At 50.7% G+C, this 140,514-nt stretch overlaps 4 protein-coding genes and 2 long non-coding RNA genes across 8 annotated transcripts; 3 read left to right on the top strand and 3 right to left on the bottom strand.

The window, feature by feature from the left end:
- Nucleotides 1–29,158: 29,158 nt before the first annotated feature.
- On the top strand, nt 29,159–75,927 carry FAT2 (FAT atypical cadherin 2). The gene is made up of 23 exons (XM_062587279.1): nt 29,159–32,423; nt 32,853–33,167; nt 40,264–40,325; nt 41,149–41,460; nt 42,123–42,333; nt 44,609–44,748; nt 46,423–46,698; nt 47,408–47,618; nt 48,575–52,627; nt 55,205–55,401; nt 56,706–56,859; nt 57,699–57,932; nt 58,781–59,170; nt 59,964–60,178; nt 60,856–60,993; nt 61,661–61,804; nt 62,487–62,684; nt 63,795–64,602; nt 65,394–65,539; nt 68,402–68,843; nt 71,370–71,523; nt 73,810–74,402; nt 75,171–75,927. Exons 1-23 carry the CDS (start codon nt 29,159–29,161, stop codon nt 75,701–75,703), a joined length of 13,191 nt encoding a protein of 4,396 aa, XP_062443263.1. The 3' UTR covers nt 75,704–75,927.
- A 6,197-nt stretch (nt 75,928–82,124) lies between these two features.
- Nucleotides 82,125–112,935, bottom strand: LOC134146659 (proton-coupled amino acid transporter 1-like). Of its 2 annotated transcripts, XM_062587092.1 has the most exons (12): nt 112,887–112,935; nt 106,731–106,878; nt 105,770–105,860; nt 104,547–104,635; nt 103,803–103,898; nt 102,888–102,972; nt 99,317–99,535; nt 98,895–98,993; nt 97,189–97,355; nt 90,905–91,074; nt 85,211–85,536; nt 82,125–83,447 (listed from the first exon to the last, which is right to left on the bottom strand). In XM_062587092.1, the coding sequence occupies exons 2-11, from the start codon at nt 106,871–106,873 to the stop codon at nt 85,271–85,273; spliced, it is 1,425 nt and encodes a 474-aa protein (XP_062443076.1). In that variant the 5' UTR covers nt 106,874–106,878; nt 112,887–112,935; the 3' UTR covers nt 82,125–83,447; nt 85,211–85,270. The 2 variants fall into 2 exon arrangements, with proteins under 2 accessions (XP_062443076.1, XP_062443075.1); XM_062587091.1 differs by lacking the exon at nt 112,887–112,935 and having other exon boundaries at nt 106,731–106,891.
- Nucleotides 112,936–113,669: 734 nt separating this feature from the next.
- On the bottom strand, nt 113,670–119,571 carry GM2A (ganglioside GM2 activator). The gene is made up of 4 exons (XM_062587619.1): nt 119,232–119,571; nt 117,078–117,230; nt 116,062–116,244; nt 113,670–115,929 (listed from the first exon to the last, which is right to left on the bottom strand). The coding sequence occupies exons 1-4, from the start codon at nt 119,343–119,345 to the stop codon at nt 115,774–115,776; spliced, it is 606 nt and encodes a 201-aa protein (XP_062443603.1). The 5' UTR covers nt 119,346–119,571; the 3' UTR covers nt 113,670–115,773.
- Nucleotides 119,572–122,520: 2,949 nt separating this feature from the next.
- On the bottom strand, nt 122,521–125,666 carry LOC134146950 (uncharacterized). The gene is made up of 2 exons (XR_009959920.1): nt 124,165–125,666; nt 122,521–124,002 (listed from the first exon to the last, which is right to left on the bottom strand). It is a non-coding gene; the product is annotated as an uncharacterized LOC134146950 (long non-coding RNA).
- Nucleotides 125,331–134,720, top strand: CCDC69 (coiled-coil domain containing 69). Of its 2 annotated transcripts, none has more exons than XM_062587618.1 (9): nt 125,331–125,408; nt 130,466–130,529; nt 130,969–131,126; nt 131,550–131,637; nt 131,891–131,964; nt 132,186–132,287; nt 132,648–132,767; nt 133,054–133,151; nt 133,351–134,720. In XM_062587618.1, the coding sequence occupies exons 1-9, from the start codon at nt 125,346–125,348 to the stop codon at nt 133,517–133,519; spliced, it is 936 nt and encodes a 311-aa protein (XP_062443602.1). In that variant the 5' UTR covers nt 125,331–125,345; the 3' UTR covers nt 133,520–134,720. The 2 variants fall into 2 exon arrangements, with proteins under 2 accessions (XP_062443602.1, XP_062443601.1); XM_062587617.1 differs by lacking the exon at nt 125,331–125,408 and adding an exon at nt 125,793–125,891.
- On the top strand, nt 127,278–128,010 carry LOC134146951 (uncharacterized). Its single transcript, XR_009959921.1, has 2 exons — nt 127,278–127,402; nt 127,795–128,010. It is a non-coding gene; the product is annotated as an uncharacterized LOC134146951 (long non-coding RNA).
- Nucleotides 134,721–140,514: the final 5,794 nt, after the last annotated feature.

The following is a 140,514-nucleotide window of genomic DNA, read 5'->3' as shown; positions in this document are numbered from 1 at the left end:
AGGGCAGGGCAAGCCGCTCCTGAGTGATTCATTCCCCACTAGACAGAAATGCTTTCTTGGATACACACAGCTGGGCACAGAGAAGAGGCACAAGGCCTGTGATCTGAGCTGAATCACTGCACCCCGAATGAGCTCCTGCAAGTAGGGACTTAGCTCCGACAGAGGTCGCGGCAAGGTGACTGTTGCAACAGTACAATGTTTGACTCACCAGCAGAGAAAAATGCAATTTTGGGTAGGAATTGGGAATGTAAGGAGGAAAGCAACCTGCCAGGACATGGACTGGGGGTGCAAGTCACAGAAACACCTAGATCACCTAGTCGAAGGGGAAAGCAAACTTCTGCAGAACAATGAGAAACCTTGGGGGATGGCATTCAGAAAGTGAGTCTGCCCTGGGAATGATGGACATCAGGACAGTGGTCACACAGACAAAGCTGGTATGCCATGAGGGCACGTGTCCCAGCCCTTGCTGAGTTCAACCAGAAGAGATCCTTCTCCCATCAGAGGGCCAGGAGTGTGTGGGGAATTTTCTGCTTCTCTTTCAGAATTGGATCTACCATACAAATCCCCATGCAGACAGGATGTTCACCCAAGGCTGTGGCTGGATAATGCCAGCATGCCTTTTGCTAAACCCACCTGGTGCCACAGAGCCAGGCTCCAGCAGAGAGGTGTACTCATGCCAAATGGGGCTGCAGCAGCATCAGCAATGAGCAGTGCTGGCAAGGCTGCAGACAAACAGGTCACTTGCACCTTTCTGTCCCTTCCCCTCCACAGCTGTTGCAGCAGAAGCTGCACCCCAGAGCTGCATCTGCACCTGGGAGGGAGCGAGCATCCCCCACACCCAGGGACTTCTGTGGGCACTGCTTTAGGTAATGCCAGGCTCCTGCACTGCATCTGCCCCACAGGATAACAGGCTTTTTCCTCACACCTATGTTCTTTTTGCTTGTCCCTGAAGGCAAGGCAGCCTCGAACAGCATTTCCATTTTGTGTTGCAACAAGATAATCTCCCTGAAGTCAACTGTCCTGAAGGCTTTGCCAGAAGAGGTTCCCAATAGGTTTGCCAGAAAAATGAGAAGCGGTTCCCTGTAAGGCACCAGGGCTTTCCTGAGCCCTGCTGGGAAGCACATCCCATGTCCCTAGTCCAGGGTACTGTCTGGTCCTAACTTCCAGCTGGCTGCAGCTGAGGGGAAGGTTTCGTCTGGAAGCACTGATGCTGAGATGACAACAGTCATGAGGAAAGCTGGCAGGGCTTCTTCTCATTCCCCTCCGAGCCAGCTGGATTTCTTCCCGGGGACTGCAGAGGAAGGGAAACAGGGTGCCCATTAATCATTCACACCCAAGCTAACAGCAAGGGTTCCCCTGTCTCCCTCTAGTGACTTCGACTCCATGAGTCTCCTTAGTGTTTTCAGATTAATTGGGCTGCTTCATTAGCTCAAGTTGCAACTCCTCTAGTTCTCTAGTAGAGTTGGGACTCTAGGCTCTGTTCTCAGAGGACAGAGCCCGTCACGCTCGCAGAGCAGTCAAGCAGGAATCTTCCCCCGACCAGTGGGAGTGCTCATTTGTATGGCAGCAGCAGGTCAGAGCCAGGGTATGGAGCCAGAGCACTATTGTGCAAGAGACTGTGCAAAAATGGAGAACAAAAAAATAAATAAATAAACCAGGCGTATCTCCACTGGGAATTTCTAAAAAATCACCACCCTTTGGGATGCAAAGCAGCGAGGCCTGGAGAGCAGCTAAGCATAGTTATTAAATAAATTAATTAGCTCAGCAGAGCCTGCCAGGTACCGAACACTTTCCACTTCCAAGCAGGTAAATGAGTCCGTGGGAATAGAGACTGTTCCACACTTGGCAGACAGAGCAAGCTGCACTTTCACAGTAATAAACTTTCTGCAGCTTTGCCGCTGGAAGCCATGCACCAGGGTGCTGCATGCTCCCCTGGAGGGCCAGTGGTGCCCGGGGACAAGGCAACTTACCCCCAGGCCCTAGCGCAGGCAAACCCAGAGCTGCCCCGACAGACGCACAGGAGCAGCAGCTTCAGAGACGGCTCTGCGGTTCAGAGACGGCTCTGCGGTTCAGAGACGGCTCTGCGGTTCAGAGACGGCTCTGCGGTTCAGAGACGGCTCTGCGGTTCAGAGACGGCTCTGCGGTTCAGAGACGGCTCTGCGGTTCAGAGACGGCTCTGCGGTTCAGAGACGGCTCTGCGGTTCAGAGACGGCTCTGCGGTTCAGAGACGGCTCTGCGGTTCAGAGACGGCTCTGCGGTTCAGAGACGGCTCTGCGGTTCAGAGACGGCTCTGCGGTTCAGAGACGGCTCTGCGGTTCAGAGACGGCTCTGCGGTTCAGAGACGGCTCTGCGGTTCAGAGACGGCTCTGCGGTTCAGAGACGGCTCTGCGGTTCAGAGACGGCTCTGCGGTTCAGAGACGGCTCTGCGGTTCAGAGACGGCTCTGCGGTTCAGAGACGGCTCTGCGGTTCAGAGACGGCTCTGCGGTTCAGAGACGGCTCTGCGGTTCAGAGACGGCTCTGCGGTTCAGAGACGGCTCTGCGGTTCAGAGACGGCTCTGCGGTTCAGAGACGGCTCTGCGGTTCAGAGACGGCTCTGCGGTTCAGAGACGGCTCTGCGGTTCAGAGACGGCTCTGCGGTTCAGAGACGGCTCTGCGGTTCAGAGACGGCTCTGCGGTTCAGAGACGGCTCTGCGGTTCAGAGACGGCTCTGCGGTTCAGAGACGGCTCTGCGGTTCAGAGACGGCTCTGCGGTTCAGAGACGGCTGCAAACAGGGGCGGGAGGGCCAGGCGCACCTACTCGGAGGGCTGAGCGCTGAGCCGGAGAGCACAGCCCTGCACCTTGTAGCATCAACTGCTTCAGTAGGCAGACAAGATGCCTTTGATCCCCTCCCTAGCTCTCACTGCCTTTAAAAAGCCAACTTTCATCACCCTGGGGTCTGGCAGGAGCATGCTAAGTAAACTCTCCTCTCCCACCCTAATTACAGCCGGCAGACAACACTGGCAGGCACGAGTTAAGCAGGCAGCGTGCGGGGCAGGTGACAGGAGGGAGCGTGCAGCCGGCCCTCCTCCTCTCCAGCAGCTCTCCAGCAGCCGTAGGCGTGAGGTTGGCTTTGATCCCCAGTTCAGAGGTGGCGGCCCTGGGCTAGGCTGTGGGTCAGAGCTTGCTGAGAGGAGGCAAAGGGAAAGAAAATCAGGAGTGAGGCACCCAGCTGGGGAAGGGAGGGAGCAAGCAGAGGTAAGAGAGGACTCTCCCTCCCTCCACCCTCTCTGCAGGACAGGCTCAGCCACGAGGGCCGTTCCCAGGCCTCCCCTCCAGATCTTGTCCAGCAAAAGAAGTCTGAATCACTTTCTTTGCTGCTAAAAGCAGGGCATTTCAAGGGGTATATAGAAGGCCTACTGAAAAATTACAACTCCTCTCACCTCTGTTCCCAAGGCAAATATTCATCAGGGAAGCAGGAAGATAAACCGCTGTTGTAAGAGGAAGTCCACAATTACAGCACAAGTTATTACTGGAAAATAAAATTCTCTGGCATGTTGCAAGCAAAATCTAAATTCCCCAGGCTGGGGTACAAGACAACCCACAGTGTTCATTCCAGGATCCATTTGAAAGAGAGAAACTGAGATGGTATTTATGATGGTGGAAACAGATAAAGTTGGTAGGGGAAAAACTTCAGGAGGGCATTTCAAACAATGAATATTGCATCCAAAAGAGCACAAACTTTTCTTGAGGGGAAAAAACTCCCCAGCAAACAAGAGTGGCTGACAACTGAAATTAAATCTCTGTACAACCCCCTTGTAATCTGAGCAGCAGTAGCGCAAACAGTCTCAGAGAGCATTATCATATTGTCTCTTCTTTCTTGTGGAAGGAACAGGACTATTCAGACTCAGACTCTTTGAACAGCCTTGTGTTTAATCTGCCAGTGAGGGCTGTTGCTCTGCCAGCACTAGCTATGTCCCAGGCACACAGTTGCTTGGACCCAGCTGCTGCAGCATGGTGGAGGCTGAAGGCTCTGCTTCAGTCCCAGCTCTACAAGACCAAGACTCACTCACAGACAAGTTTCCTTGTCCGTTCCTTCTTTCTGCCTGGCTATAGGGGACTGTTTGATTCTTTACCTGACCTAGGCCCAAGTCCCAGTCCAGGCCAAGTCAAGCCACAACTTCCTCTGAGAAGGTTGCTGTCAGACCAGAGTATGACCCGTCTCTCCCACGCACCCCAGCCTGCCTGTGCAGGTATTCCTGCCTGTGGAAACACACCACATGCCCTTTCCCCTCAGCCTCCTTCAGAGCTGCAACAAGCCCTGAAAGCTTCCGGATGGGCTGCAGAAATATCTTTTGTCACTCTACAGCTAAGCAATATGTGCAAGGCCCAGTTCATCCCCAGCCTAGACTGGATTAGGCAGGGCTGCTGCCAGACTCCTTCATCAAGGAAAAAAACATTATTCCTTCCAGGAGCCAAAGCTCTGAAAAGGGACATTGTTTCAAGGATGGTTTGCTGTTTTTTTTCTCCCTGATCAAGTCTGGAACTCCAATTTACCTTTTGGTGAGGCACCCACTACCACCCTTGGTCAGCGATAAGATTAGAATGGGACAGTCAAAAGAAGAAGGGAACGAGGGCCAGGCAGATCAGATGAATTTAGGCTGCTTTGCAGAAGTACTGAGCTCTGCCTAGGTGCTCAGCACTGCTTGAATTCAGCCAGCTGCTCCAAGTGCCTAGGATCATACATCCACCTTAGCAGACATTGGTGTAAGGGCCCAGTCTTGCTCTTAATGTTGATTGGCAGCAGTGGGAAAATAGGGCTTTTCAAGAACATCCCAGAGCAGATGTTTGACTCCCTCTCAGGCCAAACCACAGCTTTGGAATAGCCCCCAGTTCCTTAGGCTCCATCTCTACTCACTCACTGCTGGAGGGAGGTGGTTGCAGTCCCTCTCTCCCCATTCCACTTTGGCTTCTGATATGCTGGCATCTGGGAGCAGGCAGTGTTGAAATACTGATCTCAGGCTCTGCAGGAGCTTGATTTGGGAACAGCACAGGAAGCCCGTGCCATATTTTAGGAAGCCTGAGGACTATTACACTATCCTGGCCTTCCTGTACACAGCCTTGCTTCTCATGCCCAAGCCCCAGCACAGCTTTGCCAGGCTGCGAAGGGCAGAACAGGAGCTAGTCTCCATCTGTTTTCAGAGAGTGATCTAATTTCAGGTGTTCTACAGGTCTCCCAAATGCCTCATCTCAAATACAGTTTTAGGGGCTGCTTAGCCACCAGCCCTACTCAGGACAACATAATAGCTTAAAGCTGTTTTTACAAGCTTGCCCCAGCTACGGAGATTCCTTCCTAATTCTGTTTGCCCCGAGAGACCTCCCATGCCTCTCCCTCATGGCATGGCACTTTCCTCCATCCCTCAGGACTACCAAATAGACCTACCACAAGCTCAGCCTTCCCCCTGCTCCAAAATCACCAGCCCTTTCTTCTTTTTGTATACAAACAGTCTTAAAAAGGTGATGAACAGCTCCCTCTGACTAGCTCTCCTTTGGCTCCCCTCAGCTCATACCCAGAACTACCCTGCCCAGGCTCTCAAGCAGCCCACTTCCCTCCCTTTTATCCTGCAGCAATCCAGCAATCACAGCAATTCGCCTCACCTGCACCCCTGCACCGGCAACTAGCACCATTTCCTGTAACCCTTTCTCAGCCAGCACAGGCCGTGCCAAAAGGCAGTGCCCACATTAGCAGAGTATATATAAATCTGACCTCTAAATTCCAGATACTCAAATAAAAATGGTCCTGGGAGATAAATCAACTTCCCAAATTCACTTTCAAAGATAAATCCAAACCAAGTTGCTCAGGACAGAGTTAGGACTTTTTGCAAAAAACAACGTTTGCTGCTGCTGTAGCATTTCTTCTCTGTTACAAAAAAATCCCCTGATTTACAGGATGGCTCAATAGTTGATATTGTCAGTGTATCAGGAACGTATGTCAAACATGTAGCCAAGCAAAGAGCAGGGAGATCGGCTTCAGCAAAGCCTCCATCAGAACCAGAAAAGCACTTGGGAGGGTTTTCATCTGCTGAGCAAGGAAGAGGGCCATGATCCTGACATCTATCAGTAGCCAGTAGTCTAAGTTACTCAGGCTCCTAGGGTTCACCCCATGCTGTTGGGAACAGCACATCAGAAAGCCCAGGCAGAGGAGTCACATTCACTTTCTGTGCTACGTCCAAAACACTCATGGATGAAGCAGGATGCCAGAACCACCCATCATACTTCACTATTTTCCTTTCGTCTTTGCTATAATCCTTTAATGAATTAAGTAGAGCAATTAAGCAGATTTTTCTTTTTTTTTATGTGAACTTGCATTAAAATGGAGATGGGTATTTTCGCCATTCGAGCACTTAATATGATAATTAATGCAAAGCCCCTCAGCTTTAGGGATTCTCCACACCTCTCACCCAGCCCTTTTTCTGTTTATCTTTTTGGCAGACTGCCTCTCAGACTTATTCTGATGAAGGTCAACCCTCCCTCTTGCTCACACTATACCCAAACAGTATGAGACAGAGGGAGGAGGGAGTGGGAAGAGACTCAAAGGAGCTTCAGAGCAAAAGCCCCAACTCAGCTTCAAAGGTGCAGAGAGCCATGGGGCCAAGTTGATACTGAGAGGTGCCCTGCTCCCCCTTAGATGTCTGTGCTTCTCCCCAACACTGACAGGAAGGAGCCTAGCACTGCTAAAACCCAGCAGAACAAGCCCAAGAGTGAACCACCCGGACCTTCACTGAACACTTCAGCAAAGTGTTTCAATCAGGAGGAAAGTCATACCTGTAAACTCCCACAGGCACTTAGCAAATACAGCCCTCTTGCAAAATGAGCAATAGGTCAGCCAGTGAATGCCAAATGCCCTGTCCCCACTGGACTGGCTGGTATTCCACAGAACTAGGATTTGCTTCTTAGATTGAGGAAATGCCTCGCGATCCAGACTTCTCTCATTTTTCTCCCCTTTTTAAATTTTTTTATAACTTCTTCCTGTTGTGATCAAAATGCATTTCTTGTCACAAAAAGGGCTTAGTAAAAGTTTTCTGACTTAAACTGGCCAAACAGATCTTCCATCTTCTAGGGGAACTGGACCATCCTGTTTGTGGGTGCAACAGCCACCCTCAGATGAGGGCTGAGCAAAGCTCTTCCCATTGAGAAAAACTCCCTGTCAGATGTGAGCAAACTCCCCCCACACATACACGTGAATAGTAGTCAACCATTTCAATTTTCTCTTTCAGCTGTTGTCTTGTGCCCAAGCAGGCCTTGGAGATAATGTCCTTTCCCCATTTCTGTAAAGCAGTTTACCAGCTCTTTGCTGGTAGCACCATGGCTTTGAAAGTTCAGACAAAAGTAAGGATATCTCCAGAAAACTCTCTTCTCTGTTGGAGAAAAAGATTCTCCCCTACTGTTGGAAGGGATGTTTCTCTTCTCTCTTTTGATATTGTGTGAGAAATCAGTGGGAGTTTGGACAATAAGTTTGTTTAGCAGTACAAGTTCGGAGATCTGAGCTACTGGTAACATGTTCATTGGGGGCCACCACTCTTTGAAACATGGCTAAGAGACCCTACCTTTTCTATAGCGACACAAAAATAATGCTGCATAAGTTGCAAAGCCTGCAGTGATCATGGCCAAACATAACCGCCAATAAAGCTAATGATCTTTGTTTGATTGTCCAGTTCAGCCAAAGCAAACTTTTTTCCCCTTGGGCTGCTGTGCAAGATGCTTCAGAAATGAGGGAAATTACTCCCACAATGTTCATGGGAAATCTCAGGGACTTGCCATCCGTCAATACCAACAAAATACTTTACAGTGTGAGACAATAGCAACATCTCCTGCTACACTGCTACAAGCCCAGACAGTGTGCTCTGGCTTCCTGTAAACAAGAGCTGTTTAGCTCTAAATTTTTCTTTTGGCTCAGGCTCCCCTAGTTCAGTGAGGATGGTATCAAGATAATCATCGCATGGATTGTATTCCTGGTACAAAGCTCTGTTGCACAATGCCACCTCTTTACAATGCCCTCAGAGCAAAGAAGTTCCAAGCTTGTTTTCTCTGCCAGGCATGACTGGTCTTCAGTTCTCAGCATCAAGCTGAAGCAAAAGTGGTAGACAGTGGGGATCTGAAAGGGGAGCAAGAAAATCTGGGGTTGAGGCGATTGATAGAGAAACATCAACAGACTGGTACAATAAAGGAGAAGAGGGGCTGGATGAAAGATCTGGGCTGGAGTACAACAGAAAATTGTCCCCAAAGTATGAGATGAAGTCATCATTTGCAGGGGAAATAGTTGGTGGTCAACTATTTTAAGATTTTAAGGCCAGACAAGAATAGACACAAATTATTTCCCTACTTGAAAATTAACCCCTACTTTAAAAGTGGCTCTGCTTGAGTCAGGCAAAATGGAGACCTTTAGGTAAAACAAGAAAGTAGGCAGTCCCCTGCTTTGCCTATGCCTGCTCTCTCCATGCCTATGCAATCCCTGATGTACAATGCAGTACATTGGACTTAAAGTTAAGCATCCAATCTAAGCTAGCTGTGTGGAACCAGTCAGGGGAGAAAGATGTTTCCTGAGAATGGCTCATTTCCTTTGGAGAAACATCTGAAATTAAGGGGGTTGTAGTTCAGCTTCTCATTTCTGCTCTGCCCTCCAGCTAAATTACTTCTCTGTCCTCTTCCCTCATAACTCCAGTAAAGACTCAATGTTCTCCCTGCACAAAAGCTAAACTGAAACTTAGTTTCTTACCAAGGATGATGGAAGGGATCACCTGTGTTAGTCCATCTGCCAGAGCCCCAACTCCTTTCTCAGAAACAGAGCCATGAGGAAGTGTCTGCTGGGGTCCTGCTTTGGGTGGAAACCACCGTGCCTTGCAGTGGGTGGCAGTGAGAAGAAGTGCCAATGTAGGAGCTTCAGAAAGGCTTACTTTGGCCTGTGAAGTTCATAGTGGATGACAGCAAGACCAGCTGAAGTCTCGTGAAGGACACCAGCTATTTAACAATTGTAGTAGGTTAAGGGATCTATGATACAAGATGAACTGGCCATGTAGACAGTCTGGGAATATAAGGCCAGTAATACTTGCTCAGAAACTGAGAAACTTCTTGCTAAATCTGGAAGTGAGAGGCCATTTTCCCCAGGCATACCACCAAGGACTTTGCTTTGTCCCTTGAAATGCTCTGATGAAATCATCCTCTCAGGTCTAGCAGGCAGATTTGCTTGAAGTCACTTCCCTGCGCCTCGCAGGGATGTGATAAACTCCTTTCCCCATGCTCCTTTGATGGGCCACCCTGCAGAGACTGCGGTCACACGCTGCTCCGGATTCAGTCACCGCCACCACAGCCAACGATGAGATCAGCCATCCGGCACGTGGTGGAGACTGATTGGCTTGAGATGAGCTCATGCCTGATCTGTGCAGACAGAAGATGGGGGAGGAGGGAAGCATGTTGACTCACTAGCTCATCCCATGACAAAAGCTATGGTCCTACCTGTGCCTTCCTGGGAGGATGATGTGCAGGCTCCCTTACTCAGTGCAGGTAAGGGAAACGGAGCTGAAGCATACCCCAGTGCTTTCTGCAGTAAGTCTGCTGAGCCCTTCATTGCCTTCCCCATGATACCTTCTCCTGGGGTCCTGCACAGTATCTTGCCCTGTCCTGTCAGGGTCCCATCTGTCTGTAGAGTGATGACATCCCTTCCATGGGCTGGAATCCCAACCTTCTGTTGCGCTGAGCTTCTGGCTCTGTCATGGTGCCAGATGGCTTTGGGGGCAGATGACATCATCTCTTTTAAAGGCACAATGGATCTGTCAGTGGTGCCCCGCAGGACTCACTGAACCTCTACCTCACTGGTGAAGCCAAGGAGGGAAATATGGCACAGAAGCAGATCCTAACTGCCACAGGCAGCCTGCAGAGGCTTGAATTTGAGTCCAGCACTGCCAACAGCCTTGTGTCCTTATGCAACTCCATACCGACTGGAGGGCCCAGTTTCAGTATGAGCTCTGTGGAGATGCCTTCTTGTGCTCACAAGGGCAGGAAACGCCCAGAGTCCAGCCTTAGAGGCCAAAGATGTCTTACTGGAACCTGCACTAGATGTTGGAGAGACCAAAAGGAGTGGCTGACCAATGCTATTTATGTATCAGTTTGTGTTGCTCTATCTTCTATCCCCAGAATGAAGTAGCAGTCACCACACATCAGCCGGCATGGGTCAGATACACTCATCGATGAACTCCTTGTGGACCCCAAACGAGGGTAAGGTAGAGCTGCTCTAAGGAGATGATGATTCAAATTTGTGTCAGGTGAGAAGGATGAGTCTGAGTGAGAATCAGGTTTGCCTATAGAGATGCAGTACTGAGTCCTTTTCACTGCCTTTGGGTGCCATTTGGAGGGTCAGCTGCAAAGGGGAAAATGGATCTACCCTGTGTTTCTTGAAAGACTTCATGCACATCTGGAGAGCTGACAGATTTGGGATTTCAGAGACACCCATCTGGGTGAAATCAGACCAAGAGTAAAGAAAAGTGAGTTTTAGTCAGATCTGGTTCTTAGCTAACTTTTATACTTGGGTAAGTGGATATCTCTGTCTTTTAAGTCTTCCTAAAGCAAAGGAACAAAAAGCATGAACACTCAAACTGACCTGACCTTAGCTGTTTTGAGGAAGATAGCAACACTGTTTTGGCCATAGGACAAATGTAGGAAGAAATGGTGTCTGGACACGCTGTGGACAGAGGACGGAGAAGACAAGAGGGATGCAATCTGACTGTTCTTTTCCTCGGACAGTACCCTCCTCATTTCCCCTGTGTTTTCTGCCAGGCTGGGAGCAGCATAACTATTCTCTCTCATGAGAGCAGCTTCATGGAAGGTTACTATCAGCTCTGGTCAATGAGCTTTTGGTACACACTCACAGAGCTGATTCCTATGCAGAGCTGGATCCTCCCCTCCCCCAGTGCACACGCTCCTGCTTGTTGGGGAAAATGCTTCTGTTGTTTCAGTCAGATAATCACCCCTTTCCTTGCAAGTCGCAGCATGCTCCCGTGCAAACATACCAACAGCACATTTCAGCACAGCAGATGCCGAGACTCAAAGGCCAGACCCACAGACCTGCTCTCCTTTTGCAAAAGGGAAACAAAAATTGTTTGACACTACAGGAGGTAACTCTCCATCTGCCTTGGGGTCCATCAGATCTCAGCATGCCAAGTGGACTTTTTCTGCAGGTTTGGGGACAGCCTGAAAAATCAGGTCAGGCACTGTGGGAGGGCAAGAGGATCTAGGACCACTTAGGAATCACCCTGTAATGTGTCCATCACAAGGCTGGCTGCCCACCTTGCCACAACAGTCATTGTGCCATTTAAGTCCTAGCTGGGTCACCTCACTTAAAAAGTGCCAAACTCTCAGCAGAGATGATAAAGGGGATTGCATCATTGTGCGTATTTGAGCCCTTCTAGCTGGGGGCATGAGGGTTTGGAGAAACACCCCATTGCCAGATCTCAACAGTGCTGCCCTGACTGCCAGACCCACGTGGCACAGCCTCATGCCTGCTCCCACCCGGAGGAGGCTGGCTGGGAGCTCGACTGCAAGCTGAGGAGGCAATGCACAGGACAGAGCTGGCTCCAGCAGGTGCCTGAGCCCAAGCATGGCTGCAAAGGGCACATGTTTAGGAGGATATTTTCTGTCTGAATTGGAAGCTGGGCCTTCAGGCATGTGTTCAGAAGGCACGCAGGTCTGGTCCCCAGGGCAGTAAGTAGGTATAGCGGTTAGGTCCCTATAACAGTTTCTTGTCAGTCCAGGGAGGCCTGTGGTGATTTCCCTAACCCAGCCTGAACACACTGCTTCTCTTCAAAACACTTTGCATGCAGCTAATCCACAGCAGAATGTCTCAGGTTTATCAAATGGCGATCTTAGGAGGAACCAGGAAATGAAATCTCTACCCTTGATTAGAGGGAGAGAGGAGCATCCTTGCCAGAGAAGCGATGGAGCTCTGACACTCTCCATGCACTGGGAAAGGACCTGTCGTAGCTGTCAGCATGAGCTCCCAGCAGTGGGATGCAGCTGGATGAAACACTGACACCAGCTAAACGGGCTTTTGTTGGATTGTTTGATTTACTGCCTGATTGGTGTGAGAATGGAAGCACGGGTTGGACAGGACTTGGTGCAAAACCAGACATCACGCATGGCTCTATGCTCCTTTATTCCCTGAGCAGCTCCCCTAGCCAGGCCAATCCTCTTTAGTTGCAACAAAAGGTAACCCTGCAACCTGCCGCTTGCTGCAGGAGCAGGAAACATTCCTTGAGACAGAGTCCATGGCATTTTTCTTCCAATTCTAGCCTGGCTTCAGGTTGAGGAAGAGAATGGAGAAGGCAGAACCAGCCAGTTACCATCCATTCTCGCTCACCACTGATGGAGCACTAACAATTGGACCTCAGAAGAAATTCTCCAGTTTTCATCTCCCTTCCTGGATCACTGGCGTAGTAACAGATCAAAATGTGCTCTAAGAGCCCACAATTGCCTTTCTATGGAAGGCAGCATCAATCTTAGAGTCCTAGTCAACTATAAACTGAAGATTTTGGCATCCTTTCTCCATAGCTAGAGTGCCACTCATGCTGATGCTGTGATTTAATCGAGAAAGGCAATATTTTTTATTAAACTAAATGGTACATTGGGAAAATAGGTAGACTTTTGGGCAATCAACCTCTTCTTCAGGTTAGGACTCATGTCCCCAAAAGCTTGTCTATTTTTTCCATCTATATGTGTTGTTCTAATACGTTATGATGTTTTTCTGCTCCATAGCCAGGGAGCAAAGGCCTCCCTGAGGACTGAAACTCTGTCCCCTGAAGCCCTATTTTTACCAAACAAGACGAGTACAATTGTATATTGCTGTTGTGGAAAGGAAGACCCAGTCTGCTGGCAATCAGGTAGAGCTATGAGTGGCTTTTGCACTTGCTGTGAATTTATGTATGTTCTGTAAGGTGGTGGGGTAATAACCGCCCTTAACTTATGCCCAACCATTCTACAGATTCTGTCTGATATGTAACAATACCATGAGCACCTGCTTCCTGAAACAGCATTTCAGCAGCAAAGTATGGTAAAGAAAAGGAACTGAAATAGGGCTTCTGTGACTACGTGGAAGAGCAAAGAGAATGTAAAAAATGAGACCTATCTTGTGGGTGGTGTGATGGTCTCCTGCCTTGCTGAAAAACAGCATTTCCAGCCTTACTAGCTGAGAGTTGACAGATTGCTACACTAGATGAGATCAAGTCCCCAAAGCTCAATGTCTCCAGGTTGCCTACTGCTCCAGATGCAGGCAAAAGAAACAATGAACCTGGCCAGTTACGAAAGGATCCAAATGCGGGGAAATGCTGGCTCTTGTAGCAATCAGCTGATTCCCTAAAGTCAGAGATTTGATCACTTGTGCTTTGGTGTGTCCAAATATAATAAATGCATTGTTCTGAGCCCTGCCTAAGACCCGTTGAAATCTAGCCACCAATACCTGATATTCTTGCCTTCCATGGCTGCAAGAAATGCAACTGTGTGAAGGATCTTTTCCTTTCATTATTTTCAAATGCACCTCCCACTGCTGTTACTGACTGATCACCTCATCTTCTTTGATGAGACATCTTGAAAGGATCTGGTTTGCAATTTCAAACTACTACTGCTACCACCTTCATAATGCTGAAGACTTCTTCAAGTTCTCCTGCAAATCATCTTGCTAAACCAGCTGATACATTCAGAAAAATAGACAAGCGGAGCACAAATATACAACTGAATTTGTGTGTCTTCTCGTTTAGTCCAAGCTATTTCTGAAAAGCCATGATCAGCTCGAAATCAAAGTCACTTTCCAAGCACAGCTAAGACTCACTTCACATTTTACCTCACCCCAAGCCACTTTCACAGTTGGCCGCAACAGCTTCCTCTTCCAATGTTGTCAGGAGAGCACCCAACACAAGCACAAGATGAAGACTAAAAGCTAATGGATCAGTTGCCAACCCCAGCACTCTCTCAAGGCAACTTCTGGCAAGTCATTAATCTCCCTCTGCCACAGCAGCCTGTACAGATAACTCTACCATATTGCTTTACTTCATTGGAGTGTTACAGGGAGAAGCCCACGAATGCTTGGGAGATGATCAGAGACGTTAGGAGGCAGAATACAGGCTGGAATACAATGTAAAAGACTTCCGTCATCGTGCTTCTCACTGATGGCAGCAGGGTGAATTCTGATGGATTTACCAGATTGTTCTCACTCAGCTTCACTGACAACTTCAAATGGTCCAATACCACAGGTCACCACCTTCAAATCATTTTGGATTTTCACCATGAAATCAAATGAATTTTCCCATAGATTGGTGTCCTGTGATTTAATTCTCCAATGTCTAATCTGAGGTAAAGTCCAGTCAAAGCTGTGTGTTTGGCTGGACTGTTCATAACCTATCTGTCCAGGGGATTCACTGGAGACTAGTAAAATGTGTGTCTACACCAAACATTTTTCTTTAACGAGGACCCTAATGGGGTCTGTCTCTTTCTGCTACTTGCATCTCTGTTCACTTCTATCATAGTCCTCTGCATGGATCCTGAAAAGGAGCAGTTAGGCACTCTTCAGACTTTGAAAGTGTCCAGTTTTCATAGTTTCTGTCTGGGGGCTTTTCCTAAAACTATGCAGAAAGCTTTCTGGTCATTTCTTTACCAAAAACATCACTGAAAAAACCCTTCTTATAAACCCAAACTGTGATGTCCTATGATCTACCCTCACATGTGTCTGTCCAATTCACCACTGCAATCTGAAGAAGGTAAATTAGGATTTCCTGAGGGTTGGGGAAAAAAGAGGAGGGGCAGGGAGGAGGGAAGGGGCTAGGACAAAAAGAGCTGCAGCTACCCAAGGATGGTCCGTGCTCCAGGCGATGTGACAAGGAGCATCCGCAGCAGGATCCCTTCTCCTATGACCAGCAGGGGCACATTCCCGCAGCCAAGGTGCATTAGCCCCAATTCTCCTGCTCCTGTTTTGCAAAGAAACCTTCCCCAAAGCTCTGGTGCAACATTTGGTCTCATTGTGCTGCCATCTCTCCTTGCTGTTTCCCTCTCTTTTCTGCAATTCCTGCCTTTTCAGGACAGAGACCTCTTTTCATCTTCTGCCTGTACAGCACCAAGCACCCCAGGGCTTGTTGGCAGGAACTGGGGCTTCTGGGAGCTCCCCCAGTGCAAATAACAACAACGTTCAAAGTGCTTCTCTGCATGCAGCTGCTCTGAGGGTAGATTCAGGTTTCCCCCACCCCCTTCTCCCTATCCCTCCTTGCAACACCCACCTGGCAGCCGGATAAAAACAATCTTTGAGTTTTTCAGGTGTGTTGGAGGGATTTGCCTATTTGCCTTCCCCCCCCCCCCCCCCAATTCCTTGCAATTGAGGTCCTGGATAGTTAATCTAACAGTAAAAAGGTCTGCAATTATTTGGCTCTAAGGCTTGGGTCCTTGCCCAGCTCTGACATACACACACACACACACACACACACAAACAAGTTCACTTCTCCAGAGAGCGAGCAAGCGATGCCTCTCCTCTTCCTCTTCCTCCATTCAGTCACGGAAGGGCTGGCTCTTCGGCAAGGGAGTTCCACCTCCTGCAACTTTCTCCCTCGCTGCTCTCAACCTGTGCTGCCGGAGTTTAAGACAGCAATATCCCTCCTTGCAGGAATTTCTCCAAGCCTCTTCCTTCGATTTGCAGACACCATGGATCCCCAGCAGTCAGCAAGGTGCTGCCGTAGGAGATTTTCAGCAGTGAGGGCAGAGAAGCAGTAAATTTCAGGAGAGGTCTCTCTCCTGTTGCAACAGGTAAGGCATGCTGCTTGCTGGTGTGGGAAGTCAAAATGACTCAGGGAGAAGTCTGTACAGCATGAATGGAGGAAGGCATGGAGGATGAAGAGATTTAGCCATGAAACTGCTTTTGCATGTGAGTAGCTTTTATTGAAAGAAGCTCCAGCCTTAATATCAGGCTTTGGGATGCGAAGGGAAATCCTTTCATGTTCTCTTTCTGGCAGCCCAAATGAGGGTGGTTATGGACAGAGCCAAGGAAAGCTTCAGCCGTGCTTGCACAGAGTTTGCATCCGATCTTAGCCAGACACTCTGGGAAACTTTAGCAAGCTGCAGCCAGTGCAGGCAGATGGGGTCTGGCTGGCCTGAAACCCATGCTGCTGAGCAAGGCAGGCAAGGAGGGATTAAACAGAAAAATGCGCCAGGTGTCTGCAAGGGGAAGGTTTCCTGCAGGAAGCATACCTGTGCTGGAGTAAATGGATGTGTTGCTGAAGGAATAGCGATAGCGTCTGGCTGCAGACTCATTTGTGCGCTGTGTACAACTTCACTTACTGAGGCAAGGCTGTACCACTTCAAGCTCTTTCTCCCCAGTGTCAGCTCCAACAAGGCTATTCCTTTAGTGTAGACAAGGCACTGGCATTTCACAGCATGTGCAGCAAGACTAGTGCTCCTTGCTCACCCTGGACCACAGGCACCTGATTCTTTGTTCACTAACAGGCGTCTGATGGCAAACAAAGATGAAATCCCCCAGTAAATCCAATCTCAGTCCAGGGCGTGCAGGAATTATTTCCCTTGCACATATGTGGTGCTGAGGCCACCAGCAAAGGTGGCCTGGGCAGGTGAAGTAAAATGGGCCCTTCCAAACAGTAGTTATCAGAGAATCAACCTCCTTGGGGAATTAAGGGCCGGCTAGGTGTAATGCAGTGCTCCAGAGGGGCAAAGATCAGCTGTCAGACAGCACAGCTTGCTTCAGAGAAAACTCTCTTTAAACAGCTGGCTCTAACTCAGGTTTGCTGCTGCAAGGGGCTGAAAGTTTGCTGCATGTGTGGAAACTCCACGGTCTGGTGGATCGAGCGGGGCAGGACGAATACAGGCAGGCTGAGCTGCAGCAGATGGGCTCCCACTTCTCCCAGGCCAGAATGGCTCAAAGTGCCCCGGACGCAGGCAGGAGGACTAGCGCTCCGGGAGCCCTCTCCATTCCCTGCCGTGCGGCACCCCTGCACGCCGAGGTGCGGCAAGCGGGCATGGGAGGCAGAGGGAGCTGCCAGGATGCACAGCTCTCCAGGCTGTCAGCCAGAGGGACCTCAGAGTTTATCGGAGCCTCCGGATGGAAAGCAAACAGTATCGGTCTCCTGAGGAAGGCTGGGCTGTCTCGGTATTCGGGGAGGCAAAGTCACTGAGCTTGGTATTGTGCTCCCTTATCATCTCCTAATATGCAGCGCACCTCAGCTTATCTGGAACAGTTCAGGGACATCCGCCTGTCTGATAAGTGTTGGGGTTTTCAAGGGACTGGGTAGGCAAGAGGTTCCTAGCCCAGCCAGCAGATTTTATTCACTCTGATTCTCTGCCATCTGCTCGTTGTGCTCTAATGTGCTCTGTAACATTGCAAAAATGAACCTGACTGCCCCGCCTGTGAAGGGCAGAGCACACAGCAGCATCTAGTCTTCCAAGCCTTTCCCATTAGTTATAGCTCGTTTAAAACCCAAACGCTCACAGAAACCAATGTGTCTCCTAGCCCTACAAACTAACAAGCATCATTCACATACGAAGGGAGAGTTCAAAGGAACGTAACACCTGGAATCAAACATCTGCTGGAAACTAATACATTTTGCATCCTACGCTTCTGCCAACTGCTTCAAGGCGAGTCCTAGAGGACTGTTCTGTTTTTTGCCATATGTGGAGTATGCAAGTATGGTTCTAGCAGTGGGCTTTCTTCAGTATCATGCACAAGCATAAGAGGATTAAATATCCTCATCCTTTTATTTTTTTTACTGAGTTGGCAGGAACGGTGCTCCATTGTCTATTAGCAAGGTGATTTGCTGAGCAAGCAATTTTTGTCTCAACCACAGTTTTTCCTTGGCAATGGGGCAGGTACTGGTTTATTAGCAAAGAAACTTTCTTTCCTAATTCTTGGAAGAAGGTGCTCCAGGGAGTGGCAGGCTGCAAGGGTGGTTAGGAAGGTCTGTAGCTCAGAAACGAATAAGCAGTAGGTTTGAAATAAACCAAAGGAAATATTTTCTTTTTCACAGAGGGCATAATTAAATTCTGGAACGCATTGTCACAGGATATTGCAGAGGCCAAAAGTATACTTGGCTTCAGATAACATTTCAATACATTTGGGATGGATAGCTGCATTGGAGGTTATTTAACACAACGGCCCAGGTACAGCTACCACTCCAGTGGTGTACTTATACTGATGCTTGAAGGTGGGAGGGCAGAGTGGGAAAAGGACTGTGTTACACATACTTTGTTTCCTAAGCTCATCACGAAGCAGTCAAAAGGAGAGAGATGATACAGAGCTGACTGAACACAGCTATTTTGATGTTCAGGTATAGTGGGAATATTTTAGACTGATCTTTGGTTGCACTTCCAATAGATGCCATAACTTCATTAACCTGGGATATGCTATTTATGCTATGAATAGATATACCGTACAGCACAGCTTGGAGAGACACTGCAATACGTGTGCACACAGCACAGTGTCTGGTATTGGTACAATAGAAATAGTGTGAGCAGCATCTGTGTATATCTGCCTGCTCTGCAGAGATGTTGCAATGACAAGATCTTTCAGAACTATATTTCTGACACACAGACCAGAATGAGCGGTAGTGCTGTGTGCTGGTATTGTAACAAGAGCCAACAAGGACACACTGTGGCAATGAGACCAGCCTAGGCAAACATGCCTGTCTCAGGGGTTAATATTTCCTCTGCTGAGACTGTGAGCTCTCCAGGCCAGGGGCTGTCCTTGTATCAGCTTGTATCACACCTGGTGCAATGGGACTGAATACTGTGGCTATAAAAATGAGCAGAAAAGGCAGTGGGCAGCAGTAGCCAGGTTTCTGGAGGGCAATCAGCCTTCAGCTGAACCAGCTGAAGGCTTTATCTTTCATTCCATGAATGTCTGCTGCAGGGAATTTCTGTGGCATAGCTAACTGCATCCTGGCCAGTCATCCTTTTCTAAGTAAGGATGATGCCTTGATCAACTTATTCTCCATCCTCTGTGCCCTTTCACTGCCTCCAAACATGCAAGAGGAACTGGCAGAATAGCTCAAGGCAGACAGATGGTAACAGAGTCAAAGAAGCGGCAGACAGAGTGGAAGGCTCGTCTCACTGCTCACCTTTAAGGAGCAGAAGGGAAAGACCAGCAGGGTGCTGGGAAGGGGCCTGAGCAGATCTTCGTATCAGTGCAGGAATACATGTGAGTGAATGTGAACTGCCTACTGGAGAGAAAAAGGCAAGGAAGGAGGCACAGTGGCCAGGGCTGCGCTACAGGGCAGAGCCAACCCAAACATTTCCTATCCTGCTGTGCACCAGGGCTCCTCTCCTACACCTGGAGGTGCATGTGGTCCCTTGACTGTCTCCGTGGACATAACCTTAGCTCTTTGTCCCAAGATGCTCTCAGACTCCTTCTGAACAATTTTTACCTATCATAGGAAATTTTGCATGTTCCCCTCAGGGAATGGTGGAAAGAGCATCAGAGGACTACTAGGACTCAAATGATCTAGTCTGTGCTCTCGCTGCAAACATCCAAATTGAGTCAAGGACCAGATGAGGTCTCACTGGTTCAAAATGCTCTGGTTTAGAGCCCTTCAAACACTAGACAGAACTGCTGCTATCTCAGAACTGAGATAGGAGCTGAGTCCAGATCAGAGGATGGGTTCACTGCCATCACAGCTTTTGTGGGTCAGATGGGAGTTGTATACTGGAATCCCAGAATCCCACAGGCTTTAGAGCATCTAAATAAACAGCTGTTTCATGAGGAGCAGAATTCATGAAGCACGGTTGCCTAGGGCTCACTCTCTTGTGTGGATTCTCTGATGTCTAATAATTGGGTTGGGCTCACATTATAGCCTTTTCTTCCAGTTGTGAGTCCTAATTTGGATTTCTCTCCTCTCTCCTCCAGATTTTCTGAGTTGTGCAAACCTAATTCTCTTCAAGTCTTTACCTATCTAGTTAAATTTGTTTGAAACTCACTAGTAGCTCCATAAGTCAGCAGGGAATACTGATGGTGTCATATCACATGGCAGGTTCCCTCAACAGACTGATGACAAGGGAATGATTACCAGTGCAAAATGGTTTGCATCCCAGGCATGAAGAAAATGTGAAGGTTTCACTATGGGTTTTAGCAGTAGCTAGCAATCAAGAAAGAGCCCAGTATCCCTTGTGGGCTCTTGCAGCCTGTGCTAAAAATCACAGCATGTCTGCTGGGCCTCCGTAAACCAGCTAGATTGAAGTGACAGAGGTATATGGCTCTTGTCTCTTTGAGCTTCTGTGGGAATTGAACTCTCTGAGAGAGAGGTACACAGTCCTTTGAGCAGCATGGTCAGGGCATGCTCATCTGAATACCTGGCACTCTGCAGCTGGTTTGTGCAAACACATTCGGGCTGCTGTACCCTAGTCCATGGCTCCTGGACCCCCTAGCACTAGTAAGGAATTCCCACCAAGCTCCCTTCCCACCAGCACTGTCCTTCTGCAGCCCCCAGACCTTGTTTCTCTTCAACTCAGGCAGTGTGTACCCAGTTCCCTTCAGAGCCATAGATGGGATGTGCAGTTTCCTCCCTGTCTCCTGGCCATCCTAGTTGCCATCCTTGGCCCAGAAGATAGGTATCACTACCCTGACACCATCCCTACTTATCTATGGAATATGGCAGCTTCTGGGCCATGGATGGGATTTACCCACTGTTCCTGGCTGCCAAGGAGGGCAAGGAATGATCAATAAGGAGAAGTGAGGAGGAGACAAGAGCAGATCTTCTCAGGGGAGAGCAGAGGAAAGAGATTAGAAGTGATGCATAAGGATGCACCCCACTGCCCTTGGCACAAGCAAACCAACCTCCCAGAAGCCATGCTTTCTCTGGGAAAGGAGCCAGAATCAAGGCAGAGCCAACACTAGTGAGGGTTTTGTGCTATGGGGGGGCTGGCACTGCAAGCAAGAGCTGCTGAATGTCTGAGGTAATGCAGCAAGGTGTCGTGAAGAAGAGCGGACCTCAGTTTCGACCAAAGGGTCTGGGAGAGCCTGAGTCTCTCCCTCTTGCTGGAAAATGCTGGCAGGGTTGCAGGGGACACCAGGTCAGCCTGAAAGGGAGACTGGAAATGCATTGCTTTGTATAATGTGGAATTCTCTCCCAGACCCAGGAGTACATGTGCCAACAGCCCCAGGGCTGCAGCTAGGCTGTGATCGCTGTCACACACGAGGAATCCCACAGGGGAAGGGGGCACCTACAGAGCTCCAACCCAGCAATAGCAATGCCAGGAAAACCAGCAATTATCCTGCTCTCAGACAGGGTAGCTACAAGGTTCCCTCATCTCCCAGGCTTTCTCCAGTGATTCCAAATCCTGATCTGAGTGTTCCACAGGGCCCCAGAGCCATGCTATTAAGTCTTACTCTGGAGTAATGTTGCAATGCCAACAGAGATAAAGGTCACTGACCCTTATACCTCTACAGGGAGCTCAAGCCTGTTCAATTTCTTCTGTGTTTAACAGATGAGCTCCTGGAGGATTATAAGAACAATGACAGGCAAAACTCAGCTACCTAACATACCTAAACAGGCATTACTTGGCACGGTGTTGACAGTAATACAAAAATTAGGCTCTTTCTGGTTCCTCACAGAGCATTGACCAGAAATACACATCATGGGTGTAAAGGTGCTGGGAGAGAGCCTTTGGCCTCATGAGCAAGCTGTTGCTTACTAAAGGACAGAGGATGGCTTGGAGATAAAGACACACAATGCCTGCTTGCTCTGATGCAGAAGCAAACTGGGGAGAGCATCAGGACATGTTCAGAGCAGCAAGAATGGGGCAATAGGTGAGATGTCCAAGGAGGAAAGAGGAAAGAGTTGGACATGAGCAGCAGGCCAGGGAAGGCCAAGACGTAATGGAGAAAGATGCCCTTAGAGCGAACCTGAGTGTAAGTGTCCACTAGGGCTGAATAACCAGCACAGCTGTGATGACAAAAGTGACAAAGGCTTTCAGGCGTATGTGAGGGAGGAGGAGTTGGATATTAGGGTAATAAACACTTGTTTTATTAGCTGTATAGCGAAAGCCACACTTTCACTACTCAAGGCCAATTTGCACTCCTGTAACTGCTCCACACCCTGCAAGTCCAGCTTCCTCACCGCAGAGGCAATATCCCACAGTGCTCCTGCTGCCAGCCCTGAATGGTGGTCTCAACTGGGGACTGCTTACAGTGCCCACTGGCTCCAGCAGACTTGGCCCAGGGGAAGAAGAGCTGTGCCAGAGCAGAGTGTTTTTTACTCACTTCGGCAGCAGTGTGATATGACCAGAAGAAAGCAGTTTCCAAGTCCTGCATCAGGACTATCTTCCTGTGGCTCCCACTAACCTACCCCTGGTTGCCAGGGCTCAGCTTGCCCATGCAAGTTGGTACCTCACAAGCTTCCCACAAACTTTTTTCCAAGAAGGTAAATGACCAGCAGTTCCTTTTAGCCTCCCCTTAGAGGCTTCCAGAACCTCAAACCAGGTTGAGCACCCAGGGGTTAATGTGTCTGCCTGGCCCAGTGGGTAGATGAAGGGATGAGCATATACATGGGACTCTGGGTGATCTCTTGCAGTGCCTGCCACACTATGTGATCTGAGCAAGAGCCATCACTCCATGTGCCAGCGTGACACTCATCAATCCCGTGGCTTTCCTCAGCTGTGCTGGCTGAGCAGCCCCAGGCACAGCCCACCCCCTCAGCACGCAGCCACTTCCCCACCAGGGATGGAGCTGAAGCATGAAATTGTTATGGTCCAGGGTCCAGGGATGGTACTCTGGCCATTCACTGCACAACAGGAACAGTGCTTAACGGGCCACTCCAAGCAAGGGTAGACCATGATCATAAAAGGCACGCGCACCTGGTTTTAAATGATCAGCAGTCTTGCTCTAGGCTGCTTAGCAATCTGGAAACAATTTCCAAAGGTCTATCCAAGTCATTTGAAGATTGGAAAGCCGAGATGAGGAAGGAAAAATCAGATTGCACTCTGATGAAACCTGCAAATTTAGCAAAAAGCTGTACCCATGCAAACACAGCCCCCAAGCAGGCTGGTGCATAATTCACAGTACTGTCAACCTCAGCCCATCAAAAGCCATCCAAAGGCCATGGAAAACCCTGAGCTATAGTGAAGAAGGAAACACATTAACTTCATAGATTCTTTCCATTAGTCTTCTGGCCTTGTGCAGTATCTTGGGGACACATTTCTACCACTTTGCCGCAAAATCAACCAACAGAGACTCTCTGCACATCTGAATGCAGGAGCAGGAATGCTAAAAAAAGCATGGGTTCAGGGTCCTGTTGAGAGAAATGATGCTGAGAACATGGGAAGGGGTTGGGGTTTTTTTTTGTTTTGTTTTTCAAAGTCCAAAAGAAACAGATCAAAAAACATGCAGGAAATTCACCAAAACTGAATGAGACACCAAATGGAAAATGATCTAATTCCATCAGCATTGCTGTGGTGGAGGAAAGTGGCAAACATTAATCGAGCAGCCTGGCCTCCAAGCGACGTGTACACAGGTTGTTTTAGCACTGAGAATCGAAACATCCCACAAAACACGGCGCAACACCTGTGCAGCAAGCTTAGTTCTTAGTCTGTGACTTTCCATTGTAAAAACCCCAGGGACTGCTTTCTGATCGATCCTACTTGGCGCTCAGGATTTTGCCCACAGTGCAGCTGAACTCCTTCTGTTCAGCTAGCATCCAAGCCAGAGAAAGGACAGAGTCCCAGCTCCTACTCAAATTTCAAAGTCTAGTATCCACCCTCTTAAATAACCTGCATCCTTTGCTCCATGCTTCTACTCCCTAATGACAACCAAATTTCAGACACACCATTAAGCTGCCCCACCATTACTTATTTGAATAACCAAGTTTATCTCCCTTCTCCCCCTCCATCCTCTGGTGCTTGTGACCTCTGACAAAGAAATTGCTTTGTGTTGATGTGCTCAGCTGGTGTAAATGGATTTGCCTTAGGCTTTGCCTAAGGTTTTACACAGATGTGCAAGAAACAAGGCGCAGGCATGGATGAAGAGATGGTGCAGAGCTCTCGCACAGGATAAGGGAGGTGGAAGGCTTCATATATTGCCCCCAGCACCTCTAAGAGAGCATCTCCAAAGGAAAGATGAACAGAAGAGTTGCTCGTGACTGTGGGGTATCAATCAGGCAGGACCACGAGACAACCACCTAAGATGTCCTTGTCCCCTCGCTGGGATGTGCTTCACTCCTCTGTACTTACACCAGGAAAAAGGCAGACTGTTTCTTATTCCAAAGAAACAAAGTGAGAGAATAGGGAAAAAAAGAGAGAGAGAGAAGAAGAAGAAGAAAATTTGGATGCATTCTGATGAAAGAAAGCTGTGAGGGGAAAATTGTCCTCCTTTTCCAATCAAAATGTTAATTTTTCTCTAACTTTCTGTGCCAAAAATTTGGGCCAAGTCCTCACCGCAATCAGCAAGGGGAATGCTGCTCTTAGTGTACTCAGCTTGTTTAGTGTTTTGTGTTTTCATTTCTTTTAAAGGCTCCTCTTAAAGGGAATGGGAAGGTGGGGCTGGGGCCACACCTGCTCCCTGGCAGGCTGCAGTGCTTTTCTGTGGTATGGCCAAAAAACACAGAAGCCCACGTGCCACAGGAGGCCCCTGGGAAAGCCCTCGTGGGGGAGCAGCCAGGGCATTGCCCCAGCCATGGCTGGGTTAGCTGGAGTAGCCATGGCCTGTGCTGATGCACACAGGCCGTCCTCACTGAATCATCCATCTTTGAGCCCTCCCCCAACACACACACTTTGAACCTCGGTGCTGTGTTCATTCCTTTGTTTCAGACCAACAGATTTGGGCATGTCTTTGATGCAGGATCACAATCTGGATGTTAAATTTAGATGTGCATTTAAGCTCTCTCTGGTTAGAGAGACATCTGAGTGTTTACGTATTCTGTGGGGAGTTTGCATCTCTAGGGCTGAGTGCGAAGCCCCTCAAGGCTTTCTGATCCTCTGCTGGTGATTAGGAGAGGAGTCTGAGTCACCACATAATGATGCACTGGTATTTCCCTCGTCAGGAGTGAGGAGCATGTCTTGCCTGGTGCACTCCACCCTGGTGATGGGCTTTCTGAGGAGCAAAGAGCAGCTCTGCAGCCCCGCAGGACACACAGGTGCTCCCACCTGCGCCCAGCTCCACGAGGGCCTCTGCACATGAGGAAGTCACAAGGAGAGAAACAAAGATCTTCCTTGAGCAAGAAACAGGAGCAGTGTCTGAGCCCGGTGAGGTGAGGGAGCTGGGGCAGATAAGGGTGTTTAATTCATGCAGCTGGTCTAGCAACTCCAAACCCTTGCTACAGGTCCTGTGGGACATATACTAATTGCATGCAGCATGAAAATATGGAACAGTACATCTCAGACAACCAGAGATGTTTCTCTTAGTCTACAAGCAGAGGGTGCCGCAAGTGCAATTCATTTTACCTGGTTTTGGTGCCGAGATCCTTGAACTCTGTTGCAAGGACTCTTGAGCTTGGCAGTGCTGCCTCTCCTTGGCAGCCCTGCTCCGACCCCCTCTAGTATTTTATGTGTTTCTAGATTTATTTTATGTCATTTTCATGATATCTGCAACCTTCCTATCCACAAGATAGTCACAGAAACTCGTCTCCTTTCTGGATTCAATATTGATACCTTCCAGGGAATTATTCCAATAAGGCTTTCCCTGGATCTGAAGCAAGGCTCCAGTTAACCAAATTTGCCCCTTGTAGAGAGCATTGTGCCCCATTTTTCTGTTGAGCTTTGCCACGGCCTTTGGAGAGGTCTCACTTCCATTTCTGCATCTTTTTGCACAATGTGCAAAAAGTGTACATAAATGTATTATAAAAGATCCCAGAAAAAGGAGACAGAGCAGGGACAGAGTTACTCCTGGGAGATCTACTATGCTCCAAACTACGTACAAGCTATGCTGGAGAAACAGATGCAAGACGCTCAATGTGCCATTGTTTCTGTGTGTTCACTGTGACCTAGAAAAGAGCAAACTTCAGGCCATGTAATCTTTCCTTGTAATCTCTAGGACCAAAAGAATATGAAACTTATAAAGAAGTCTGGTATATGAAAAAGAAAAGGGGCTCTGCAAGTTGATTTCCATCTCTTATGAAGCAGTAGGCAGAATAAAGATGCTGGAGAAACTCTGGTTTAAAGGAATACACATCCACTTGAAGATATGAAGATAATAATGGAGAATTTTACAGCTGATTTTGCATTCCAGTTACTAGTCAACATGAGGACAAACTGGAGGGATCTTCAGCACATCAGGAGACCAAAAACATTTGTATACCTGTTAACAAAATTCTGATACTCCATTCATGAACGTGGGTTCTTCAGGCCCTAGTGGGAACCGCACAAACAATGGTAGGATTTTCCCATCAATATTGGTGTAGAAATTGTCCTAGTAGATACACATGCAGTAATAAAGGTGATGAAATAGCATGCCTCAGAGCACAGAAGGGTGTCAGCAAGGGACAAGAAGGGCTTTCTGGCCTAATATTGATATTTTGGGCATGGGTCCTGCTGGAAAGAGAAACTATGAGATTTCATGGGCTGATTGTGGTATCTATAAGAAAATTCTCCCTAAATTCTGTCTGTGCCTTTTGCTTTTTCAGATCATTTCCACAGGAAATGAGACTTATGCCTCATACTCCGTCTACGTAATTACTCTCCATCCTTCACAATAACTGTTGAAGCCCTTGATCGCTTTCAGCTCAGCTTGTAATTGCCAGAAAAACTCTCAGAAATATGAGGTCATGACAGAGCTTGCAAAATGGTTGGCTGGACAGAGGGTCAAAACCCTGCCAACACCCCCACAGAGGAAAAAGACCAGCAAAAGTGAAGCCCATCTTATATATCAGGAAAACTACCAGCTAGAGTGAGGTTAAAGACATTCCAGAAGAAATTCAGAAGAAAGTTTTCATTGTGTTAAATGCCAGAGAACCTACTCCTGGCTTAAGGTTATCCTCCCATATTGAATTGCTGGTGCTCAAGAAGGCATATGCTCTAGCTGTAGCTTTTCTTGTGGTTGTGGAGTTCATAACAGCTCTGCATTGTGGTTTCTCTGATGTCTTGTAAGAGATGAGTTCACATTGCCATTTCAGTACAATTCAATTAAAAAGTCAATTAGCCCCAGATATAAAGTGATTGACTTCATTAACTCTGCTCTTCATAGAACAACACTGTATTTTGCTGCTGTTTAACACTGCTATTTTATTCTACTCTGAATTGTATGTGACTTTTCCTGCTCTTTAGTCCTGGTAGACACATGCACACACAGCACATGTGTATCTTCTTTCTAGGTTCAGTAGTTGAAAATGTTGGAAGGGAGCAGCTCTAGGCAAGTCCCTGCGTGCCACAAAACTCTCAAGCCCTGTTAAGTAATAAGCAGATCTTTTAAGAACACAGTTTCCAGCTCCTCAGAAGTAACTGCATACCTTTCTGGATCAGTTAGCCCTGTCGTCCAAAATTCTCTTTCATTTGCTTTGAATTGGGAATTATGTTGTATTTCCTAGAAATGAAATGATGTCATCATACAAATGAGTCTGAATTTTGTCAGGTATGGCAAATCCAAATTGCATTGACTTCTCTGCAAATTCTGATATTTACACTAAGATCCTACTGACATAGGCTGTAACTCAGCTTCAGAATGTCTGTTGCAAAAAGAAATGATCACAGACAGGGAGACTGCTGTTTGTATGTAGTCTATGTTTAGCATTTATTTACTAAAGAAGAAGGAAATTGAAGAAAGTATCAAATTCACAGCTTTGTATTTATCAGTAATTAACTAACTGTCTGAGAGAATATGATGCATACTGTTGGTTAGGCTCTGGTAATCTGTTCCTAACATTTGACTTGACTTAGAAATTGAATTAATTCTGTCTTTAAAAGAGATGAGTCTTGAAAAAGTGTCTGGAAAAACAAGTCTTCCCTGTTTAAATTAGGAAGGTGCCAAATGACTGGCAGGTACTTGATATATAATTTAAACTTAAAAGAGGAAGAAACAGTTCTAGATGAAGATCTTCTGAGATATCTAGGGGAAATATATGCACCTATATTTAGCTTATCCCTAATTTCAACCCCCAAATGCACATACAGCAGCACACATTTAGCTTTTGAAAAGAACAAGTCTTGATGCTTTAACAAGACCTGCAAAGCTCACTAATAAACATATGTCCTTGTTAGTCGTATATGTGCTCCACAGCTTTGATATCAAATTCATGTCTTTGAACACCATATTCCATGATATTCACAGTCCTTCAAGAGATGTTAGGGAAGCAAGCTGATGGCAAATGGTCATGGATGGCAGATTCTCCACAAGAATTCTGACCCTGGGGCTTGGCCAGGAGAAGGGAGGAACTAGAGAAATTACTCAACAACTGAAGGTGACATGGTCAAAGTGACTTGCTAGAAACCTGATCTTCAAAGCAATGGAAAGCAAGAGGCCAGGGTCAGACCCTGCAGAAGAATTTTGCTGTAACTGAGATATCACTGGACCTGGACTAGACCTGTTGAAAAGGGTCTAGAGCTGGCTTTGTAGAAGGAACTTGCATAATGTAGGAGGGCAGAATAGAAACTTTTACATCTCTGCCAGGGAGGAGAAAAGATTGCTGCAGGAGGGGAAGGGGAAAGGGAAGACAAGCTAAAGAAAGAGACATCAAGTCATAGTTTGTCAATTAGCTTCTGAAAATTATATGTAAGAGTTTTGTGGAGAGAAGAGTGAAGATGGGAAGCAGGAAGAATAAATCAGAGATGATGTCTGGATTGGGGCTGTGGAGTTCAAATGTGCAGTTTGGCAATGGAGAAGGCATAACTGAAGGAAGGGAGAGACTGTTTGCAAAATAGGAAGTCAGCCTGATCATGGCATTTCACAAAGAGAATCTCTACAGGGCAAAAGTGAAGGAGAGAAAGTGAACATGGGCCTGAAATATCGTTGGGCTGTGGTAGGACAGGTATCTCAACGGGACAGAAGGGAGAAGGAGCTGAGCTAACAACCATTCCAGCAAAGGACAGAAAGGAGAGAGCAGAGAGGTGAAGACTGATCCTATGTGACTTTTCCTCTAACACAGTAGGCTTAATAAAAATGTCCTCAGACTATATGTGCTAGAATTACAAATGTTCTTCCTTTATCCCCTGCAGGGCCAAGGAGATACCACACCATGGAAGTCACCACCAAGAGGCACTTCCTGAGTTTTGCTGTTTTCCTGATGCACTGTATAGCCCACAAGGCAAGTTCTGAGAAAGGCAACACTTCCCCTCTGCACTTCACCCACTTCTTCTATAATGCTACTATCTATGAGAATTCAGCTCCCAAGACCTATGTGGAGAGCTATGTCAAAATGGGTATTTACATGACAGATCCTGAGTGGAACATCAGATACAGAATAGCATCTGGGGACAACACTGGTCTCTTTAAAACCGAGGAACATGTGATTGGGGATTTCTGCTTCTTGAGAATAAGAACCAGGAGCAGCAACACGGCACTTTTAAACCGAGAGGTCAAAGATAATTATATGTTAATAATCAAGGCCACAGAGAGCACCTTTGCGTATGAAGCTTGGGCCAAAGTTTTGATCCGCATTCTGGACAGAAATGATTTAAAACCTCTCTTTTCACCCCCTTCCTATAAAGTGTCCATCAGAGAAGACACTCCTCTGAAAACAGTGATTGGCACACTCAGTGCCACAGATGCCGATGCTGGCCAGAATGCAGAGTTCTACTATGCACTCAACACCAAGTCTGACTTGTTCACTGTACACCCCACCACAGGAGTGGTTATGACTACAGGTAGGCTGAACAGCACACATCGAGGCAGGCACCACCTGCAAGTTCTAGCTGTGGACAGAATGAGAAAGATCACAGAGGGGAATGGCTTTGGGAACCTGGCTAGCCTTATGATCCAAGTGGAGCCATCTGCCAGGAAACCTCCCTCTATCTCCTCAGTGAAGGTGACACCACCTGACGTGGCTGAGGATCTTCTCTATGCAACACTGTTTGTAGAAAGTGGTGACTCAGAAGCAGAGATAGATTCAGTTGACTTAGTAGATGGAGATGCGGGAAGGCATTTCAAAGCTATCAAATCCTCCTTTAGCAACAATGAGTTCATGATAGTTTCAACCAAAGATGTCAACTGGCTACTTTACCCTTTTGGTTTCAATCTCACTCTTCAAGCCAAGGACAAGAGCAAACCACCACTCTTCTCACCTGTTAGAGTTATCCATATACCTCCTTCCAAGTATGTCTCTGCCAGATTTGAGAAGGAAGTATACCGGGTCCAGCTCAGTGAATTTTCCCCACCTGGAAGCCAAGTTGCTATGGTGAAGATTACACCAGTCTTCCCAAATCTTAAATACATTTTGAGACCCACTTCTGACAGCACAAGCTTTAAAATCAATCCTCACACTGGGTTAATAACTACAGTCAGAGCAATGAACTTCCATGAGCAATCTCATTTTGAACTTGAAGTTACAACTACTAACAGCCACATATCCACAATTGTTGTTATTGATGTCACTGACTGCAACAACCATGCTCCAAGTTTTAGTCAGTCTTCATACCGCGGGGCCTTTGATGAAAACATTCCTCCGGGTACCAGTGTCTTAACAGTAAGGGCTACAGATGAAGATGAAGGAGACAACGGCTTTGTGACCTATACCATAGCCAATCAGAAATCAGTACCCTTTATCATTGACCCATATTCTGGCATCATTTCCACCTCCAAGTCAATGGACTATGAGCTGATGCAGAGATGGTATCACCTGCGAGTGTGGGCATCAGACTGGGGTTCACCCTTCCGCCATGAAACAGAGGTGTACGTCTCCCTCATGCTGAGCAACATCAATGACAATGCTCCCGTGTTTGAGAAAGCAAGCTGCAGCGGCACCATCCCTTGGGACTTTCCTGTTGGGAACCCTGTGGCCACAGTATCTGCAATTGACAGTGATGAGATGCAACATATTAAATATGAAATCAAATCTGGCAATGAGCTACAGCATTTTGAATTGAATCCCATCTCTGGAGTCATTTCCCTTAGAGTATCTCTCAGAGATTTTCCTTCTGAACAGCCACTCTTCTACTCTTTGAAAATAACTGCAACAGATGGAGAAAACTATGCCTTGCCAACATCTGTAAATATCACTGTGGTCAGCCAAGGTGTCCCAGTCAAAATGCAGTGTGAGGAAACAGGAGTACTGAAACAACTGACAGAGACTATCATACACTCTATTGAGTCTCAGTCTCAAGGCCATGGGCAGGACGATGAGACATCTCTGAACTTGCACCTGATAAACCATAATGCTCCAAAGTTTGATGATAGCTTTCCACGATCTATTGATATTATAGAGACTGTTTCCATCAACTCAACTATTGCTGACCTCTCAGCTGTTGATCCTGATACTGGATTTAATGGGAAATTGGTCTATGTGATCTCAGATGGAAATGATGACAGTTGCTTTACCATTGACCTGGAAACTGGTCTCCTTCAAGTCCTTTCTCCTTTAGATCATGAACAAACCAGCTTCTACATTCTTAACATTACTGTTTATGACCTTGGCACTCCACAAAAATCATCTTGGAAGCTTCTGGCTGTGAATGTGTTGGATATCAATGATAACACCCCAAAGTTTCCACAAGGTGCCTACTGGGTGATGATACCAGAACATGTAGCAACAGGAACAACAATAGCTCAGCTGAAAGCAGAAGATGCTGATACAGATGATAATGGGAGAGTAAAATATTCTCTCCTAACCCCCACTGATAAGTTTGCCATTAACAGTGTCACTGGAGAAGTGACTGTTACAGGTGTCCTTGATAGAGAACTGTGGCCTTGCTACATGCTGAAAATAGAAGCTAGAGACCAGCCCAGAACAGGCTACCAGTTGTTCTCAGTTACTGATCTCTTTGTAACTCTGGAGGATGTAAATGACAACACTCCACACTGCATCCCAGCCCTGAACAGTGTGAAGGTTCCAGAGGACCTCCCTGTGGGAACCATTCTGCTGTTTCTGGAGGCTTTTGACCCAGACATTGGCTCTGGCGGAGAAGTGAGATACAGCCTCATTAATGATGAAGAAATGATGTTCCATGTGGATAAGCTAACAGGGGCACTCCGGTTGGAGAAGGAGTTGGACTATGAGAGAAAGGACTCTTACAATCTAACCGTGCAGGTCAGTGACGGTGGGAAGCCCTTCTCTCGCTCTTCCCTTTGCCACATGGAAGTGAACATCCTTGATGTCAATGAGAACTTGCACCCACCACGCTTTGCCTCCTTTGTCTTCAAAGGCTGGGTGCAGGAGAACAGCCCCAAGGGTACATCGGTGATGATGGTCACAGCGAAGGATATCGATAAGGGGAAAGATGGAGAAGTTCAGTATTTCCTCAGAGAGGGCACTGGCCTGTCTCTCTTCAGCATTGAAAAGGATACAGGTAATGACAGTTTAGTTTAAGGGTGTACCTCAAAGGCTTCAATTACATCCAGTGCTTTTGTCCCAGTAGGACATTCCTGTATTTTGTCTGTTTGTGCATGAGTTCAAATCTCCCTTGTTTATGCAGGGACATATAATGCGTACTCTTGTATCTGATGGGGAGCAAGCAGGGTTTGTCTCTTTAGAATAATGTTAAATCAATGTCTGTCCTTCCCCCAAATGCTTAGGTCTCCCCTTGCATGCCAAATTACCCTCAGCGCAAGTGAGCCCTCATCTTCCACACAATCACATGGCCACGCAAGGTGGGCACCAAGGTTTATATCTTCAGCAAAGACCAGAAAGCAGACCAGAGACACAGACCAGTCTGTTGTTAAGGACAAAGTGGTCTGAGTCCCTGAATCCCTCACAAACACTTCTGTCACACTTCTAGGCATCATCCGGACTATAGGACCACTCGATCGAGAAGGAACATCTCACTATTGGCTGACAGTGCTAGCTCTTGATCTGGGAACAATTCCTCTGTCTGCTGCGACAGAAATTTATATTGAAGTCACTGATATGAATGACAACCCACCTGAGATGTCCAGACCTGTCTTTTATGCATCTGTGATGGAGAATTCACCACCAAACACATCTGTCCTTCAGCTTGATGCCCTGGACCCAGACTTCAGCTCAGAGGGAAAACTGACTTTTCACATCCTATCTGGAAATCCTCAGGGACTCTTCACTATTAACTCCATTACAGGTAAGACCGACCAGACTCAACATCTGCCTTTGGAGCTTCCAAGTGCCCAGAGGATTTTACATATTCAGTACAAACAGCCCACACAGCTGCCTTTGTCACACCTTCCTTCTGCAGCAAAAGTCCCATTCTCCAGATACACTGGGAGGAGACTTAATGACTGAAATAGGCATCTCCCTGGACTTGAAGGCTGCTACTTGCAGTCAGACGGCTCTTAGAATGGCACGAGTTCTCTATTTTTAAAACACTGGAGACTCAAAGAACTGCTTTCAATCCTCCCCCTTACAAACAGCTGACCTCCTTATGGAGGGGACTATCTCTTCATGAGACAGAATGAGGAAGGATTAATGAAAATGAATCCTACTGCATGCAAAGGCTCCACCCATTCTCCAGCACTATTAATGTAGTAAGTGTACTGCCATCCTCCTAGACTGTATCTTTCATCTCAGGGTTAATTAACAGATATTTGAGAGCCATCAAAAGCTCTCTGATGTTTAGCATAAACAGTTTCTTTAAACTATCATAGTATTGCTGACATTGGGCCAGTCTGGCAAAGAAAGGTGTGCCATGCCCTTCACTCTATCAGCTCCTGGGACAAGAGGGAAGGGAGGGCACAGAGCCTGAGTATGGGAGAGAATTAACTGCATGACTTTGTTCTCCTGTGGGTGATAGAGCAGTTCAGCTACTGCAGTGGGATAGAAGCCTGCTCTCAGATGAGAAAGGGGCTTGGATGTACTGAAAAAGTCTACTGTAGCTCTTAATTGCATGTGTTGCCTGTGGTGTGTCAACAACCTTCTGCCTTGTTCCTGGAGCAGATGCGATGATGCTGTTGGAGCTAGACAGCTAGAGCTAGCTGGGAGTTATTTAGAAAGAAAATTTTAAGATGAAACACTGAAACCCTTCTGGTTTCAAGAGATTCTTAGGGCGCCTCTAACTGGCACCATGCAGATGCACTTGGACATAATGGCTAACTCTGACCAAGCTACCTCCGCTGTCAGAACATTTTTAGCCAAGTCAGAGCATTACTCTGTGTTCAACTTTGTCATGTAGTCCAGGTGGCCATGCACAATGCAGCATCATGAACAACCTGTACAGCTGCTGGGCTCCAAGGAGAGGTGCTTCCAGAGGCCCCATTTATATGCTGCATTTTAGATGGTATATAGACTGGAAATGGCTATAAGGACACCGTGCTAGCTCCCATCATGGGATGCACCCTGGACACTTGGCACTCATGCACCCTGCAGGAAATTCAGCCTTCTCTATACTGTAGGCAGCAGGGAAAACTTTCACTCTAGTGTGAGTGCAGCCCTGCAAAGCCAAACTCCAAAGCTGCTGTGTTTCATGGTAAAACAAGTGACATCAGCAAACTCCAAACATTTGCTAGTGAGACAGTTCACCTCTAAACCAACCCTTAGACTTTAACCCTTTAGACAAAAAAAGCTCTCAGCTTTGAGTCATCTTCCATCTCCCTCTGTAACAAGGCAATTTGCATGTGAAGAGCAATACTTTTTTCAGTCCTGTAAGAAAATCATGAGCTGATTTTCTCTCTTGGACTGTTGCTGGAGGTTTTGTCTTTAAATCCTGACCTTGGAGGTTACTTAAGTCCTTGCAAGCCTGATGAGGACTGAAGTTCTCTGTTCTTTTACCTCCATGTCATCCAAAAGAACAAATGATTACCTGCAAACATTGGCATAAACTGAGCAGTTTCTATGCTAGTGTTTACAGTATCTAAAGATACTGTTGTTGCCAGAAAAAAATAAAATCATAGCTTGTCTAAATTTCTGGGCTGAAAGCAGCTTCTTGGAAACACTGTGATATTTTCATTGTTTGTACAAGGACTTGCTAGTGCCTCCAATAAGTAGAATAAAAGAATAATCTTCTTTGATCTCATCTAGGGGTACCCAATGGTAACACGGTGCTGGAAGATGAACTGCTGCTGTTTCGGTTTCTGGTGATTCATATTAGTGCAGGGTTGTCTTCAAAAAGAGTTGCCCTAATGCAGTGAAAAACAAATGACTTCCACTACATTTAAACAAAGAAGAAAGCAGTGCAAATATCTGAGTATTATGAAAACTACAGTGCTATTAGACCACTTAAGCTTATTCTGGATTTTTAGTTAGGATATGCCTTTGTTTTTCAAATATAATAAATGCATCTACTTACTCACTGGCTAGAGTAAATGATCATAAAAAGATCCAGTAGCGTTTCAGTTCTTGAATTGCTAAAGATCTATATAATCCAGATTGCCAGCACTTCCAAGGTCAGCCCCAAATCCTATGACTGCAGAAAAGTTTGAGTAGGCAGGGTTGCTGGTAGAGATTTATCCGTGATGTAGTTCACCTGAATCTCTGTCACATTATTCAATGATAAGCAACAGTTTTGAGAGGAAACCAGAGGCAGCTGCCCTTAGTCACGTGATTTTAGCAAAGTGTAAAATAATCCGCATTTTGCAGAAATTTCTCTAGCATTTAGGTCAGAAGAGAAGCTCCTGCATGTGTAGAATACTATGATCTAGACCTCTCCTGCTATCCCACACTGTAGTCCCAGGGACAAACTGGTTGCATCGGCACTGAAGCAAATCAGAGCAGAGGAGCCCCAGCCGTCAGTCTGGTGAGCTCCCTTGCCTGTTACTAGCAGGTCTCTCTGAGTAGGAACCTCTTGGCAGAGAGAGAGGAGGAAGAAACTTGTTCTCATACTGCACACTAATAGGAATTAAGGGCCTGAACACTGTCTACACTAGGAATAACCCTGCAGAATAGCCCTGGATAACTATTCAGGGCACAGTGCCACACTAATGCGTGAACCTCTTTTCTGGTTCTGGGGCCAGCTTGTTCTGCATTTGATCTAATATCTCTGCATGGTGATGGGTTAGCCAATGGAGACATACCCAGAAAGGCCCTATGATTTCTTCTCTTGAGGGCTTGGAAGGAGACAGGAATGGCTACGATAACTGTCCCTCAGCAGGGCTTGGCTCCTCCAGCAGCCCTAAACTACCACAGAAGGGCCCTAAGCTCTTCCAGATCTCAGTTCTCTAGAGAGGGTGGAGAAAAAGAGGGAAAATAAATGAAAGGCTAACGAGCAGAAGGAATAAAACTGCACAATGAGATGAAAGCTTTCTGCCATCGGCAATGGAATCTCTCCAGCCCAGCCTGGCAGCTAGTGCACAGCAGCTTTTGTGAGAGACAGGTAGACAGAGAGGCAGATAGACGGAGAGATGGTAAGATAGTAGGGTCTGGGGTAGTCTTCTGCTGGAAAAGTTTTCAGGTTGTTTTGTGCTGGCTTTGGAGTCCATGATGTAAAATGCATTCCAGTCCAGACAGGACTGGAAGGAATTAGGAGATGGTGGCAGGAAGAGTTGAGACAAAGCCATTCATCCTGCCAACAAGCTGTTTTGGAGAATCTTTTTACCTTGGATTATTCATCTGCAACTTTTGTCCTATCTAGTGCTTATTCTTTTGGTACTTTTCCTGCTGTGTCTTTGTCCACAGGCTTAACAAAGATGCCTGGTGCTGTCTGCACTTCTCTGCACAGAAGGGTGGCAGACACAACTTTTCTTTAAATCTGAGAATAGTCATACTGCTGCTACATGATCCAACATATCACACGCTACAGCAGAGCACAGAACAGTGCAGAGAAGAGTCAGAACAAGAGGGGAGATGGTGAGGAAGAAAAGAGAGGGTGAGAGGGAAACAGCAGTGGGACAACAGAAAAAGAGTTTCTTCCCTTCTCAGGCTCTTGTGAAAGCCTCAGTGCCTGCAAACCTAATTCTCGCTATTTTAGCTATTTAAGATTTGGTTCCCTGCAGCCAGGGCAAGGGGCCAGCAACCTCCACCCCAGTCCTGCTCTTGCCAGTAAAAGTTATTATTTTTTGTTCCCTGACAACAATGCACTGTTAATTTTGCTGCTCCTGTTCCAACATGACCAGCTTTCCTCTCTCGCCTTTCCAGGTAGCAAGCAGGAGAACACAAATGATCCTTTCCCATTGCCTGCATGTACACAGGCCGCAAGAGAAGGGCTTGTGCCTGTCTACATGCAAGTAGCAGAAAGGATCATTTTCTGGACCTTCAGGTGAATATGGAGCTCAGTCTGTTGACAAAGGCCAGTTAGATATTTGCGTTTTTTTCAGTCTTTAGGGGACTCAGCAGAAACACCCAGCACTGTCAGGGCCACCTACAAGAACACAAATATAAGACACCCACTGGACAGGCTAGTTGGTGTGTTCCAGAGGGGCAGGGAATGTGCGGATAACACACATGCGCACACACACAAATGCACAAAATACTCTCATTTGCAAATACGTAAACATTTTCCAGGGCCTAGTAAGGGGCAGCAGAAAGAACAGAGAGTAACTGTTTCCCCAGGTCACAAAAGCTGATGGCAGTTCCCCCTTAATAACAGTTTCCACTTCCATTTTAGCCCTCTGGCTTAACTAGGTGTAAGTAGCAACAAATAAAAATATGTATTAATTCCAGCTGGCTTCTCTTGAGCACCACATCCGATCCCATCTCCCTGTCTCTCCGTGCTCCGCTGCTGTGTGAACACTGCTGGCAGTTTGTGCATCTTGGCGGCAGCACAGCTCCATGGCTCTGTGCGGGAACAGAGTGATTAACCGTTAACCGCAAGAGCTTTCTGATCTCATGGCTGAGTGTTTACTGACTCTGGGGAGGAATTGGGAGCTGTGATTAAGCGTTGGGTAAGGGACAGAGGGAGTTTGCGATGGGTCAGGAAGAGAGGCCAATCCTTTAACTTGTGGCTCAACAGATATGAAGCTAATCCCACAAATACTGACTGTCAAAACTCCCAGTCAGACATATGGTGCATGTCTGTGATGGAAAGTAGAGTCAGCTGTCACTCCCCAGGAGATCTGAGCATCTTCAAGTGTTGCAGACATCAAAGATAACTATTAAGTTCCAGTTCACATGCCTTTATTAAAGTCCTGCTTCCCTAGTTCCTAAAATGCCTGGCTATGATCCTATTTTCTTTCATTTGCATCATCAGGGCATGGAAGAATTTCAGAATGTAACTAGATAAATCCAAATAATCACTTTATAATGAAGGTTTAAGAAGTTACCTTCCATCACCCAATATGCAGTAACTGAGTGCACGCATGATGTCAATCTGTTGCAATTGAATTTTGGAATGCAATAGACTAAAAGTATCCACAATATCCACACAGGTATCCACAATATCCACACTGTCAGTACTAGCTGTGTGCCCTGCAGTTGTTAAGACAAAATTATTAACCATCACCAGCAGTAGCAGGAGTTTCTGTCTTTGCTCCCCTGTCTCATCCAGCCTATTGGCAATGCACACAGAAGCATCAGAGATCTCAACCAGCTACTGCTACAGTTCACTGTTTATGTCCCCATTAAGAGAGTGCTTTCATACATATCATATGCTTTGATATTATTAGTGTCCTACAGTCACCCATTAGCTTGGGAGAGATAAAAAATTCCTTAGTCAGTGTACACTTAGGCCACTATTGAATCTTCTTTAACTGCTGAGATATCAAAAGGGAGATTAGGGAGGAAAAAAAAATCCATGACATACATGCAAACACAGCCTTTCAAACCATCTTGTCATAACACATTAAGGAGTGTTGATTTACGATTGTAAAGGCATCAATTAAACGTTTAGTGTAGTGCTTGGTGCCAAATATGAATACTGTCAGAGAGCAAGTGGTAACACTTAACTATAGTTTTGTTCCAAACAGCTGCTCCCTCCTTCAATTGCCTGGTATTTCCTGCAGCCATTTGAAATTTTCTCCTGCCTATCACACTCAGGCAGTAATACACCAGAAAATTATGATAACACTGAAACAACACTAATGGCAAAAAGCTTTCTGTCTTTGGTCTGCACATGAGAAATGAAATGGGTTCACGCAATTCTGATTTGCAAGTCTTGTAGTCAGATGCACACATACACATGCTCACACCCGTGCAAGTGCACATTGACTCCCTTGCAAAACATTTCCCAAAGTAGCATTAGCCTGTATCACTGCTTGCTTTTGCCAGGCAATTCTCACTGCTTTCAGATGGAGTTTGCCGTAGGAGGCAGGACCTCTCCTGGCTTGGAATAAACACCATGATAACTGTGACTGCCAGCAGGCAGGGCCAGAGGCATGGGGCTTGGGCAAAAGCACTCACAGGTGTCAGACTCGATGACTGTCAGAAAATCATGCATTGTACATACAATCTCCATCATCTGTAAAACAGTTCTGAAAGTAATTTAGAGCTAGTTTTCACCAGAGGTGAAGACTCAAGGCATTGATAAAGACTATTAACGAGCCAGATGTGGAATCACAAGTTTTAACTCTGTCCTTACTACACTTGCGTCTATGGAACTTCACTAACTGACAGGCCAAAAATAGGCAATTATGATTATTTTATTTAACCTTTACTTTATAAAAGCCATCAATTTTCCCTCCGTCCAGCTTATCCTCTGTGGTTTAACTGGAGTATATTTCTTAGAAACCCCTAAACCTTGAGGAAAGATTTTGAATTGTTAGAGGATTCATCCTGTCTCTCAACAAGGCTTAAATAATCATTGTCCTTATCAACTGTGCACCTTATTTTTAGACTGAGTGCATTTACTCTAGCAGTAGAATACTGTGAAGAGGGTATTTCCCCAAAAGAGAAGACAGACTTTTGTCAAAACCCTGGAAATTATAGAGAGCAAGGTTCAAGACAGGAAAAGCAGGAGTCAAAACTTACTAAGAGGCTAAACCTTTGCCAACACGGACAGAATATTTCTCTCTTAGAGGCATAAGTAAAGTTTTGTTTTCACAGTCCTGCAGCTTTTCATACCAAATGGCTCATCACAACTCCTTCACAACCATCAAACAACAAGGGCAACCGGTGGATGTTCCCCCCTCCTCTGTGGTCTCTGTAATCAGAGAGAGAGCAGCACCTCCAGGAAGTGATTCACAACAGAAGCAGACAAATCACTCTCTGGAGGTATCTGTGTCTTTCCTCTGGTTATGAAGGAAACCTTAAACACCATCAGGTGGGCTGATGTTAGGCACACAAGTATTTAGTTAGCCTTTGCTTTCCTCACACATTGAGGTTTGCAGCTCAAAGATTTTTTTTTTTCTTGGCAGGTCTGATTTCTACAACTTCACAGCAGCTGGATCGAGAATACAAGGCCGAACACATCCTAGAGGTGGGTAATGACGATTGTAATTAGCTTTATTTACTTACAAGTGTATTAAGTCCTCAAAGAACTTTCCCTACAAGTTGGAGCACAGAGAAAGAATCTCATCCCATCACTGCTGGGAAACTTAATTAAATGGTGTGTGTTGCCCTAAGAGACAGCTGCCGAAGTACTGCAGGGTTTATTCTTTCCTTACTAAAAACTTGAGTAAAAGGCCTATTCTGGAAGCTGTGGGAATGTAGGAAGAGGCCTGGAATTGTCCTCTAGCAGAATGGCTAATAAATCACTTAAAAAAAGATCAAGCCAGAGAGAAAATCTATCTTTGTTTATCTCTTTGTACCAAACACTGCTCTGTAGCTTTGTATTACCTGCTCCAAGCTATATATGTTTACATTAGAGGGATCTTAAGGTGTTTCACTCCATGAGAGTGAGGATAATACACTCCCCTCTGCAACTGGAACGTTCTGGGAACATGCACAGACACAGCTAAGTGAGGATGAGTGATAACTTGCAAAGCTTCTATAATACAAATGTTTTTGATTGTGTGACCCCTCATTACCAAAAGTCTCGCTTGCTAGTGAGATCTGACCCACTGTTCCAAACCGCTCCAGGCAATAACCCTGCAGACTCACCTCTCTGTATCTGCACAAGCCTTGTGAGATACAGCCACTAGATTTTACCCTGAAGAAAGCAGCAATGCCTTTGAAAGTGCTGGGATACAGATGCAGATCCACATAAGAAAAAAACTATTTTAGTCACTATCCATCAAGATGAAGGCTGGCTTTGGTCATGGCAAGCAGCACTATCACCTACTCCCTTTGCTTGCTGGTAGGTGGCCGTTTCAGACAACGGAGACCCAGCCCTGAAGTCCACTAGCAGAGTCGTCATACAAATCCTGGATGCTAACGACAGTCCTCCTAGTTTTCCCCACAAGCTCTTCATGGTGCAGCTCCCTGAGAGAGACGCCTCAGAGACACCACTGCCAGTCTACAGGCTGATTGCATCTGACCGTGACCAGGGCCAGAACAGCCAGATCACCTACACCATTGATGAAGAGGAGGAAGGGATATTCACCATCAACCCCACAACAGGCATGGTATTCTCCAGGAAGGCTTTTCCTGCCTCTGAATACAACATACTCACGGTGAGAGAAGCAGAGAGTACTAATGGGAAGAGATAAGTGTAGAGTGAAAGAGAGGGAAGGTTTCTGAAATGAAAAAGATACAAGAAAGAAAGAGGTGGAGGAAAGACAAGAGTGTGAATAGAGGTTAAATGAGACTGGCTTGGGCTACAGTGAGATAAACTGAGAGGGAGGGACAGAGGGAATGAGGGAAGAGAAATGTAGACGGTAAGAAGCTATTTAAAATGGAGGGAAAATGTAATGTAAATGTAATGTAAAATGGACTATCCAACCCACTCTCAGATCCATGATCCCACCTAGGTGCAGACCTGAATCTGAACAGTCTGGAAGTTTCAGGGGTGCCTCCCTTTGGCATTCTGGTCAGGCCATGGGACTTAGATCTAGATTTAAAGCTCTCTGATACTCTGTAGGTCATTGTATCAAGGCTTGTGGTCCAGTCTCTGCTTTGAACTGAGCTTGGCAGATTGCTTCACCTAGGAAGCCAGAACATGGCCAGCTAGGACAAGATTTGTTTTGTGGCATTTGGGGCACACTCAGACCTGAAGCCCCTAGTAGGTGGGAGAAACAACTTACTGCAGAGCATTGCGAAGTCAAGCCAGTCACAATCAACATGGGTGAATGCAAAACCAGCCCTTCTCCCTGACCACGCATGCATTTCTTGGCAGGTCAAGGCAACAGACGGAGGCAGCCCACCACTTTCCTCCCACGTGCGGCTTCACATCAGCTGGGTTGCCCGGCCTGGCCCTTCCTCAGAGCCTCTAGCTTTCGATGAGCCCCATTTTAACTTTGCTGTTATGGAAACAGATCCTGTGAACCATATGGTGGGAGTGATCAGCATTGAAATGGGCCCCAGCCAAGTGTGGTTTAATATCACAGGTGAGACACAGAAATTAAACCAGGACAACAATGCCTGGGAGAGCTTGCCCCAGCTCCCTCGGTGTTGAGCACTCACATGTCTGAGCTAATAAAGTTGTTTGCTTTAGATGTAGGTGAGTTACAACAAAAGCTTTCTCATACACATTGGAAGGCTTAAACAGCAAGAGGCAAGGCTGTCTGTCTAAGGGCTTTGGTGCCAAGTGCAATTATCTACTACGCTTTTTAAATGACATTCTGGTGCCTGTCAGTCCTAAGGTGTTCTCTGATACGCCTGAAAAGGCAGCACACAACCAATCCCAGCTCTTCCTGGGAAGTGAATGACAGTGTTGGCAGTGGTGAAATACTTTGATCAGTTCCCATCTTGCAGTTCCCATCTTGCAGACTGCCCCCGTCTCTCCCTCCCTCCCGAGCTCACAGTCCTAAGAGGGAGCTAAGAGAGAAGGACTCATCAAAGACCCCAGTCTGCCTTGTGCAGGTTCTTCTCTGACACTGTCTGCAGGGCTTGTCCTTGTCACACAAGGCCTTAATTGGGCAAGTAAATCGTTCTTCCTTTTAGTATGCTGGGGCACAGATAATGGTGTATAAATACAGTTAAACAACAAAAGATACAGTGCAGCACAGAGCAAGCAATATCAGCACAAGGCTTATCTGGCATTAGTAGTGCCTGCTTGGGTTTGCAGCCTTAGAAGCATCTCCCCCTGAACGTTACCCCATCAGTTACTTGCTGGGTGCCTGCCTGATCTCATCTTTGGTGGTTTTTACTGCCCTAAGTCTTAGTCAGAACTCGGTTGGTTTGGAGAATGGTGGAAGAGGACACGCTTTCGTTTTACCTGCTAAAAAAACTAAGCTTCACAGTAGCTGGAAGCCAAGCAGGTAATGCACAGATCCAGAAGCCCCTGAACACCTGATTTGAAAACTAGCCTCTCCCCATCAGCAAGAGCTCTGTTGTTAGGACTGATGGTGTCTGTAAAAACACTGACTTAAAGGCTTAAAGTCTTACTTAATGTCTTTCCTTCCTTAGGCCTCCTTTTGCCACTTGGCACCATGCAAAGGGAGCCCTTCTCTCTTGTCTCAGAGTAAGCCATCCACAGGTCTCTTCATCTGTCTTTGTTTTCTTTCTCTTTCCCAGCAAGAAAATAGTGGTCCAGATAGCTAGCAACCACTGCATTTCTCTCTAAGAGGAGATGTGTAATTTAACAGCCAGACAGGATTTTCTCACAGGTAGGAGAATAAGGCAGAATCCAGAATATCTGGTAGCCAGAAATGGAGAGGCTGAGACTTAGGATAAATAACAGAAAACTGCCTCTACTTGTCTGTATCTAAGAACAGTGTGGTGGTGTTTCAAATGCAATAGAGAAATAACAGGCAACTAGCATGTGAGGCAAAAGAAAGGAGCTACCATGCCAGGGCTGAGCAGCAGCAGCAGGAGGAACAGCCTTTTGCTGCTGAGCTGCTCAGGCCTGCAGTTTCCTGCACTATGCAGCCATCTGGGATGGAGGCAACAGGCTTTGCTCACCCAGGAAGCACCGTCTGCCTCCCCAAATGCTCAGGTACTGGGCTGCTTTGGGCAGCTTGCAGAATCCCAGCCGTGGCAACAGAGAGCCTTGCAGTCATGCCTGTGGTGTGACCTTGAGTTGAAAGCCAGTAGGAGCTTTGTTCAGTGCTGCAGGACTCTGATACACGTTAAGCTTCTGATGCTGTGTAGCTGGAGACTTTGTGCAAACAAACCAGTGCCTGAATGTGCCCGTTACAAATTTAGCAAAGATATTATATGCATAAGCATATCTTTTCCTTTCTCCTCCTCCTCCTTTTCTCTAATTCCCCTCTTCTCTCTATTCTCTCATATTCCTTTGTCTCCGTCTCCGATTCCCTCTGTGTCTGGCTTCTCTGTGTCCTCCCTCTCTCCTGTTTCCATGCATCACAAAATGCATAACAAAGTCCATCCATCACAAGACACTCTTGACCTTTTAGAACTGGAGAAGACCGCACCTACAGCACTATCCCCAAACTGCCCGTGCCAAAGAGTGAATGCCAACACATCACTGCTCAAGGTGTATTGCCTGGCATGCCACGCATCTCTGTATGGAGAGGTGAATCCAGTGTAAGGTTTATGTACCCTCTCCAGAGGAGAAATCCTCATCCTTTAGATCTGTAGCCATTTCCTGGAATTCCTTCCCCTGTAAAGGCTACAGAAACCTGCAGCTTGCTCCAGATAGAAATCTTACCTATAACTTACTCTCTGCCATTTCCTTTTCTAATCTCTCCCTTATCCCAGGTGGTGATGATGAGATGGATTTTGATATTGAAAAGAGTACAGGCAGTATAGTTATTGCAAGAACCCTTGATGCCAAAAAGAAGTCAAGCTATAACCTGACAGTAGAAGTCACTGATGGATCCACTACCATCAAAACCCAGGTAATGCTTTTCACTTTAGAAGACCCAGTCTGGAATGAGTAAGCTACGGGGAATCTTTCTTCTGACTCCACTGAGTTCTGGATCAGGTGCCAGGCACAAGAATTTCATTACACTATGATCTCCATTACAGAAGAACGTGAGTCTTTTCTGACTCTTAAGCTAAGGATTTTTTATCCTATTGGAAACACACATGGTCCTGGAAAGTCCAGCTCTTTCCTGATGATCACAGTCAATGTGTAAGGATGTGTTTACAGTACAGGTCAATGGCAGTTTATACACTCAGTCCTCAGCTAGCTAGCTGCTCAGACTAAACTGCAGCTTCGTTGAGACAACAGACTTAATATGCAGCTAGATCATGCTCAAATCCCTGGTAGCACATCTAACAGCATTTGCAGGGCCTGCAGATTGTGTAAAGCCAGCACAGATGTATCTACATGAGAAGAGGTCAGGCCCTGCCTGATTAATGCTGCAAGTTCATTAATAGCATTAATAGTGTATCAGCACAGAGATCCCAGGAGTTGACTGGGCAGCTACAGAAATACTGAGTCCTCTGAGTTGCCATGGAGAAGTAAGCACTGATGAAAGGAGGTATGCTGCATTCAGGCAGTCCCTGAGCCTAAGTTCCTATGGCTGCTGAGGTTTGCCCATATTTAGCTATCCTCAGGTAGGATGTTCAGGGTTTGATCTTTCACCAACTGTTTTCTCCATACGCAAGAAACCGAAAAACCAACCTTCACTGTGTGGAGGAAGGCCTAGATCATGAGTCACCTATGAGTTACAATTATCGTGGGAAACTCATTGCAGAGGTTTGCGAGGGCTGATGAATGAAGAACACTACCATTCCTGTGAAACACAGTGCAAACGGATGGCTATCTCAACTCTCTTAAAGTAATATTCCAAATAAACAAACAAAGCCTTGCCTCACCTGGTGTGCATTCCTTGCCACTTTGCATCTCATCTCCAAGTGTATTTTGGCATTCAAAGCCACAGGTGCATGCCAGCAAACTTGCTTGTGCAAAAACATGTATGGCATGTTCAGGTTTGCTAAAGGAAGCAAATTATTACATTCAGCTGGGACTTCCTAAGAGGTGGTCAACACATCAGTAGGGAGGTAGAGGACAGTCAAGGTATGAAAACAAAAAAAAGGAAACCAAGTAACCTTGTAATTAGAATTAGGACTGGCCATCCACAAGTGTTTGCTGTTAAATGCAGAAAGGAAGATTTGTATGTAGTAATTTTAGACTACAGCTTTGCTTTTACATACCTTCTCCATGCATATGCTGCTTTTGAGAAATGCCAGCCAAACATTTCTCCTTTGTCAGTGTGGAGACATCAGCCAGCAAAGCCTAGTAAAGCCAAACAGGTGCTCCTTTACAGGACACACTATGAAGGTTTCCCTGTGTGCCAAATGCAGGTATGTTCGGTCTGAATGGCTCTGCAGACTGGATAGAACAACATGAGAGGAAGCAAATCAAAAATCACCAAGGGAAAGCACAGTGGGTGTTCCTCTGAGAAAGGTATGAAAGGGCTGCCAGTCACTATGGATGGCAAAGCCCCAAGAACTGAAAAGAACTGTGATGGTTACACAGCTCAGAGCACTACTCCACCCAAAAGAGATTAGACCTAGGTTGTTCCCAAGTCTCTGCTACCCTCATTGTATTGTCTGCCCCACAGGCCTTTATCCATGTGATTGATATCAATCAGCACCGTCCCCAGTTCCTGGAGAACCATTATGAGGTGACAATTCCTGAAGATACACCTTCTGGAAGAGAAATCCTTCAAGTCAGTGCAACAGACAAGGACAAAGGAAAAGGGCTTATATATACCATCCATGGCAGCATGGACCCCAAAAGCACAAGACTTTTCCAGTTGGATCCAAGCAGTGGTGTCCTCACAACAGCAGAAGGGTTCAGTTCCCAGCCCATGCCACAGCACACCTTAACAGTGATGGTGAGTCCTAGCCAAAGCCTGCTAAGTCCATCAGCTTAGCCAGGACATAACTGCAATGTAGGTTGCTTGAAATTTTCACACTGATTGTAGTCCTTTTCAGAGATTTTTGTCTAGAACAACAGAGAAGAGGAAAGTAGGATTAACTTTTACTAACTGTATAACCATTCTGGGTAGATCTGGTTGCAGCTGTTTTCATAGAGATTAAAAACCTGCTGTTGTCCCCTGACAGCAGATGAAACATAGGAACATAAGAATATAAAAACAGCTACATCAGATAACAGCTGAAGGACTTCCTGAACCAGAGTTGATGCTGTCATATTTAATAAGCCTTGATGGATTTTTTGTTTCATGAAATGCTCCAACAGTTTTTTTTTAAAGCCTTTTGAAAGTTTGCTGCACACAAAGTCCTGTGGCAAGGAGTTCCATAGAGTTTAAAACCATCTGTTAAGCCCCATCATCTGCTAGTTTCATTGAAGGACTACTGGGTTCTTGTACTGGAAAGCATGGTGAGTAATTGTTAACTTTTGCTTCCAGCTCCAAGGCTGTGCTTTGGCTCTGAAACTTGCAGGCTCACTGCCATCTGAGAGGTTGGTACAGCTGAAACACATTGACCTCTGTAAGAGTCCTGATGAGCTATTGGAAGTCTGGTGCAGGAAAGGCTGCCTTCTCCCTGAGTGTGATGGTACCTGCGTTTCCTCTTGTCATTCAGGTACGGGACCAGGAGGTCCCCATCAAGAGGAACTTTGCTCGGATTGTCATCCACGTGGAGAACAGCAACCTTCACCCTCCGCAGTTCAGCAACATCCATTATGAAGCAGAAGTGCTGGACTCAGTAACAGTGGGCACAGAGGTTATACAAGTCAGAGCCCTTGATCCAGACCAAGGAGCCAATGCTGAAATCCACTATTCCCTACAGGCAGGTGAGAGCCATGCAACAAGGCAGTCTTTGCTTTGAACACATCTGCATTTCTATGCTTTCTCTAGTTCTCAGTCAGCATAACTGGGGAACTGAGTATTCCTGGATACCTTAAAAAGTTTTACAACCTGACAGAGAAAAAGAATCATAATACGCTGTATCTGCTTAGTCAGCTTGTTCTGCTTGCTTCTATTGTAGAGAAGAACAGTAAATGGCTGCATGTTTCTTAACCGTGATTTCCTTTTGACCCAGAGAAAGGATAGAGCTAGCAGGTAATTTCCATGTTATAGAATATTGCCATCCTTCCTTAGGGGGATAGTTCAATGCTGGGTCACTGATAAAAGCAAAATGTGGCTGGAACAGTTGGAACAACCTTCCCAGCCACGGGAGCTGACTGATGGATCACTATCTAGTTGTTAGGCAAAAGTACTCACATTCTCACACATCATTATCACTTCCACCAGTTCTACCAAGAAATACATCCTTGAGAAAAGTGGAGTACCCTTTCTCAGAAATGACTGATGGTTTTTTAGGTCATACAAGCTCAGTGGGCAACTATTTTATCGTAGTAAAGGTTAATATTAAAGTACTTATGACTGTGTCACACTGACTATTTAGCACGTAAACTCTTTGCAGGATATGAACCAGCCTTTATTCAGTCTTTCTCACTGGAATTCAGATCAAGTACTGAGAAATTTAATTGTGCCTGGAATATTGGTAATTCTAAGCATGACAGAGCTTGAAGAAAATATTACATTCTTTGCTACCATGTTCTGCACATTAGGTGAAAGTTTCAAGCATACATGCCGCTACTAAGAATTACTTAGAAATTAATCAAGATTGCTACCTACTAATGCAAGAAACAGATGATGATTAGTGTAAATTGCTTGGTTTGAAATAAAGAGCATCAATGAAAAAGCGGCTCATTTTATCTTCATGTTGTTATTTCTCTTACTGCAGGTAATGGGGAAGGTTTCTTCAGCATTGACCCACATTCTGGAATTATTACGGTTGCCCGGAAACTGGACCCATCCAAGCAAGACCGATTTACTCTTATTGTAAAGGCAGAAGATCAAGGGTTCCCTCAGCTGAAAGATTCAGCTACCATACACATCCACATTAGATCCTCCGATAGAACTCCTCCAAAATTTCCAGAGGCTGAATACATCACAGAAGTCAGCGAGGCCACTGCTGTTGGCTCTCCTCTGATTCAGGTTTCAGCCACAAGCTTGTCACCAGTCAGCTATGAAATAAAAGATGGAAATGGAGATGGAGTGTTTTCCATGAACTATCAGTCAGGCCTGATTTCTACCCAGAAGAGCTTAGATTTTGAGCAGGTGTCTTTTTACCAGTTGAAAGTCCGTGGCACCAACATGGCTGGGGCCTTTATGGACACAATAGTACTTATTTATGTCATAGATGAGAATGACAATGTGCCCATCTTCATTAAGCCTTTCTTCATTGGCTGGATCATGGAGAATGCTCCATCACAAAGCATGGTTCTAGATGAAAGCAATGCCCCACTGGTGACCCATGCAACAGACGCTGATCAAGACTGCAATGCTTTGCTGGTCTATGAAATTTTGGAACCAGAGGCACTGAAATATTTTGCAGTAGATTCCAGCACAGGAACACTTACTAGTCATGCTGAAATAGACTATGAGCTCACCCCAGTCTTCCACTTCAGTGTACATGTCCACGACAGTGGAAATCCCAGTTTATTTGCATCCAAGCCAGTCAAGATCACAATACATGTTAAAGATGTGAATGATTCACCTCCCATCTTTTTCAAAGACACTTATCAGCTTTCTGTCTTTTTACCTGCTCACCCAGGGATGGAGCTTTTGTCAGTGCAAGCAAAAGATGCAGATTCAGATGTGACCTATAGCATTGTGGAAGGGAACCTTGATAACACTTTCTATATTCACCCACTCACAGGTCTCATCTCCATTCTTAATGCTACTGGCCTAGGAAGCTATCACGAACTTACGGTTAGAGCTGGGGATGGCTTATATAAGAGCACTGCACAGGTTAAGCTAAATTTAACTCAGGCACAAAGTACTGACTTAAAATTCAATCAAGATGTATATACAGCAACTGTGATGGAGAACTCTACAGATCAGAAGACTCTCACTATTCTTGGGGTAAAGGGATATCAGCTAAATGAACCACTCTTCTACTCACTTTTGAATGGAAAGGAAAGATTTAAAATGATCCAGGCATCTGGAGTACTCCAAACCAAGGGTGTGAAATTTGACCGTGAAACGCAAGATATGCATGAGGTAGCTGTGGAAGTGAAGGACAGTAGGAAACCACCAAGAGTATCCCAAACCACAGTCAAGGTTTATGTAGAGGATATCAATGACAACGCACCTCACTTTGAGAATGTGCCATATTATACCTCAGTGCAGGATGGCACCGAGCCTGGTGATGTACTTTTTCAGGTGTCAGCAACAGACAAAGACATAGGGGATAATGGTGCCATTACCTACTCCTTTGCAGAGGACTACAGGTATTTCTGGATTGACCCCTACCTAGGAGACATCTCACTTAAGAAACCTCTTGATTATCAAGCTTTAAATAAATACAGCCTTCAAGTCATTGCTAAGGACAGAGGTGAGCCTCCTCTCCAGGCTGAAGAGGAGGTTGTGATTAGTGTAAGGAACAAATCCAATCCTCTTTTCCAAAGCTTTTACTACCGAGTGAAAGTGCCAGAAAATATCCCACTGTACACATCTATTCTTCACATACAAGCCCGTAGTCCTGAAGGCTTGCGCCTAATCTATAACATTGTGGAAGAAGACTCCCTGAAACAGTTCAGCACCGACTTCAAAACTGGTGTCCTTACTGTCACAGGCCAGCTGGACTATGAACTAGAGACAAAACACACATTCACTGTTAGAGCCACGGACACAGCACTAGGATCCTTTTCTGAAGCGATAGTAGAAGTGGAGGTAGAAGACGTTAATGACAACGCCCCCATATTTTCTCAGACGATTTACATGGCCTCTGTCTCGGAGAGTTTGCCCGCACAGACCCCTGTTGTCCAGCTCTCTGCTTCTGATAAAGATTCAGGAAGAAACAAAGTGATATCCTATCAGATCTTGGATGATGGTTCAGATGCTGCCAAATTCTTTAATATTGATTCCAGCACAGGACAAATAACAACAGCCCAAGCACTTGATTATGAGAAAAATCAACAGTTTCGCATGAAAGTAAGAGCTATAGATCATGGGATGCCTCCACTTAGCAGTGATGCCCTGGTAATTGTAGATGTGACAGACATCAATGACAATCCCCCAGAGTTCAGCCAGCTTCAGTACGAAGCTAAGGTAAGCGAAATGGCTACATGCGGGCACATCGTGGTAAAAGTCCAGGCTCTGGACCCTGATAGTGGAGACACCACACGACTAGAATATGTGATACTCTCAGGTAATGACAACAGGCATTTCACCATCAACAGCACTTCTGGAATAATATCTATGTTCAACCGCTGCAGAAAAGACTTGGAGTCATCTTACAACCTCAAAGTTTCTGCCTCAGATGGAGTTTTCAAGAGTACTGTGCCTGTGTACATCAATACCACAAATGCCAACAAATATAGCCCATCTTTTCAGCAGAACATGTATGAGGCAGAACTGGCGGAAAATGCTGAGATAGGCACCAAAGTGATTGAGCTGCTGGCTATTGACCCAGACGGTGGCCCATACGGCACCATAGACTATACTATCATAAATAAACTTGCCCATGAGAAGTTCTCCATAGACAATAAGGGTCATATCACCACTCTGCAAAAACTAGACAGAGAAAACTCTACAGAGAGAGTCATTGCCATTAAAGTCATGGCCAAGGATGGGGGTGGGAAGGTGGCATTCTGTACTGTCAAAATAATCCTTACAGATGAGAATGACAACCCACCTCAGTTTAAAGCCTCTGAATACACACTGTCCATCCAGTCCAATGTTAGCAAAGGCTCCCCTGTCATTCAGGTACTAGCTTACGATGCCGATGAAGGTGCAAATGCAGATGTGATTTACTCTGTTGACTCTGTGGAAGATACAACAGAAGACCTTGTTGAGATCAATGCTGCCACTGGGGTTGTTAAAGTCAAGGAGAGCCTTATTGGTTTAGAAAACAGAGCCTTTAACTTCAAGGTGAAAGCTGAGGATGGCAGACCTCCTCATTGGATCTCCTTTGTCCCAGTGAATCTTCAGATTGTTCCCCGGGATGTGACATTGCCAAGGTTTTCTGAGCCCCTTTATACATTCTCAGCATCTGAGGACCTTTCAGAAGGATCAGAAATAGGGTCAGTCAAAGCTTTTGCAGAGGATCCCATTATATACAGCCTGGTGAAGGGAACCACTACAGAAAGTAATAAGGATGAGGTGTTCACACTGGATGAGCAAACAGGGACTCTGAAAATCAAAAAGGCTGTGGATCATGAGATCACAAAGTGGTACCAGATTGATGTTATGGCTCACTGTTCACATCAGGAGACTGAGCTTGTCTCGCTGGTCTCTGTGAATATCCAAGTGCAGGATGTCAATGACAACAGACCTGTTTTTGAGGCAGATCCATACAAAGCTTTTGTCATGGAGAACATGCCATCAGGAACCACAGTCATTCAAGTGACAGCTAATGACCAGGACACAGGAAATGATGGACAAGTAACCTACAGTTTGGAAGCAGAGTCTGGCAGCCTCCAAGGACTCTTCACTATTGATGGTGAGAGTGGGTGGATCACCACGTTAAAAGAGCTGGATTGCGAAGCTCAGGAGATCTACCAGTTTTATGTAGTGGCCACTGATCACGGCAGGAAAGTCCAGCTCTCTTCCCAAACCCTGGTGGAGGTCACTGTCTCTGATGAAAATGATAATGCTCCACAGTTCACCTCAGACTTCTATAAAGGGTCGATAATTGAGAATGCGGAGCCAGGACAGGCTGTTGTCACACTGAGTAGCATCGATGCAGATATTTCTGAGCAGAACAGGCGGGTCACGTGCTACATAACTGGTGAGTTATGCCTAACTTACTTTTTAATAGGCAAGAATGATTAATGTCATGTTGAAGTCAGATTTTGATATACTATCTTTCAGAATGTTAATATACAAATAGCATTATACTAATTCTCCATCAGAACTGGGAGATGTATCTCATTTATTTCAAAATAAACAAACACAAAAATATATAAGTAATTATACAACATTGCAGGTATATTTATACGCACTTATTATTAGCTAATAATTATGACTGTGCAATTGAAATACCTCTTGCATGGACACAATCAGTGATACAGCTGGAAGGAAAGTCTCTTTCACATAAATACTGAGCGCTGTATCTAAGTTCTTCGGTCTTGCTGTTTTTCTTGTAAACACTGCCCTGAGTTTACACATCAAACAAATGTATGTCCTGCATATATTTTTAATAACTGTATATGTGCACACAGGATGTATATAACTTTCTGGTATTAAATGCATTTCCTACAAAGTCAGTTTTACTCTGACTTATCAAAAAATAAGTCCTCAAATATATGGAGCTGCACTTTTTTTCCCCCAAAGATTGCAGTTAACCACCTTGCAGGCTGTTGGATGTTTTGGACTGTTATTTCAATCTTAGTTAAGTATTTGACCGGCAAGAAATACTAAAGGTGCCTCTTGCATCCCTGCAACATGAGTTGTGCCAGCTGAAATTAACCACTGTTCTAAAACAACAACAAAGGCTACAGTACAAAACTCATTGTGCATCTGTACAAGTAGAAGCTTGAATTTATGGTACTTTTTGACCCCAAAGAGACTTTCTCGGGCCTGGAACAAATACTTCAAATGAAAATGTTTTTTTCCAACTCAAACAAGACACTTCAGAGTCAAAGCACTTAGCCTGATCATGCTGTAGCCTGTTATCTATCATTACAACCATTCAAAACAGAAGAGGAATGCTGGCATTTTCAATTACTTTATGGTATGCCTAGGTATTTGTAAGTCTTCGAGAGGAAAGATTCAATTAATATCTGTAGTAGCATTTCTGTTGTTTTAAAGGTTCTAGTAACCTCCAGTTACCTCAAATCTGAAAAGGTGTACATTTATATCAGTGATGATTAACATACCTTCTCTCTGCTTTGTACTTACAAGCATAGATCAAATTTTACGTAATAAATATGTAAGTACGATGGCAGTATAGTGCTGTAGCAAAAGAACCTAAGAGGTGAACAAGGAGCCTAGCTTCCCAGTGCTCAAATCTCTTCAGACCCCAACAGAGAAGACCCTTCCAGCACTAGCCTAGAAGAGCGTCCACCAGTTTCCGGTCCATCCTGTCATTTGTACTGAAGTGCCTTAATTTCCCAAATAGTATAAGGAAGATGAGTGATACAGAGAGGAGACTTGTCCCAGATCATAAACCGTTTCCCCAAAGTAAGACCAAGAATTAGCAGAAGAGGTCTTCCTCTCTGTTCCTCTCATGGGCATTGTAGTGAGAGGCAGGGCTAGGACTTGGTGTCTTACCACAAGTTGTGCTACCCTGAAAAATAAGGGCTCTTAGTCCACTTCCAGGAGAGTTTGTACAGGAGGACCTAAGGTCCACCTTGTCCCAAAAGCTTTTACTGGCCTTGATGGGATCATAGATGGACTTTGATTTCAAATGCAGGAAACTAAATCTGAACATGGTAAGAATCTCTCAATATTAGAAGAAGGGCTAATAGACATCTCCTCGTGCCTCCATATTCACAACCATGAAACAACACTAATTCAAATGAAAGCAGAAAGAAAGCGAATATAATTTACCAGGCTGTGCAAAGCCTTTCAGAGTCTAGCACAAATAAGCCCTACAGCCACCTCTCTCCATTGCTTCTCATTACCTAATGTGCTCCCTTCTTCTGCCCAAAGGCTTGGGTTCAGCAGAGGACATAAGCTCTTTGCCAGAGGAGAGGGATTCTCCAAGGGTGACATCCACTCCTTTTATAAATCACTTTGGCTAACATCAGCAGGAGAGTCATGAAACTGGTGGATTGGAGAGTCTACCTAGCCTGGATTTATCGGGGTATTTCAAAATTTATCCCTTATAAAATCAAAAGGTAGCCTCAAATAATAGAGCTATATATTTAATGCAGCTATGAGTTAAAAAGCAAATGAAACTAAATATGGTATTGTAGCAATAAGACCCAACCAATGTCCGTAGGATATTTATAACTCTCAGGTACCTTTAGGAACATATACTAAGACAGACTGACATGCTTTAGAAAAGTGATAGTTTTGCGATGATTAATATGCATGTCTGCAGAACAATACACAAATGTTTCTGCATTTGGGAGTTGCTCCCTCCTTCCAGCTCCTTCCTCTCCACATTGTAGGATTCAAATAGTAACTAACAGAAACACGAAGCGTATTTCTCAGGGTCTGGTGTGCAGTGAAGTAGAGCCAACTGCTCCCCACACAGCCAGTACAACACCAACGCCCTTTCTGCGTCACCACTGCAAGTCCTTCAGCTCTCATAAGGGACTGGGAGTGAACACGCCTCTATCCTTGTCTCTTATCACTTCAGATTTTCAGCACTGTGTAAATGTCTTTTTTCTCCATCTTACCTCCTGTGCTTTTCTAGAAGGAGATGTATTAGGACAGTTCACAGTTAGTGAAATTGAGGGAGAATGGACAATTTCTTCCAAGAAGCCTCTGGATAGAGAAGATAAAGAGAAATACCTCCTCAAGGTTATGGCTTCTGATGGAAAATTTCAGGCTACCACTGAAGTGGAAATTTTTGTTCTGGATATCAATGACAACAGTCCTGAATGCGGTCAGGTAAGAGATCTCTCCTGGTATATTAGGGAATATGAGAGGAGCAGCTAGGAAGGAGAGAAAGTAGCTGTGAGGAAGAAAGGACAGAAAAGGCACATGTTAAGAGGGTTTGGCTTGTCATAATTTTTCTCACACGATCCTGTTGCTTTGATTGTGTTTAGCACTTTTAATTAAGCTGCACGTCAAGCAAGAACATTAAATCTAGCCTCCGAGCATGTTTGCCAGCAGTAAATGAGTGCCTAAGCATTATAAAGGATAATTTTTGGAGATAAACAATGCCAGGAAGCCTCCTGGGCAGGGGCATGTAAATTACCAAACTTTATATTCTGTTAAGCAAGAAGATTCCCATCAGGAGGTTTGTTACTGTACAGAGAGCTGATCATTGCTGTGGGTTTCACTCGTGAGAAACAACAGAAGTGATCACTTCCTAAACTTTCAGGACCCGTGTGGAATGAGTGCTTTGGTGCCAATGAGCTTCCCACAGCCGGTTACTCTCATGGCGATGGCACTGATGCAAATTACTGGCCTTTACGTGCTCATAGCAAGAGACAGGGGATGGATATTGATATTGAAGTATCACCATAGTACTCTATAGCTCCCACCCTACTGTAAGAGTAAGGATAACAGAGATTATCATTTAACACTTGCTAACCAAGAAACCTCAAGTTTAAAAGGACCTCAAGATGTCAGCTATTCCATCCTCTGGTCCGAAAGAAGATCTGATCAATCAAAACTGTTTATCTAACCCATTCTCAGAGATTAGAGCCAGAGGTGGAGGTTTGCAGTCTTCCTTGCTAATATGCTACTCAGTTTCAGTGCATTATCTATCAGATAGCCTCCCAAATGTTGAATATTCCTGGAAAACAGGTTGTTTCTTTACTCAATGCAGCAGCCTCTTACAGAGTATCAAAGTTAAGATGATTCCTCTCTCTCTCTTTTTTTTAAAAAAAAAGCTAAATAGCACTGATTAGGTCAACCATAGATCACACTGTAGATTTCCAAACTTCCCTCCAACTGGTCCACATCCCTCCTGAACTGTAGTTTTCACAGTTGGCTACTGCTCCAGGCAGGGCTTTAAAAGTGTCAGACATAACAGGCTTGTCTTCCAGCCTGTACTCATATACCCTGGCATTGTGGTTTCTTTTCACAACAGCAAGACGTTAAGCATATTGTGCTCCACTGTAAACCACATGATTTCTCCTTTTCCATGAAAGTTCTGCCAGTCTGTTTTCCCCTTATTGAGTGAGAGTGAGTGAAGGCAATTTGAAGATGGATCAAAAGCCAATGACACCTTCTGTATTTGTCAGATATCCTATACTGGGAGAGTCTCTGAAGACGCCCTCCCGGGTCTTTTCATTTTGAAAATATCAGCGACCGACCCTGATGTTGGCAGCAATGCCCAGATAACATACAGCCTCCATGGCCCCGGAGCAGAGGAGTTCCAACTGGGCCTACATACAGGTGAGATCTGGCCCTCCCCCATGGCAGTATAAGAGCAAGTGGATGCTTTTATTCTCTTTCTCATCCCGCCAGAGAGATACCAGCTTCCAGCCACAGTGCATCACTTACTTCCTCTTGAACAAACAAAATGACTGTTCATTCTAACTCTCTCATGCTGGCAGGGGGTGACAAACAGCAGTTTTATTGCATTATAGACTAAAGGAGCACTTGCTCTGTGTCTTCCTGCTATCTTTCTTTACAAATGTTTGGCACTAACATTGTGAAAATGAAGGGCAGACACTATTGCTAACAGTCATGTCCCAAGGAGGAGATATAGGCAAAGCATTAAAGCACTGACTTGATCTAGAGACGTAAGTTCTTGTCTAAACTCTACAGAAAAGTCTTAGCTCGATTAAAAAAAAAGTGTATTTGCTGATCTTGTTTTCCTCCTTTCCAAATAGGTACACTGATACTTCTAGAGCTCACCTGAGGTTCATTACATTGCAGAAAGCTTAATTCAGCAGAGTTTACAAAGATGATTAGAAGTACAATTTATTTATGAGCGCCCATATCCCATGACAACATCCATTGCATAAAGTTCAGCCTGACTTGTAAGACTCTCTGTCTTACAAGTGTGCCTGTGCCAAGTCCTGCCAGAACAAAGTCTGGCAATGATCTGAAAATAGCTCTGAGCAATGTTGTATGGACACATCATCGCTATTAACTGGATTAGAACTGGTGTTCAAACCCAGTCTGCTGTCTCCCACAGTTCGTTCAGGAAGACAGCATGCTTGAACCTCTCTAAGCTCTCCTAGACTGCAGTTGCAAAAGACAAGACCATCTCCTGTTATTTCCAATAGGGGAGCTGACCACTTCTGCACCTCTTGACCGGGAACAGAAACCTGTGTACCATCTTGTCGCCAAGGCGACAGATGGCGGAGGCCACTCCTGCCAAGCAGATGTTACACTTATCATAGAGGACACAAATGACAATGCACCGAGATTCTTCCCCAGTCACTGCGCTGTGGCTGTTTTTGACAACACCACAACAAAGACACCCATAGCTGTGGTTGCTGCCAGGGACCTTGATGAAGGTGAGTCAGAATAGCGGGGTTTTTTTTTTTTTTTTTAAAAAAAAAAAAAAAAAAAAAAAGTTAATCTTTCATCCTGAATAGAAACCCTTAAAAGCTAGGGAAGTGTTGCAGCAATGGGCATAGATGATTGAATCTTGGCAAAGACAACTGCCTGGATCTCATCACTGACACATTCCTGACTTGTGGGCTTGCATCAGCATTCTCGTGACCCTACAGGAAGTACTGTACCTCTAGAACCATGCAGACAGACGTTGAGGACAAGTTCAGAAATTGTAATGTGACACAACTGACTGTAAAACAGATTTTATCTTGGATCCAAACTGGACAGAAATCATCCTAAAGATAGAGACTGAGAACCCACATAATTAGGAAGAAAGGGAACTTTGGATCTGCAGAGGGTAGATGATATGGATGGAGTGATCCTTCTGAAAATACAGAGAATTTTCCTGTAATTTCAGATTCTCACAAAAAATAGCTAAGGCTCCTAAGAAGAGAGTTTTCATTAAACCTCAAAAGCAGAAATTGAATTTACAGTGATAGAGAAGCAGGATAAGTATTATCTGCTCTTGGATGAGATTTGAAGTTTTGAAACAAAGGAATTAAAAATGGGAGTCACCAGTACATATAAGGCAGATGATGCTGATTGACAGATGATAGTGAGAGTGGCTAGATAACTGAATCTGCAGGTGAACAGGAGCACACTTGAAGATTTTCATACAGCCTCCATTTCCCCTAGAATTTAAGTTCACGTAGGTACGTGTAGTCCTAACGAGTTAAAATAAAATAAAATAAGAAACAGCATCATTCCTGCCCATCTATTAATGCAGTCTGTCACGGTGTCCTTCCAGGTCTCAATGCCGAGGTGGTCTATTCTCTCTCTGACTCTGCCAATGGACACTTTTCAATTGAGGAAACAACAGGGGTGATTCGCCTGGAAAAGCCTCTAAAGGACACTCAGCACTCGGCATTTGAGCTGACAGTCTGCGCTACAGACCGGGGCACCCCAGAGCCACTCTCTGCTCTTGGCACTGTCACTGTCTCTGTGGTGGATCTAAATGAGTATTTACCTGTTTTCCTGGCCCCTGAATATGTGGCCATAGTAAAAGAAGATGTGGCCGTGGGCACGGAAGTTCTCAATTTGTCAATATTGACAAGGGACAACACAGAAAACACAGATATCAAGTATGAAATTGTGAATGGCAATGACCACGGGAAATTTCAACTCAACTCAAACACAGGTAAGAAGGTCTTGTGCCCAGGCAGGCCCAACATCAACAGCTGTCCTTATCTGCTCCTTCTCTATTTGGCTTGCACTTCTGCTCTTTTCTCCTCAGACTTTAGCCATTTGAAAGTATTGCACTTGCTCTTTTCCTACCTCTGCTCTTTGATCCTGATCCACTTGTGATTCTTAGACTGCCTTCATCTTTTCTTCCTCCTATTTTCTCCTTTCTCTGAAGATCTTTCCCAATCTTCTTTCATTCCTATTCCTCTCTCTCCCTGTGTGTGTCCTCAGATCTTTCTCTTACCTCTCCACCACATATTCTCAGCCTTTAACACCCTTTCCTATTCTTTTACTGAAAGATGTCCCCATGCATGTCAGAGCAGGGGGCTGGGGAAGAAGAATGTCAACACACTTCATTTTTAAAAAATAGCTTCCCTTGATGTTCCCAATTAGATGACCTTGGCCACAAATCTTTTCTGCCCCTATACCGAGTACAGTATGGGGGATAGGAAATACAGTCTTCCCTAAATTTTACCAGCCAAGTCATTTAAGGCCTGATTCAGTCTTACTGAAATCAGTAGAAAAATTACTGTTATATCTCTGGGACATAAGACAGCTCTGTGGGAGTGAGGAATATATAGAGAATAGGATTGGGACATTTTTCCACTTCAAAATGCTAGAGGTGATTTTATTTTAAAAATGTTGTCCATGCTGATCCCACAGGGAATATACAGCCCAGGGTAACATACAGTTATATTAGGTAGCACTCAGTGAATATTGATATGTTTTCTATCCATCTACCAATGCAGGTGCCTTATACATAAATGGAAGCTTGGACTTCGAAGCCAGTCACGAGTATTATCTATCCATTGAGGGAACAAGGAAGGGCTCAGCTTCTCTAAGTGATGTCACCATGGTGGTGATCAACATCACTGACATTAACGACCATGCACCGGAATTCATCCAAGACCCTTACTTTGCTGATATCCGGGAAGATGCTGCAGTTGGAGAAACTATCCTCACAGTATGATAAAGAACTAGGCCAGCTGTGTTTTTCTCTTCTCTTACTTATGTTATGCAGTATTTACTCTGCCTTTGAATAGAGATACCTCAACATAGCCATTGAATGAAAAGGGGATCCCCATCTTCAATAGCATACATGGGGATCAACACAGAGAGCAGGGCTATGATATTCAGCATTAAAATCCAGGTGTTACTTTACATAGGATGATGACCAACATTCATGATAGACCACAGACATGGAAGGCATTTAGCCTTAGAAGACAACCTTTAAGTGAAAGCTTAAGATACCCAAAAGAAATACAGATACTTAGGGATATCCCAAACAAGATTAAATGGCTGTATAAGGCCAAAAGCCTATGAGGCCTAGGAAAGGCAGGGAGTTCTTTGGGCAGAACAGCAGAGCCCAAGACATTCCAGTGAGATGTCCCCTGCCAAACCAGTATTACCATCACACAGAGTTGGTGATGCCAGGAAACGAATGAGCAGAAAACCTGCGCTTTGCAGTTTTCTCCTGGAAAAACTAATGAATGAAACTTATTTGAATTACTTTCCTCCCTCTTTCTTATCTGAAAGAAGTTCAATCCAATACGCTGAAATGATAAGGAGGTCTTAACACCTGTCCTTTCTTGGCAAGGCCATCTTAGGCCAGGAACTGTAGGTTTTTCTTTCTCCTAATAGGTGTCAGCTGATGACTTGGACGGAGCAATGAACAATCAGATCACATATTCAATTGTGGGAGGGAACCCACTGGGACACTTTGCCATTCAACCAAAGAGTGGGCAGATCAGCATTGCCAAGCACCTGGACAGAGAGGAGGTGAGTTCAGGATAACAGAAACAAGAGAGTTAGAAAAGATGAGGTGCAAAAGACTAAGAGAGCGCACTATACTCAGTTACATCCTGTCTTCTGAATGATCTAATACTGTAATGAGAAGGCAAGTCTTTCATTAATTTATTTTCTAGACCCATAGATATCACTGTAGAAAAGCTGAACTTCTGGGAAGATGATGTAGTCTTCACTAGTGATAGCATGGGCTGTTGTATGTTCTGCCAGTGCTCCAGAGATGGCTGAATATGAGACAGCTCCAAGTTGGAAACCAGCATGGTTGATTTCTGCTTCTCTCAATCAAAGTAATATAGAATGTAGTTATGGAGAGGAGCTTGAAAGGTCATCTGGACCATCCCTGATTTGTAAAGCAGAAGCAACTATATCCAAACCATCCTTGACAGATGTTTGCCCAGCTTGCTTTCACCCATTTTTGGCAAATTGTTTCTCTTCTCCACAACTACTATGAGGTTATTTTTTTTTAGCAAGGTGCTTTGAGATTTGTAAATGGAGGGTCCTAGCCAAGGGACAAAGCTATTATTATGATATAATGCAAAGCCTCAAAAATTTTAACAAGATGCAACAGAGTTAAACATCTATATGAGAAAGCCAGCATTCCTTCACTTCTCCAAGTGACCATGCTTTATAAATTATCCAGATCCCCAGCTATACCCTAACAGTTCGAGCCACAGACAACGGCCACCCTGCTCAGTTCAGCGATGTTGCTCTGCATGTCCAAGTGTCTGATGTCAATGACAACCCTCCTCGGTTCTTCCAGCTCAACTACAGCGTAGTGGTGCAGGTAAGCCAAGGCAGGGGGGGGGATGTTCTCCCAGTTCATCTCGGGGTACTAAGGTACCCACATGTGAGTGGCTGTTGAGGCAGAGAAGGGAGTTAGTGATGAAGCATGCTGCTGCTTGTGCTCATTGCTACAAAGAACTAGCAGGATCCACTGGGGCAGATAGCCAACAGATGCCATTTTCTCCTACAAGCAACTTTAGGCATCTTCTGTCCTTTTAGCACAGAGCCTGCAGAGCTCTTTTCACACTTTTCAAGCCTGACCTGCAGCCCTTTCCTCCCTTGCATTTGTCCATATTTACACCAAAAATAAAGTGTGGACCCAAGCACACAGTCAAGCACTGCTACTGCTGATGGACATAACTAGTGAGCCCATAGCTCAGGCTCAAAGCACCCATACATACTCAGAAAGACAGGAGCCCAGAACATGCTTTCATCTCCCCTTGTACTTACATGACTCTAGGGGTAAGCCAGGGCAGCAGTAGCTCAGCTGTCTACATTAATCTAGGTGACTCTATATGTATTTAATGCTATGTAAGGAAGACCCTTATCACCACTGCATTACTGCCAATGATGGCAGGAGTCCAAATGAGCAAGAGATTTCTGTCTCTGTTTTTGATGCAGCAGTCTTAGGAGTAATGCCAATTCCTAGGCCTGTTCTCTACTACTATCCTTCCTTATTTCAGGAGAACGCCCCAGTGGGTACAAGCGTCCTGGAGCTGATTATGAGCGACAGAGACTCCCCAGAAAATGGACCGCCATATTCATTCCAGATCACCCAAGGAAATGATGGGAAGGCCTTTGATGTCACCCAAAATGGTCTGCTGGTGACATCATCCATCCTGAACAGAAGAGTGAAAGAACAGTACCTATTACAAGTCCAGGTATAGCCTACCTTACTCCCCTGGTATATTAATTTACCTAGCCAAATTTAGTAATAACAAAATGAGATTAGGACAGCATAGCTGGATGGAAACTGCACTGGCTTTGGCAAAATCCTGTCTGGGCACAAATTCTGCAGCTTGGAACCAAATAGAGCTCATCTCTGAACAGTTTGTCCACAAGAACCTGGAAATTAGCCTCTGTATTGATAAAATCAGATAATATGGTCATGAGAAGTGCTCTGTCATCAATTTCCTTGGAGAAACACTTTTCCCAGTATAATTCTAGTGACTTTCAGTTTAAAGTGAAACCTGGAACTGGTCCTGAAAACTTTCTCCAAGCATCCTAGGAGGGATTTTAGCTTTTCTTCAAGAATTTGTATTGGTACAGAATAAGTGAGTTATTCACTGTTAGCAGTAAGATATCCCATTAGAAACAACATAATAATAATATGTAAAGTACATACATCTCCAGTAATAGTAGCTGTTCTAAAAGCTACTGTTATTATTATTAACCTCAACCACTAACTGCCCAAGATTAGGGAGAAACTTGTCCTACAATCTGATTATTCACATTTTTCTGTTTTGAGGTTCCTTGACTCATGCTAGGCAGCCATTGTCAGAGATAGGATATGGGCTTAAACAGACCAGGAGACTATTGCATGCAAGTGCGTAACTGCTTTATATCTTTGAACGCTAAGTTATGTATGAAGCCCCCCAAACTGGCAACATCTCTAAAGATGATTAACTCTCAGGAATTAGAGCCGCCTGGTTGCATCTCAGCTGCTGACGAGCGCACACAGAAATGAGCGCGACCCCCCTGTTAACAGAAGGTCTCAATCAGTCTCCATGCTGGAAGGTATTCTGCCAGGTCAACCTGCCTTCTCCTTGGAGCCTGCCTCGTAAAGCCATCTCTCGATGAGATCCAACATTTCTGCCATTTTTTCCCAGTTAGCACCCTTCCTTCTTCATTCCCAAACAGCTGCCTGACAGCTTCCACCCGTTTACTTGCAAGGCGTTCTCCTCTATAAAACCTTCTCAGCCTGTCAGGTCAGGTGAGCTGACAGTAAATCAGCACACAGCTATAATGGATCCTCTTGTTTTCCTTGACAGGTCTCTGACAGTGGTATCCCTCCCCTGTCATCATCTGCATTTATAAATATCCAAGTGACTGAGCAGAGCCAGTATGCTCCCTCAGCCCTTCCCCTGGAGATATTCATCACTACCAACGAGAGAGCCTTCCGAGGTGGTGTTCTAGGCAAGATCCATGCCACAGACAGAGATCCCCACGACACACTCATATATACTTTGGTAGCTGAAGCACCTCAGGAGGGGCTCTTTTCTGTTGGAGCTGCAGATGGAAAGATCATTGCTGGGGACAAACTTCCCCACGGTCACTATCTTCTGAATGTGACAGTCAGCGATGGTACATTCACAGCCACCACCAGTGTCAATGTCCACGTGTGGTGCTTTACACAGGAGGCTCTGGACAAGGCTGTAGTGCTACATTTCCGACACCTCTCTCCTGAGGAATTTGTGGGAGACCACTGGCGCAACCTGCAAAGGTTTCTGGGAAACATCCTTGTCACTCAACGCCAAAATATCCACATGGCCAGCTTGCAGCCTGCAACTACCTCTGATGGAGTGGACCTGCTCTTGGCTGTTGGAGAGCCTCACGGTTCATTGTACGAGCCCAGAGTTCTTGCAAATAAGATCACTGTGTCAGCTGGAGAGATGGACCAGCTCGTTGGGCTCCGAATGAAGAAGGCAATTCACGTGCCATGTCACGGGTCAGATTGTGCCCACCGTGTCTGCAAGGAAACTATTCAGCTGGACCCAGGCATGATGTCTACTTACAGCACTGCCCGACTCAGCGTCCTCACCCCACGGCACAGCTTGGAGCAAATCTGTTCTTGCAATGGTGAGCAATCCTTCTTGACAGTGTCCCATACTAGACACCTGAAGTTGTTTTGTGGCACATTGTGTTTTACTTCAGTCCGGCTTAAAATACCAGGACTTTCCACTGAATTAGGTTGTCCCAATGACTAACCATTCTGGTTGCATTTTCAAGGCAGAGTCTAGACTCTTAGAGCTTTAAAATTTCACTTAGTTCACTTAGTCATGAACCTTCTGTAGCATACCATTAATAGCAGCATCTATCTCATTGAGAAAAGTGACTTATACATAGTAGGCAAGGAAGATGAGCTCAGCAATTAGAATTTCATTCTTTGAGCTACTGTGTTCGTCCTAGACTCGGCAAAACAAACTAATTGAAAGATTCCAGGAAAGACAAAGAATATGTATGTTTTCATTTCTAGAGTACTTCAAGAAATGAAATGAGGGAACAGGGATGGAGGTTAACCTTGCTTGGGCAGGAATGGCAGGAGAATAGTGCAGGCTAAGATAAAGCCATTCTAAGGATGAGGAAAGTCAAGGGTGTCATAGACCATGCTGAGGGAACCTTGAAAGAGCTATGAGACAGACAGCAAAGCTGCCATTGCAGGATTGCCTTGCAGTTCAGTATATAGAAGAAGTCCTGGGAGCTCCAGATGGGGAGCCGTGGGAGTTACAGTGTGTGGGGGCTTGCTGTGGACGGGACTATTCTTGGTCAGTTATGGTGTTACACTTGGGAAAAAAAAGGCAAGGCTGAACACAGTCTATGGTCTCCTGAAGGACAGTAAAGATGGGTACTTTCACTCATTCTGTTTCCAGGAACAGCTGTGAGGTTTGGAGGCCACAGTTACATTTGGTACCACCACTCACAGATCGGGCCCTGGCACATGCACTTCCGCCTGAAAACCCATCAGCTGCATGCTGTTGTATTCTACACTAATGGGACTGACAGCACCACTTTGGAGGTACATTTTGCAATACTTGAGGATTTCTTTCTGGTTTAATAAACCACTTACTGCTTTGGGGAAGGGAATCACAGGAAGGAGAGGCAATAGTACTTTTCTTTAGTAACTCAGCTTCCTAAAATACATGACTTTGGAAGACCAAGTGAGCACAGTTTGGCAATTATTGCAACCACAACCAGCTACCAGTTTTTTCATCTGTAAATGTGTGCACTGCTCTCCTGTGTGAAGTCAGCATACATCCATATTATAGATCCACACCTTCCTTTTTCCTTAGAGCTTGCTTTTTCATTCTGCAGTTATATCATACCTCTCAGAAGGTAGAATTTATCAGATAGAATTTTTCCCCAAACCAGTCTGCTTCCAAAGTTCTGCTTCTTCTAGTGTCATCAGTGGCTGAAATACCTGACATCCCCAGGTTCCCAACCAGGCATGGCACCCACCACTGTGGAGCACCAGCATAGAAAAGGTAGCTATGCAGGGTCAGAGGGTCTGGGTACCAGGGTACAGCAACTGAGAGGGCATGGATGAGCTCTGAGGGCAGGGATGATAACCACTAGACTTTACCTGCACCAGAGCATATTCCAATTAGATCATACATCTAACTGAATGGACTTCAGCAGTTTAAAGCTCCTTTATATTAATGGACAGAAAGGATAAAACATGATTCTTAAGTGATACTTTTCAATGCCCACTTTTCATATATCATGCAAGATGCCAGATCAAACTTGCAGACTGTTTAGATTATATTTCCTTCAGGTAGTTTCATTATTCGGGACAACTGCAGAGCCAGTAACATTTCAGGCTGATCCTTCTCCTTCCTCTGACTTCACACATTCAATCTCCCTCTTCTACTTTAGCAACAGAAGGAAAGCAAGAGATGACTAAAGAAAAGGTTTATATATATATATATATATATATATATATATACACACACATATACACACACACACACATATATATAGGAAAGGGCTGGGATAGTCTCTCTTTTACAAGAGTATAAAATGCTTAGCTGCTCTGTTTGTACCCTTTTGCACAGCATCAGCCACAGTCTAGGCCTTTCTACCTACCATACCTACTGCAACAAATATCATCAACAGTTTCCTGCCATGAAGTACGTATCTCTCACTTCTTCATGAAGAACAACAGACTTTGCTGTCTGGCATGTAGACTGGCTGTGCCTCCAAATCACCAGATAGTTCAGTGGAAGCAGCCCAGCACTCACAATGATGCTTAGAAAGGATGAAAGGGCAGAAAGCTCTAGAGCTGGCCAGACCAAACACACAGGGTCTAGGGAGAAAAGACTCATCAATAACTGAGTGCCTCTCTGCTAACTTTTCAATGGGAAGTGTTCATAGAGTTTCCTTCATAAAGTTGCCTGTCATTTCTTCATTGACTAATTTTATGAACAGTATCTCAGGGACCAAACCTTTTCTAGGCCACCTAGAATGATAAATTCAGGGAAGTCCTAAAGATTTTAAGCTTTGTGAACTGCAGCACTCTAAGTATAAGCCAAAGCTTTAGAAGAATCATATCTAGAAGGTGATGGTTTGGTGAAGAGGATGAGGTCTCCCAAGGGCACATATATCATTGCCCTTCCAACTGCTAAGCTCTCCTGACATTCAGAAATAGCACTCTGTAGCAAGAACATGGCCAACTAGACAAGCTGGGAAAGACTTGGCAATCTGTCAGTTCTTGCTTCAGGGAGCTGAGTTCTCAGCTGTCTCTCAGGCTGAGAAATTGATAAGCCCAATCTACAGACCCATCTTCAGTGAAATCAAGTTCCTCTGGATAAAACAAAGCAACAAAGAGCTCTGGCATAGTTGCCAGTTGTGCAAAGGGATTTACACACACATTGCCCTGGGGCTCTTCCAGAACACATGCCACTTGTATCTAGCTCTTCTGACACTGGCTTCCTTTTGTTATTCCTGGGTTCTTTCAGCTGTTGCTCCCTCCTTCCACTGGGCTTTATCTGTACTGAGGACTTGAGTGAAATGTTGTCTTTGTCTGTTTTGAAGGGGGGAGAGGGGGATTTGTCCTTGAATTCACCCTGAAACAGTATAGATAAGTAGAAAAAGAGAAAGGAAAGGCTGAGTTTTAAAGAGGAACCTTGGGCCACAGATTGGAATTTCTGACTGCCCAGTACACTGCAGAAGACATTGGTGCAGGTAGTTTTTAGAAACTCAGTAACTCAATTGTCTCCCTTCCATCCTCTGCTGCTGGGGAGTGAGGATTGAACTGCAACACCTATGAGCAGCTTTAGCCTGGGTTTCCAGCATGCTGATTGGGAGCTGGCTACAACAGTAATTCCTTTCTCTCCCTCGCACCTCCTCCTTGCCTCCTCCAAAGAAGGGCTGCCAGGTGCTCCTCTTCAACAAGATCCTTTCAGCACTCCTCACCCATGTCAAAGGGGGAACTGCTCCAGCATAGGCAGCTTCCCCATCAGTAACAAGACAGTGAGAAAAGAGTAAAGTCCATGGTGCCCATAGCAAGAGTCCATCTGTGTCCAGTCAGTTATGGACAGCCTGAATATCAAAGCTCTGATTAGGCTGCATGCCAGTTACCAGTTCCAAGAAAGGGCCACAGGGTGAAGCTGAACTGGTGAGATGAAGGCATTTTTCAAAATAAAGGATGTTACATTCACTTAAACAGGCTTCAGTTGGCCAGTGCAAAGTTTAACTAAGGTGGAAAGGGCTGGATTTGCCTAGATGATAGTTCCTGGGGTCTGAAAATTGTGATTCATCTTGACTCATGATGCTTAAGCAGGGAAGAGGGGAATAAACAGCAAGAGAAATGTTGAGAGCCTCCATGCACAACAGCTACCTGCACCACTGTTAACTGTGACCTCTGGAATGTGTTTTGCAGATAGTTAATGGTATGCCTCATCTTGGGTACAGCTGTCAGGGAAACTATACTGGAAACCTCTCTTCCTCACGTTTTGTGAGTGATGGTGAGTGGCACTCAATTTTCCTGGAGGTAAAGAGCATGTCTGTCCGCCTGCTCGTCGATGGCCTGGGAAACACCTCTCTCCAGCTTCCCGGAACTTGCAGCATCTCCCAGGGCAGGCAAGATCTGCTTTTTGGGGGAATCCAGCAGCCACTCCAGTCCCAGAGAGTCACGCGGGGGTTCAGAGGCTGCCTGGACGTCGTTGCAATCAATGGCAAAGAAGTGGTTCTCCTGCCCGGAAAAGGGCAATCAAAAGAAGTCATGGAGGAGGTGGAAATAAAGCAGTGTTGCTCCCCTGCTGGTGCCTGCAGCAGCAATCCATGCCTCAACAACGGGATGTGCTCCGAAACTCATGGAGGTGGTAAGTAAATATCCCATGCATACCAATATGAAAGCAATAAGGGGAGAGAAAGAAACAACCTCTTCAACCATCCCTATGCAAGAGGCTATTCCATAGGAAAAAATCTGAGGTCTCCCATCCCAAGGGACCTCAAGCAACAGCTGACTCAGTGCAGCAGTGGCTGGGTGTATGAGATCATCATCCTGGCTCTCTTGGGCAAACCATGGCCTGGAGGGCAAGAAGGTGTTTCTAAGGAGCGTGTATGACATAGGAGAGCGCAGTTTTGCCAAAAACTCAAATGCAAATAGAAATTCCACCCACCCTTCTGCATCCTCTTTCCTTAAGGAGCCATTAGCAAAGTTGGAATCAGGCAAGATCAGATCAGGCAGTGATAGTATCTGGGTAAAAACAAGCCAAGATCTTAGTCTGTTCCCACTGCAGTCAGTGACTCCTCAGGGCTATGGGAAGGGATATAGGAAAACCTTAAGCTCAGATTTCAGAATTCCAGGTTAATGCAGGACCCAGATGCTCAGCTGAGGTTTGGTACTCAGCATCAGGCTCTGCCCACAGGCAGTCTGCACCACTGCTCATCCCTCTGCAGAGGGACTTTCTCCTGCATGCCATATCCCTGGGCCAAGGCTAGTCTCCAGCGCACAGAAAGAGGGAACCACTCACAGCAGCATCTGCGCCATGTCCACATCCTAGTTTGAAGTGCTGAAAGGCCACACATCATAACACCCCATCTCACAAGCCACAAATGGCCTATTCTTTGGCCCTGCTACCTTCTCTTTCTTGGGCCAGCAGGTTCTCTGGAAGCTGCTGTGTAGGGCAGAAGCTCCTTCTACATCTATTTGCTTCTTACAGCCAGCTGTCAATGCCCACACCCTGCCTGGAAAGCACACAAGGACTAGAGGAGGGAACATACCACGTCCTGCCCTACCTGCAGCCTCTGGGAACAAGATTCCCACCCCTGTCGACTCAGCAGCTGCCTGATTCAAGTGAACTTGTTTGACACATACTGTGTCTGTACTGAATAGTTAGCCTGGCTGGTATTTGCATCTTATCTTTACTCTTGAGACGCTCTGCACAGGAACCCCTCTGTCTGGATTGGAAGGTGCTCTAAACTTAATACACAAGGACTCATATCTGTTCTAGGCCAAGGCATCACCTGCTTGCTTTTCAGAGCTGATACAAGGGGAGAAATTGTTTCCTCGCTAATGATCATCCAGTGCCCTTCCCACAGTTTTTCTTCAACAACTTCCCCTACAAATGGCCCAGCCCTCTCGGAAAGAGCCTGTGGGACATGCCTTGGAATGTGGCCCCAGGCAGAAACAGGCAGGACAGTATGGCTGGAAAGGGGTTGCTGGAGGAATGCTTTGTTTGTGAGGTTATCCTGAGTGTTTGGCTGCCTTGAGCAATGTGGGCTCTGTCCTGGAGACTATGGGCATGCTGTGTGAGTTTATGCAAGGTTCTGCCCAGGGATTTTAGGCATGGGATTACAAGCACAGGCAAAGACAGGTCCGTGCAAGTAAGCTTAGGTGGGCCATGTGGCCACAAAAGAACGCACCTGTGCAGAAAGGGTCAAAGCCAGACCAGCCACCACATCAACCAGAGTGCTCTGGACCACAGACATAAACATGTACGAACACTCATGTTCAAGAACACATTTGTTCACATGCAGCCTTATAAGCTATGTCCAGCACCTTTTGTGCAAGTGTCAGCACGTCCTTGTTGTACAACCACTAAAGCACATGTGGAAACAGGTCTGCATTTGTTCACACTATGCTCTAAGACATGTTTAATTTGTGAATGAGCAGCAAAGACTTTTCTAGCATGCTGAAAGGGGAAGCACCAGATTTCCTGCACAGCACCACCAGATGAGGGACTAAAAAGAGCTCAGCAGAGCCAGGGACATTCCCCTGCTTAGGGCTACATTAAACAGCAGCCAAAAACTAAACAGCAGCAGCCCCTCTGAATCGCTGGGTGTGCTGGTTTTCTCTCTGGCTGTGATTAGACACCTCCTGTAGGCAAGAGAGAGCAGACATGTTGAGACGGGAGCTTCATACCGCAAGAACTTGCGGGACCAAAGACTGCAGAGAACAAATTACATGAGACTGCATTTAGCGGAGTCAGGAACTCTGCAGCCCGTCTGCTAGGCTCCCTCTCCCTTAAGCTGAATTTGTTCCCCAGGTTCCTTGTGCAACACAGCTGTACCCTGACTACATCTCTGGCAGAAGAGGGTCCATGTCAGGAGATGACAGGCTTAACTTGTTGCCTAACAATAGATCTGAAGTGCCATTTGAATGCCCTCAAAGTAGCCTCCAGCAGCTGCTCTAGGTCCTTGCCAGTTCTCTGTGGACATCCCAGGTGCCTAAGAGCACCTCTGGTAGCACTAAGTACCTAGGGGTCAATCCAGCTGTCTACTCATAAGTGCTATCTCAGTGGATGCCCTCAGTGCCAAGTATTCCTCGTCACTATTCTCGCTAGTTCTTCCATGCAGTCAGATACAGATATGATCACCTTGTGGCTCTCTCTCATCCTCTCCAGGTTATACCTGTATATGCCCTGGGATATTTTCTGGTGAGCGCTGTGAGCTAGGGGACAGCCCCTGTGACTCCAAACCCTGCCTGCACGGTGGAACCTGCACCTTCTCTGCTACAGGCTATTCCTGCCACTGCCTTGACTGGTACCTGGGTGAAAGGTAAGGTCCAGGAAGGTTTTGAGCCAGGTGATCTCCCATGGCAGGCTAAAAATATGCCCTCTGCCAACAGCGGGCATCTCACATCTGGTCAGTGTCTTGTGCAGATGGCAAACAAACCAGGACTGCATGTTTTTGGAGCTCACCTGGTCCAGACACTCCAGATTTAATCATAAGTTGCATGCATCATGGAAATTGCAGCAGGGAGGTATTAGAAGGCAGAGTGAGACAGCAAAAGGGTTAATTAGCTCTGTAGTCATATGGTCACTGTCCCTTTTGCACCATAGTTATATGAGCAGGAAAAAAAAAGAAAAGAATAAAGAAAGAAAAAAGAAAAGATCTTCCCTCCTCACAGAAGCTTTGAATGCCTGCTGGGAGGATGCACTGTCCCACACACCTGGAGACTTAGGGCTACACACCAAGGTGCAGGGGGAAAGACTGGCAAAGAGAGTCATGAGCCGCCCCCTCGCTCAGTAGCTGGGACACCCACCCACCCACAGGAACTGCTTCTGTCACAGACCAGATCTGCAGGGCTCAATCTTGAAGAATTTCTGTCCCAGGTCAGAGGTAAAATTGATGCAGGTTCAAAGATTAGTCTCTGAGGAGTACGCTACCCTGTAAAGCAGGTGCAGGATGATATTCTCCCCGCTCTATCAGATATCCTACTGATCTCCATTATCACTAGTATGAGAGCATTTAGCTTTAATCCTGAAGCCTATGATTAATATCATTTTGGAGTTTTCACCATCAGTGTTATAACTCAGATGCATTTTCCATACATGAAATACCAGAATGTGTTTGCCAGGTCCCAAAACTGATCTAGTTCTCAGGTTACCTGCTGTAGCCATGTACTCCCACCAAACTTTTTGTTCCTGCCTCTAGCCCAGCACAACAAGCAATACCCAGCATAGGCTGAAATGGAAACATGTCCAATTCATCCTTCTGCCTTAGTCATTTGGCCATGATGAAAACTGATACTTTGAATCACTACAAAGGCAGGAACTATTATACAATTTTTAGAATTAAAGTAGATAGCTGAGCATTAGGTGGCAGTGTAATATCTGAAATCACCAGTCTCCAGCATGAGTGTGAGCCTGTGGGTACTTGTCAGACACACAAACTCACACATCCTAGAAAAAGCAAGCACTGGCTAAAAAATAAAAGGAGCCAAGCCTCACAGAGAGCTTCTGCTTGTGCAGCAGCAGGTATTAAGAAAACAAAACAAAAAAACAAAACAAAAAAAAAGAAGAAAAATAACAGTGTTTTATAACCTAGCCTAAGGGATGTCCTTTGTCCTGTTAGGGAATGGTAGAGGGGAACATTTTGGTTGTATGGGGTGCAGCAGGACAGAGAATCAGAAATCCAGCCTCAATTCTGCAGATGCTCTATAAAATGTCAGAAAGTCCCATACAATGAGTGTTTCTCCTCATCATGTTCAGGAGTTTGCACATTTCTCAGAGCAAGGCTAGACATTACCTGTATGTTTGCAGCCTGCAGACATCTGTGGATCACCTTGAGACTCTGCAGAGGCTGAAGTGCATGTGAAAGACCGTAAGAGGTTAACAAATCCCAGAGTGACCCTAGACTCCCTTACTTAACAGGGCAGGAGCACCTCTCTGTGTAGTGTTTGCCCTGGAAAAGGCATGACCATCCTGGGGAAAGTGGCATGGCACAGAGTTGAACACAGCTCACAGCCTGTCCTAAACAGGGTTGTCAACAAATACATCCTCCTCACTTCACACACACGAGCCATCTCCCTTTCCCTGTCCTCACCCAGGTTTAGCTGCAGAGGGACAACAAGGGCCCAGAAAAAGACCACATGGGCTATTTTCCTGCAGCCTCTAAAAATGGTTCAAGAGTGTTGTTTGCATGTAACATCTTTTGACATGAACTGCACGTGGCCAGCCTGTTGGATTACTGTTCAAGACAAATAACCTGAGAAAAGAGAATTCTGACAATGGCGGAAAAGGTCAAAATATTCTTCCCTAAGATCAAGCATTTCTGAATTTCATCTGTTAGACAAGACTGCAAAATGAGACCATCCTGTAAAACGTGGTCCCCTTCTGAAAAGCTTCATTTTAAACATAGTCCTCTGCCAGGAGAGCCATATAGCACAAAGCCTATCAGAAAGGGAGGGAGCACAGGCCAGGACTGAGCATCCCTGGTCAGGTGTAAATCAGAGCCCTGAATAGAATGATATGGGTTTTGCACCCTGCTCAGCTGGGCAGCACCTCCTTCCCTTATCCCCAGGCTGACAGTGGTTGTCTTCATCTTGATCTCCCCCCACAGATGCGAGAAGCTGGTGGAGGAGTGCCAGGACAACCCATGCCAAAACGCAGGGCGCTGCATGAGTGCCCAGGGTGCCATCCATTGCATCTGTCCGGCTGATTACCAGGGGGACTACTGCACACAGCCCATCATCACCCCCGCCATCGTGTCCACACAGTGGGCTGTCGGCCCCGAGGAGATCGCGGAGATCGTGGCTGGTGTGTTGGGGGTGGCCATCCTAGCTGTGGCCTTCGTAGTCATCCGCAAACGCTATTGCCAGCGGGCCAAGGCGCACAAGCCTGTGGCCCGGGAGGACCCAGACCTGCTCTCCAAGAGTGAGTTTTCCAAGAGCGTGGGTGTGGGCACCCAGGCCATGCCACCCATTGAGCTCAACATCCTCAGCGACGTGGCACACAACAATCTGGACCGGGCCACACCAGAGCAGCGCAAACCCACCAGCACTCCTGAGTTTGTCACCTTCAACTCGGCCAATGCCCCAAAGCACCGGGGCACTATCGTGTGCAGTGTGGCACCCAACTTGCCTCCCGCCGCTCCTCCCTCCAACTCCGACAACGAGTCCTTCATCAAGTGCACTTGGGCTAGGGAGGAGATGGGTTCGTAGCCACCTCTTTTTTTCTGTACTTACATGTTCCCTTTCCCCCCTGAAGCGGGTCTAGAATTTACAAACATAAGAGACGAACAGCATAGGTTAAAGCCAAGTGAAACATGGGCAAAGTTGCCCAAGGCCTACTAGGGTCCCTTCATTAGCTCTTCCCTCCCTGCTCACCAGTACATCCTAATTTTGACCCTTAACTGGCTCGCTCCCCTACAATCTACAGGGGAAAGAGAGAAAACCACTAATGCAAAGCCTGTATTCCCACACAGCCAGGGTCAAAATACCCTATAAAAGATAATACTGGAGCTAAAGGGGAAGAATTCAGATCCTAAAAGTCAGTGTGATTTTTAGTGGGAACATTTGCATCAAATGCCTATAGCCAGGGCTGGTGCTCTCTCCCCATCCAGGAGCTTGCTGGGAGCTCAGCAGTAAAGACAGTGGTTAGAAGAGAATTCAGAAGAGTAGCTATACGGAAAGAGAGAGGCTCAGTGGATCATCTGCTCTGCTCCCATACCTCCATCATCCAGGCTTTTGCATATCTCCTGCCACAGACAGGAGTGCTACCATCCCCATCCTAGACTTGCACAGGCCAGAGTAGGGCCGCATCCCCTCATTTGCTGAGGCAGCAGAGATCAACACCCGCAGGAGCCAACACTCTCCTCATCCTCCCCTTTCCCCATCTGGAGGAATTAGAGGGGGGACAAGAGAGGAAAAAATGACAGTTCATGGCAGGAACAGCTGTTAATGCGACTCTGTTTTATTCCAGTCTACCCAGCAGAAACAACCTACTGGCCTCCCCGGTACCTATCATCGGATGTCCAGGAATATTCCCACTACGAGATCATTCAAGGCCCCTCTGCATCCTCCTCTCATCCTCCTCTCCCCCCACCCCCCCCTCCACCAACGGACACGGAGCCGGTTGCTCTCTACGGGGGCTTTCCCTTCCCACTGGACCAGAGCAATAAGCGGGCCCCCATCCCGCCCCGCTACAGCAACCAGAACCTGGAGGACTTCTTGCCACTCGGCCCTGTGGAAATGGGAGCCTCCCAGTGCCAGAATGAATACACTGCCATCAGCTACTACCCAGCCCAGCTGGTGCAGGGTGAAGGTGTCCCCTACCAGCCTGACCCTGGGTACAAGCGGGTGAGCATGCGCCTGAGCGTGGCCCAGCCCTCCTACGCAGACTGCGAGGTGGGCCACCAGCCCAGCATCCGAGCCCAGCCGCTCCCACCCCCCAACTACGAGGGCTCTGATATGGTGGAGAGCGACTACGGGAGCTGCGAGGAGGTGATGTTTTAACGGGGACCCATTCTGGAGGTGAGAAGGAAGCACATCTCCATGAAGAACACCACGCAGGGGGCTAGCACATGCCGCCGAGGGGAGGCTCGCCCTCCCCTGGCTCACAGCACCCCCCCAAACACACATAATTGGGTTGTAATTTGACCTGGATCTTTGCCCCCCACCGCCCTCCAAGGCATTCCCACTGCTAACGGAGAGCAAACACTCTGGCCACTGCCAGGACACAGAGAACACATCTCAGACCAACCAGCCCTCCTTGCCAAGGGGACTTCCTCTGATGCCGAGCAGGACCTGGACATACCATCTCCTCCCACCGCAGAGTTGTCCACTCTGGAGGAGAGAGAACGTTGCAGGTGTGGCAATGGCAGAGAAGGTGCAAATCAACTAGCGCTGCACAGACTGGGAGTCCCCAGGCGGGGTAGTGGGGTCTCCCCCGTCTCTGGCACCGAGGCCTGTTGTTGGGCTAATGATTTGCCAGGTGGAACAGTTCAGTTAATGCAAACCCACTTCCATGTTTGCTCCCCTTGAGCCTAAGGCAAGGGGGAGAGAGGGCAGAAGCGTGGCTGGCCCCATCAGCACGTCCCTCGCTTGGCCAAAAGCAGCCCAGGGAGAGAAATAAATAAATAAAGTCATTTCCACAGAGCAACCAAGCAACAAACCCTGAGGCTGTGGCACAGGGACATCCCAGGGGCTCTCTGTGGCTTTCCTGGTACCAAGTTGAAAGCCACTGGTACATGGTGCTGCCACCCAGCTGGGACTCCCTGGTCCCCAGGACATGGCCAGAAAGTGCCAAAAGGGCTGCTGGTCCAGTAAAGGGCAACGAACCGCAGGCACACGAACGCGAGCCCTGGGCACAGACGCACGTGGCAGAGCAAGGGCCGCAGCACGCAGCGTCTCCTCCACGGGACGTGGCAGCGAGGTTAACAAACATGGGGTTAGCCCATTTCTTTGTGCTTGGGAATGCATTGTTTCTTTGTGAAAGATTTTCTTTTAGGTTGGTTGTTTGATTTCTTGTTTTTTCCTTTTTTTTTTTTTTTTTTTTTTTGATTGGTTGATTTTTGGAAAGTAATAAAGAGTTCTTTTTTCTTTTTTTATTGTTGTTATTATGCAAGGGGCTCTGGAATTCCCTTGAAAACAGCACCCCACTGCCTAACTGCAGCTGAGGACAGGCAAAGGAATAACATCTCAGTGCGGACACCAGCAACCTGCACACCAGTATTTTGAGGCCTCCAGAGAAAGCTGCCACCCACTTACTTTGCCCCATCACAAAGCCGTTCCAGGGCAGCCCGGGCAGGGCTGCAAACACCCGTGCACCTCCAAGGAGGCCCCTCTCACAGCGGGATCCAGCCATGGGGTCCAGCAGCCCCAGGCCACCACGGGAGGCTTTCAGGGACAGCCGCTCCTGGAGAAACGCTGCCGAGAAGCACACAGCACCTCGATGGGGATGGGGCTTCCCCTGGGTGGGAGGAGGTGGCAGCCGAGCCCCAAGGGCTGCCAACTCTGTGGGGTGGGCTGGGAGGGATGACAGGTTGTCCGTCCTCCTCCTCCACGATACAGTCTGGAGAGCAGCAGCGGCTGCTGGCCCTGCATGGTCTCTGGGCTGGATGCTGTGGACCCGGTCTGGAGGTGAATGTGGCACAGGGAAACGGCTCTGCTGGCTGGCAGGGGCACACACCACCTGCTCCCAGCTGGGCACTCACCCTGCTCACCATTGCCCAGGATATCACCAGCATCAGTACCAGCTTATCCACCTTATGGATGCTGCAGATGGGCCAGGATGGGCTGCTGGACACACGGAGCTGGTGCAGACTTGAGTTCATCTCTCTGAGCACCCTGCTGCAAGGTCAGCTATGACCCCTCAGCTCCCACTCCTACCTCCTCCTCATGCTTGGTCCTTTCCTATGGCAAAGTGCAGATCTGCGTTTACCTCACCTGGGAAGTTATTGGAGCTGGGGAGGTGCTTAGAGTTATTGGGTGGGGAGAGAGGAGGAGAAAGGGTTAAGGAGGCACAGAGCATCGCCTGCCTTTGCTATCCCCACTCTGCATCTCCCCCTAGGCTGCATTGGTGATCCTGGGACTCAGCTGCTTCCCTGAAGTTTTCCCAAACAAGGGTTGCCAAGCCCTCTGCTGAAGGCCAGGTCTGCCCTGTGGCCCCTCTGTCTGTGAGAGGATAACCCCACGCTGCGAGCGGCTGCAGCTTGTCCGAGTCAACTGTCTTGCAGCCCTAATCCAAAGATGGCAAGTCCCAGCTCTTGTTTACATGTCTTTAACCAGTTCCTTACACATTGCACCCTGTTTTCTCCTACCACTCATCTGCGCACTTTCAACAGGCACCCATCACACACACACTGCATGCATTCACACTCCTGTTGCAAGCAGCACCGAGTGCTCCAGTCGTGCCAGGTACTCCTAGATATTATACACGTGGTGAAATTTTGCTGTGCCATGCATGGTGGTAAGCAGAAACTTTACTCATCCTTTGACTTCTGTCCTTTCACTGAAAGCAATGCCACCCATACCAGAGGAGCTGCTTTTTGACCTTTGCTTTTTACAAATAAAATAAAAAATAAAAAAATGAGAGAGATATTGAAAGTTCATACTGGCTTCCATCAGGACATGAGCATTTTCCCTGCTTTTTATTAAAAAGCAGGTCCACTTTTCAAAGATACCAACTGTGAAAGTCTCAGGCTGAATGATATTATCTCAGATTTAGCAGACAGAAAGTAGCATCCAACTTCTCATCCCTCTCTCACTGGTTGCCAAACTCCCCTAAGTTTCTAATATGATCTCCATAAATCCTACAACACTTCCCTGAAAGCTGGCAACAACTTAACCCTTTAGACACTGTGTCTTGTGCAACAGAAAGGCTGAAATTGCTCTGGTTTAATGACTTTTTGTTTTACTGGTGTAACATTTGCAAAGCCTCATGTCCCTGCCAAAGACTGTTGTGATGCTAGCTGGACCAGTGTCAAAGTTTGCTCTCCCTATATCTATTTCACTTCTTAAAGGACCAGAGACACAGGAGCTTTACTGACCCTGCCCATCTGCACTCAAGTTGCTGGTGAGCTCTTAACATCTGGACACCCTCATTTACAAAACCATCACAGCCTGTGGGATGCCCACATAGGATTAGCCAAGTGTTTTCCCCTCAAATAGCTGTGATCTGAATATTGTGCTCCTTTGCCATGTGCAGCCTTTTCCGATTAAAAATTTCTATCATACACATCACCCATTCCCATCCCAGTGTATTATAAAACCATATTTGAGAATAGTAGAAATATTTCATATTGACTCCATTTGCCTGATGCAGAGAAGTTGAGAGCTCAGCTAGGAGTGGTCGTTCATCTCTTGGCTAGGTCACAACTCTCTCAGACATCAGGAAAATCACAGTATCTTTCATTTACTGCTATCAAAATCCCAAGAATATCTCTCCTGTGCTAAAAATAAACCCACTCTCAACTTCACTGGCCTTCAGTGGTTGGTGCAACTAGAGAAATACAGGGGTACTGGGATAACAAGAAAGCTTTTTTTATTCTAAGCATTGCTTTCAGGCCAGAGGATCCTGAAACACCTGGCAACTTGCACAGACAGCCCTGTCTGCTGGGAAATGCAGTCACTCATGGGCAAATGTAGCACAAGGTGAGAGGGAACTCTGCAGGCAGCGATGCCATGCAGAGCCCAAACTAACCAGTGAGAGCCAGACAGCAGCTTGGATACATACACATCCTTAACAGCACTGATAAACTCTTTCCCTGAAAGAGAAAGCCAGCTTTGAAGTGACCCAAACTGAGAAGTGCCAGCTGGAAAGGACAAACCAGGCTGACCCAGTGACCACCCTCATGTTGCTGTCCCATCAGCATCCCTCCCTGACCAGGGTCCCTCACACCAGAGCCTTTCCCACCCCAGCCAAGAGGGAACAAAGCCATTGCTGCTTCAGACACCCAGCAAACTGCCATCAGGCTCATCTAGAAAATTTGGCAGGGATGCTTCGCTCAGTCAACCAGCAGCTAACAGAAATTGCCACAAACATCCCCTCCTAGGGCCAAAACCAAGGAGAAGGAATTGCATTTGGGATGTTTGGGGACTATCCCATTGAATGGTCTTGCTGGTGGCCACAGCCTGGATACAAATGGGAACCAGCACAGTTGGCACCTCAGCTGGCTGGCCAAGGCATTAACACAAGGCTTGCAAGGCAATAGACCATCTTTCTTTAAGAGCCAGCTTTGCTCAACAGAAAATAAGTGCCTGCCTGGATTAAGACAGATATGTTAGCTACTTGGTTTTAATTCATAAATCCCTCTCAACTCCTTCCTCCTAAAAGGCCACAATCCTCTTATTAACTTGGCACTGCATTTTTAGGTTCAGACACCTCTGGGATGTTTGGAGAAACATAGGAAAGATCCCAGGGGAGGTGGGATAACAAAAAGAGCTTTTCTTATTCAAGAAGCCAGGGGCTTGCTCTACTGCCAAAAGGGCCCAGAGACACCACACAACATCCTTGTCACACTCCTACCTGCTCAGCTTGAGGGACGCTCACCACATAGAGGTGCTGGGAAGAGAAAGGCACACTGCCCTACAAACTGCCCAAACTATCTCCCGGCCAGGAAACAAGCACCACCTGGCACAGCCAGGCCTCTCCTCCAACCCAGCAGGCTCCTTACCCCACCACAGCTGGGGCTAATCCCAAATTGAAGCAGGGTGGGGACACTTTTCTGCAGAGCAGCCAGCCTCAGGGCCACCCTCAGCACCTGCAAACAGACAGCTGACATTCCTCGTGCTGCTGGTCAGCTTGTGAGCCCTGTGGTTCAGTGTCTATTTTTAATAAATGAAAACAGGATTTATTAAAGCTAAAACTCTAAAAGCAGCCTTGCCCCTGAAGCAGGCTCAGCGCCTTATGCGCAGTGCGTTGCATGGCAAGCAGACAGGGAAGAAGCACCTGGGGGCTGTAGCCTCCACCCCTGCATCTCCTGCCCTGTTTCTGCCTTAGCTTTCCAGCGTTTTCAGCAGTGACCTGGCCGGGCTCATGGCAAAGGGAGGGTGCAGAGCAGAGGAGCGCGCCTCCGTGCCCATTTCCCTGCTCCTTGGTAACTTAGGCTTGGGAGCGGGCAGCCTCAGGTGGCTGCAGCCCTTTGGCAGTCAAGCCACGCAAGCCGGCGCTGCTGTGCTCTCCGGGGGGCTGCTTGCAGATGAGCAGCCCTGTTGCAGGCCGCCCCCCGGGGAGCCCCACGCAGGGAGACAGGGTGCCCGGGGAATGCCCTCGCGCAGGGCAGCGCAAGCCCGCCGCCCCTCTCTGCGTGCTGGAGGTCGCTGGAGGCCTGCTGCCCCCTTCAGCACCGTGGCTTCATTTGCAGGAATATTCATATTCGTTTGCAATGGCTATTTAAAATACCCAAAACAAGGTGTTTAAAACCCACTGAAACATCCAGTGAGAGATGAACAGTGTCGTTTAAGTACCTTCCTCAGCACCCTTCTGTCCTGCCCTGATCAGGGCTCCTGGCTCCAGCAGCAGTAATTCACTGCAGTCAGAAATACCTCCACAATAATCATGAGTTGCCTGTCCTCAGCTGGCTTCTCCTCCCGCCCTAGGGTTAAGGTGGGAAAACCCCAGAGTCTTAGTACTTCTGGGGGACTTTTCCACTTAGGAGCCACAGCTTCGAGAGGTTTAACTTCTTTAGCATTCATTTCCCAAATAGCCCTGCTAAAGACACACTGCTAGAGCATGAATTATTCATCACTGTGGGGAGAATCCCAAGTGCAGCGATGCTGGTGCAGCACCTGGACATCCTGTCGGAGCATGGGCTAGCTCTCGCCTCCTTTAATCCATCGTGTGGGTCAGCAACAACTACTCGGCCCCCGCGTTGCAACTGTATGCACGTGCCACAAACGGGCTTCCTGGGTCCCTTGTACTGTCCCCAGAGCCCCGTCCCAGCCATACCATCGTGACAAGGCAGGGATGAAACCCAAGCCCGCTCTCCTAGGCTGCAAGCCGATAAAGGTATCATGCAGTCACTGCCCTGGCCACAACCTACTTGCACGAACACGTTCAAAAACTTTTAAGAGCAGCAAGGCTGAAGCACTTTTAATCGAAACCGCAGTGGAGGGAGCCCCGTAGCGTGGTACGGAGGTGGGAAAAGCGCAGCGAGCTCCCTCGCGTGGGGCCGGCTGCGCAGGCAGCCTCGTTCTCTTCAAGGCTCCCTTTCCATTCCTCCGCTACAGGCATGTCAACAGTCCACGTGCTGTCCAGGCGTCCGTGGGAGCCAAGGAGCTTGGAAGCCAGTGAAACCCCGACACGTTCAGAGGGTCTGCATAAAGGACTGATGGCTCTACACTCCTCCAGGACAACGTTAAAATTTTCTTTGAAGGAAATGTTGTTTTTACATGTGTCACTTGTATCAGACCTCCCACCTCACATCACAGAGCCTTTTCACTTAAAAAATAGATATTATTTATTGACTGGAGATACACAATTTAGGTACAGCACCAGAGACAAGTTCTTCCACGGGGCAGCTACACATGCTGTACACTGACAACATCCATAGGCACAAAACACGTACATTAATCATTTCTGTATTTACAGTTTCCTTGGTTATAGAGCAGCCAACAATATATAAGTGTCAAGTTTTAATGTTCACTCAGTCCTGCATCAGGTTCTCGTGGCTCACCAGAGCTCCTCAGTCCCAGCAACGTCGCTAGCTCCCACTTCCAAGCATCCTCTGCTGATCACTTCTTTACTTCAGCATGATAAAACAAAGTACCTCACAAACCATTTAATGCTCCCATGATATCCCACAGCCACCACAGAAGCGAGGTCTTCGCTGGCAATTGCACAGTAAGTTGGGACACTACATATCCGGCCAGCAATCCTGGAAACGAAGCAGTGCAGCTCCCGGCGTTCAGCACGTAAACGCAAGTGACTCGGTGCGCTCCCTTCAGCACCGACTTAAGCCAACCCTTTCACCAAAGTGATAATGTGCGTGTGGAAGGACAGCGAGGGACGTGTCACCAGTGCATCAAGGAGCCCTAGAGCAGGTGCCCATCAATTGCAGCCAGCTTTCTGCTACAAACCATTGAGCCTGGAGGGGTCTCTGAGGCTCCAACACAAAGTGACTCTGGAGTGCAAATCTGTATCTCACCTCATCAGCTGCATGGTGAAGTGACCAAGCCTTGCTCCAATACCTTGTCAGGAACAGACAGAGCCTTCCAAAGATGATGTGCAGCAATGGTCTTTAATATTGCACTTGTTCAGGAAGTAGTGTGTGCTCAAGCTCCCTCCCTCCACTCCTGCCAGACCCAGTTCCTGGCTGTCACCCCTAGAGTGACTCCCATATCGAGGATTTGTCTTAAGAAGTTTCCTGTTGCTGTGACCCAGCAACACCAGAGCAGGCTGATATCTTCACTAGAAAAGATTCAGAGGAGATGGGATGAGCTTTGTGGCTACAGGAGTCCCGAGAGAGTAGAAAGGAGGTGAAGGATCATAAAATAAAATAAAATAGAGTGCTTTTGGAGTGGCTGAACTACCCACCCACATGGCTGCTGGCAAAGTCTGCAGAAGTCAGCAGCCTCATAGACTGGCAGAGCAGCGACTGGCCAAAGCAGAGTGAGCAAATGGGAAGCAGGTCACAGGCAGCAGAGCAAGATGCTAAGTTATCATCCAGCAAGGAGACGAGCTGCAGGAGACTCTTCTTGTGGTCACAGCTCTTCCATAGCATCCTTCTCCTCCTGAAGCCAAAATATTTTTGCATTCCTAGGAAAAGATATCCTATGAAGGATTAATTTGCTCTCATCTGCCTGTCTCAAAAAAAAAAAAAAAAAAAAAAAAAAAAAAAAAAAAAAAGAACAAAGAAACTCCATGGAGGTTGGATTTTTTCTGGAGGAGTCCACACCAGCAGGAAGCAAGAAGAGAATGGAAACACAGGATCTGCACCCAGAGCAAGGATGCTCAGGGAGCTGCTGAAGGACAGCTGGGGCAGCATTTGGCACTGGCAGCAGCCCAGTCCCCAGCTTGGGCATTTTTGCTCAAGAAATTAAACGCAGTTGCAGGGAACTGCAGTGTTCAGAACTGGCCAGGACTAAGCTGTCTAGCTAAGACAGAAGTGAGTCCACATCACCGGATGCTGGTGCAGAAAGCCCAGGAACTTGCAGGATGCTGAGGCAGCTCTCCCCTTAATTACAGCAGCTCTGCTTGTCCATGCCTTCAGCCTCCTCTTCCCAAAGGGTAGAAAGCAGCCTAGTGGGGCCACAGCACCAGCGCAGCCCTCAGGAAGGACCTACCCCTCTACGACACATAGCAGTGGTGGTGTGAGAAGAAAGACATGAGACATGCAGGAGAGAGCTGCCTCCTAACAGGAGATGCAAAGCTGCATTGGAGGTAGAAGGTGCCACCAGGGAGAGAGTGGAACCAGGAGGAGGGGGAAGGATCTGGTCTCCTTTTCATGATTTAGCATTCAGCAATGAAACTGCAGTTACAACCAGAGAGGTGCTGGGCTAGCTCGGGCAAAGACCCAGCACAGCGGTGACCACCAAGGAACACCACTGTCCTGTATAGTGGAGCACGACAGCACAGAGAGGGTTCCTAGCTGAAGATAACCAACTCACTCCCTCTTTCAGAGCCTCATGCCTGGTTTGCTGTGTGTCATCCAAACACTTCAGAAAAATGTTCATGGGATATATGCTCTAAAGGGGAGAGAAGCATTACTACCACAGCTGTGGGCCAGGGTTTAGCAAGCCCTGCAACTCAGTCCCAGAGCTGCCATGCCCAGCACCAAGACTCCAGTGGTCTTCCCGTGTATGGCCTGCACAACACTAGAGACGACCAGAGGTGGAGGTGCAGTGCAGTCGGTATCAAAATGCTGACAAGTGCCCAAAGGCGCTTAGCTGCCAAATGCAATGCCCATTTCCTGGGATCTCTGGCTGCCGGAGATCTGGGGGTGCCTCTCACACCCAGCAGACATGGAATCAGCATCCACCCAGGGATGCCCTGCTCTGCTTGTCCCCAAGACACTCTGCACCTCAGGCAGCAACTCCATGCTCTTCAACCTGAGCTGAAGTTTCTGTTGCCATCAAATAAAGTGCTACTGAGGGAGAAAAGAAAAAAAAATGGCACGGAGAAAAGCAATCCCTGTTCCCTAGCCCTGCTAAAAGAAAGTTGGAATATGGGAAGGTTGGAATCTAAAAAGAAAAAATAAAATAAAAATATAGATTCTCAAGATTCCTTGCCCTTCAAAGTGACTCTATTTACATGAGTGCCAAGGAGGCTTGTTTTGCTATCTCCCCTGCCAGAAAAGTCCTTGAGGAAGGCGCTACCCCAGCCACAGGCCAGACTTCACCTCCCCAGCTCCAGAAGCCAGCAGAGACCCTGCTGCACATCAAGAGGTGTGACAGTGATGAGAGGGCAGTGTCAGAGGCTTATTCTCTCGTCCCCAGCTCAGCCTTATTCACGCAGACCAAAATAACATTTTACAAAAAAAAAGGGGGGGGGGACATTCCTAGGAAAGTGGCAATGCCTACCCCCATGTGTTACCAGGCTCCAGCACAGCTTCCAGAGAGGGATGTGAAGCAGGAGAGCCATCACTGCACCGAGGCACTGGTAGTGTTCACAACCACAGATGGAGAAGCCAGCTCCACCAGTGCCTCATAGGTCCCAACCACAAAGCCCACAAAGCCAAAAAGGCTGATCGCAACATCCTTGATGACGACAAGGGGGTGGATGCCTTCAGCGTAGTAGGTGGCGATCTCCAGCAGCGGGGGGAAGATAAGAGCCAGCGCGCTGCTGCTCACAGAGCCCACCAGTGAGATGACAATGTCCAGGCGTGGGATGAGGATGGCCAGCACACCTGGGGAAGGAACAGACAGTCCAGTTAGTAAGGCATGAAGACGTTGCCAGACAGCGGCAGAGACCCAACCACCCAAGTCAAAGCAAGCAAAGCAGATGGTATCCCTGACACCCTGAGTTGCACCTCTGCCCTCCTGCCTGATACAACAAGCTTTGTAGAGATGGTTACATTTTTCCAACCATCTCCCCAAGCAATTAAGCCAGTGCATTTAATTAACAGAGCATGCCACATAAGTGAATCCCTGTTCACCTCCTGAAACAGAGGACTAAAAGTCTCCCTCCACCTAACAGTAGCACCAGCTGATCCCAACAGACCCTAGAATCCTCCCCATTTCCCCATGTGCAGCAACTAGAAGCCTCTCAGGTTCCAACATGCCACCCCAGCATCGCCTTGCTACCCCACAGCTCCACAACATACCCCTCTAACCACCCTCTTCCCCAAGCCACTTGGGTGACAACATCTGGCAGGCTTCCCTCTTCGCGCTGAGCATTGCCCATAGTCCGAGCATTCACAGAAATCACATTTAATGTTTCCTGGCAAGGCACAAGCACCTGCTCTCAAGGTGCCAATTAAACCAGAGCTTTTCTGCAGCTAGGAGAGCAGAGAGCCCTTGACTAAAGGCTAAGATAACTGACCCCAGAAAACTGATGCTTTTTGCAGGAGGGGAGGTTCTGGCATCCCTGGTCCCATCACAGGAGCCAGCAGTCACAGACCCCATCACCTCCAAGGTCACCTGGGGAGTTGTGAAGCCTTAGAAACCTTGAAAAAGCAGGAGGCAACAAGAAAAAGCCCTATCCTCCCACCTCTGAACAAATTCTTTTATTTCACATAATGTGTAAAGCTGTTCCAGAGCAAGAGCATCTACAACAGAGCCTGTGGGAGAACAATTGTTAAATAAGAACTTGAGCCAAAAAAATCCCCTTGGGAAGCGTTTTACAACTTTCACTTAATGGCTGCAAACCCCTGAATGTTTTCCCCCTCTTCCTGTTACAAAATGGAAGCGGAAGTGGGGAAGGACCTTCTCCTTTGAACAAGGGTATAGCCCCAAACACCAGCACTACAGCCCAGCCGCTGGAGCAGTCTCATGGCTCCTCTCCATATCTGGCCAGGACTTCCAACATAACCTAATGTTACTAATGGCATAAGGCAGCATTAGGTGAACATGTTCAAGTTACTGGGTGCTTCAAACATTTTGGGATAGGACTCAATCCTGACCTAGGATCTTTCCTCCAGTGCAGGTGACAGAAGTAAAACATGCATCATTTGCTACAGGTGTCCTGCCCTGATGAGGTCCTCAAAAGCCAAGCTGATGGAGTCATGAAATGACTGCACCTGGCCTTCTCCAAGCTGCCTACGAAGATCAAGCCAAAGGTGTGAGCTGGACAGATAGAGCTCCAAGGAGAAAGCACATAGCGAGGGACTCAGTCCTGCAGGTGGCCAAAAATTTGCCCTGCCACAACTCTGCCACAAGGAGGTTCAGGCTTATGCAGGCTGAAGGGAAGAGCAGAGCAGCCAGCTGCTAACAGCATCCTCAGCCCACCCCACACCACTCTTTGGAGTCAAAGTAAACAAGACTAAAGCCCACGCAATAATAAGCGGAACTAAAGTACCAGCTGCAGTCCTCAGCCTTCAGGGCCAGTGCTCACATTTTCCTCAGATATTAACTCAAAGAGTTTTTAACTGTGCTGGTTTTGAAGTCTAAGCTCAAAAGACACCCATATATCAAACCGCATCCCCTCTTTGGAAGCCAAAGCCATGATGCAGGCTTGTTCTGTGGCCACAAGATCATCTGATGAATATTTATGCAAGCCCCTTAATTGCTTTCATCCTCGCCAAAAGCCATAGTGATCTCTTATACTGAAACATAAGGATAGGAGATACAGAGAAACTTGTATCCTTCTACCAGCACTGCTTCATCCCCAGCTCCAAACTGGAGGGTACAGCCACTGTCATCACCTAAAGCCACCTCTTCACCCTAAGCTTTTGCTCACCTGTTCAGTCCCACCCAGACACCACGGGTTCCCCCCACCCCGAAGCAGGCTCTGAGCTTGACCATTAGGACAGCAGTGACCACAGCACATGCCCCAGCACTGCATGATTTAATTCTTTGCTCTGTCCCTCTGCCCTTCCTGACCTCCTCTATCTCACTGAGGCAGGTAGATGCCAGCTTTCCAGAATCATCTAAAGTTCAAAGGAGAGCCAGAGATCAAACGCCCTCCTCGCATGCTACGACTCTGCTTTATGCTACCTCCAGCTCTTCCCATGTAAGGACAGGAGAAGGCAGAATAAATAGCCCATACTCTCGTTTTTCAGCTGGACAGTAAAAGTTTTTCTCCTCCTTTTCTTCAGGGAACAAAAGACCTCAAGACCAAAGTTAGCTCTTCTCAAAACAGGCCCTGGGCAAATAAGGGACTGGGAAGGATGAGGTAAATAATGCTGTTTGACAGCCTGGGTTGTCTCCTGTGTGGCCAGGCAAAGCCTTGTTACCAAGCCAGTGGTACGGATTTAATCTTCACTGGGCCCAAGATTCAGCAAAAGGTGCCACAAGAATCACTCCTGCTTGTGCAGCATATTTCTTTCAGGTAGGACATTTCCCAGCCATTGAGGAAGGCAGGGGCAAGGCTCAGCTTGGCAAAGTTGCACCTGACCACAGGATCTTCACTCCAGGACACTGAATGCCCCTGGTTGCAAGTGCTCTGCAGTGACCAGGGATGCCCAGAACCCAGGGCAGGACACCACAAACATGAGCATTGACACATGGATAGTTTGGACTGGAGCCTCAGGAACTCAGCATGGAGAAGACAGGGCTTCATCCATACCAGCTAAGACAGCATTTCTGGACCATGATCCAGAATCTGGATCAAGATCAAGAGCCCAGAAATCAACAGGCTCTCAGCCAGCTCCATTTTCCACACATTAGCGCTGTACTTTTCTCACAAGCCCAAACCAAAGCCAGCTAGGATGCAGAGTCTAGATCTCTGATGCTGAACTCTGGTGCAAAAGCAGCAGCAAACTATGGAGCAAAGGCCTTTCTTGGTGGAAGACGCCTGGGAGCTCATTCAACTGTCTCAGCTGTGCTGACAACAGCAAGGATGTAATCTTCAAGAATCAAAGCCAGCCAAAATTGTATATTCCTGTACTTCAGTGACCCGTTGCTCCTTCTCAACAGTTCTGCCTTTCCCAGATCATATTTCCCTCTTAAAAAAAATAGTCAGATAGGTCAAATTCTATTCCTCAACCTGCTAATGTCACAATTCACTTCAGTTTCCAAATTATGCAGGCAATTGCATGCAGTGACTTTTATAGCAGACAGGGAGTGGCTGGCATCAGGCTGCATCTCAGTGCTGGATAGGCCTGATGCCAGAGTAGGCAACAGCCCTTCAAGAGGTTGGCCTTTATTATTCAAAATATCTCTGAATACTTGTGGTTATTAAAAATCATCTCTAGGGTCTCCAGACCAGTCAGGTTTAACCATGACCCTCCCCTAGCTTTGGCAGAGGAACAAGTGACTTCAGACTGTGCATTAGCTGCTCAGCCTTGGCATTGCCTTCCAAAGTTATGCATCCTTCCGTGGGAAGGACCAAACACCCTCCAAAATAACAAGAGAAGTCAATGCCAAGAGGCAGCCCAGGAGGGATAACATCTCCAAGTCTGGCCAGAGCACCTGAAAACACTTCCCAAGACCTCAACTCAAAAAGGAACGTGGGGCACTTTCAGCATTGCTGTTTTGTCCAGCACATGGGTCTTGGGTAAGTCTGCTCTCAGGCTTTGGGAACCTTGCACCCTGGGCCAGCACCTCCTTGTGGCTGGCAAGATGAGCCCTGTTTGGGTGGTAAGAGCTGGCTCCACCACACCTTTTCTGTAGGTCAGCCAGGACTCAAGCCTGCCAGTCTGCTCCACTAGCCACAAAACCCTTGGGAGAAAAACAAACTATTTTGGGCTGAGGTAACCAGACCTGCCCCCAGCATGCCGCTGGCAAGCCAGGGCTTTGGTTATAGTCCATCCATCCATGGATCATTTTCAGTTATCTGCTGTTGTGCTACATAATGCAACAAGACATGTGCATGGAAAAGCAGCGGTGTACAGCAGGCTTTTTCCTGCTGTTGTCAGACCACATCCAGCTTTCAAAACAGAGTCCAGCCAACACAGCAGAGAAACTGGGGAAGGAAAGCAGCTAGGCATGCATGGAAGTGACCAAGAGGTTACCATGCCACAACTGGTCAAGTCACACTGCCCAAGACAGGGACTTCCTGGCTTGATCTGGCCATTCACTATTTTCCTGAGGTTTCTTCTCAATAGCCAACAAGCATTTTTATTTTTGTAAAATTATACTTTACATTTTTTTCCCCTGTTGCAGTGAGAACACAAGTAAGGCATCAGTGCAAATACACATTTGTCTCAGGTCCCACATGCTAAAAGGGATGTTACAATATACTAGCATAGCTCCCTGGGAAAGGACACCTATTCCCTCACTACCAACAAAACCTTTGCCACTGTCCCTTGCTAGGTGTTGCTCGGGCACAGAGAACTTGGCTGCTCCATGCACACAGAAAATAGACAGCCTCCAGCCCAGGCTCTCCTGGCATCAGATCAGGTGTTAGGATTATTTTATACACAGCTTTTTTTGAGCAAGTGTCATCAGTGGGATCCAATGCCCGAGGCTCCAAGGTAGACTTATCACTGTGCAAAGCAGCATCAGGTTGCAGCCTAGACTAGGCATAGAACTTCAACACACAATTAAATCTGGCAAGGTGTCAAACTGCAGCAACTCCTCCCTGCTGAGACTTGTGTCCTGAAAGCAAACATACACTCAGCACACAGGAGAAAGTGTGACCAGATGTTCCAGCTAGCACCTAGTGGCCTTCTCTGCCTCAAGGAAGAGGTGTCTCGCCAGATCTTCAGTTTCCCTTCCCAAAATTTCCATTTAAGCTGATCTGCCACCTCCAATTTAAGGAGGAGGTTTGCAGAGATGAGGAGATGTAAGAGGCTGCAGGGTAACTAAGCCAATGCCAAAAGCCCTCCTCCCCATGCCAAAAGCCCTGGGCACCTTCCAGCCACAGGAAGCATAAGGAAGCTTGACCCATTCTCTTGGTCTCCCCACAGGGGTAAGGTCCTCAGCAGAGGAGGCTGATCCCACAGCGGGGGGGGGGGGGGGGGGGGGGGGGGGGGGGCAGAGAACCACTACTGCTGCCTGTTGCCAAACCTTTCTTGGCACCTGGCTCACATTAGAAAGGTTCAAGAGACTCCCCACCATGACAGCGTTAACAGAAGAAGAGGTGGTGAGGCCAGGGTGTGCGAGGGGCTAAAGCTCACCACATTACCAGCCCACAGTGGGAGGGAGGGAAGCTCCAAACAGGCTGCTACTCACAGGTGATGCCAACCAAGGCTGTCCGGAGGAGGAGGTTGACCAGCCACCCCCAGCGCTCTGACACTCGTGCGATGACAGGAGGGATGATGATCTCAGCAGGCACGTAGAATTGCACAGCGTACGTGAAGAAAATCCCAAAGGAGAAGAGCAGCTTGACAGCTTGGTATAACCTACGAATGAGGAGGAGGGGATCTGATGAGATGGGCTCCTGTTCCAACCCCCATGGCACCAGCTGAATGTAAAAAGCAGAAGAGAAAAACTCTGCCAGAAAAATGTTTGTCTCAACCGTCTCCCTCCTACACGTCCCCCTTCCAAATTACAGGGTGATGCCTTCAATTCGCTGAGCTGTTTCTTGCGTAAGAGATGGCAAGGAGATAACGCAACCCACAAGCCGTGTCAACACATGTCCCCAGCACCTAATTAGAGGCTTCAAGTCTGGCTTTGCGTAAGGAATTGGCAGGCCAGGAGTTGAGCCACCAGTCTTTCAAGTGCTGCTTCCCCCTTGGGAAACCTCTAGGGGCCAGACATTCAAGGCTACTTAAAAAAAAAAAAGTTCCACTCCTAACTCATTCAAGGAGTCTGATACGTCTTTGGCCAAGAGACCAGGAGCCCAACTTGTTCCTTTACACATTAAGGCACCTACCTATATTTCTAGATGCTCAAAATACCACTGGCAGCTCATGTGTGCAGTGCTGCCCTCGGCTGCAGTTACAAGTCCTCCGGGCACCTCATTCCTTATGGAGGGATATGGGTTCCTTACTGTCCTCTCCACTTCCACGTGACAGGCTGGACTCCATAAGGCTTTTGGTAACTCAGGGTGGCCTTCCTCCCAACTGCCACACAGTGCGTGTGCCATACGCAATGCCTGAACACCCAACCATTAGGAAATCGTCCTCACCAGAGAGATGGCTAATAGCACCGACACCGGAAGGAACCTGCAACCCCGACTTTCAGCTGGTGCTGGTGACCTAGAATGAAGTTGAATGCATAACACCTCACCAAACATTTCTCATCTTTGCCTTCACTAAAAAAAAAAAAAAAAATCCAGCTTCCAAGCTGAAGGATGGAGAAAAGCTCCTTTTCTCCTGGTTGCAACCAGCAAGTTTTTTTTTCTCTATCTCAAAATAGGAGATCAAGAACATCTTCAAAGAGGTTTATCAGCTGCAGCCATGTATATTTCACAGATTTCAATTATTGCTTGACTCCCAAATAGGAGGAAGGGGAGTGCACCATGGGGATAAGTCTGGGCTTACAAAATTAACATAACGCAAACATCACCATCACCACCTGTAACTCAGCCACCTCCATGAAAAAAAAAAAAAAAAAAAAAAAAAAAAAAAAGGCAAAAAAACAGCAGCTATTTCTCGAACACTGCATAATGCACATTTGGGGAAAAGACAGTTAAAATAGGAGTTTAGGCTGCCTAGAAGGAACTCAGTATGCAGTTCCTGGGCTCACTCCAAGTCAGACCACACTACGTCCTGGATCATACAGCAAAGTAACAGGAGGCAAGTGCAGCTCCAGAAAAACCTGCAACAGCTGGCCAGAAAGCCATTCCCAAATCCTGTCTCTGCCCTGAGCTCCCTAGCAACAGAACATGCCTCTGTACAGAGGAGCAATACCCCATGGTCCTACTTGTTCCCCTACATACATATGCTGGCAAGCTGGACAGCAAATCGAACACAGGTCAGCAGAATGACTTTGCAGCAATTTGGTTTATCATGCATCAGCCTATTTTAGCAGAAGTGTAGCCAGCAGGTTAAGGAAAGACATTACTCCCCTCCATCTGGCTTTCAGGAAGTTATAGCTGGAGTACTGTGTCCAGTTTTGGACTTCCAGGACAAGACAAACATTGATCTACCAGAGTAAGCCCAGCAGATCTGGATAGTCAGGTGCTGGAGTACACGACGTGTAGGGAGACCTCGAGAGAACTGGGCTTGTTCAGCCTGAAGAAGAGAAGGTTAAGGGGGATGTTACTGCTGTCTTCAGCTACCCAGTGGGGAAGGCATGGAGAAAACAGAGTTGCAGCAAGGAAAATTCTAAATAGACAAGAGAAAAGTTCTTTACCACAAAGGTGGTTAAGCACTGGAACAGGGGCCCAGAGAGGTGGGGGGAATCTCCATCCTTACTGATATTCAGAATTTCAGCTGGGATTGCTCTGAGTGAGGGTTTGGACCTGAAGACCTCATGAGGTCATCCCCAACCTAAATTATCCTGTTATTCTATAGGTAAACACAGGACAGAACTCATGTCAGAGTCCAGAGTGCACCCACTCAGCCACAGCACACTATGTACCTGACTTGAGCACCAGTAGCCTTTAGCCATCTATCTCATGGTTTGCATATCCTACGGTCATATTTCCAAGCAAGTGAATATCAAATGTTGTAAAACAATAAAGTGCTCCAAGGCTGTCCATGTTTAAGAGATGCTATTTTAAAAAGTACAGAATAAGGTTGGGTCAAGATCTTGCACAGGTCAGGAAAAACCAGCACAATAAGCACAAAGGGCATTTTCAGCTTAAGAAGAGGAAAAGCTCAAGCCCTAGCCATGACCCACAGAGAAAGCAGGTTCACTCAAGACACTGGAGTGGCACCTCCCTGCAGACTGCAGCAAATGCCTGCTTATTCAGAAGGGTCACCCCAGGTCACCCCTACAAGCTGTACTTCAAGGTGCTTCAGCAAGAGATAGCATCACATTCTTTGACCATGGGCTCTTTCATTTCATAACTCCAACTAGTCACACAGAAGCAATCATGTTCGCTCTCACTACAGCATTTCTTTGCTTTTCAGATGGTAGGGTTAAGCAACCCTTCTGAAGATATGAGGAGGGGTTTCTGCATAGCAGCACAGTTTTTCCTCGGAGACCATGGTTAGATCTAGGCGCTTGGAACTCATATGCTCCTCTTTGGGAAGCTCTGGTTACAGATCAGTGAGCCTGGGAAAATCCTTAGTCAACTTATATCTCAACGATTCCTCACACATTCATCAAATCTGACCCCAAAGACCTCCAGGCGATGGCTGCAGCTAAAGAGGGATGTAGCATCTCCTCCACAATACTCCCCTTCTTCCTGTGCTGCAGGCAAATCCCCTGACTTCCCACCCACAGCCCTCATGACCAGCTTCTGCAGTGCAATGCCCTACTGCTGGGGTGGGAGGGGGAAGGAACAAAGTAGAATTCATTTCCAGAGCAAGTCTTCACTCATTTAAGGTTTAAGGCAAGAATGGGAATAGTGTTCAAAGGCTCAACCTTAGTTTCCCAGCTCTTACTTTAACAAGGCAGATAACACATTTCCAAGTCCAATATTTATAGCCTCCGTTGAATGTTCTGCCAGGAAAGAACATGTACAAACACTGAAGTGCTTGGTTTGCAGAACCATGAGAGACCACGGTGCTCCTTCTCCAGAGGCAGCTTGTGGAGCATGGGAGCCCTGTCTCATTCCCTGAGCTTCTTTGTGCGCCACTTATAAAGGGCTCTTCTGTTTTCTGTACAGAAATACATCTTTTCCATAGAAGTACTTTGATGGAAAGTGTGGATATTCCCAGATGTGCATTCAACACAGAATCCTTCTACAGACTGAATTTAAACTATTGTTTCAGTTCTCTGTCTCAGTTTTCCACTCATAAGAACAGCAGCAGCATTTCCTCTTCTCCCCATCTCATCTGTAGCTATTTTACTTGTATTTTACCTGTAGTTTGTTGAGCTGATGGGATTCACACTTACTGCACTCTGCGGGTTGGGATTCAAATCTCATGATAATGCTGACATTTTTCAAAAGACATATTCCTTCTCACCAACAGAACAGTAACCTGCAAGTACTTCACGTCTCAGCGGAGTTACCAAGTCAGGGCTCTCAGCAGCAGCAAGACTTTCTGCCACATGGAAACAGAAGTCCTATAGCTGCACAGGATAAGATTATATATATAATTACCCAACTACCTAATTTTATTAATAATAATTCTGTTAGTAGTAGTATTAGGTCAGCTTCTGGAAGCTCAGAGACTGACCTCCAGGGATGTAGCCAGTCAGGATACGAGTCCTGTCACAATCTGCATTACTTGTGGGAAGCGGCAGCATGTCACCTTGTACAGAGCTCAGCAGCTTGCTAACAGATGACAGGACAGACTGGAGGGTGGGAAGGGAGGACACACTTCTAGATCAAATTCTTACTTTGGTCTCTTGCAGGGTTTCAAGCCAGTAGTGACTTCAAAGAGAAGCTTTTAAACTTCAGAGCATTCCTCAGCTGCCCAGTAGCACCCTGAAAACTTGTTTTATTACAGGCCAGCTTTCCAAGGAGCTCTGTGGCATCAAATCAAATCTTAACCCTTATTCTGCATCAGCGCACAAAGCTGCTTTTGTGCAAACACCTCAGCAGAGGAGCAGAGCTTCTCTCCAACCTCCCTCCTTGCCTATCAATGCCGTATCTTGCCAAAGAGACACCTGGAAACAGCGTGTTGGAGGAACTGAGATGGGTTTGTCCACAACTTCCCCAAATACCCCCAGAAGAGGAAGCTGGAAGAGGCCTTAATTCTCAACATTCGCATGCTGAAGAGCCTCCACACTTCTTGTCTCAGAGGCATAAGATTTGCTACTAGAGAAGTTCTTGCATTCCTCCTTTGGGATGAACATGGGAGTCACTGTGATGAGCAACCATTTACCCTCCCAGGGACAGATCAACAGGCACTGTGCTGGCAGCTAAGAAAGGTAAAAGTCAACATGAAGAGCAGGAAAAATTCAGGCAGAGAAGTTTGTCCTGTCACTCAAGTACAGTTTCCAAAGGTCCCGTATCTTTACTTCACACAAGCAGTCAATGTAGCCCAAGCTGCAATAAAATGGAACAAGAGACCAACAGGCTTTTCACTAGCTCCTGCCCTCCACCGCCTTCCCACCAAGTCCTTTGAAACTAGCTCCTGAGGAGATAAGACATCTCCACAGGCAGTAAAGGTCAAGATGAGCACTGGCTCTACGGAGTAATTCAAGCCCCTCCACAACACACTTGCATTTCCAAGCCATGTGCAGCAGCACCCAGAACAATGTGGAGCACCACAGCTTAACCATGCATTTTCAAATGCTTTTCCAGTTTGACAGCTGGGGGCCAACACAAGCAGCACGGGCAGGGAATAGGACTACCAAAGAGGCTGCTACATCCAGGCAGCAACTTGCATCCCCTCCTATGCACAGCAGCTGTGCACTGCCGTACCAGCACTGGCTAAGATCACACAGGGAAACCCAGCAGAAAGACCTGCTCTCTCCCAGGTTCATAGCACGTACATAGCCTTTAGCATAAGCATGTGTACATCTGAAGTGACAGTGCCGAGCTCACAAAGGAAGCCCTGAACAGCAAGCTTCCCACTAGAGATCTTACTTCCCCACCGCCTGCAATCTCAGAAGTTACCTGGCATGCAACTTGGCCAGCTACTGCAAAGCCCCTGGCAAGAAGAGAAAAAAGCACCTCTGGATAAGCATTTACAGTGTTAGGCCATGTGTCTTTCCGTAGGGCTATGATCCCACAGGCCAGTGACTGGAGCCCTACAAGATGCCTCGCAGGGTCCTAAAAGAGGACAGACAGGTTTGGGGAGTGGCAGAACTTGGCCCCTAAGGGAAGGCATGTCCTCACAGCAACAGCTCCCGCAGGCAAAGCTTCACTTAGACACAACGCAGAGCCCAAGAGTGGGAGTCCGAGCTCCAGAGCTACAAACAGGAATGCAGCTCCCATGTGAGATGCCACATCACTCTCCCACTTGGGAGCTCCCAGCTTTGGGTTTAGTTTTCAGTATGTTTCATTTGGGCAAGAGAAACAGTTTTGTGCTGTTCACTGATCTGATAAGGGCACATCAGGGTTTGGTTCAAGTCCTCTTGGCCTTGCACCACAAGTACTGCCAGTCAGATCTCTGCTTAGCCCCCCAAACAAGACTGCAAGGCTCCAAGAAAGGACAGGGACAGCAATCTCTAAGGCAGGGACCATTAGAGACCCAAGGAAACAGCTCAACCACAAAGAATCAGCTCCCAAGCTGGAGAGTCAGGACCAAGCTCAGTAGCAGGTGCTCAGACACCTCAGCAACAAGCACCTCTCCATCCTGTACATCAGACAGCACTTGACGAGCTGCTTTGGACAGTGGCTATGACACCACTGCTCCCTCCCCACCTCCATTACACCACTCCCAAATCCATCCAGGCTAGCTCTTCTAAGAGGAAACCTCGCTGGCTACCCCCCTCTTTTCCACATCCTTGGTGAGGACTGTCCTCCCTCATGCCCCTGGCCTCTCTGCTCCTGTTCAGGGACTCACCAGCAGTTGGGCAGGTTGAGTGTTATGCTGGCCTGGATTTCTGCTCCGAAGCGCAGGTACCCCAGGACGCTCAGGCTAACGTACAAGACTGTGACGATTGCCATCCCCACGTAGAGGATCACCGGGAACTGCCGGGGATTCTTCATTTTGTTTTCCAGCGGCAACACCTCAGGGAGGAAGACGAGAACAGAACAGCACGTTTCCCCCTGTTCCCGCAGGCGGCACAGTCCGCAGCGCGGGCACAGAGCCCAGGACGCAGCGGTGAGTGAAGCCAGCTGCTGCAGTCATGCAGGGCTGCCCGCAGAGCAGCAGCTGGAACGGAAACCTCGGATCTAGGCACAGCTTTCCCACTGCAGCCCCGTGCGCAGAGACACGGCGAACAGGACAGTCACATGAGTTGTCCAGAGACCCCATGGCCACCCAGAGCAGAGAAAATCGCTATATTGGGATCTGACTCCTAACGCTCGAGTTTGACTTCTCCGGGCTTCACGTGGCAAGTCCACAGTAGGGTGCCTTTGCCTTAAAGAAGGGACCATCTCTCTCCCATAGCACAGGGCTGCGCTTATCAGGGAGTCCAACATCGCGAGGTGACACAGCCCACCCTGTACCTCAGCTGCTTTGCACTCCGCACCCCAAAGCGGCACAGCAATGCCTTCTGCAAAAAGCCGGGCATGATGCGCTACCTATTTTCCCACAGCAGATGCTGCAGATTTAGACATTTTCTCCTCTCCCATCAAGTTTGCTTGGGGAGATTTCAGTCAATGAGAAAGGCAAGGACAGAGACAAGTCCCTCATCTCTCTACTACTAGCACTTGCTTTCAGAAACAGGATTTTGGCAAACATTTTTAAAGGTGTTCTTGGGTGACAGGGATTTCAAGGAGCGACATGGTGGTGAGAAGGTAAAAGCAGGAAAAAGCTTTTATTTGCTTCCTCACCTCCAAGCTGCGCTAGGAAGAGAGCATTTGTGCCTCACTGCTTGCAAGAGCCCTCACTGCTGGGCAAAGCATTCTGTAAATACTCCTCTGTATAACAGCTTTGGCATTCTCCAACCCCGTGTTTATATAGTCAGTTTATATTAAGAGACAAAAACATTTTTTTCTCCTTTGAAGGGAGCTCCTGGAAATATCGACACTACTTTAGTGAGGCATTAAGCACCCCACCCACCCACCTTTTTCATAGACAGCCAGTCTATTTACAGCATTCTAATGAGAGGCACATGCAAATTCAGCACATGGCAGACTGCAGCCAAGCGGTTGCTAAAGGGAGATCACTTTGCCTTGCTAGCAGGGTGAGGAGGAATAGATCATGGTTTTTTGTCATGCTTTTCAGCCTCCCACTAGGCAGCTTCACGATTCAGCCTAGTAACAAGAATCAGGAATACTCCTTCACAGGTCAGTAAGCAGAGCCAAAGGCAGCTTTTAATAATATTCCTAGGAGAGCCCAATTTAGTGCCAGATACAGATATCTTCAAAGAAGCAAACAAACATCTGAGGTTTAGAGCTTGTGCTCCTCCAGCCTCAGATGGAAGCAAAAAAAAATTGACCCAGAAGACAGTCCAGAGCCTACATGAACAGCATCATCCAGTATTTGGGCTACCATCAGAGTTCTGCAAATACAGCTGCAACACCGAACGGGTGCTGCAGCAAGTACAAGCATGGCCTCAGCCTCCTGCATAGTCAGCCCTGCTGCCACATGCCAACACTTACCACTCCGATGCCTTCGAAAGCAAAGATTGCAGTGCCAAAAAACAGCGGGTAGGTCTTCCAGGCTGCTGCTAGAGGCAGGTCACTGGGATCGGGAATGCCCTGGAAAAAAAGCCCACAGAGTTTAGACAGAGGGAGGAAGCGGAGGACCTGGCCCATTCCCATGGCTCCCTGTCACAGCCCCTTGCCAGTCTGGAAAGTTGCTCAGAAGCAGAGGGCAAACCATCATGCCCATGGGAGCACCCAGGGCTGCGCTCCCACTGCGCACACGATGCCACACCATGCAACCCCATGGTCTCCAGACACCTCAGCCTGGAATTTATTGCCAAGTTCTCTCCTGCTGTAGAGGGTAACTTGACTGCTGAAGTACAAGGCATCACAGAAATGACAGAGGGAAGTCAGTCTGGCTTGGCCCACACACATACCCTGATGATGTACTGGTAGATCACGACGAGGCTGCCAAGCATGGCCACGTTGGCCAGCATGGAGAAGATGGACAGGACCTTGAGATTCTGGATAAATGTGAGCAGCACCACAAAAGGCAGCAGGGAAACCATGTAGAGCCGGGAGTCCATCGTGGGGGTGAGGGCCACAGTTTTGTTTGAGCTGCAGTCATTGGTAGTACTGTTGGCTGCAGATATGACCTGAGGAAGCACAGGAATACTTGACGAACCCCATAGCATGGGTCTGACAACTATGGATTTTGTCAGCCCATCCCCGACAGGTGAGACTACTACCCCATCAGCTCGTTTACATAGTAAGTTGTTTGAAATGAAAGCAATACAAGTTTTAAAGCCACTGAGGCATATGGTTTCTACGCAAATGCATGTGACCTCGCAAAGAGTACATGTGGGAGCAGCTACTGCTTCTCAGATGAGAAAACTGCCAAAGCCCAGGCTCCCTGAGCACGCAAACCCAGCAACGAGAGCAGCGCTCTGCACCCTCACTGGCTACCATCACACACCTGCTCTAAGGCAGAGGATGGCGTGCACAGCCCACGTAGCAAGCTGACACGAGAGGAGAGAGACGTGAAGTGCTATTTTCTTAAAGTTCCCTTTCCTCTTGCTGTATCTTGTTGCACTCAAAACCATGCACTGTCAGCTGCCCAATGCTTTCTTCCCAGGCAGAGGAGCCAAACCATTATACCACAGGCCTGCAGAACAGATGCCACATGAGGAGATCTGGTATCTACTGCTGACCCCCAATCCTGCACTTCCCAGAGGAAATCATACTTCCCTTGTGCTCTTCCATCCCAAAGGCCTCCCATGCCATGTCTTCATCTCCAGAAGCAAATTTACCCCAACAGCTGGATGGGTGTCCCATCCCTTCCAAAGGCACAGACATGTTTCAGAGCACCCATATGACCAGCCACGTAAGAGTTAGTTCAGATATCAGGTGTCGTCTGATCACTGCAACAAAGAGCTGCACACAAATGAATTTAATTTGCTCCAAGCAAGTCCTGTGCCAGAGCAGAGCTTGCACACAAATCATTATCTGCGAGAGACGACAGCACAGAGACATGATAGCTCACAGAACAGTGTTTTCCCCGAACCCTTGTTCTGCTTTGCCTGCCTCACCGTGGCTTGCTCAAAGCCAATTTCCAAAGCAAAGCTCTGCCCAGTGCTGCAGCACCTTGCCCAGGGATCTGGCTGCACCACTGCTCCCCAGCTAACGCACTCTTTAGCACCGCAAGACTGACCAAGTTACACTCCCCTTCCTCACCCAAAAATCTAGGCCAAGGAGGTTCCCATCTGTGGTCTGAAATGGGTCGGATTGCCAGTAGTTTTGCAAATTTAATTTGCAGTCTGAGCTAACATTCAATTTTCAAGCTTGCCCAGCAACAAGAGTGGTCTCTGCAGAGAGAAGCCCATTTTGAAAGAGCAAGGACAGGCTGCGAGCAGGGTCAGTGCACCAGCAGCAGCCCAGCCTCGTGTGTGTGCACCCAACTGGCCATTGCCTCAGGCCCACTCCTTCTCACAGAGCAGTATGGAGAAGGATGCTGCAAAAATAAAACAGTCCCTGCAAACACACATTTTCTGCCCTGAGGAAACGGAAGACTCCTCCAAGTGACAAGAGACCACACAAGAGCTGCAAGCCCCCAGGAATTCAACTTGCCTTACACAGAAGATGCTCTGGCTCCTCTTCCCCACCCTTGAAGCTCTCTCTGATGGCCTTAACGCTTTTGTCTGATTTTACAAATACCCCAAATTGGTGCTTGCCCCCCACCCCAGCAGATGGAAAGATCCTAAGGGACACGATCAAGACCCATATAAGGATATTTTCAGCCTTCTCACTTCCACCAGCATTTGGAACATCAAAATGTTAGCCAGCACCCACCTCCCTGGATGTCTCAAGGCCACGGAGAGCCACGTGGGAAGATCTCAGCAGATCTCAGTGCCTATAAACCGCCTGCCTCCTGGCCGCTACGAGAGATGCAGCCCAGCACCAAAGCAACACCCACAAATGATGCTTGTGCCCTGCTCGGAGAACAGGCAGGGTTTCCTCTGAAGCCAGCCAACTGATGGCAGGCATGTGGGTCACTTCACAGCTCCTTTCCCCCAGGACACCACCTTGCTTAGAGAGTTTGGCATCAAACCCTCAGTGTTCACACGTTTACTCCTACAAGCAATCCCACAAGGTAAGATGAGGCAAACCTCCTCAGTGATGCTTGTGGAATGAAGGTAGAGCTTCCCTTTCATCCTCTGCCCACGGACTTCCAGAGCGGCTCCTCTTTGGCATCGCAGCCATGTGAAGAGAAGCTGCTTAGAGAAACCTCCACGCTCCCACAGGGGTCTCCAAGAAACCACTTCTGAAGCTTTGCAGTTACCTACCTCTAAGTGAGCCTCCATATTACACAGCCTGTGTGGGAGCCCACTTGCTAGCTCACTGCCCTGAATGGCTTCACCCAAGATCAGAAGAGCCCTCTGCAAGCCAAAAAAAGCAGCATTCCCTCATTATAGAGGGATCCATCAGTCCCCTCTGCTCTCGTCATGCACAGCGCACTAGCCTGAAGTTTAACAGTCTGAATTTTCCTTTCTAGCAGGTTTTCCCTAACGTTCAGACAGTAAACAAATCCTGCTCCCTCCTCACAAAAGCTCAGTCCTGGAGCCAGGGAAACACAGCAGCCAAGTAATCACAACATGCAGAGAAAGAGTTCAAGAGAGGGCTCCTCCAACCACAGCAATTCAGTGAAAGCTCTTCAGCTCTAGCAGTGAATGAACAGGGAAGATCAGGCTGATGAAAGCTTTTGCCATGGGCGGGGAGGGTGAGACTGGACTACTGCTGCATTACACCTGTAAGAGAAGCAGAAATTCACAGGGCGAGAAGGAAGGAGGGGAACAACACTGAACTGATCTATGAGACCTTGAGTTGTGCAGAGGCCAAGTTAAGCCTGTTTCTGTTTGTTTCCTACTGATGCTTGGCAGAAGGAAGCTCTTTCCATGCAACGTGTAATTAAGCTATAGAACCACTGCCACAGGATGAGGCAAGAATCAGGAACATAAATGAGTCCAAAAAGAGGAGGGGAGAAGTTCATGCCAGATGCCAGGAGCCATTACTGTCTACATATAGTATCAATAAACCAGCTGACTGAGCTGGACAGGTTATCAAAGTAGCTATCATTGTGTTGGCCTCATTCTTTCCTGCCTTCTACAGCACTTGGCTTCTGCTCTGCCTGGGGGATGCGGATGGGCCTAATGCTTCTTTACGCAGAAGAAACTCACAGGGATTCTCTTGAACAAACCTGTCCTTTCTGGCCAACTTAACAGGAAAAATGATTTTCTAAAATAATTGGGCAGAGGAGTTACATCTTTCAGAGAAGGATAATCAGGCAGAGGAGTTGTACCTTCCAGAGAAAAATCAGTTACGGAAAATGGACTTTCTCCAAAGAACAAGGCTGTAACAGCATTAAGCTTCTTCCCACTCCCTTCCCAAATCACAAGGGCTTCTCCCCTCCCCGTCATTCTCTTGTTTACAGAAAGAAGGGGTAAGTCTAACCTGTTTCAGATTGTCAGCTAGAAAGACGAAGTATACGCAGCAGAAACCCAACTGAGTGAGGATCAGGAAGAGTCCCACTACACGCCTAGGGAAGAAAAAAAGATTGTTTATTAGAAAGGTCACTAGATAAGACTGGACTTTGCCTGCCCTGCACACTTTGAGCCTGGAGATTAGGCTCAAACACTGCAGCAATGTCCCTTTCCTACAGGCCTGAGATATGCAAGCCAGAGCAGACGCAGGTCACTTTCCTTCAATGCTCAGAAAGAGCATCTCACCTCTATCTAACCTCACAGACCCCAGGCTCCCCATTCCCCTCCTCCTAAACCCTAGGCAGGACTATGATCAGCCTCAGCAGGAAAGTCTCCAGGTTGAAAGGCCCTCCTGACTGTCCCCCTTGGGTTTATAATCTCCAGTGTAGGGTTGAACCATCACCACAGCTGGAGAAGACACCCCCCAGACACAGGAAAAGGTAGATGTTTCCAGCATCTGATGTGCCTATATTCGTAAGCCTGGAAACAGCCCTGAAGCAGCTGTTAGACCTCAATGCCCATTGATTAACAAGAATATGAACCAGTATGAACCAGTATTGTAGCACACATTATTTACCCCTTCTTTCTTATGCGGCAGAGAAGGCTTATTTCTCTCACTCCTTTAGCATAACTCTAAAGACAGGACACATCCCCTAAGTCACATCTGGATGGGAATGTTCTGTAGGAATCTGATCTTCTCAGGACAGGACTGTGTCAAAGGTCTCAGTGTTACACTCCCTGGGAGACCAGCCAGCTCTTCCATCTCAGCTGCAGTTAGCTCTGAGGTTTTTTTTTTGTTTGTTTGTTTGTTTAAAAAAAATAAATAAAAAAAATAAATAAATAAATAAAACAAGCCTCCTCTCCAGAAGGAGAGGAGAAGGGGTACCTTCCCCAGACGGCATGTGTTCGAAGCCAAGCACTGGGAGTTGACTCCAGTCCATACATCACAGCATTCCCATAGTCCACAAACTGCTTCTGGAACCTGTCCAGAGAAGAGAGAAAGAAAGGATGTCACCTTGGCCCCATTTGCTGGTCTCCAAGACAAACAACAACATTAAAGGAAAAAATGTTTCTGTGAAAAAGCCCAGAAGCAGCTCCTGAGTGCTTTCACCAGAGGCAGCTCCTGTAACACTTCACCACATATCCCGGACAGGCACTATATGAGCTTCTGAACCACCCAGTCACCCCCCCAGATGTGCGCTTAGACAGGATGGGAAGCCCTGAAACCACCTGCAAGCTGGAGAGCCAGAGAGAGAAAAGTCCCAGCTACAGACATCCCACCCGCACTCAGAGCCCACAGGGGACTCTGGGACTCTGCTGGGCTCCTCTCCCTCGCAGAGGATAGCGCAGGCGCTGCCGCGTACGGTCTCCAGACTGCTGGGAAACAAGGCTGAGAACTGCTACAGATGCAGCAGAGGAGGGTTTCCACCAGAGCTGGGCAACGTAACCCCACTTCAGTGCGCGCAAGGGTTCAACACTGCCACTCTGCACCTAGGCACGTGCGAAGACAAGCGGCAGCTCAGCGCTGCAAGTCTGTCGTGGCACGGGGCCAGGCTGCCTGGGTGACAGCGTGCTCCAGGCACGGCACGGGGATCAGGGAGCAGTGCCGCGTACTACAGCTGCTCCTTACCTGTAGCAGAAGTGATGAGCACATTTCACCAGGATGCTCATACAGTGCACAGCAACGACTCCCATCACAAATAGACTCAGAGGCCCTAACTGCACAGAAAGAGAGAGGGAAGGCTGCACTCTGATGGCCAAAGCCAGAGCTGCAGGATGGGTTTTACTTGCAAACAAAACCAAACAACTTAATACCTGAGCCCAGAAAAGTCTAATCTCTAGAAATGCCACTGCAGGGCTAAGAGGAGCTCCAGTGCTTCTCCCCAGGAACCAGCCCACCCCAGTACCAAACAATTCCTACAGAAGAGTCTTGAATTTGGCAGGAATGATGCAAAATAAGCAAGCTGGGGCAGTTTAGCCATAGCAAAGCATTTTAATGATTGCTTTTTAAACTTTCCATCTTGCACTTCATTATTGTACAGGTGCCAGGGAGGTAACAGTCTGGTCAGAGGAAGGAACTTTCTTTTTTAATCTGAACAATGCTACACTCCTAAGCAAAAAACATCAGGGAAGAGCAGTGAGCCACTGCTTTCTTACATAGCCAAGCCAGCACTGGGGCATGCTGCAGCCACTGAGGAGCTGAGCACCATGACAGAAGGAGAAGAAAGAAGTGACAGTGTCCTGAGGCTGCTATGTTTGTCTGCCAAGTGCAGTCTCAGCCCTCAGACAGCAAGGCTGCATCACATCCATGAATCTTGGCCAAAATTCAGACCTGCGAGGCTGGCTCAGCCCAGGTGAAACCACACTGAGGGAAACACAGTGTGTTCTCACTTTGCAGAGCTGGTTATGTGTGTGCTCAAATCCTGGGAGCTGTGGAGGTCACATAGTGTGCTCAGCACACAGGTTGGGGACGTACCAAGGTGAAACCTGCCACCCACAGGACCAGGTAGAGGAGATGCCATCTGAGCGCAGTACAGACCATTCTGCTGTCAGCAAGAAAGGGGCCGACACCGCGGGAGCCACAAGGCAATACCCAGCTCAATGTAGAAGAACGAGCCCAGCATCCTGCTTGACCTCAAGCAGAGGAAACCACAGCAGTCTCACATACTAAACTTATCTACATCAGCTACCATGATACAGGAGCAACCAGCACAGCCATAGCAGGAAACAAGACAAGTAAGAGTCCAAGATGTGAATGCTTGCAAGCCAATGAGCTCCAAAAGGCATCTCAGTGGAGAGATGAGCTGTAACACTGGCGGCGCACACTGGCCCAGCACAAGCTGGACACCTTACCAAGATGCCAGCGTTCTTCAGAGCCAGAGGCAGCCCCAGCAGGCCTGTGCCGATATTCCCCTTCAAGAGGTGGATCAAGGTCTGGTACCATCTGAGAAAGGAAGAAATGCAGATCACCACAAGCATTGGCAGGAGCCCATGCCCAGATCACCCGGTTCCTGTCTATACACAGCTGTGGCAAACACATCCAGAGGCCAAGACCACCTTCACTGAATTCAGTTGGGCTCTGCGCAGGAGCCAAGGAGAATTGGAGGCAAAGACTAAGCAAACAGCTTTTGGCTGGGTACTTGCTGAACCTGCTTCCAGGCAAACTCCAACATGAGCTCAGCTCAGCGCCACGTGGCTGCATGATCAGAAACTCCCTGGATCAAATGGGCCAAATCATCAAGCCTCCTTAGAGCAGAGACATCAGCATCCTCTGATAATGCTCAGCAGATGCTGTCCTACCCAGCAGGGACAAAGAGGCCTCAAATTTTATTAGCCAGTACAGTTTTGATGTCAAGTAAGCCTGGTCTGGTCTTCTGTTTGAATCAGGAGCAAGGAAGCCCCCAGGCCATGACTGCAATAAGCCCAGGCATCTTTTGAAGCTGGGCACATTGCCTGCTTTCCACCACTCCACAAACATGACTAGAGCAGGGGGATATTGGGGAAAGCATCTAAAACACCTCCTGCCGCCTGTGAGCCAGGCTTTATTGGGAAGCAGTGCCAAGCCAGGGCAGCCCCACTACAGAGCACATCTCTGCCCCCCTGACACGCACTTGCGGGCTGGACACTTGTCCCTGCAAAGGCAGGGCCACAGCTCAGCTCCCATGGAGGGATTCCCCGTATGAACATAGCTCTCCACCACCCTCCAGCACACGTCATGGCAGCACAGTGCTGTCATCACCACCTACTTCTCCTGTCCACCCCCTCCACGAGCCGCACAAGCCATTGGTCCAGTAGGGATGGAAAAGGCACTCACGTTGTCCCATTGATCTCCCCGAAGCGCTGGTAGGACTCAGGATGGGCAAAACCATTCATGCCCTCAGGTGGGCTCCCTTCTGGTGTGACATCTGTGGAGCTGTAGTCATTGTAGTCCTCGCTGCGGAGCCGCCGGGTGGACATGGTACCTGGGGAGGGAGCTGTGTCAGGGCTGGCAGTGACACCTAGCTCTGTGCCCCCCACCTCAGCCTCCTTGGGAGCAGCCATCAGGAGAGCCCAGCTCACGCTGCCGCAGCAAGCTCTCCTCGAGGGCTTTTATACAGCACGCATTCCCTGCCCGCCCAAGCAATCACAGAGCTGGTGTCTCCTGAGGTCAAAGGCCCACGGCATGTTCCCTCTAGCTCCTTCTGCAGGCTCATGCCCCCATTTCTGACACACCCACATGGGATGAACTTGGAAACCAGCAGGAACACCCACCTGGACACAAGCCCCTTGCCCACTTCAACTACGCGATGGACACGTGCTCCCTCCCTGAAAGCACAAAGAGCCAAACACAGCGGGCAGGGACAGAACGGTGCCTCCGGGGGTCCCCGACACCCATGCTCCGAATTGGGGCTGCCAAGAGGATGGCTGTGAAAGAGAAGCCACTCTTAACGACCCTGCAGAGATTTTTATCAAGGGCAACTTTGCCCTGCAGCAAGTTTCCTAGTGGGTTTCATTTCTTTTTTTTTCTTTTAAATAAGTAGAGCAAAGGTTTCTGATGCCCATGAACTGCAGCGTAGTCCACATGCTGACAACAGGCCACCAAAGGACGCAGAGTCACAGAATCGCCCAGGGGCCTTCGAAGCTCAACAAATTTAGTGCTCTTATTCCAGAGCAACACCCAGAGTAATCCTACAAGCCAGGAGCGCCACTGCTAGCATCCACGAAAGGCAGAAGTCTCCTGCTTCTCAACTTAAGCTAAAAAGCATTAATTATTAATTAATTCCCCGATTAACCCTAGACAGCTCCCACTGCTTTTGCACACCCTGCCAGCCACCCCTCACAAAGGAAGTGCTTGCTTCGGCTTCGAACAGCACATCAGCAAAGCAGGCAAACGGAAGGGCAGCGGGGGAAAAACTAAAGGGAGGGAACAGGGTTTGGAGCCGCGCTGTCCAAGGAGCGGGCGGCCGTGCCGCCGCAGACATCACGGCAGCCTTGCTGCCGGGCGAGAGCCCCTCGCAGCCCTGCGGACGGTACCAGCCCGGGGCTGAGATCTTCTCCCCTTTTTGCAGAGGCACCCACAGGGAAGCAGTTTAGCTACTGATTAATCCTTCTGGATTTTGCTAGTCCTGCAAGAGCTGCACTGCTCCACCCCCAGCAGCAGCCACCCCCAGGAAGCACGGGCTCCTCCAGCGACGCCCAGCAAACGCAGGGTCGCCAGCGAGCAGCCCAAAGGCAAGGGGCAAAATAGGGAAGGAGACTGCTCGAAAGGCAGAAGGGGAGGACAAGGGCTGTGGGTGCAACAGGGAGTTCAAAATCTAGAAACTCAGGTTCACCTCCCAGCCCTGCCCTAGGCTCTGCCGCTGACTCAAAGGCTCGTCCTAAATCCTCAGCCCACGGACATTACATATGGGACATGCCAGACGGGCAGGGAGGGGGCGCGCCGGGCAGAGCAGAGCTTCCAGGTGTTGAGAAGTGCCCATGGACACACACGTCTCTCTCCCGGCATTCCCCAGCTACGCGTCCGAGAAGCCCCGATTTCCTTCTCCATGCTCTGCCCAACGCCTTGGAGGCCCCGCTGCAGCCCAGCCCCCTCCCGCGGGTGCCCTCCCGGCCGGGCCGCCCCTTCCCGGCACGGAGACAGCCGAGAGGCGCACCACGTTCACCAGCACGGAGCAGAAGACGCAGCAGAACTATCTCAACAGGCTTCGGAAAGCGCTTCAGGGAAGGGCGCGCACAGCCTTCGCCACATCCTCTCGGCAGGGAGAGCTTGCAGAAAACCGTTCTATTAAAAAAACAAAACTATCAATCATCCCTCCGGCTTACCAGAGTCCTGCTCGTCCCCACACGCAAAGCCACAACTCGTGGCCAGAGCGAAGGCCCGTGCTGCCTCCCCTCCCCAGCACCTCCCACCGCCTCGCGAGCTCAGCCCTGCTCCAGACTTCCCTCGTGACTTCTTCCCTCGGCCACAGGACTCGTCCCTCCGCAGCCGCTGCCGGCTCGCAGCAGCTCTCGCTGCCACTGCCCCACGCCTGCCCCAGCTTCAGAGGGATGCTCCCAGAGAAGGGTGTTGGGGACCGCTTCCTCACCAGGTAGGACAGGACGGACAGCTAACGAGCAGCATCTGCTGGCTGCCCTGTGCAGGGACAACCCTCCGCCAAAGAGCCTTGGGACAGGCAACCTGCCTCCAGGCTCCTCTGGGATGCCACCACCCAGGCTGTCAGCTCCCTGGATGTCACCTCCCAGGCCCCTCTTGGATGTCACCTTCCCAGGCCTGGCCCCATCCCTTCCTTCCCCTGCTGGAGACCTGGCCCCCGGCCAGACAGAAGCAGCAGAGAAACGCTGCTACCACAGATGGGCTCGTTTCCTGCCACACAGCTCCACATGCTCCCCATCAGGTCACGCGAGCACCAGTGCTGGCGCAACACCCAGCGAGCAGGACACGGAGGCAGCAGCCCCGAGAGGGACTGGCGTCAGCTGCTGCAGAGCTGCAGCCCTCGCTGCGCTGCGACGTCTGTCCACCCCCCACCACCCCCACAGCCTCAGGTCTGACCCCCGCTTCAACGCCAGCTTCCCGAAGCAGTCTGACGATGGCCACGCACCCAACACCAGACTAATTTATCAGAGAGCAACGGGAGTCCAGATTTGCTCGACTCCAAATAACTGGAGCAACGTCGTGGCCCCGCCAAGGGGGACCCACGCGTTTGCCAGGGTGGGGCAAGTTCAGCGCAGGCCCCTCCAGATCTGCTCCATCCCCAAACCCTGGCCAGCCACAGGCAATCCACGTGCACAGCCGGACTTGGTCCTCCCACACCACCACTCCAACCCGGACGCTACGTGCAACAAAGTGAGTAGCCGCAGTGGTCCGTGAGGTGCAGCCCCGCCACCAAAGCTAAGCTGGGGGCAACAGAGCTCAGCCCAGACCTGACGCTTGCTCCAGAAGCTGAGCAGCCCGGGAGCTGCACCGCTCCAGAGCGGTTAGGAACAGGCGGTAGCAACACCCAGCAATACCGCTTTATTTCCTGCGGCAACGGCTAACCCCGACGCAGACAGCCGGGCGAGGCTTGCGCTGCGCAGTAACAGCGCGCGGGAGGCAGCGAGCAGCGATGCTGCGAGGCGTGCTCAGGCTAATGTCAGCACATAAATCACTCCGGCGTAACCTTGTAGCTCACAGCCTGGCCGCGCGATCGTGCCCTGAACAAGCTCGGCTGCATTCAAGGTGATCCAGCCGCGCAGGGACCTGGAAGGGCCGTGGCTTTAGTTTACACAAGGCGGCTTCAAAGCGCTTCGTCACGAGTGACGGGCTGGGCCTGCCGGGGCGCAGCAGCGGCGCAGAGCAACGCGCCAAGCACTAGCGGTGGGCAAGGAAGGGCTTTTGAGGCGGCAGTTCGGGGCAGGCTCGGAGACCCCCTACCCAAGTAACTCCACCTAATCCCTTCCGCACGGGGAGAGCCCCCTCCCAGGCCGAGCTGAGCAGGTCAGGCCACCGAGGCAGGGTCCTGCCGGGAAAGCGCCGCTGCTGCAGGCCGGGCTCAGCCCGTCTCTCCCCACTCGCCTTCCCAAAACCTTCCCTCCACCACGCAGCGTACAGCTATGTTCACATAAACCACCGATTCCTTCCACAGCAAGGAAGCTTAAGTACCCCTTTTTGCCAGGAAATTGGTGGCGTGTCTCATTAATAACAAAAGCAGCCATCAGCCCAGGGAACGAGGGCGAGGGCGGCTCAAGCAAGCGCTCGGGGGCGAGTAACTGCACAGCGGCAGCTGTGCCACCTCCTCCCCCCCAGCCCACGGCGGGGCTGGGCACTCCGCACGCTCCTTGGAGTACTCCACAGCGATGTTCTCCAGATAAAACACAACGCTGTTACATGAGTCCTCTTGATCATTTCCCTCAATTTTTTTTCCTCCAAGCAGGCCTGGCTGCTTTTTGCTTTGAAGACCCAGGGAAATTTGATCATCATGACTTGCCTGCTTTGTTTCTGGATTAAAGGTTGCATAGCAGTGGGGAGCGAGCACTCAGATCCTCCGCAGTCAACAAGAAGCTGCAAAACTTGTCTCCTCCACACAGTGAACATTTCAAACCAAAGCAAAACCCACTAAATAATTTCCTCATCATTTACAAAGAGCAAAGACAGGAACATCCACACTTGGTTCCCACTGTATCCCTGACTCTAAGGCCGCTTTCACGTGTAATTTTTTCCTATGCACATGACAATTTCACTGCTGCAAGTGAAATGTCCTGGGAAGCATAAGTGTATATGCTTACAACAATTTGTCCTTTAGAGTCACAGCCCCATCCCAGAAATCAAAAGCATGATGCAACTTGTCAAGCACCCTGACAGCTCTCTCCATCTGAGTGGGGGCCACATACAGAAGAGATAACAGTCCTTTGGAAGAGCCTTTGCTAAAGGAATTGCACAAGAAATTTGTCACCGCTTGCTGTCATGTATGTTTAAGTCTTTATTTCTAAAGCGCTGGCTCTCTCGCCAGTCCTGCTCCCCCAGCGCCAGCCTGAGGAGCAGCTCTCTCCGCCCTGCGATACCAGGAGCTCCTGCAGCCCACACCACTCGCACAGTCACGCCTTTCCACCGTTTCATGGCATGGCCAGGCCCTCCGTTCCCACCTCTCCCTAGGGACTGCTGCTCAGCACAAGCCTTCCTGAGCATCCTGCGTCTTCCTCTCCGACAGGTGCTGCGGTGCCATGTGTCCCACACCCCGCACAGCATGAGCCCCAGCACCCTCCAACTCGCGTGCCCCCGCGGCACAGCGTAGGGCTCCTCACACCCCCATGCAGGCCAGGGCTGGCAGGCTGCACTCTCACACGCTACACGGCACCCAGGGACACTCTGATGCACCCACACGGACTGCCCTGCACCCTGCGTGCAGGCTGCCAGCACCACCTGGCACCCCTTGGCATCCACCCAGGCTGCCAGCACCTCTGCATACCCCTGCACCCATGCAGCCTACCAGCACTCATATGCACCCCTGGGCATCCACACAGGCTCCAGGCACTTCTCCTGCACCCATGTGGGCTCCGGGCAAGCTGTCGGCCTGCCCCTACACCCATCCATGCCCTGGACATCCAGGTGGGCTGCCAACACCCCCCTGTGCACCCCCTGTGCAGCCTGTGTGTACTGCTGGTGTCCCCCTGCACTCCTATGGGCTGCCAGCACAGTCCTGCCCCTCCCCAGCACCCCCAGGCACCTCCCCCCCCCGCACCCATGCAAAGTGCCAGCAGCTCCATGCACTCCTGAACACCCATGCAAACAGCACCGTCAGGCACTCCTGGGCCCCCCTATAGGCTGCAAGCATCTCCCGCAGACTCCCTTCGCCCATGCAGCCTGCCGGCACCCCCAGGCAGCCCCGGGGGGGGGGGGGGGGGGGGAGGTCAGCACCCCCGGGGTCCCATGCAGCCTGCCGGCACCCCCAGGCAGCCCGGGGGAGGGGGGGGAGGTCAGCACCCCCGGGGTCCCATGCAGCCTGCCGGCACCCCCAGGCAGTCCGGGGAGGGCCAGCACCCCCGGGGTCCCATGCAGCCTGCCGGCGCCCCCAGGCAGCCCCGGGGGGGGGGGGGAGGTCAGCACCCCCGGGGTCCCATGCAGCCTGCCGGCACCCCCAGGCAGCCCCGGGGGGGGGGGGGAGGTCAGCACCCCCGGGGTCCCATGCAGCCTGCCGGCACCCCCAGGCAGCCCGGGGGAGGGGGGGAGGTCAGCACCCCCGGGGTCCCATGCAGCCTGCCGGCGCCCCCAGGCAGCCCGGGGGAGGGGGGGGAGGTCAGCACCCCCGGGGTCCCATGCAGCCTGCCGGCGCCCCCAGGCAGCCCGGGGGAGGGGGGGAGGTCAGCACCCCCGGGGTCCCATGCAGCCTGCCGGCACCCCCAGGCAGCCCGGGGGAGGGGGGGAGGTCAGCACCCCCAGGGCGCCCATGCAGCCTGCCGGCACCCCTAACCACCCCTGCAAGCCACTGCCCCCGGCACTGCCCCGCGCCCCGCACACCTTCACCGCCGCCGCCGCCCGGCGCCGCGCGGCCCCTTCCGGGCCCCGTTCCGCGGCCGCGGCGTCACGTGACAGCGCGCTCAGCTGACCGCGCTGCCCGAAGCCGGGCGTCCGCGCCTGCGCACACGGCGAAGTGAAGGCGAGGGGCGGGGCGGGGCGGGGCGGGGCGGAGGCGCCGCCTGGCGGCCGCACGGCGCACCCGCGCGGCGCGGGGGCGGGGGGCCGAGCGCGGGGGCGCCCGGCGCGGCGCGGCGCGTTACTGCTGCAGAGGTCGGTGCTGCAGAGCTGGGGGCCGCTTTTGCAAAGCCTGGGGTGCGCTTTGCAGCCCCTAGGGGTGCAGGGAGCCCCACGCGGGGCCAGCGCCTGCTGCAGGGAGCAGCCCCAGCCCACGCTTCCCCCTCATGCACCAGGGCCCACTGAGGAGCAGGGACTGCTCAGCGTCGTGGTACAGTTCCTGCAGGCCAGGGTCTGCAGGGCAAGGAGAGTCAGCATGTGGCAGGGAGATGGCTAGCGGGACAAATGATTAAGACTGCGCAAGGAGAGGGCAGCAAACCATTGCAAGGTTGTGCTTTTTGGCTGCATGGTGCTGTACTGCAAGGGGAGCGTGTGCAGATCTCTGCTGCAAGCCTTGCATAGAGAGCCAGCTCCGGGCTGCTTGTGATCAGCTCTGACACCACCACCCACTTTTGTTTCCACCAGCTCAAAACTACATCACCACTATCTCAACAAAAGTAAATCTGGCTCCCCAGTGCACTCCAAGTGCTAAAGAGACATCAACTCCACTTTCAGGTAAAAAGATTTATTAAGAACCTGCAGTAACTGCCCGAAAGGAGGGTGCCTTCTTGGCGTGCGTGCTGAGCAGCGAAGCAGCAGGAAGCAGGTGAGTTGGTTAGCACTTCTCTAGGCAAAACAAATCCAAGCCAAAGGCAGTGGCCCTATGAAATGAAGTGAGCTCAGAGTGCAGAAAGGTATTGGGAGGAAGTCTGCCTTGCAGAGCACCCGTAGCCTGGGCTCTGCTGTATGCCAAGGCAGCCGTACAGGAATTAAGGCATATAAAGTGCTCGGAGGAAGACCAGTCCTACGGAAATGCTAAATAAGGTGATCAGAGACTCAGCAGCCAAACGGGAGGAGTTGGGCTGTGGCCACAGGCCACCCAAGCAGGCTGCTGTTCTTCAAGGTCCACCCCCAGTTCACAGCGGACCCCTCCGAGCGCTGGGATGGGACGAGCCCTGGAGGGAAACCTGCCGCGTGTGCAGCCTGCGCTGGCCGCCCTTCTCGTCACGTCCGCCACGCACCCCGGATGACGCTGCAGTGCACCGCAACGGACGCGTGCAGCAGGAGCGTGGGGCGGTCGCGGAGGGCACTGCTCTGCCCCGTGCTGTTGTTCGGTGTGCTCTGCAGCAGCAGGGACCAGCGACCTGTGCTTCATGGTTATGGAGAGAGCTCTGCGTAGCCCCGGCGAGGACTGGCTGGACGCACGGGGGGGCAACCCAACGCGCACACACACCTACCACGTCGCCACCTACGCGTTTGCCAGGTGATGGGTGCCGGCGTTTTGGCCACGTGGTGGACGTCCACCCAGTCAGACGAGGGGATGGAGATAGCGGTTGGCCTTCCCCAGCCAAGAGACTGGATGCCATGGGAAACGAGATTCACTCACTGCTGTCAAGGGGGAGCAATACAGAAACGCCTGCTGGGGCAGATCTGGGCAGCTTCCCGGCAAAGCTCTCGGAGTAGGCCCTAAACTGTCTTTTGTGGCACGCCAACCCCAGCCTGCAAAAACCGCTCGTTTAGCCCATTTGCTTGCTGCAGTATCAGACAGGCTGCACATCTTGCCCACTGCAAGCACATGCGTTGGAGCGTGCAAGCGCATTTGAGAAACAACTCTTTAAAGACCGTGGTTAAACATTCACCCTTGCCGGAATTAGGGTTTGAAAATGAGATGAGGAGGAAGCGTCCTTGCTGAGGCTGCGCCCCAGCTGCGTGTCATACCCGTGCCCTGCGCAGCGCGGGAGCCGCCGAGCACTAAGGCTCCTCTCCTCCCCTTGAAGAGCAGCGTGAGTCATCTCGTCCCCTGTGAGCAAGAACGTCCGCTTGGGGGTTGCAAGTTTTTAGTTCTTTCTCTCTTGCAGCTTTTTTCGCAGACCAACCAGGCGGGATGTCCTCGCAGCAGGGGCGTCTCCAGAGCCAGCTCCATGCACCGCACAGGAGGGTGGTTTGCCAAAAAAAGGACCCGGAGCTGCCGTAACGGGGACGAGTCTCCCGTGGACATTCCTCCAAGACTGCTCTGTCGTGGGCCAGCTGGAGGAGGTGGGGGTAAGCGGGGGACACCCTTGCAGCTAATCCTGCACCCTCCAGCCTGCCTGGGGGGCTGGGACACGAGGCAGCCCCCAGCCAAATCTCACTTCCTCTCCAAACACTCCCTCCTTTCTTATTTCAAGAAAAACGAATTGCTTTTTTCTGGAATGCTTTTGTCTAAAATTCCCCTGAGGAGATTAAGAAAAAAGAAATGGAAAACTGATAAAAAATAAGTACCCCCCAGGCCCGGTCCCCTCCGAAAGGCTGGAGTGTGCTTGAAGAGAGCTTTGTCCCGGGCAGGGGATGCTGGTGATGGGATCTGGGGTAGAGCGGGGCAGCTGGGGGCCTTTCCCTGTTCACCAGGACGGGGGGGGGAACATGAAGCAGCAGGAATCGGGGACGCATCCCAGGACCGGCACCTCGCCAGCCCACCAAAAGCCTCCCTCTCCGCTTGCCTTGCACGTCGGCGTGTCTTCTCGGGAGCAGGAGGAGGGCCAAGGGGGGGGCCCAAGCGGAAAGGGCAGCGGGGCGAGCGGGGGCCGGGGCGCGTGCCGCGGGGGCCGGCCGCGGGGGGGCGGCCCCCGGCCCCTCACTGCGCCTGCAGGGAGAAGGCCAGCTTGACGCAGGCGAGCTCCTGCCCGTTGTTGCTGACGGCTGCCCGCACGCGGTAGTTGCCGTTGGTCATCCAGGAGGGCAGCTCGACGTCGGGCAGCAGGAAGTCACTGGCCGGCAGAGAGTAGGAGCCCTGCGGAGAGAGGGAAGGCGTAGGGCAAGACGTCGGCGGTGGCCCGGGCCAAAATTCCCCCCCCCCCCCCCCCCGGTGTCCCCGGTGTCCCCGGTGCAGGGCACGGCCAAGGCAGCTTGGCGCTGAGCGTACCGCTTTGAAAGGGCAGTGGCAAGGGATGCCGTAGGTGAGCAGCGGCTCCGGGCACGTCGTCCCCGGAGGGATGAGCTCGTCCAGGATGCTGCAGACGTCGCTGTAGGTGCAGCTGCCCAGCTGGTCGATGCAGGGCAGCTGGATCCAGAGCTCGCCCAGCGCCTTCTCCACGACCACGACTGCCTGAAAGAAAGGGGGTCGGACACTGGTGCAGCCCACAGGCGCCGGCGCCCCGCGGCTCCTCTGCCGCATCCCACCCTCTCCCTCCATTTCGGGGCTTAGACTGCAGATTGTCCGGCTTAGGGCCTGCGCCGTGGGTCACTGTGGGCAGCGGGGTGATTGCAGATTTGCACCAGCACAACTGAGCTCAGAACCAGCCTGTCTGCAAGCTGATGGGCCAGTTCACAGCAGGAAATGCAGGACGAAACAACACGCAGGACCTCCCTGAGGGCTGGAGTGTCTCATCCAGCACGGCTCCGCGGAGACGGAGATTCCCCTCCCCTGTTCTCAAAAATGATGTGGTTTTCCCCAGAGTCTTTACAGCTCCAAGCACCGAAGGTGCCGGCCGGGCAACCTCCTGCCGCACTGCAAGAGGCACCAGCTCGCATCTCCGGTCCCGCCGCAGCGCCCCGCGCCAGGCTGCAACGAGCCGGCCCCGAGCACCCAGCAGAGCCCGGCACTGCCAGCGCAGGGCCTGGGGCGCGGGCCGAGCCGGGCGACGAGCCCAGCTCTCGCGGGGAGCTTTGCGATCCGCGGGGGGAGCTGCGCTCCCGCTGCCCCCGGGCGTTTGCAGGGCCATCACGCTCCTCTGCTTCCAGCCGCCTACTTCCCCTCTCCACTTTTGGTTCCTCTCTTCCCACAGGTTTGTCTTTCCCCTCGGCCCCCCACATGCCCCCTCCTCCCCTTCTCCCGCAGCACCCTCTCCATGCGCCCGATTCCTCCAAGGGCTGCTCATTCCTGCGCCCGTCGGCCGGGCTCGTGGCGGCACCTCAGCCCCATGCATCCCTGGCACCTACCTTCAGCGGGGAGGTCAGGGCCTTGGTACCGGTCACGGCGGCGCTGATCCGCAGGGTCCCCGGGATGGTGATGGGGTCCGGCGCCACGGAGAGGCTCTGCAGCACCACGGGGTCCTTCCCATCACCGCAGTTCTCCCAGGAAAAACCTCCAACCTGCGGCGTCGAGGGACAGGACCCCGACTCAGCGTGGCCCTGGGGTGCTGGCCCCGCATCCCCAAGGCGCTGTGACCGGGATGGACCTCAGGCGGTGCTCGGGGGCTGCAGGACACCCTGAGCCCACGCTGCCACAGGGGGCTGCTTGCAAACCCAGCGCAACGGAGCCTCAGGCCCCCCTTGCCAAAGAAATGCTTCACCTGCTTATTAGACTTCCCAGTCCACAAGTCTAAAGGCATTTTAGAAACCTCAGAAAATAATCGTAACGAAACTCTTTTCTATCCTTTTTAATGAGCGTTCCCTGGCTGCAATTTCCAAACCATCTCTTAGGCCATACTTGTAACACTTCGCATGCACACAAGGTGAAAATTCATTTTGAAGGCAACTTAAAACAGCGCTACGCCCGTGAAACCAGAGGCGTGGGAGCAACAGCCGGGGCAGGGGCAGCAGCGGCCGCGCTGCACGGGGGCTGCTGCTCTCCTTGGGGAGGTTGCCTGTACTCCTGCAGCCTCTGAACCGAGCCCGAACCAGCCTGACGTGAAAAGCTCCCTGCAGGGAGAAACAACCGGCCCGGCTTGTTCGCTCGGCGCCCTGGTCCTGCGCGGGCGCGGGGACTGCGCCTGGGCCTTGCACTTCCAAAGCCGCTCGACGTTCCCGTGCCGCCGGCTGCCCAGCGGAGCCAGATGAGCCTGACTCACTCGCACGGTCGATACCTCTGACACCCCCAAGCTTTGCAGTTCAACCGGTTTAATGACCGTCTGGATGAGCCTGGAAAACAGTTTCGTCCCGTGGGATGGTGAAAACCCGGCACCTGACCGCGGCTGGCTGCAGCGCCCGAAGTGAGGCACAGAGCAGCCGGGCACCGCCGGGCTCCAGCGCCGCGGCCCGGCTCTCCCAGACGGAGGCGAGGGGCCACTCGCTGGGCTTTGGGGGAGTCTCTGCTCTGAGAACCTCGCGGCTAGGTGGAAGCAGCTAAAGCAGAAGCGATATTTAAAGCTCCTAAAGAAGAACAGAAACGTGGGGCTGAGCAGCAAGACTGCCAGCGCGTAGCCGGCAGTGAGCTGGCATGTCCCGCGGTGAGAGCCGAGCTCCTGCGCCTCCCTCGCCAGGCACCAGCCTAATTGCAGGTATCTCCCCAGCGGCGGAGGCGGGATGAGCCGAGAGGAAGCTCCGGGCTGCCCTCCCAGAGCAGGTCGGGCTGAACCAGCCCGGCGATCTCACTTTCCTTGCCGGCATGCCCGTGCGGCTGTGCCGAGCTGGGGGTGGCGTAGAGCCTCCTGCAGCCTCGCTGAGCCACCCTCAGCCTCCCTGGCCAGGCTTCCCCTTCCCGCCAACATCAGTTTTCCTGGGAGGAAAGGGATACTCCATGCTAGCCGAAAGTCAAGCGGAGATCCTCGCGCCCACCAGAGCTGCAAGGGTGTTTGCTGTGTGTCTCCTAATCAGTGCGCATTGACTCATCTGACCCAGCACTACGCGTGGGAGCAAGGCGCCGGTGGGAGCTGCTGGTCTGGAAAACGCGGATGAGCTGAATAAAACCAGACCTGCTGGGATGCTGCACTTCGAGCTCAGCATTTCAGTGAAGTGCTTGTCCAAGCTGAAATTCCTTTCTGCCAGGAAAGGAGGCAAGACTGAGCTCTGAAGGAGGCATCTCCAGCCCTGATCCCAGCCACACACCGCGATTAACTCGGTCCTTGCTCCCCCAGCACCCCGGCGGCAGACACGCAGCGTGGATCAGCCCTTCGTCCCAGGCTGGGCAGAAATCGCTTCTGACCTCTTGCAAAGCCCAGCGGGACTGGGAAAGCTTTTCCTGCAGGGCTATGTCGCTCGGCCGCTGCGGGCTCGCTCCATGAAGCGCCCCGCTCCCCTCCACACGGGCCACCGGACCGGCACCAACAGAGCCCCGCGGCACCGCGGTGCAACCCCCGCTTCGGGGCCGTCAGCCCCGCTCGTGCTGCTCCCCACGGAAACCAAAGCGGAGGGAAAGGGTCTGCAACCTCCTACCTTCCTCAGCTTCCTGGCCCCGCTCCGCTCCACCACGACATGCGGGCGCCCCGGCCCGCCGAGCACAGCTGGGCACAGCTGCAGGGCGCAGAGCGCCAGCAGCGCGGCTCGCATGGCGGCGGCGGCGGTGGCGGCAGGCGAGCGCGGCCTGGGCGGCGCAAAGCAGCTGCAGCGAAAGCTGCGGGAGCCGGGACGGGAGAGGCAAAGCGCGGGGGCAGCGAGGCCGGCGCTCGCCTCCCGGGCAGGGCTGAGCCGCGGGGCCCGCCGCGTCCGGACTCGCCGCGCGGTCGGCAGGGAAGGCCCAGGACGCCGGGTGCAGCGGGGATGCACCCTGCCAGCTCCTTGCCCAGCCCACCCGCGATTCCCCTCCCTCCGCTTGCATTTGCTCAGAGATTTTCCCTTCCTCCCCCCCCCCCCTTTTTTTTTTTCCACCAAGCACAGGACTGGAGTTGCAGGGAAGCTGGGACGGGAAGCGGCATCTTCCCAGGCACCCGGACCTGCCCGCTGCTGGCATGGCAGGGCCACCAGGGAAGGGAGGCCAGCACGGGATGCCCAGCCGGGATGCACCCGCTGCCCAGCCTGGCCGGGCCCCCTCCCTCTGTGCCAACGCTCTGGCCAGGCCAGCAGCTCCAGCAGCCTGTCTCCCGCTCCAGCAGCCGCCTGTCCCACACAGGCCAGCTGCAGTGGCCACAACATGTGCAAGATCTTCAAAAGGGCAAGAAGGAGAACCCAGGGAAGCACAGGCAGGCAGTCTAACCTCAATCCCTGGAAAGGTGATGGAGCAGCTCATGCTGGATGCCATCTCCATGCATGTGAAGGATAAGAAGGTGATCAGGAGTAGACAGCATGGATTCACCAAGGGGAAATCATGCTTAACAAACCTGATAGTCTTCTTGGATGGCATGACTGGCTGGGTAGATGAAGAAACAGCAGTAGATGTTGTCCACCTTGCCTTCAGCAAGGCTTTTGACACTGTCTCCCATAACATCCCCATAGGTAAGCTCAGGAAGTGTGGGCTAGATGAGCAGTGAGGAGAACTGGCTGAAAGGCAGAGCTCAGAGGGTTGTGCTCAGTGGTACAAAGTCTACTGGCAGCCTGTAGCTAGCAGTGTCCCCAGGGGTCAAAACTGGGTTCAGGGTTGTTCAACTTATTCCTCAATGCCCTGGATGAAGGGACAAAGTACACCCCCAGCACATTTGCTGGTGATACCAAGCTGGGAGGAGTGGCTGACACACTTGAGGGCCATGCTGCCATTCAGAGAGACCTGGACAGGCTGGAGAGCTGGGTGGAGAGGAACCTCATGAGGTTCAATAGAGGGAAGTGCAGAGTTCTGCACCTAGGGAGGAATAACCCCATGCCCCAGTGCAGGCTTTGGGCTGACCTGCTGGAAAGCAGCTGTGCAGAGAAGGACCTGGGAGTCCTGGTGGACAATACCATGAGCCAGCAATATGCCCTTGGAGCCAAGATGACCAATGGTATCCTGGGCTGTACTGGGAAGAGCATTGCCAGCAGGTTGAGGGAGGTAATCCTCCCCCTCTACTCAGTGCTGGTGAGGTAACATTTGGAGTACTGTGTCCAGTTCTGGGCTCCCCAGTATGAGAGACATGGAGATACTGCAGAGAGCCCAGCAAAGGGCTACTAAGATTATCAAGGGAGTGGAGCATCTCTCATAAGAGGAAAAACTGGGAGAGCTGTTCAGCCTGGAGAAGAGAATGCTGAAGAGGATCTTTTCACTGTGTTTAAATTTGAAGGGAGGGTGTCAAGAGGCCAGATTCTTTTCAGTGGTGCCCAGCAACAGGACAAGAGGCAATGGGCACAATCTGAAACACAGGAAGTTCCATCTGACAGTGAGAAAAAAACTTCTTTACCATGAGGGTGATGGAGCACTGGAACAGGTTACCCAGAGTGGTTGTGGAGTCTCCATCCTCAGAGATATCCAAAAGCTGGCTGGACATGATCATTGGCATCATGTTCTAGGTGACCCTGCTTGAGCAGAGGGGGGTGGACCAGATGATCTCCTGAAGTCCCTTCTAATCTCAACCTTTCTATGATGGGCTTGGCACCCACCACAGACTTGCACTGGCCCCCTCCGACCCCAGTGCAGCCTCCTTGGCCCAGAACAGATGGCTGCTAGAGAAGAAAAGGAAATGAGTGACTCAACATGATACCACGCGTGCCCTGGGAGCATGGAAGTATCCGGACACTGGGCAGTGGTTTGCTGCAATGACAAAGAGACATCCTGCTACCCACTACCCCTCTCTCCACCGCTTTGATGTTTAATGCCCTCCTCTTGCATCCTTGCCCCTTCCAGGACCCGTTTTCCATCCAGAACTCCCCCGAGCTGCCCATCATACCGGAGCAAGCCCAGCTGACACCACGCAACTGCTTTAAGTCATGAATGACCCACGAATACAGATTTTTTCCCAGATTCTGGTGAACGGGTAAGGGGTTTTCTGTTGGAAGCCTGGGCTCGCTCCTGCTGCCCCTGCAAGAAGAGAGGATTGATCACCTGACAGCACGAGGTGATGGAGGGCGAAAAGGGAACGTCCCCGGCTTCCCGGCCCGGCAGGCTGCCTGGCCCCTGGCAGATGCCCGCAGGTGCCCCAGCGCAGAAGGACCCTCCTGACCCGTTCCAAGAAGCTGTGGCTGGACCCTCTGCATGTCTCATGGGCACCAAGAGCAAGGGGTGGGGGCTGCAAGGGGCTGGGCCAGCTGGCCACACAGGACATGAGCGTGACAGGTCTCAACTCTTTCATCTCCTCCGAGGTGCAGGTAGGGCCTCCGAGCGGGCCTCTCCTGGCCGCAGCTTGGCTCTGCCCTCGCACAGGGATGCCGCAGCCCTGCTGGCAGGTGCTGAGAGGCCCCTCGGCTCCCCAGCGCTGCAGGCCCTGCGGGAGGAGGGCTGCAGCCCCGCGACGTCCCAGGGCCCGGACGGGGCGCGCGGCTCCTCCGGACCCCAGGCTCGGCTCTATTTTTAGCCGCTCGCCCTTATTTAGTAGCGAGGCCGGCCGGGAGCATGCCGCGGGGCGCCGGAGCGAGCGGGGGGCCGCGCACGGCGGGGGCTACCCAGCCCCGCAGCGACAACTGCGGCGCTACCAGCCCTCGGAGGCTTAAGGGCGAGGAATAAATAGCCCCGTTCCCGCGGGGCCCCTGCTCCCGCCCGCCGCCTGCTGCAGCCGCGCTCTCCCGGGAGCGAGAGTGCAAGCCATCCCCCAGCGCTGGCTTCTGCTTCCACTTTTGCTATTGGCATATAAAGAAAAAAAAAAGAATAAACAACTATTAAGACAAGTTAACTCAGATCATCATTTTGTTTGAAAAGCACAGAGAGAGGCAGGAATGATTGGAAATCACTGCTCCTCCTAAAAGCAGAATCACCCAGGGCCTCAAGCCCAAGGTACAAACCAAAGTAGTCTGCAGATTTTTTCTTGGGCTCCTACACATGCAAGATCCTCTCCTGTGCAAACGATTTTCTAAGGTATCTTGCGCCATGCGAAGCCCAAGTCACGAGGTCTCGCAGACCTGGCCTTTGATTTGCATTGAAGGGAGCCAGCAAAGACCAGCGGCAATGATAGCGACCGCTTTATGTCTCGTTTACGAAAACAAATGACTGCAAACGATGTCCGTCCGTGGCCACAGAGCACAACCACAGACCGCCCTCCCGCCGTGGGTCAGGGCTGGAGCGGGTCCAGCCCGACCCATGCAGAGGTCCGCAGGGCCTCCTTGGCTGGGGGAGCATCGCCGCAGACTGGCTCCTCACCTGCATGGTGAGCTGGCCAAAAATCTTCCAGCAAAATCTTTTTTTTTTCCCCTTTTTTCTTTTATTTTCTGGTCAGAAGACTAGGTTTTGAGAAAAAGAAATACATGAGAAAGAATGACCACATCACGTATCTGCTTCCTGCAGTAAATCTTATTTTCACCCGGCAAAGCTCATGTCCTGCAAATCGTTTCAGGAATAAATTTTAAATTCTCACAGTGGGGAGTGAGCACCCCAGACGGCCAGGGCGCAGCAGGAGTTCGGGTCTCCCCCCCGAAGAGAGCAGGGGTCGCGGGTCCCGACGTCGGCCGGCGCCCGCTCCACCCCCACCAGTCCCTGGCAGCTAAAGCTGGAGAGGGAGCTGGGGCGCTTCCGCAGCCTGGGTGAACATTGCTCTGATCCATAAGCCTTGGCAAACACTTTAGATTAACGCTGGTACCAAATAACTCCACGTCGGGTTGGCTGTTACCCCATTTATGGCAATTCAGCCAGGGATGAGATAAACCTTCCACGGATTGCTTTTCCAGGCAAAACCCTTGAGCTATCTCCAGCCACTATCATCACTGGGGACCCAGGGAAACCGCGATAACACCGTCCCGCGCTTGCTGATGTCTCGCCGGCCCCAGGGTGCCGGGCACGAACCCCCCGAGCAGCCCGCGTTATCGGCCGAGGCTGGGGCCGAGCTGGCGCCGGCGGGGCCGGGGCGGCTGCGCTCCCCCCGGAGGAGCCTCCCGCCGAGCCCCGCGCCCGCTGCGCCCCGAGCCCGCGGTGCCGCCGGGCTCCGCGGCGTTGCGATTTCCCCCTTCCCCTTAGGCAGCGCCGGCACCCTCACGACAGGCAGGAAACGAGGGTCAGCGTCTTCCCAGCGGCGAGGGCGCACTCCCTGCTCCTGGGCCTCGCTGCGGGGACCAGGATGAGCCGTCAGGGCCGCTCGTCCCGCTCCTGCAGCCCGTGCAGCCCTGCGGCTTTGCACCGCAGCGCAGGGGCGAAGGAGCCTCTGGCGTCTTAACCGCTGCCCTGCAAAGGGAGTAAATTGCTGAGGTCCTGGGGCAGGGGAAAGAAATAGATGAAGCAGGGCTGATAGGCGAAATCTCTTCAGCAAGGACACATCCTGTGCAGCCCACACAGGAAAGACTTGGGAAATTGAGGAATTGATAAAATAAAGCTAAATTAAGGAACCTCTGGGGCAGCAGAGACTGACGGCTTTGACAGGCAGCACCGCGGATGAACCTGCAGGCTGAAGGAAGGATGTAACCACATCTGGTGCCGCCTCTTCTGCGAAAGTCAGAACTGCTGAAAGTGGTTTATAGAAACATTTTTTTTTATTTGACAGGGCACAGCACAGCCCAGGAGCCGGCAGCGCTGGGGAGAGGGGAGGCTCCTGTGGGCTGGCCCGGGTCCCGCTATACGCAGAAGTTACCACGAACACACATGCAAACGTGCTCAAGCATGTTTCAAGCACAAGGAAGACACGATGCCAGCTGGATACACGGCTATTTGCCTCTGTTCACAGCTACATCCCCAGCAGATGCACATTCAGCCCAGAAACGTGCACGTGCTTCTGTGCTTCCATACACAGGCCTTGAGCCTTTGAAATCTGCACCAGGTTTTTAATTAACCCTGGAGAGGTGGAGACCAGCTCCTTGCACCGACCGGCCTTTCATCCATCAAAGGATCTCCTAAGCCTGACAAATAAGTACTCTCATTTGGGGAAGGAGACCTGCCCCGTATGCGCAACATTTTTGGCGATAAGAACTGAGACACTCTTAATAGGTTTGTAAACCAGCAGCACTGTGGGAGCTGGGTGTCAGGAAGCAGATATGACTCACCAAACTTCACGCAGGTCATGCAGCACCTACCCGAAAGGAGGCAGGCAACTCGTCCCACCAGTCCCCAGGAGACTCCCTGCAAACCTGGGGCTGCTCCTTGCTTTCGCCACCTCCTCCTGCATCGGCATTTCCCAGCTCCCTTGGGGAGCAGAGATGTCCTATCTCAGGTGCCATCCCGGCCAGCCTCAGCCCAGGAAAATGCCTCCCAGGCCCACGGGCTGCCGCGGGAACGGCCCCGCGTGGCCGGGGCTGCGCCGCAGGAGCCGCAGCCACGCAGGGGCCCCGTGACAGCAGCGCGTTGGCAGCCCTGCAGCAGCAGCGGCGGGTCGCTTGGACATCTCCCAGGGGGATATTTGGAATATTCTCCCACTCACGTCATGGAGCTGGGGTGGGTTCACCAGGCACCCTCCACCCTGGGGCAGCTCTGCTGCCCTGGTGCAGGCTGGAGTACCCCCAACACGGGGGTCCTACTCTCCCTTTCCGAAATGGAGCATCCCCAGCACGGGGCCCTGGGGTTGGTGCACTCCCGGTATGGGGGGGCAGAGAAGGAGCACCCTGGGTCCCACTCCTCCAGCCCAGGATGGAGCACCTCCGGTACGGGGAGCCCTGAGTCTGTGCACCTCCAGGGCAGGGCGGCGCGGGGGGTGCACCCCCGGTGTAAGGGACTCACGGTCGGTGCACCCCGGGGCAGGCACCCCGGGGCCGGGGCAGCCCGGGGCGGGGGATTCCCAGGCGGTGCACTCGGCGCAGGCGGTCCCGGCGGCTCGGCTCGGCTCGGCTCGGCCCGGGGGCGCAGAGCACCCTCTCCCGGCACCGCCTGCGAGCAGGCTCGGGGACTTTTTTTTTTTTTTTTTTTTTTTTTTTTTTTTTTTTTTTTTTTTGTTCTTTCCCTGCCAGCCCCGGGGCGGCTCGGCGCTGCCGCGCGGCGGAAGCGGCGCCGCGGGGGGATGCGGCGCCCCGCGCCCCGCCGCTGAGCGCCCGCGCCCCGCGCCCCGCGCCCGCCCGGCCATGGGCTGCCGCGGCAGCGCCCTGCGCTGCTGCCCCGCCGGCGCCGAGGCGCGGGCTGCCGCCAGCCGGGTAGGGGCCATGTGCGCGGGGGCCGCTGGCGTGGGGCGAGGGGTCGCGTGGGGTCGGGGTTTGCGTGGGGTCGAGGGGTGCATGAGGTCGGGAGTTGCGTGGGGTCGGGGGTTGCATGGGGCTGGGGTTTGTGTGGGGCTGGGGTTTGCGTGGGGTCGGGGGTTGCGTGGGGTCAGGGGTTGTGTGGGTCCGGTTTGCGTGGGGTGCGTGTGCGCGGGCCGGGGGGTTGTGTGGGGCTGGGGTTTGCACGGAGCCCCACTCGCACCACTGGGGAGCGGGGCCCGGCCGCCTGCCGGGGCACCCCGCGTGGCCCCCCGGCCAGCGCCGTGGCACTGCGTGGCACCGCGGGCATCGCCGCTCAGGCAGTGGGCGCCGGGCACGGTGGGGCGCTGCAGCCGCCTGCCCTGCGGCACCCCGCGTGCGGAGGGGGCGAGACCCTCGGGGCACCCAGAGAAGGGGTGCAGACCTCAGGGGTGATAATCGTGCCTGAGAAGCTCGTGCTGCTTAGGGTAGGGATGGGGTCCCCAAGCCAAGACCCCCCCGAGACTCCCCCGTGCCGTGTTCCCCCTCGTGCTGAAGGTGACCTGTGCAGGGGAACGCGCTGAGCCCCAGCAGACCTGGACGTGTTGGTCTGCGCCAAAGAAGTCTTCTGTGAGTTAAGCCTTTTTCCAGCTCTGGAGAGGATCTGCTGCTAATTATCATTATTTTTTGCCGTGCTCGTGACTCGATGGCTGCCTGAGCGCTCCGCCGCTCGCCGCGGAGTTGTTTGTGGAGTCGGATGTGCTGCGCTTACTTGCTGTTTGCTTGCGGTGGGTTGTGACCGGTCGCTGGAGGGTGACGAGGGCAGGAGGAAAGTCGAAGAGGGCCGGGGTGCGAGCACGGGGAGGGCCGGCCGGGCGCGGGGGGGCGCGGGGGGCGCCGGCTCGGAGGAGGCTCCCCGCGGCCAGTGAGCCGCGAGCCGGGCGCCTCCTCGGGATCGTGGAAGGTGCGCGGTGCTCCCTGCGCCCTCGGGTCAGGCGCGCCCGCGGCGGGGGCGGCGAGGGGCCCCGGGTGGTGAGAGCGGTGCCTTCACTGAAATGGGGGAATCCCGGAGTCGCCTGGGGACGCCTCCGCCCCGCGCTCGCCCCCGCGCTGCCCGCTGCGCCCCGGTGCGCGCGGCTGCTCGGCCGAGTTGGCACCCCGTGAAACTGCCCTGGCGGCGGTGCAGGCGAGTCCTGAAAGCACCACCAAAACCCCCTTTTTGCCGTAAATGGGTACGGAAGGGCATCGAGCCACGGCCGACCACGGCCTGGCAACCACAGCCTGGGGTGGGATCCCCAGAGCGCAGGGCGAGCTCCGTCCCCCGGCGTGCCCTGACAGACAGACGAGCCGGGCCAGCAGGTCCCCTTTGGGTTGCCGCGGGGTGGGGAAGCGCCGAGCCCCACGGGGTGGCCGAGCTCGGGTTCAGGAGCCGAGGAGCAGGGCGCGGAGGTCCGGCGCGGGGCTGCTGCGGGGGCCGGACGGCCGCGGAGGTGACCTTGGGGAGCCGGGTGGGCGGGCTGCATACCAGGCGCTCCTCGCGCGCCCGGCCGGGCCGCCCGCGGCCTCCGTCCTGCTCGCTCCGCGCAGGGCCGGGAGGCGAGGGCACCCCGGGGCGGGAGCCGTGCGCGAGAGCCCCGCCGGTGCCCCGCGCCCCCGCCGGTGCCCCGCTCCCGCGGCTGCTCGCCGTGGCGGGGCGCGCTGCTGGCCTTCGGTCCGCATTCCCGCCCCGAGGGATGCCAAGATGCCTTCCTGAGGGATCAGGGCTTGGAAAGCTTCCAACACTGGGATAAATTTATTTTGGAGATATAGGAACTATATGTAGCATCAGGAGCAAGGGAAAAGTTAGAATGCAAAACTCAAGGCTTCTCAATGGCATTAACAGCTTGCAAGCCGGTGGTACAGATTTCGCTGCACGGGAGGTGGTACTCGTTTTGGATTGCAACTGTTGCAGGAGAAAAGCCAGCAGCAGACAGCAGGAGACAGGCCCGGCAGACCCGTGCCAGCGGTGAGCAGCTGCTGCAGGACCCGCGGCGGCCGCGGGGTTATTGGCCGAATCCTGAACTTCTCCCGCTGGCCATAAAGCAAAACTTCTTACCTAGGAGCAGAGTTGGGATTTAACTTCGCGTCTCTTTGGGAGTTCATTCTCTGACGATAATGTTGCATGGTTCAATTGTCTAATGTAGTTGTAAAACAGGAAAAGAGGAAGAAAAATACGGTAAAAGCAGCCTCATGCAAAAAGCTGAAGCACAGGCTGCAGCTGACAGTGCTGCATCCGCCTCCACGCGTGCCTGCTGGCTCGGCGTGAGGACGAGCTCGCCCGGCTGCTGACGGGAGCGGGCGTGGAGGCGCTCCTGGGCACCAGGGATTTGGGGGGAAAGGCTTTCCCCTACCACAAATGGGCTGCCCATCCTTTTCGGGGCGCTGCTTTCCGGCCCTCCGCTGGCTGCTGTGCGTTGTGCCGGATCTCCCTGTTCCCGCGTTGTGGACCGGGTTTGCCCTGGGCTGGCACGTGGGCCCCAGGGTGCCCTTGGAGACTGTGCTGCTTACGCCTCCCTCTAGCACCTCGGGTCTCGGCCTCGAAGCGCCCGGGGACCCCTGCGCCGGTGGAGGAGGGCGAGAGCCATTTCGTGCCGGGCTCTGCGCCGTCTCCGCTTTCCGGGGCGGCGGAAGGAGCCACGGCCGGGGCGATGGGGGCAGCACGGATCCCAGCAGAGCTGCTCGTCCCGTGGGGTGAACTGGACAGGGGAGGGTGCAAATCAGCAGGGCAAAACCGGGGCAGCCCCGGGCAGGGCAGCGGGGAGGTTACCCGGCATGATGAGCATCTCTGATGCCAAAATTTGTCTCTGCAGTAGAGCTGGGCAGATGAGGCCGAGGGCGTCCCGGAGGGGGCTGTGTCCGCCCCGGGGGCCGGCTGTGCCCGCAGCCGCGGGCCGGTCCTTGCATCCTGCGCTCCTTCCGCGGACCAGGCTCCGACACAGGGGCCTGCGGCCACGGGCAAGCCCTCGGCAGCTGCTCCTTCACGCATGCCGCTTCTCGTTAAATCCCCGTTTCCTTTGCTCAACGCCTGGGAAGAGCCTGAGGCTACGGGGTTGGGGGTTCGGGGGAGAGGAGCCGCGGGCGGGCGGGCGCCCCGGCGCGCTCTGCCCCGGAGCGGTGGCGGCGGCGGCAGCGGGCTCCCGGGACGTGCCTCGGTTTGCGCGGCGAGGCGTGCTGGCAGCGAGCACGGACCTGGCGCGCGCCGGCTGCCTCGTGCCTCCTCGCTCTGCCTGTCGGGGCTGAATCCAGCGCCGAGCCCGCTAAAGCCATAGAAGGGAAGATAACGCTGTGCTTTCCCAGAGGCTGAAAGTTTTCCTGCTCTCTCTGGCAGCTCCTCTTCCATCCAGCTGGGAAAGGGGGGCCGCGAGGCTGCCGGGAGCAGGCAGGCACGGCTGCGGGCTTGGCACTGCTTTGCGCCCCACGCAGGCTCCCTGACCCGGTTCGTGTTTGCCCAGGCGTGGTGCTGGCCCGAGGGAGGCTCAGCGCCGTGCCGGGGTGCAGCCGGCGCGCCGCAGCCCCCGCCGCAGCCTGGCACCCCCGCAGGGGCCGCCCGGCCCCGGCTGCCTCGGGGTGGTGTATCTGGGGCTGCGGGTGCACCCCAGAGGTGCCCCGTAGCACCAGGCACCCCAGGCTGGAGCCCCGGGCGCTGATGGGCGGCGAGGGCTGGATTAGCCCCCCCGCCGGGGACAGAGCTGCAAGAACAAGCGAGCTTTGCTTTTATCCTCCAACAACAGATAAAAATACATCTCTCTCTCTCTCTCTCTCTCTTTTTTTTTTCCCCCTCCTCCCCCCGCCGTAACTAAACTAAGCCCGTCCCGGGGCTGGAAGGAGGCGCGCCAAGCCGCGCTGCCGAAGCCGGCTCTGGGCTGTGTCAGCCGCCCGCGGCCGCGGTGGGGCTCCCGCGCCGCGTTCCTGCGCTCCTCGCGTCTCCGCTCGCCCCGCGCCCGCTGCCCGCGCCGCCGAGGAGCCGCCGGGCTGCGCTTCCACCGTGACCGCCGCTGCGCTGCCGCCGTTTCTCGTTCCTCCTTCCCGCCTGCGGTCTGGCCCCGGCACAGCCTACGTAAAGCGCCGGCACGTTTGCGCGTTCGTGGGTGTTGCAAAGCACCCGGGGCCCGGCCGGCCCCGAGCGTCCCGGGACAGCGGGAGGAGGGCGGAAAGGACGCGCCGGAGCCCGGGAACTGCTCCCTGCTCTCCGCTCCCAGCAGCTTTATTGCCTGTGCCCATCTCGTGCCGGCACCTTGTCGGGTGGGTTTGCAGGCACCCTCCGTTTCTCACAGGTCTCCCAGAGGCCGGGAGAGGAGGCTGGTACCGCTGCGCAGGCAAAGCGTCGACCCCGCAGCGGTGGGGGCCGGCGGCCCGGCTGAGGGGCAGCTGGGGGGCAGCGGGGTGCAAGCTCCACGCTCGCCTGCGAGCTGCGCGTATCCGCCCGGGCGTCCCCGGCTGCAGCCACCAGCAGTCATTTTTCCACCTCAGCCCAGCACGGGATCAGGCCTCCCATACTCCTCTCTCTCTTCCAGAGACGGCTGAAACCCCGGCAGCCGAAGGCTTCCCGGGAGCTGAAGGCCTTGAAGGCAGAGAATGGTGAGAAGAAAGTTGGTGACTTTCCCCCCGTGCTTTCTTGGCCCTCCTGCATCTTTAAAAGCAGTAAAATCAACCCCACAAGACAGTGGTTAGTACCAGTAGCCAGGAGGACCCTGGGATGATGACTCTAACCTCAACCTGGCTGTGGCACGGGGAGGCAGATGGTTGCACCCCGTCATCCTGGGTAGACAGATCATCCCCAAGGCAGGAGGCCTAATGAGGCACTGGGCTACGTCCTCTTTGGGCCTGCCAAAACATCCCAATTAGTGCTAATTTGTGCCCTCGGTGGGTGGAGAGAGGGGTGGTATTTGTCCAGCAGGGACGAGGCAGAGGGGGCTTGAAGGTGGGCCACCAAGCTGCCGGCAGGTCGGCTGCCCAGGAAGGCAGACCAGCCTGGTTTGCAGGATCGGGCCGTGTTTCGGCAGCGTTTGCCTTGCAGCCGGTGCCACGCTGTTGCCTGAAGATGGGAAGGAGAAAGCCGCGCTGCCAGGGGAGCAGAGGACAGGGACTGTAAAAATTTCTGAGGAGGAAAAGGAGAGCCTGAGACAAGCCCGCGAGGCGGAGACCCAGAGGCTTGCCCAAGACGTTAAAATCCAGGTAGGACAGAACAGCAGGGCCGGGGCTCTCCGGAGCAGCACACGAGCAGGGCGTCACTCGCCCAGTCGGCACCTCCCCGGCAGCGATCGCAGACCTGGCACGGACCAAGCGTGGCAGGAGTGTCCCCTGCCTTGTTCAGCTTAGCTGAGCCGGCCTGCAGGCCGGGACGCGGCGAGGCGGCCGGGCCTGTGGCTGCGCCGGGAGCATTAGAAAGCCCGAAAGGCTGCAGGGCTGCACCACGAGTGAGCACACTCACGCCTCCCTTGTGTCCCCATGTCATCTTCTGGCTCACATAAGCAGAGAAATGAGAGGTGTTGCTAAAAATAGCAACACAGCCTGTGCCCCGGGGGAAAGCAGAGGTGGAGCAGAGCATTCCTTACACGGGATGAGATGCTCAGGGTTTGTCCTTTCCGTGGTTTCCAGGTGGAAAAGGGAAAAGACTTGGAGCTGAAGGAGCAACTCTCTGAGCTGTTCAATGCACTGAAGAGAGAGCACGAAGAGACCCTGCAAGGTGCGCACAGTCTCTTCAGGAGACCACTTTCTGCCTCCCCCAGCCCCCGCGTCACCACCTCGGCCTGTTCTCCAGCCCCAGTTGCCCTGCAAGTACCTTCAACAGGCTGGGGCTTGGTGCCCCATTGGTCTGTGGGGGCTATGGGCAGCGGGATGTGGCACCCTGGGTTGCTCTGTGGTGTCACAGGGAACAGGGCAGGCTGGCTTCTCTGGTGTCTTCATGCCCATGACGCTCAGCTCACGTGTCCCCACAGAGCTCCAGAGAGCACACGACCAGGAGAAGCTGCTGCTGGCAGAGTCCCACCAAAGGTCCCAGGAGGCCTTACAGGTAGCAGGAGGGTCCCTGAGGGAGATACTAGCAGAGGGCTTGAGCGACTGTCTCCTGGCTCTGCTGCGGTGCCCACGCTCCTGCGTGGCTGCTTTGGTCCCCAGGGTGCCACGGGGACCTGACCTCCAGCTCTGGGGGTTATCAGGGAAGCTCCTTCTCAAGAGGAAATTCCAAGCCTAGACACCTTTTTTCCTGCTTTTTCCCCTCCTTGGCTGCCGTAGGAAACAATAGACGCCTTGAATTCCCAGCTGAAGTCCTTCCAGGAGAAGATGAAGCGGGTGGAGGAATCACTCTTGAGCAGAGACTACAAGAAACATATCGAGGTGCAGGGAAACGCGGGAACAAGCGTCTCTGAGTTCGGTGTCAGCAAAGTCTCTTGCCTCTGGCAGTTTGGCCCAAAGTGAGAGGTGCTGCTCTGAGGGACTCCAGTGCTAAGGTGGAGGGGCTGGGGCCAGGAAGCTAAAACCCCACATCTGGGACCTGCATGGGCTGTTTGGGTCCCCTGTCCATGAGTGGCTGCAGCGAGTGGTGAAACGCAGTAGGCTGTGGGTACAAAGTGATGCTGAGAGGGGAACAGCACTGGCTGCAAGCTTTGGCCCACGGCAGTCACCCCACTGCTGTGCAGAGGATGACCAAGCACCTCAGCCAGCTGCAGGCTGCTGCATCTCTCCTCTGCCCCCCAGGAGCATGGGAGCCCCAGCCCGTTTTGGGAGCAGGAACTGGAGAGCCTGCACTTCGTCATTGAGATGAAAAACGAGCACATCCATGGCCTGGACAAGAAGCTGCTGAACCTGGAGACTGTGGTACGTTCAGAGTGGGGGTCGGAGATGGGCTCTCTTCTCTTTCCAGCTCTTCCCACCTGAATCCTCTGAAGAAGTTGCAGCTGGAGCAGAGGCAGAAGGAGCCTGGTTCCTCCCTCTAGCTGCTGGCACCTTGGAGCCGGAACCCAGGGAGGCCATGGGCTGAGTGCAAAGCCCCGGCACTCCCAATGAGCCAACGTGCATCCCCGCGGGGAGCTGGGGGTGCATGGAGCTGGCAGCAGGCACCCCGAGGCTCCCCCCAACCCGCATGCTCTCCCGGCCCTGCCAGGTAGAGCAGAACTTGCAGCTGGAGGAGAAGGTGAAAACCCTGCTGCAGGAGAACGAGGATCTGCATGTTCGCACCCAGAACCACTTGATCATGACCAGGTAATTGCCCGACCCTAGCTGGTCCCTTGGGCCTTGGCTGGAGGTGACAGGGAGACGCTGGTGTGGGTGGCATCTCCCGCGGGAGAAGGGGCCATGGCAGGGGGACACCCAGGTACCCTGGAGCTGGTAGGAGCACCCGTCTCGGGCGCTGGGCAGGGCGCGGGGGCTTCCCTCCGCAGCACCTGCCGCTTGCCTGCAGGCAGCTGTCCGAGGAGCTGCTGGCCGCCCGCGGCGCGCTGGAAAAGGAGTCGCAGCTGCGGGAGCAGGCGCGCCGCGAGAAGGAGGAGCTGCTGTACCGCGTGCTGAACGGGGGGGAGGCCTCCCCCTTCCCCGTCCCTTCCACTGAGGTGCCCCTCATCGCCACGTAGCACCCCACGGCACGCTGGAGGAGCTGCCGGGCCTTCCTCCGGGCACACGGACCCAGAGCAGCTCTCACGCGGCAACGGACCATTTCGCAGGATGCTTCCACCCTGCCTTCCCCCTCGCTCGTGCCCTCCGTGTGCCGCGGGGCCGCAGGTGGCTCCGGCCAGCCCTGCGCATCCCTGCCTCCGGCACCAAACCCTGCGGCTACGCACTAGGGACCATCTGGGCTGCCTCAGGGGTGGATCCGAACCAGCGTTCGGCTCCAGGCAGGACCAGCATCAGCGTTCCCAGGAGTGATCACGCAAGTTGGTTGCCCGTGGGGCAGGTGGGATGGAGATGATCACCAGGTGGGTAAGGATGGCCCCGAGGCCGGGAAGGAACGGAGGGGGAGCAGACGATGACCAAGGGGACCCAGTGTTAAGCATGAGGAGCAAAAGGTGGTAGCTACGCTGTTCCCCGGCAGAGAAGCCCTGCAGGAGAGGGGAGGTAGTAACAAGAGAGGGGCATCCTGGCTCGCTGCTCCCCTGAGCTGACACCACCTGAGTTGGCTCTGCTCATTGCTCAGAAAAGTGCAGTTCCTGCCATTTTCACAGCAAAATGAAGAGTCTCCCCTGCCTGGGACCTGCCATGGCCTTGGGGAAGAGGGGGAAGCAGACAAGGCTTGCACAGCTCCCCTTCCATCCTCCTCCTCCTGTAACCTGCTCCTGGGGATCACTCCCATGGCCTGGGACGTGCTCAGTCAGCAACACACGGAAGCCAAATGCTTCTGGCTCTCACACCCCGCCAGCTGGCCCTGCAGGCCCCATCTCCTCCCGCAAAGCTGGGCAGGGGCTGCATGCTCGAAGGTGCTTTCAGGGCACAAAGTGTCATCTCACAGGGGAGCAGGCTTTGGCGGTGACTGCCAGCGAGTCCCATCCCTCCCTGCCCATGTCCCCAGCGCAGGGAGACACTGGAGCAGCAGGGACAAGGGGGACCGGAGAGCTGCAGGACATCGGCTGGATGCGCAGAAGCACCTTGCACTGGGTGCATGAGTGTGGTGGGATGGCAACTGCTCCAGTGGCCGTCCCCAGCCTGCCCCCCCCATCCCAAGCAGATTTAGCCGGGGTGGGGAGGTGTGTGCGCGCGCATGTGTGTATGTATGTGAGTGTGTGTGCACTAGGCCAATGCTGTACCAATTACAACTCTAAAAGCAGCAGCCTAAAAGAATCCAGTGTCAGCATTTTTTTGGGCAGGGGGGAGCGATGCTTGGAGGAGGCTGGTCTGGGAGAAACAGGGAGTCACTAAATAAACCACTTTACTGCATGAGAAAAAGCATTAGGGAATGCAAAAGGCAGCAGAGGAGCAGTTTTGCCCCCATCCCAGGCTGGGCTGGGCATCCCGGCCTCTCCTCGCAGGCAGGCCCAGGTGGCAGCAGGGTGCTGTGCCCCGGGCTGGGTGCCGGCAGGGGCGGGAGCACGCGGGTGCGGGTGGAGGTGGACACAGCTCCTTCCAGGGTCCAGGCCTGGCAGGTGTAAAGCCCCTGAGCACCAGCCTCGTCACGTAGAGGGTGCTCTTGGCGTCCTGACACACCTGCCCGCCTGGCACATACACGGCGAGTGCCCTGGCTGCGGGCAGAACGGGAGGGTAATGCTGACACCTCTGCAGCATAACTCAGGCACGTGTGAGCCCAGGGATGGGCCTCGCTGGCATGTCTGGAGGAGCCCAGGGTGCTTTCCATTTTTTTCCTGCCTCCTTCCCACTTTCCTGTTGTATTCATCTGTGGGCCCCCAGCACAAGGCAGATCCCAGCACCATCCAGCCCTGCCGAGCTATCGCAGCCAAAGCTGCAGTTATTTCCACCCTTTGTGCTGATCCTTATCAGGAAAAGGCCTCCATCAGCTGCAAAAAGGCAGCCAGGAGGGCAGACCCCAGCGAGCGCAGGGCCCGCTCTCCTCCTGGTGCCCTCTGCTAGGGCTGGGTGCGCAGGGCCCGGAGCTGAGGTGCTCTTCTGCCCCGGGCTCACTGCAGCCAGCCATCCACAGCAGGGACCCACTAGCCCTCAACCCCAGCAGAGCACAGAGCAGCTGCTCTTACCTGCCGCCGGGGGCACGCCTGATGAACATGATGTTTACCTCCAGCTCTACAAGGATGGTGCACGTCACATTGAAGCTCTCCTTGGCTGCACAGCAGTGTCTGAGGCTCTCACCATAGGTTTGGGGGTAAGAAAGGGGTCTGCAGGGGCAGAGGAAGGTGGGAACAACAGAGGCAACATATAGTCTGATTTCAGCGTGTTCAGTGTCAAAAGGCAGCAGCCAAGGCGAGTGTGGTGGCCTCGTTACCCACCTGGGCTGCATGGCCTGGCTAGTCCCTGCCCCCAGCCCTGCTAGTCCGTACAGACCTGCCTGCCCTGTGCCAGACCATGGGATCAGGTGTTTTAGTGACAGATTTGGGTACCCATGCTGGAGGTGCAGGGTGGCTATGAGCAACATATCTCCCATCATAGATCAGAGGGCTGGGGGAAACGGCTCCAGCACAGCACAGCCCTGCTCCGCGAGAGGCTCTGCGGCAGCAGAGCTGAACAAGGTGCTGCAGAGGAGTGCAGAGGCAGCAATGGGCACCTCCAGGTGTTCAGCCCCACTGTGCATCCTGAGTCAGCGCTGTGCAGCTCAAGTTAAACACCCTCTTTCGCAAAGCATAAGCCCATGTCATGGTCGACCACATGAGAAGGGTTGTGCCTTCCCAGGGGCTAGAGATGCAGCCTGCCTTACACCTCACATCCCCCCAGCTACTTAGCAAAATCCAGCAAGTCCTGTTAATAAGAGAAAATCTAGGCCAGACTTAGAGCTGGCAGGGGCAGATGCCTGCAGCCCACCAGCTGGACACCAAGTGGTGACATCCTGGTAAGCTGGGTTGTTCACAGTTAATACAGATGAGCATGTACTTTGTGGAGCTCTGCCTCACTCCGTCCAGGCTGGCTAATGCAGAAGAGCGAGCCCACGTACGAGGGCCAGGAGCGGTGGATCACGAAGCCCCTCTGCATGTTGCAGATGTCGATACCACCCACAGGCACCTCCTCAGGAGGGAAGTCACAGTGCAGTGCCACCCAGGCCAGCGGGCTGGTCGCCTGGCCCCTGCAGAGGCACCACTCCACTTATCCCACCTCCAGCCTCGCAGCCATGCCAAGGGGCAGAGGCTGAGGCAGCCTCCCATGCAGCACCGCTGCCATGCGCACGCTGGGGCGGTGCACGGCAGGTTGCACCCAGAGTTGCATGCTCCGGGCTGGGTGCTGCAGGTCCCGGGCTGCAGCGACTGCCTGCCAGGCTCCTCCGCAGGCAAGCCGGGAGCAGCCTCAGCCCCTCCAGGCTGCTGCTGCAGCCCACGAGCACCCATGGCAGCCAAGGACTTGGCGCTGCTGCTGTCCCCATAAATTCCTGTGCAGTTGTAATTAAAGGGGGCAGCAGGCAGAAGCACTGGGCAAAGGGAGACGAAGGCGGCAGGGTAAGTTGCCCGGCTCTGAGCGCACAAGGTCCTGCTCTCTGCACTGCGTCTCTGGGATGCACTCACACAGCACGCAGGTTCAGTTTCTTTGTCCCTAGGCCACACAGCTGCCAGGGGTCGCACAGAGCGGGCGAAAAGCCTCCGGTTCGGCTGAGCAAGCAGCTGAGCTGCTGCAGGGAGGGAGATGGTCCTTTCCTCACCCGGCTTCCCCCATCCCACCTCGCACTGCCAGCCCTGCTCCACTCTTCCTTGCCACACAAGCACCTGCAAAGGTGTCCTGGGGCAGGACGTGGCCAAAGGCACGGCGCAAACCCCAGCACGGCAGGGTTAAGCAGCCAGCAGCGTCCTGCCACCCCACAAAGACATGACTTGCACGGGACCAGAGAAGCGCGCCAGGCCCTGGGAACGGGGAGTGCTGGGACAGGCTGGCGACTGGGGAGGAATGAGGGTGCGGGAAGGACTTGCCTGCAATAAGGAGAAGGTGGCAACAGCCCAGCACAGCTCAGGCCTTGGTTGTGACACTGCTAATGCGAGGGAGGGTAGTAAACCACTAACAAAGCCCAGCCAGAGCATTGAGACCAGAGATCTCTTTACCAAAGAGCTGCTCCAGTTTGTGCATCAGGCACTGCGCTCTGTGCAGGGCTCAGATGTCCCTTTGGCTGGCCTGTGACGCACCAGGGGAAGAACTAGACAGTCCTCATGGTCCCTTTGGTAAACCCAGTAAGCTGCCAGACTCATCCAATAGCACTGTTTAATGTGGACACAAAAGGTCTGGCTGCCACGGCCTGGAGGAACCATCGTGCTGATGCCACGCAATATAACCCTTTTCCCACACAGATGGCACTTGTTTCCATCTCCCACATCATTCTCCTTTGGGAAGCTCCCCAGACACCAGGCTTCTTACTCCCCAGTAAAGGTGCCTTCTCCTGGCTCTGTGGCTGCCTCCAGATGAGCAAGGTGGACCCCAGGATTGTTAGGAGAGGGAGCGCCAGGCTAGTGACACACCAGGCACCCACTGCCCACAGGCCCGGCAGCCCTGTGGTAACTCAACGTGGTCACAGCACAGACCAGCTTGCCTCGGGACAGACCACAGACAGCATGTTAGGGGACTGGCCGCTCCTGGACTGAGCCTCCTCCACTCTTCACAAGAGTCAAGGCCACTGCTGCACGTGGGAGTGACAGCATGACAAGCAGGGGCCAGGACTGGAGCCAAATGTTTTTTCACAGAGAATTTAACTCTTTTCTACCCAGTGTCAGATGTTGACTGAGAGGTGCAGAGGCCCATGCCAGTGCAGTCAGCTGTGTGGCTGTCAGGAGAGGGTAGGAGGGAGCTAGGCAGTCCTTGCTTGCCCAAGGCAGCAATGCAGTCAAATCCAACAAAAGCACAGAAACAGGTGGTGGCTCCAGCCAACATCCTGGTGAAACCGTAAGGCATGCAGCCTCCCATCCCAGAGCCACTGGTTCCGTTGGCAGCCACATACTGGTTCCTGAAAGGAAAAGGGGGATGTTGATCAGTACAAAAGGGGGGTCAGTGCAAAGGAGTCCCAGGATGGGGTGAGGTTGACCAGCCCTATCTAACCTTCTTGCTCCCTTGGGATCAGGACTTGAGTTCTTTGATAGATTGTCAACAGAGCATGGAGAGATAAAGAAGATGGTTTCCTGGGATAAACCTTGGTGGGGGAGGGTATCCCACCATCCCCTATCCTCCTCTGAAAGCATGGGGAGTGTAGTTCCCTCTCTGTATCTGGCCCCACAAGAGGCTGCCTGCAGCAGGATGTCCTCACTGAGCTTCAGGTTCCTCAGGTCACCTTTGACAAAGCCACTAACAGTGGCAAAGAGCAGGACAAGCATGTTGAGAGCGGTGAAGCCTTTGCTGACCACAGTGGACTCTTTCACTGCAAAGGAAAGAAGCACTGGGGAACAGCGCAAAAGTGGTCATTTCTGTGGGACAGCGCCAGGCCTGGAGTAAACATTACTGGGTGTTGGGGGGAGGGGGATGGTGGCAGGGCCAGAAGAGTTTACATGAAAGAAAAGGGTAAGTAAGGCAAGGACAAACCACAAGACCTTCCTTGGTGGAGAATTCCCTGTAGTATTTCCCAAAGGCCCTTGCATTGCCCTTTCCTCGCTCAGGGAAGGCACAGCAAAGCCTCAGGAACAACCAGTGCCACCCTGAGGGGCCAGCTGAGGTATGTTGTACCTGCCAGCAGGACTTACTAGGCTGGCAGTAAAGGCATCTGCCAACCCCACCAAGCTCATGGCCAAGTGGGCACCCACGGACCTCCCCATCTTCTGGTTGAGGTGCTCAAAGTTCACACCCCAGGCCTGGGCAATGCTGGCTGTACCTCGTGAGAGGAGTGCAGCTGGGGAAGGTGCTGGTGGCCAAGAGCCCACAAGGAAGCACATGCTGGAATCAGCCGTTCTCCCCAGGTCACTCCCCTCTCGGCTCCCAGCACATCTGTCTGGCTCTTCCCTGGTCTGGCCTGTCCATCTACTATCTGTCAGAGATGGTCAAAATACATGGGCAAGCAGCCGCCTCAAAAATGGCAGCATTCGTTTGGCTCACCAAGATTTTCTTTATTTAAGAAACTTTCCACTCCCCTTTTCCCATTCTCCTCCTCAGAGTGCTCCTTCCCTCCCTCTCAAAAGCTACTGAGACTTCCAGCAAGAGAAAACCAAGTTTATGGGATATAAACCAGAGGTTTCCAAGTGACACTTCCCTAAAAGCTAGAAGAAAAGCCTGAGCTTCAAAAAGAACAAAAGCAGAATAAGGCTAAAGGTGGGAACAACTTTATTTTCTTCCATTCCTTTTTTTGGTTAAATTTTCATCAGGGAAGTGCAAAAAGGAGAAAAAAAATCACATTCCTAGGAAGGACATGACATTGCCAAGAAAATCAAGGGCATCAGGGTGCCTTATACCAATGACATAGGACAGTAACAGGTTCCATCTGGCAACAAAAGCCCACAGCTCAACAACCGTCCCACACTTTTAGAGATGGGCTGATCCAGTGAGGGACACGCAGGACCCAAGATCGGCATAGCACTGCCCTGCCAGAATGGACATTACGGCTGCAATCAGGAAAGAAATAACAATGCTATAACAACACTCGGACAGGAGCTGATCTCCGCCGCATCAAAGTGCATCAGGAAGGACCCATCTGCTCAGGCAAAGATGCTCCCACCACAACTGTAGTACAGCTCAGGTCAGAGGCCAGCGCTCCTGGGCCATCAGCTCATGCAGTAACAGCACAGCTCTCATGAGCGTGGCACCCTGAAGGACTCGCAGCAGTCACTGATGGGGACCCCAGCCTGACAGAAATGCTGTACTACAGGATATTCATGCTGGTACATCAGGTAACAGAGGTACTCAGCCAAGCACAGCTGGGATCCGTGTACCTTCAACCACCACTGCCCAGTCCTTCCCCATCCGAGCTCCTAGGACTCTGGAAATGGGTGTTGCAGTCCTTCACATCCACATAGGGCTTTCAGGACTTCTTCATTACCATGCAACAAAGCAAACTTCACTT

This window comes from Rhea pennata, chromosome 14 (genome assembly GCF_028389875.1).
Source record: "Rhea pennata isolate bPtePen1 chromosome 14, bPtePen1.pri, whole genome shotgun sequence".
Taxonomy (NCBI): Eukaryota; Metazoa; Chordata; class Aves; order Rheiformes; family Rheidae; genus Rhea; species Rhea pennata.
The sequence above is the reverse complement of the archived record's forward strand: the minus strand, read 5'-3'. Positions and strand labels throughout refer to the sequence as shown.

Coding starts and splice junctions, on each gene's coding strand:
- FAT2 (XM_062587279.1), top strand. CDS start 29,159: ATGGAAGTCACCACCAAGAGGCACTTCCTGAGTTTTGCTGTTTTCCTG. Junction 61,805..62,486: donor ACTACAGCGTAGTGGTGCAG/GTAAGCCAAGGC, acceptor TCCTTATTTCAG/GAGAACGCCCCAGTGGGTAC. Junction 74,403..75,170: donor TTGGGCTAGGGAGGAGATGG/GTTCGTAGCCAC, acceptor GTTTTATTCCAG/TCTACCCAGCAGAAACAACC.
- LOC134146659 (XM_062587092.1), bottom strand. CDS start 106,873: ATGTCCACCCGGCGGCTCCGCAGCGAGGACTACAATGACTACAGCTCC. Junction 102,973..103,802: donor ACACATGCCGTCTGGGGAAG/GTACCCCTTCTC, acceptor TTTCTTCCCTAG/GCGTGTAGTGGGACTCTTCC. Junction 91,075..97,188: donor CTCAACCTGCCCAACTGCTG/GTGAGTCCCTGA, acceptor CCTCATTCGTAG/GTTATACCAAGCTGTCAAGC.
- GM2A (XM_062587619.1), bottom strand. CDS start 119,345: ATGCGAGCCGCGCTGCTGGCGCTCTGCGCCCTGCAGCTGTGCCCAGCT. Junction 117,231..119,231: donor GGGCCAGGAAGCTGAGGAAG/GTAGGAGGTTGC, acceptor TCGACGCCGCAG/GTTGGAGGTTTTTCCTGGGA. Junction 115,930..116,061: donor GCCACTGCCCTTTCAAAGCG/GTACGCTCAGCG, acceptor CTCTCTCCGCAG/GGCTCCTACTCTCTGCCGGC.
- CCDC69 (XM_062587617.1), top strand. CDS start 125,823: ATGGGCTGCCGCGGCAGCGCCCTGCGCTGCTGCCCCGCCGGCGCCGAG. Junction 130,530..130,968: donor GGCCTTGAAGGCAGAGAATG/GTGAGAAGAAAG, acceptor TTTGCCTTGCAG/CCGGTGCCACGCTGTTGCCT. Junction 131,127..131,549: donor CCCAAGACGTTAAAATCCAG/GTAGGACAGAAC, acceptor CGTGGTTTCCAG/GTGGAAAAGGGAAAAGACTT.